Genomic DNA, 144,179 nt, shown 5'->3' on the forward strand with positions numbered 1-144,179 from the left:
TGCTTGACAGTGGACTTCTGTCATGGTGGGCTGAGCCTTGAGCCCTGAGAAAAGAAGAGTTCCATTTGAAAATAGAGTACTGAATTTAAAATATCCCTGAGGATATTCATTTCTACTTTATTGTTATTGTTAAGGCAAGAGGGGAATTTACTCTTACATGCATCTACTGTAAATCACTATTAAACAGTTGCATCAGCTTCTCCTTACTTCTGCCTTTCAGGCCAAAAAAAAAAAATTTCATCTGATTAGTTTCATTTATTTTTCAGTGTGGTCACTGTGATGAAGCAAGGACCCCTCAGACAGTCACCCTCCAGCCATTCTCCAAATGCCACTCACTCTGTGTTATTTTCTGCTGCCAGCAAGTATCGAAAAAGAACATATGCATCGAAGCGGGGGTAGGGATAGATAGTAAAAGAGCTAGTTTTCTCCCAAAAGGCACACTCACTAGCTTCCTAGCATGCTCTCGTGATATGTCACACTACGGTCAACGATCCGTTCAAGAGAACCACAGCTGAGCACAGAAGAACAAGGGCCTGGTGTGGCCTTGGAAGACCTAGTCTGCATGGAGGTCCATTGCACCATCACTGTTACGATCCTGGGCAAGTCATTTAACTCCTCTGAGTCTCAGTCTCTTCGCATGTAAATCAAACAGAATATTCTCTGCCCACCAGACCTCAAAAAATTTTGGCATGACTCAAATGAGCTAATGTGTATGCCGCATGCTCAAAATTGCTAAACCCAAAGTATTGTTATTGTGGTTTCTGCGGTTTTCTCTAGAAATTCCAAATTGAAGTGCTAATCAATCTCCCAGTCACCTGCTATCCAATATTCTGGACTCTATTATTTGAAGGATGACTCCAGACCTAACCAATCTCAATCTCTCTCCCTCTCTCTCTCTCTCTCTCTCTCCCCCCCCCACTCTCTCTCACACATGCACCATTTCACTAAAAAGAAAAAAAAAAGAGTAAAAAAGAGTACATTTTTCTGACCTTGTAAAGGACTTTAACTTCAGCTTCTGGCCATACTTACTTGTCCTCTCATCTCCTGAACCACCATCTCAGCCGCTCGACCCAGACTTCATCTGCAGAATTTTCCATCTTGGGAATCTCAGCTGTCTGAGCAGAACCTCTCTCTGGTCTTTGAGGTTCCTCATGCATCCTTCAAAAGCCTCTGTCTTTGAAATCTGACTCCTCTCCTAGAGGGAGAGGCTCTGTTCCCACGGGGAGGTCTCCTCTGTCCCTTTTTCTCACAGAGACCCATTTCTTTGCCTGGGTCTCTAACCCATTATTTTTTCTCAGAGAACCTTAACTAGAATATTAGCACATCTGCATCTAATTAAAATTCCACTTTTCTCTGCCTTGAGTTTCCTAAACACACCCAGATACCACAGTGATTTGGGGAGAGTTTGCTCCTCAGTAAAATTACCCCAGTTTGCTCCCATCTTCTGTCCATTGAGGCAGCCCTGCAGATTGCTCCATGTCAAGACTTCAAGACTGCCACGTCTTAAGGTCAGAAAGCGTTGTGGTCTCCTCAGAAATTGTTCTGTTTTTGTTCATGGACATATGAATCGTGCAGTAGATGAGCTTTTCCTGTTCATTTTTGTAGGAGGAAAACTCAGACCAAATTTTCTCCCAGCCCCCATGTTATGAACTGAACTGTGTTTCCCCCAAATTCGTATGTTGAAGCCTAAACCCCAGTACTTCAGAATGTGACCGAGTTTGGAAAGAGTGCTTCTAAACAGATAATTAAAATAAGGCCATTAAGGTTGGCCTTAATCCAATCTGACCAGTGTCCTTATAAGAAGAGGTGATAAAGACCCATGTAGAGAGATACGGGCTCTTCGTGCCCAGAGAAAAGACCACGTGAAGAGATAGCAAGAGAGTGCCATCTGCAAACCACAGAGAGTGGTCTCAGAGGAAACCAACTTTGTTGGCATCTTGATCTTCTACTTCCAGCCTCTAGCACTGTTAAGAGAATAAATGTCTGTTGCTTAACCCACCCAGTGTGTGGCGTTTTGTGATAGCTGCTCTAGCAAATTAATACAAATTTTGGTTCTAAGAAGTGGGGCACTGCTGGTAACAAACGCCTAAAAATGTGGAAGTGGTTTTAGAAACGGATGATGTTCAGAAGTTGGAAGAGTTTTGAGCTGCATGCTAGAAAAGCCAAGACTGCCTTGAAGAGATTATTATTACTGGATATGTAGGCACTAAAGGTGACTGTGGTGAGGTCTCAGACAGAAGTGAGGACCATGTTACTGGGCACTGGAGGAAAAGTTATTCGTGTTACAACGAGGCAAAGAACTTAGCTGAATTGTTCTCCCATGTGTTGTGGAAGGTAGGATTTGTGAGTGACAAAGCTGATTATGTAGCTGAGGAGACCTATACAAGGTAATGAAGGTGTGGCCTGGGTCCTCCTTACTACCTATAGCAAAATGCAAACGGAGAGAGACAGATGGAAGGAACTGTGTTTCTTGGTGTTGTTTCAAAGTTTTTATTTATTTGAGACAGAGAGAGAGAGAGAGAGAGAGAGAGAGAGAGAGAGAGAGTACAAGCTGGGGAGGGGCAGAGAGAGAGGGAGAGAGAATCCCAAGCACTGCCAGTGCAGAGCCCAACTCGGCACTTGAACTCACCAACTGTGAGATCATGCCCTGAGCCAGACGCTCAACCAACTGAGCCACAGGCGCCCCCTGGAAGGAATTGTTAAGCAAAGAGGGACCAGAACTTGAAGACTTAAAAATTCATCTTTCTATATTGCAAGAAGGAAAGTGTGTTTTGGGGGGAACACCAGAGTGTTAGTAGACTCCATAGAGACTAAGGGTGTGATGCATGGATTCAATCGGCCACCTCTGGAGCTGTCAGGAACAGAGACGGGATACACCTGCGGAAACACTGTCAGCCTGTACTAAAGGGGGCAGAGATGGGACAGAGTGAAGGAAGGCTATTGGACTCCAGCTGCAGCATCAGATTTTCCTTAGGTGTCCAGCCTGATGGCTCACCCTGAAAACTTCGGACTCCATAGTCATGCTAGCCAATTCCTTCAAATAGATAACTGATAAGAGTAGAGCCTAATGGTTCTATTTCTTTGGAGAACCTTGACTAATACATACCCTTAGCAAGTACAGAGATCTATGTGGAGCATATTTTTTATGTGCTGTTACACAAATTCGGTCCCAAGGTATTTGCTGAGTAATATAAAAGTTCTCCTCCGAACAGCTATTGCTGTTTATTACTAACAACCCAGCCATTAGTATTCTGAAAAAAACTATAATCAAGGCATACAGTGTGAAAAAGATATTCTTGTTTAAAAATATATATGTATTGACTCACAGGAATGTTCTGATAATTTATTCTTGGTAAAAAGGGGCAGGTTTGTTACTGCTATAAACTTCAAACTAATTTTGTCTTAAACCAGATGTGATTTTTAAATGGGGAAGTGGCACAGGGTAACCACACCCAAGTATGTTTCATGAAGGTGCTGTGCTTTCTTTTTCCAGTATTTCTCTAGAATTTTCAACTCCATTTTATGTGATAATTCCTACCTGACTATATTCTATTAAACCATGTTCTTTTCTTGCTTCCAGCTGTGGTAATGGGAAATAAACAAGGCTGATATTTACAACTCCATTTTCTTACTTACTGAAATATTCTGTGATTTTGTTCCCTGATTGGATTCATGCAATTACTGGTTTGTTATTTTCCAAGCCATTGAGCTCAGGTTGCAACTAGATCAGAATTCAACAGCCAGGGTTGTTCACTGAAACCTTACCTTCCTGTGGTATAATTCCCACATTATCATAACTGATTTCCAATCGCAAAGGGCAACCCAATTTTTAGATTTCAGGGCTCACTTATATATGTCTAGTATACCTAATAGAGAAGACTTATATGAAAAATAACTACAAGAAAATAAGAGAATATCTGTTCATGCATGTGCCATCCAAATTGCCCTTTAGGATGTTTTTGCTTTCCAAAAATGGAAAACTATATGAATCTCCACATATTTAATTCTGAGGCTTTGGTATGATAATTTAGGCCAAAGAATGATTTGGTATTAATATGGAGTTTTAATATACACCATTACATCATCCTCTTTTATGCAGAAAACTTTATTAAGTGCCAGAGACGAGAGCATGTATGATATTTTCAAAGATGGTTTTTGTCACATTTGTAGTAAGAAGGTGCAATTCTTTAAACTTGCCATTTACTTTAGTGTTGAGACATTTTGGGAGACTTCCAGGTGGCAGGAATTGTAGGATCATTTGTGTGTGTGTGTGTGTGTGTGTGTGTGTGTGTGTTCATTCACAAAAGTTTTGAGATCACTAAAAGAGTTAATATTGCTGAAATATATATGCACCCTTTCTCTGCCAACAGAGAAATCTGTTATAGTCTGGAAAAAGTAAACTCAAAATTAAAGGCTAAGTTACAAATAGAAATGAAGCTGAGTTGTGATCTCCACTACTCACACAGAATTGTCAAATCCTGTTGTTTGGTCTACTAGATACTGAAGAACATGGTGCACTTTTGTTGGTGTTACTGGGCTGGCTTTGTTCGAGAATTCTGAGAAACTGTCCAATATTCTTTGAAGTACTGAGTGGCATCAGTTCATCTCAAAGATCACTTGTGTCTAGTGGCAAAAGGTCCAAAAGTCAACGTCTGATATATGTAACTTTAAACTTGCAAAAGAAGTGAATTGTATTCATTCTGGGGCTCACCTTGGGGTATATAAATGCTCTCGTACGCTCTTGAAACGGTATGATCTTTATAATGTCTTCAGTGACTAGACTGAGAAAAACAGCAAAAATGCTACAGAAAACATTTAAGACCCACCTTTTGCCTTTATTTCATGTGATCTCCAAAGTGCATTCAATATATCAAAAGTTATCTGACATTACATTTAGAAGCTTCAGCCTCTTTTTAGAGCTTCCATGAAATGGGTTCTTCCTATGAGATTCTTCTGAGCCCCATCCCTTATTCCCACACATCCCACACTTACAATTTAAATTTTAAGTCATTACTTTCCACAAAATTCAAGATTTAAAATATCTATTTTGTGTTCTTTAGTAAAAACATCACCATCAACAATGGTTTTGTCATTTGAACACATTAAAATCTCCTAAAAATTAGAATTTCCCCAAATGCAAGAAATTGAAAACCATAATTTCTGAGTTGGTGGCGTTCCCTTCAACTCTCATAGTTTTAAATTTGTTGCTCACTCTGCATTTTCAAAGCTTTTGGTTTAGTTGCCCAAAAAATGCATTGAAAAAATAAGTCCTTTTTATAAATCCCCTTAGGCTCCGTCATGAGTCACTTGAAACAGAATCAATTTCCCTGAGAGTGTATTTTCTCCATTGTTCTTGGGAGAAATGGGTAAAATAAGACATTGCAGGGGGCAATCAGAATAACTGAAATTAGTTTTATGAAACCATAAATTTTTTAGAATGCATTTCCAAAACTTTTGCAGGAAGCATAAGTTCTTTACTTTCCATTACATGAGAAATAATACATCTAGTATATCTTTCATATGACTTCATAATTTGAAGGTGTTATTAACAATATTGTTTTTTATGTTAGACTTCCTTTTCTTCCACTCAAATTCTTTGCGTGTGTGTGTGTGTGTGTGTGCTCATTGTGAGATGATGACGTATCATGAATAAAACAGATTCTGTAATTACCATGTGTACTGAAAAATGAGGTTTACGCCAGTGGCGTCCGACAAACAACTATATGAATAAACATTTCCTTGGGGCAGGAACTCTGTTTTATTCATAACTGTAATCCTATCCCTAACTTTTAGCCTGGTATCAGACATGCAGTAAGCCCGCAAGAGATACTTGTTGAATGAGTCAGTCCCATTTTTATTTATAAGTGTGTATTAGACATCTTAACCTAATTATTAGAGCTAACCTCTTATTTGAGCTACATATATTTATGTTTTTCTTCCAAGATTTTATACAGATCTCACATTTTCTTGATTTGGAATTAAATTCAAAACTCTCAAAATCCTTGGAAAACATGGTTTTAAAGGAAGACTTCTCCTCAGGCAATTTTCCCAAGTCTTTATAGTAAAAGTCCTCATCCACATCACCAGACCTTTCATAAACCTTGACATGGCACTCTTCTGTGTCAATTTTCATGCTTCATCATGAGAACAAGATGGGTGATGTTATATTAAAAGACTTTCTGTTAATTCATAACCTCTGAAATCCACTGGGTCCCAAATAGAATGATATTTATCATTAAAACGTTGCTTTTTGGTCTACAGTATATTTTATAATTAATCTGCACAGAATGAAAGATAAGCATTAAGATCAAGTCATTTCACATTAAAAAAAAAAAAAAACTAAGTAAAAAGTTAAAATGAGATAATCTAAACATGTTCCCCCAGATCAACTATAGCCAAATGCAAAGTATGGCAGTCACAAGGATCAAATTGTCAAAGAACAAAATATATTAATGATAAGAATAGTGAGATAGAATTATGGAAAGCTCAAATAATTGTTTCAAAAAGGAAAGGCATTTTGATATTAGCAAACAAATAAAAATCCCATTGGGTAACAAAGGCTTTAAGGTGATTTTTATTTTTTCACTTTCATGTATTAGATTCCCTGAATAACAAAACTAATATCTTATTAATATGAAACCACTAATGCCATAATGAGTGTTATGAAGTATTAAAATCATTATCCACTGAGATAATGCTAGATAATCACTAAGCTGAGTGAATGCTTCAGCCTGAATCCACAGTATGTTCAGTATATCCATTTGGGAAGATTGGTCCCAAGTGGTTAGGGCCTATTTTTATAGCATGTTTCCATGACAAAGCTCCAAATAAGCAGAAATAGCCATCTTTATTTTATCTTTTAGGGAAATTGTATGCAAAAAGCATGATCCATTCACCAGTGTTTCTTAGTACTAGAAGAAAACTAGAATTCAGTTAGAATGGCTGTTTGGTTCAAGACAATTGACGGCTTATTTTTTTTTCTTTTTGTTTTAGTCTCGCAGCTAGGTAGACAGTTCAAGGCACACTACCCACCACTTGAATTCAGAAATTAGGTAACACAAATGCAAGCCCACAGAAATTCTGGGTACTCCATCCATGTAAAGCATAGTCAATGCCTTTTATTGTAACTAATACCATTGCTACTTTTCTCCAAAGACCTTGAGGTTCCCTTCCAAATCAGTATAGAAGAGTCATGTTAAGAGCCAGGTCAGCCTTGTCTTACTGGTGCTTCCATTTCTCCAGGCTCCACTTAGCCCTTAAATCCCAGACCCAGGAATCAGCAAGGGACAACTATGACTTTTGAAGTCAATGAGTTTTGCCTATATAGAAATTTCAAAGGATATCAACTGCTCCCTGATACTGCCTTAAAAATAATATATATAAGGGGCACCTGGGTGGCTCAGTCAGTTGAGTGTCTGAGTTCGGCTCAGGTAATGACCTTGCAATTCATAAGTTTGAGCCCCATGTCAGGCTCTGTGCTGACAGCTCAAAGCCTGGAGCCCGCTTCGGATTCTGTCTCCCTCTCGCTCTGCCCCTCCCCTACTCATGCCCTGTCTCTCTCTCTCTCTCAAAAATAAACACTAAAAAAAATTTTTTAATGAAAAAACTAATATATATGTATATATGTATACATGTGTGTGTACATATATAGTGCAAAAAGTGGCTTCATAAAGAGTGACTCAATATTCCTGCTCTCCTTATACAGCAGAAGTAACTGATATCTTTTTTATATTTAAAATTTTTTTTTACATTTATTTACTTATTTTTGAGAGACAGAGAGAGACAGCGTGAACAGGGGAGGGGCAGAGAGAGAGGGAGACAGAATCCGTGGCAGGCTCCAGGCTCCGAGCTGTCAGTACAGAGCCCCATGACACGGGGCTCAAACCCACTGTCAAACCCGCTAACCGTGAGATCATGACCTCAGCCCAAGTCGGACACTTAACCGACTGAGCCACCCAGGCGCCCCTATATTTAAATAGTTTTAAATGCTAATACGTTTAAACTTTTTAAAGAGTACCATTAAAAAATTAAAGATCAATTTCTATTTTGAGATCTTTCATGATCTCAATGAAAATGTGCATGTTTCTCCCCATCTTTCATTCAAAAGTCCAAAAAGCTGTGTGAGATCACAGAAAAGAAATGCAGACTTGACTCAGTTATCTGGAAAATTTCAGAACAGAGTTGCTTCTCTCTTATTTCTCACACCTGTCCCCATGATTGATTTCATCCAGAAAAATCTGTTTTCATTACTACCCTATATCACAGAGCCTCTCAACAGATGCATATAGATAAATGAATAAATTCATTGGCTATTTCCTGAATTCCCTTCAGAGAAACCTGAAGTCAGGTTTATTAATTTGATATTAATATTATATTATATATAATATTAATTGGATATTAATTGGAAATTGGTGCTCTGTTCTCACAGTGGATGAGTCACGTAACACACTGTTGGTCATAAAAACGATTTCCGGGATTGTGAACTTTTGAGATTTTTTTTACAGGCGAATGTGTTCTCTGCAATTGCTCAGAAATCAGAACTGAGGAGAAGGCTAAGCTGCTTGTTGAATACTTCCAAGTATTGGATTAACAGGTAAAATGAGAATCACACTTTCAATAACTGTTGAGCATGTGGGAACACGTGGATACATCCTCAAGGCTTTGAGTGATATAGGTTTTACCACTTCCTTTTATGGTGTGACTTCATATTTTTGACATGAGAAAAATAACCCCTAACAAAAACCATTTGCTTTTAAGCAAATCCAGTCTATTTTCAGAGATTTGTGCTGGTCTCTAACATCAGACTTACTATAAATGACAATAACAACTTTGGTTAATTTCCTTCTCCCTCCAAGATTCTGCCACGAAGCTCACAAAGTTTGAAGGCATTTGAGTGTATGGTGATTTTACACTTTTAGGTGCCAACCTAGATTTAATCCAATGCATGTTTTGTACTAACTTGCTACAAGTACATGGTTCGTGGCACCTACTGTATTGACATGTTTTCTTGTTCCTTTTCCTTCCTCCCTTCCTCCCTCCCTCCCTTCCTTACTCTCCTTTCTCTCCTTCCTTCTCCTCTCTTTTTTCTTTATTTTTTAACACTTGGTAAAAAGTTATTATCACCATCTAGGTCTAGGCTTTTTCCCTACTGCACTTCTCCAAACAAATGGTCCTAATAAGATACTGAGCCCGATAGTATTCATTTTGGCTTCTGCTTTCTATTCCTTCTGCCACTCAGCCCTTATGTGAAAGATTTTAAATAAACATATGTTTTTTTATACTTTTTTTTTCTTCTTTGCAAGGAGAATTTGGGTTCATTGGAACCGGTTGGATTTAAAATATTCTTGGTAGGAATAGATGAATTCATTTTTCAGATGGAGTCTAGCTAACTAGATCGTAGACATTTCATTCAGGGATGGGAAATGAGGAAAACTTGGCCCCAGAGGGGAGGCCCTCAGGTACTGATGTGGAGGGAGGGGCTAAACACAGGAGGCTTCTGGCTGGCACTTCTCAGTTGCCTGGGTCACTCTGCGGATCTGGCAGTTTCTCTGATGGGCTCACAGTATTTATTTTGTCAATCGGCATTTTCACATTGTCTGGTTTCAGTCACGCACTGCCATTAAAGCCAAGAAGCCAGGGACGATGCTGTCTAAAGGTCTTTGAGGGTGGACAGGCCTTATTAAGGCTCGGAGTCCCTTGTTCCAGACTCAAATCTTAAGTGGTGCTGACCATATACAAGAAAAGAGATTCATCTAATACTCAATATGTCCTCAACCACCTATCCCACTTTGGCTGCTGTGGTCCCAGGAACTGCAGTACCATTCACTGAGCATTGTGTTACATGTCTCGAAATTAGAGTGACCAGGCATTCAGTATTGTCTGCTAGTTCCAATTCAAAATAGTTTATTCTGTGTCTCCATAAGCACTTTTATGATTAACATTTCAAAGCATACAAAAATGACACACACTTTAGCTCCTTAAATTGAGTAGTGCCATAACATGAAGGAAGTCCTCTCCCTTGAGAAACAATTACGGGGATCCTGAGTTCACCATGGAACACAGAGGACCAGAAGGAATTGAAATAATTACATCATGGTGAGGAGCATCACAAAAGCATCTTAGAATTGGAGGACCTGGGTTCAAATCTCTATGGCCTTGTTACTTACTGTGGCTTTGTTTGTTGATCTGTTGTTTGGGAAAACCTACTTCTGCCTTAGGGGGTTATTATGGGCATTGTCTAAAAATGTGGATAAAAGAACAGAGCCTCAGGACACCTAGGTGACTCAGTTGGTTAAACATTAAGCTCCAGACTTTTCTGATTTCCCCTCAGATCAGGATCCCAGGGTGTGAGATCCAGCCTGGGGATGGCTCCACACTGAGCTTGGAGCCTGCTTAAGACTCTCTCTCTCTCTCTCTCTCTCTCTCTCTCTCTCTTTCTCTTTCTGTGCCTCTCCCACGTTTGTATGCACACTCTCTCTCCCTAAAATAAAATTTTTAAAAATTTTTAAAAAAAGAAGAAGAGTGCCCTTCACACAGTCAATGCAAACCTATAGCTATAATTTATTTGCTGGAATGAAATAATTTCAAATTTATAAAGAACTTAAGAGGCTCATTCACCAAAGAATATGATACAATTTTTCAGAAAGCTTTCTGCAATCCCATTACAAAAATAGAGTCCCTTCCCAACTCCGTCCCCACCCACTATCACCTGACACAGGTGAAATACTACCTGATTCAGAAGAAATTAAATGTTTTAACCCCATTTAGTACCGCGTTCTTTCTATGTTAATGCTAACAAACATGCCCACTTTTTAAAAACATTTTTTAAGTGTTCAGGAGCGGTTGGCAGGCTCCGATAGAAATGATAGTCTGCTTCTCTACGGGGTTAAATCCTCAGTATCCTAATAACCCCTCTCCTCACCACATAAAATCTTGCAACTAACCCCAACCCCTGGCAGTTACAGACGCATTCTATCTAAGACTCTTTTATGAATTCAGACCTAGGCAGCTAGAAGCACCCACATTGAAATCGGGTCTGCGGATACCTTCCGTGCTGAAGCGAAGCCTTTACAGAGTGTTTCAATAGCCGAAGGGCTACTGTCATGCTTGTTAGCGTCTTGCTCCAGTACACAGAAAAATTGATTCTTTTAGCAGGTCAAATTATTTTTGTATTTTTCTTTTTTCATGCACAGTAACTCCATTCTTTTACCTGGTCAGTTCCTTTAAGAAAGATTCAGTTAGGGGAGCTGCATCTTATTATCTTCTGCCACCAATGCATAGTGCAAAGACAGTTTAATTCTTAAGGAGAGAATCATTTAAGTGTGACCTATTGTATTAGTCTGGATGCTTTTCCTATTAAGCACAGGGAAGTTAAAGAGGTCTTTAATTTGTCTAAACCACATTGCCAATTTACATTGAACTTGAAGAGCCCATTGCCTTTCCAATCAGCTCAACCATTCCTAGATAGTCTAAGGTGAATTTTAAATAATACAAAATCTTTTGGTAATGTCTCTAAAAATGATGGCTACACTAATAAAATAGCTCATAGGAAGAGTGTCACACAGCTGAAATGACTGCAAAATTGTACACTATTTGCCTGAAAAACATCCCACCTGAATAGAATTCTTAGCACTGGACTTCAGCACTGGTCTATGTTCATTCATTAACAGTTTTATTGAGGTTGTCCAAATACATAATAGCAGTATAACTCCAGCACTACGGCCTATAGAATAGAGGTTTGAGGCAAAACTATAGTCTTCTGCTGGATAGATTTGTTATTATCAACTCTAAAAAGAAAACAATGAAACTCACTTGGAAAAGGAGTGTTAGAGATGCAAATGATAGCAGATGTAGAATTTATCTGCCAGAGGCCATAACTGGCCCCTCGAAATGTAGGACGGTGAACAGAAAGACGGTGAATAATAAATATGTGGTATTAACAATTCTACATAATAAATAATGCACAAAAAATAATAAAAATAATAGTAATCCAATGCTTACTATGAAAGATGTTTTATCAACATTATCTTACTGAATCTTCAACATGCCCAGGCAGTATATATTATATCTTTTCCCATTGGAAAGTGAGTCTCAGAGACATTTCAGTTGCCCAAAGTTCCAAAGATAGGAAGCAGCAAAGCTGAGATTCCAGCCCCTTTGACATCAATGTCCATGCCCATGACACGATGCCAGACTGCCAGGCTTCTGATGAGTGTGAGCTCTGGGATCTGGGTGGCAGTAACCGGGACTTCTGTTTGCAAACAGTGACAGTGGTAGGCTAGATCAAAAGTGGTACATGGCCCTAAATCGTATGTCTAATAACCACCATGAGGCTTCATCCAGCATGATCCTGAAACAATTTGTCAGGTATGTTTCTTGGCCAAGCAGCACCTTGTTGCATTGGGCTTTACAGCAATTTTCCATAGTGCATTCTTTTGATTTGGATCTTTTGTGACTGAGATTAACATGAAAAACATATTTAAAACAAAATTGTTTTGTAAGGTTTTGCGTTTCTTTTTTAAAGCCTCTGTGGGCCCAAAGCCCGCCTTTTACCAGCTGCTCAGGTGTTGTTTTATATTATCATTCAGCTTGTTCTGATACAGGTGGGGTGAATTGTTGGACAAACATTCACGAGGAACCCCAAAATGGTTTCTGCTTTGAGTGATCCATTTGTGAAATCTTCCTATGCAAAAGACAATTCTGTGAGACTTCAGTCAGAACAATTCCAAGCCAAGGAGGGCCTTGGCCAAATGGGTGGCTGCCATTTGAACATCCGACTCTTGATTTCAGCTCAGGTCCTGATCTCATGGTTGGTGAGACTGAGTCCTGTGTAGGTCTCTGCACTGACAGCACAGAGTCTGCTTGGGATTCCTTCTCTCTCTTTCCCTCTCTCTCTCTCTTAAAATAAATAAACAAACCTTTAAAAAAAAAAAAAACAATTCTGAGCCAAGACTTGATAGAAATACTTCATTTTATCTTTTATTCTCCCCCAAAACTACAGGTAGCCTTCTCTCCACTCAGGTCTGTGTTTACTTAGTGAGGCTGAGAATTGGAAGAATTACTTCTATTGCTCTGATCAAAAAATAACAAAACAATTAAAGCAAGAGCATGGTTTTTAAAAATTAACTAGGAAAGAACCCAGAAACCAGCACTGTTGTGCTTATTATATTGTAATCTATTTTTCTGCAAGCTCTAAAGCTGGCAACATTGCAGTGGGGCAGGGGTGAGGTGGGGGGGGGGGGGTCCCGATACTCAGATGTTTCTTAAGCCACGTAAATACCATCTTTGGGGTTGTTTCTTTTAGGTGCCACCCCTCTAGTTGACAGGGCAGGTGACAGTTCTCCCTAAATGGGAAACGCAATGAGTATACTTTATAATTTTAGCGTTTGAGATGATGACTAATACCCTGCATTATGGGCAACTCATGCTCATTTGGTGTTTTATGGGATGCACCCTAGGAGCTCTACAAATCTGTTCAGCTGGTGAGCCCTATTCCAGGGATATCTGAGCCCTCACTGTATGACTGTGTCCATCTTATCCTTCCAATCTCACCTAAAAGGTCAAATCCTGAGGGAGCATTCCATAGTGCCCCATTAGCTTTGGTGCCCAACTTCTCTCCATCAGAGAATGCTGTTTCTTCTTCCATAGAAACAACATGATAGCATAAGTATTGTTTGTTCTTTTATTTCTTACACTCTTTTCTTCCTCCTAGAAGGTAAGCTCTAAAGCCAGGGCCATGTCCATCTTATTCACTACCATTTACCAAGGGCCTGGAATATGGCAGGTGCTCAGTAAATCTTTTCTCCATCATTTAAAATAACATTTATAATGACACATGATACTTTTTATGCTCTTTTGTGTCTAGGTGTTATATCGACTATGTCATGTGATTCTCACAACCGCACTATGAGGCAGGCTGGGCAAATATTATCTTTGAGCACAGAAACTAAGTGGGGTAACTGAGGTCCTGGTAGTCCCACTGGGTGTAGTCTCCTCCCACATCAAATAGTACTGACATATACAACTAATAAGATAAGGCCAAAATGACGAAGTGTGTCTTCCAAGGTGAGATCATTAAAGACATTGAGGCTTCTGTCTCACCTTAGATCACTCACACTGGGGATAACAAACTGCCATGCCATGAGGACACTCAATCAGCCCTGGGAAGCCTGTGGGAAAAACTGAGGCTGCCTGTCAGCAACCTCATACCAACCATGTAAGTAGAATCTTGGAAATAGATTCTTCAGCCCCAATCCAGCCTTCAGATGACTCCAGTCCTGGATAACACCTTGGTTACTACCTTGTAAGAAAGCCTGAGCCACAACTACCCTGATAAGCTCCTGAATTCTTGATTTACCAACACTGAGATAATACATGTTTATTGTTTTAGGCTGCTAAGTTTGGGGACAAATCATTCTGTAATAATAGATAACTAAAACTCCAAGACTCAGAAATGTCAATCCTTAATCTTCTTTCTCATTTTTCCCCTTCTTTATCATCTACCCTAACCCCCTTATTTCTACCAAAGAAACTTGTGGTATGTGTGTAGTAAATATAGATGGGAATACATTGTGCCATGTGTGTTCAATATTAACCCAGTTTCTCTCACTATAGCCTCTTCTGGCTGGCAAATCATTCCATTCACATCATCTTGAAGAGAACAAAATTATAGGAAGCTACTTAAGAAAATAGGCAGCTTAGTTCTGTCAAAATCAGTGGTCTAAACTTTGTCAAGACCACAGCAACTTCTGGGCCAAGCTAAAATGTCCCTGAAAATCCTCCAAAACGTTTCCAAGTACAATAGTTATAAACTTATTTAAAGGCATTCGTGGTAGGAGGGTGGCAGGTGTTGTGGAAGTTGGGGAGATATAATTTTAATTTGCACTCTGGGCTTTTAAGGACAACTCATAATCTCATTGGAACTGATTCAAGAATCATTTGAATATTTATATAATGGAAGTCTGAACAAAGTTATATTTATTAATTAATGTGTTTTATAAAGTTGAATCTAAATTTTCCTTATAACAGGCAAGATAATCTATCATTATGCATATTTGAATACACACTGCCAGTCAGATTACCCTACCACTTACTCCCTAACCCTGCTCTCCAACACCCACAGAACAGTTCACCTAATAGTCCTTAAAAGTAAAGCCCCCTTAACATCACTTGATCTTCCCCCTTTGCTTCTCTCCATACCCTCCCCTTGCATGAATTTGCTCATGAGGGGCCCTCCAGTGGTATCTGGACCCCACTTATACTCTCTCATCTGCCTAAAAGAGAAGAAGGCCAAACCGTGTGGGCTTATGGACAATTGCTCTAGAGTGATTCCCCAGTGGTGATGGCTAACAGGCATGGAATTTTTTCTTGTTTCTGTCCTTATCACAGCCATACTTGTCACTGATGTGGGGTGAATTATATCAAAGACATGAATTTATTCTTTACAAAGTCATACTCATTCTGTCCAGTAGCAGGGATTCTCCCAGGGGTGTGTGTGTGTGTGTGTGTGTGTGTGTGTGTGTGTGTTGAGGTGCAGGGTGCCTCAGGGCCCTGGTTGCCATGTCTAACTTCACTGGAGTAATTGCCATCTCACCCCCGCTTCCATGAACTCCAGATGCCTTTTGTCCACGCTCCAGGGAGATACAGTGTCTAAGAGAAGAATCCCAACTTCCACCACTTAAACCATGTGATCTGAGATACATTATTTAATTTCTCTGAACCTCAATTCCTCATCCAGGGGCATTTTATCCTGCCTATGTGACAGGGTCTTGGAGGATTAAATAAGATTATGTACTTGAAGAATTTTTTAAATCAGAAGCAGATATAAGAAATATTTTGCAGCATTTGCATGTCTCAACAAAATTCTTATCAAGAAGGATTAGTGAATAAATGGCAGACTCTTTTGCAATAATCACTGTTGTCCTAACATACATCAAGTATGACTCTTTAGAACTACCCATCTTTAGAGACTTCAAGATAAATAACAGATAGATGATAGATTGATAGATAGAGAGATAGATGATAGATACCCAGTATCTTCAAGAGATATCTAGCTCACATTCTAGTGGAGATATAGACAATAAATGAAACACATAACTGTATAATATGTTAGATGGTGAGAAGTGCTATGAACTTGACACCAATAAAATAGTCATAAAAATGTTTCCCTGCAAACTGTGGCAAGTGTCATGGAGGAAAAGTAAAGCTGTCCTGAGACAAAAAATGGTGGCTGGGAGACTGACACCATCTGTTAGGAAGGGATAGCAATCTTAAAAAAGACCATTCTCTCCAAAGGGGTGTTGAAGTTTGAAGAAGGGGGTGGAGAGCAGGAGAGAAAAGTACTCCACACAAAGGAAGCAGCATGTGCAGTTTTCTTACCCTGAGCCATACTTAATGTCTCTGGCTGCCCTCGATTTCCTCCCTCTATTCTACGGCTGAAAATCAAGGGACTTTAATGTCTGACAGGCCTGAGTTCAAGTCTCAGTACCAATAGTGTATGGACTTGGGAGCAAGTTACTTAAACTGTTTGCTCTGGCTTTCTAATATGCAAAATGGGAATAATAACTCCTATTTCACAATGCTGTTTTAAGAACTGAATGAATAATGAACATAACAAACCCAGCACAGTATCTGGCTTTATATTTTTATAGGAAGTACTGAAAGAATGATAGCTATTCATTATTATAATACTATTATTATCATAAAAATAGTGAGAGGCTGGATAAGATTATGCCTAATTTTTCTTCCAACTATAGGATTTGATGGACCACTAGCCGTAGGTATTTGCATAGTTTCTGTTGGGAATGGGTTATTTACTGTGCGAAGGCAAAATGAAATACAGATTCTATAAGGAATATAGCTATAGGTATAGGCATCTTCTCTCTTAAATTCTAAATGTGATGCAAAGATAAAACCATCTGAAAAAAAGCATGAAAATATATTCAAGGGACATAGAGTGCTAATGTTATGTGAAAATCCAAAATACATAGTAAAACACAATATAACCAGATCATTTTCAAGGGAAGTTAAGTAGGTAGAAGAGCTTTAGCTTGTACACAATTCAAACTAAACCAGGCACTTTAAAATTTTTCTCATTACTTAACAAAAATAAAGCAATTTCAATACATAATGGCTTTTCTAAATTCAGATGCTATAATTAATCAATAATTTAGATGTGTCTTGTGGATTGATTGGAGAACTGCTTCTTGATGCCACACTTTCTACAAAATAGAAAAATGAAGGGTCAGAGCTAAAAAGGGCCTTCAGAGACCATGTGATGTCATGCCTTGTATAGGATGAGGAAACTGAGATCCTAGTTGTAAAGGGACTTGCCTTTACCAGAATGCAATTTTTAATGTTCTTTGTGCTTCTTTTTTTTTTTTTTTAATTTTTTTTTAACATTTATTTATTTTTGAGACAGAGAGAGACAGAGCATGAACGGGGGAGGGTCACAGACAGAGGGAGACACAGAATCTGAAACAGTCTCCAGGCTCTGAGCTGTCAGCACAGAGCCCGACGCGGGGCTCGATCCCACAGACCGTGAGATCATGACCTGAGCTGAAGTCGGACACTTAACCGACCAAGCCACCCAGGCGCCCCTCTTTGTGCTTCTTTAACCACATCATCCTTAAACCACAAAGCCCCCAGTGGTGTAAGATCTTCAACTATGCTGCATCAAAAAATGAAGTCCTATACATTTGTAAAGCTAAATGTAGAAAGAACAAATGAAAGGCCACAGTTAAGAAATATCTTTGGATATAGGAATGATTAAAAACAATTTCAATCACAATAAAAACGATTCTTCTAGTTTACTACAAGCTGGCTATCGAGTGAATTCCTCTAAAAGCTTGTCTGGGGAGAAATGAAAGGGTTAAGTTTGTGAAGCACTTCATTTTTCAGCCACTAGCTGTGGTATCCTGGGTAATTACTGCAGCTTACCTGAGACCACACCTTAGATAAACCTGTAATGCTGGAGTTTTCTGCAAACATCTTCTCTCCTGCAAGCTGTGGCTTGTCTCTTTCATATATTTGTCCTATGTTTTCAACTCGATTTTCCAGTGGCTAGTTTATACTTGGTTGAGCCAACAAATCAGGGTCTGTTGATTTAGCTTCATATGGTCTTGGTGCTGGCATGAGACAACCGTGCCGGCTATGTGGTAACGAATACAGTCAGGCCAGATGAATTATTTTCCTACTAGAGAAATAAAGTTAAAAAAAAAAAAAAAAAAGAGGATGAACTGGTTCAGGTAAAGGTTATGATTTCATTTCCCTCATTTAATTCATTGTTTTTAAAAATACTATAGGCTTTGCTTGCGACTGAAATTTCATTCTCATTTCACTTCTTAAATGAGCATTTAACTGAGCATTTCTCATGTTAAGAAATTCTGTTTTGTCCACAGAGCCCAGTATAAGAACAATCTAAGCACAAGGTAGGTACTCAGTGTGGCAAAGGAAAGCATGTCCTTGAGGAAGCCAGTTCTTCCTCATGGTGTTCTATGGAAAGTGCAATGACAGTACAGAACCATTTTTAGGTCATATCCGTCTATAAAGAGTACAAAGCAAAGTAGTTTGTGTTTTAAGTTTTCGTGGTTCCCAACTACAAGGTGCTTCTGGAACCTGCATTTCTCTTTGAGAAAAAAAGACTCATGACATCTAGGTCAATGGGGGCGTATCTTTTCTCCTTTGTAAAGAGAAATGGTATTTTCTTCTCTCCATCTCCCTGCACCTCATCACCACCACCACCATTGCCACCGGACCTAGGAGACAATGCAGTGAAAACTCACAGACTAAGCCCAAAATGTCTCTTCAAAATTTTCAGAGTACAAGAATGGTAGTATTACTTTCTTAGTTCTGCATGTAAGATTAAAAAAAAAAAAAAAATAGGCCGAAGATATGGGCATTTGAAATGATATGCTCAAAGTCTTAGAAGAAGCTCACGGTGATGGGATTATCACCCAGGTCGACCACTCTTCTGATACCCTCACCCACTTATTGCCTGATCGTCAATGTCAATAGCGCCCAACAGCACTTCTTGAACACACATTAGTGGAATTACTTTAACCAAATAGTTTGATCACTGCCTAGCTACCTAACATTGGGGAAATAGAAATTTTGACTGAGGGGAGGGGCCCTGGGTGGCTCAGTCAGTTGAGCACCCAACTTAGGCTCAGGTCATGATCTCACAGTTTGTGAGTTTGAGCCTGTCTCTCTCTCTCCAAAAATAAAAACAAAATAAAATAAAATAAAAAGAAATTTTGATTGGGCTGGAATGGAAGGAAGACTCACTTTTGAACTAGAAGATTTGGGGAAGGGGAGCAGTAGAGGAAGGAAAATGTGTTTATCAACGTTTTTATTTTTTAATTTTAAAAATATTAAATGTGTAAAGCAACAAGTACTATAATCCAAAAATATATAGTTTTTAAAGTGAATATCAAAAAAAAGAATAAAAAAAATAAAGTGAATATCATCCCTCTTGCCTCCAACATTAGTTAGTATTAACGGGCTGGTGCATATCTTTTTAGTTTTTTAAAAGACCACAAAAATATGTATATATAGAGAATAGTGGAAGTGAAGGAAGTCAGGTGGGAAGAAAAGGATTTAGGTTTAGGGAAAAGGATGGGAGAGTCACCACCCCCCCAACAACTTGCCCTCAAACTGGCCTCAAGCATGACTAAGATGATAATTCTATGTTGGGAAGGCAGCAATTTCAGTTTTCTAGGTTAGCCTCATTTCCCCACTTACCCTGGTATAGGCTCATGAAATCTGTACTCTCCATTTAAGCCCATTTTCTCCCTATCTAATCTGTTTTCCCCTACTCCCTATTCCCACCCCATTCCACACATTCACCTACTACTGCCCTACACTACCCATGAAGACATAAAACCAGAAGGTACAAGTGATAAAAGATGGCTCTCATGCTGTTATTCTCTGAGGAAAAGAAAGAAAAAGAAAAAAAAAAAAAAGACTGTTGGAGCCATCTGCCTCCCTCAGACCTTGGCATACTGGTCTCCTGAAATCAAAATGGCTCCAAAAGTGGAATGGATGGGTACTTTGCAGGCCAAATGCCTCTGGCGGTGATTCAGGTTCTGGTGGGAACTAGAGCTTTGATATTGTTGTCATGTCTTAAAGGTCAGCTTGAGGTTGTTGGTCACTGAATTGGAGTCCACTTTTGGAAAAGTTAATGGAAGTCTGGGATATGGGCTAGTTTCAGGCTGGGCAGCCATAGTCCTGCCTCCACTCCTCTATACACACACATATACATGTTCAAATAATTTGCCTCCCCAGTGAAGCTTCTTCATACAGATCCAGCCAGAGCAAGGGCTGCCCTCATGTAAAACACCATTTAAAAGTTCAGTCCATCTGCCAAGTGTTGAGCAACCACTGGAAGCCATAGTTCTAACATAGCAGGTTGGTCAAGGATAGGGTCAGGGAAATGAAGTAAGCTGTGAACTCATGACAATATCCTGGAAAACCCAGACTGTATACTTAAGCTTGGAGGGAAGCTGTCAGCTAAGACTGATGTTGACTTTTTAAGGACATGAATGATAACATGCCCCCTGAACTTTACCCTTCTGTCAGTTAAACTTCCACTATTCTTACTGGCATATAGTTGGTGCCAGAACAAGGCAAGCCAATGCCCTTTGAGAAGTGCTGTGCTAGAATCGTATAAAGAAGGGAAATCTTTCCATAGTGACCCAAGAAGTTCCAGACTACATTGTATATTACACACTGGAGCACAGCAGAGAGCTACATGAGCAATGGTTGACATGGTCTTCTACTTCTGTCTCGCGCTGATTTGAATGATATCTGGAGGCTTTTCTTAACAGTATTATAACTGCTTTTATTTATTACCGCTTCATGTGTGCCTGACCCTGTGCTCCGCACTTTATGGACATTATCTGATTCTTTCTATCAGCCTTTGGAAACTATTTCAGAATTTGTCCATGAAGTCAAGAAAAGGTTCTTTAGAGCTTAGCTTTGCAAATCTGGGTGAATACTTTGTAAAAATTAAACCACTCTTCTTTTTTTTTTTTTTTAATTTTTATTTTTGTTGAAGTGTAATTAACACACAGTGTTGTCTTGGTTTCAGGTGTACAACATACTGATACAACAATTCCATATATTACACAGTGCTCACCCAATAAGTGTAGCCACCATCTGTCACCAATGTTATTACAATATTATTGACCGTATTCTCTGCGCTGTACGTTTCATCCTGTGACGTATTTATTTTATAACTGAAAGTTTGTAACTCTTAATCCCCTTTATCTATTTCATCCATCTCCTCACCAATCTCCCCTCTGGCAACCATCAGTTTGTTTTCTGTATTTAAGAGTCTTTTTTTTTTTTTTAAACCACTCTTCTTATTTTAAAATCAGTTATGTATTCCAGCCTCTACTCTAAGTAATAAACTAGGTACTGGTACATCATATTCACTTTTTGACAATCATTTGACTTTGAAGACCCAGGCCTTGCCAACTCTCCCAAGGCCAACCTGAAAGAACAAAGTATACTGTGAGTAAAGACATTCCATTAAGGAAGGCAAGGAGATCAAAGTACTAATGATACACAATGATTCGTTATGTTATTTAAAAATAATAATCATAATAATTAGAAATATTAAGCTCTAATAGTGAATGGATGTTGAGCTAAGAACATGTGACATAACCATTTTCATCATGGAATGACTTTCAAAAAGCAAACAAAACTATTTTCTGAAAACACAGCAAATACCTAAAAATACTTATAAACAACTGATGGTTTTCATTTGGACAGTACTTTATTTCTGGCATTTTTATTTCCTAGCAGAGTATAATAAAATTTTCCAACTAACTTTTGGGCATTTGTCACATCAGGTCATGGGGTTGGGACCACTCCTGGTGGGCATCTCAATACTGTCCGTCAAGCAGAGTTTCTACCCTCAGAAATAATCTCTTGAACCCACCTTCTTCTTAAATGCCAACCAATAAAAAGAACAACCTGGGCAGTCTCCACACTTTATATTAAGTTCCCTCCAAAACGGCATTTGAACCTGCCCCCTGCATTACATAAAGAAACCGAACTTGTTAAAGATCCTTACTTACCAGGCTGCTAGGGTCTATGCTTCCTTTTAGTATAGTCTGCCATCCAAACTCTCAAAAATTTTAACTGCTTCTTGCCTTCCCTCTCAATCCAAATGTGTGGAGTTTTATCATAAAAGTGAAATGAGAGAAACAGAACTCATCCCGGGATAGAAAGGTTGTCACTTCTACCTATTATACCAGAGTTCTGAATTCCAGGGATACGAAGTAGACGCAACTAAAATGGCATTCGATGGCGTTGGTGGTGTCCAAGGCGGGATAAAGAACTTCGCCCTGGCACTGGAGGGCTGGGCCCCGGGGATGTTCCTGGGAGCGGCTCACAGGCCCCAGCCTGCAGCCTCAGGCCCCTGGGCAGGGGTGTGCGCATGCTCGTGATGACGCCTGCGGGTAGGTGTCTGAAACCCCAGAGATCCCGAGGTGATAAAGTCAACATGCCAGCCTGCCAAACTGTACAGCCTGAAAAGGACTATTTTTCACCACACGCATGAAGATACCATTCCTGTTCAAATATTTATTTGGGCTTGTATTCCGAAAAGACTTCTTCCTCTGTTAGGTTTAAGCACTTCCCCGTTCCCTTCTACTTCTGTTTAAGGTTATATGAGGATTTCCTTGTCATTTGTCCTAAGGGACTGATGTTTTATTTATGGAAATAGTAGCTGGAGCGTGAAAATGGTGAATTTGGGGACACATAAAGTTGTAACAATTTAAATTGTTAAACCCAAATTGCGTAGTCAAATCTTTAACAGACCATTCTGAAAACGTATCTGTTTTCTTTTAATAATAACAAAATACCCTGTGAGATTTCACATCCTTGATTTCTCACTTGAAGAATCATTTGGGATACATCTGGGTTTTTTTTTTTTTTTTTCTTAAGATTAAATTCTTTAAAAGCAAATTAGCTTTTAATATGAATCTTATGACTCAGCATAAGAAAGCTCTAGCCACATTATAGTTGTGGAAATTTTTCAAGAATAAACTATTCTCAGAAATAGAAATGATGCAAACGTGAGCTTTTAGATAAAAGTCTATAATGGCTCTTTGGCAAGACTCTCTACTGGATTCTAACGGGCCAAAGAGGATAAGTAAAATGTTACCTAGTCCCTACCAGATACCAGGTACTCTCTCATAAACATGGGTCATTCCGACCATAGAGTAAATCTATGACAAAGACATTATTATTTCCAGTTCATAGATAGAAATACTGAAGGTAAATGATTTGTCAAAATTGCACTGCTGAGAAAGTGCTGGGACGAGGATGTAAAATTTGGTTTTCTGACTCAAAATTTGGTATTCTTTCCACTACACTGTGACACCCCTTGGACATGAATATTAAGTATTCTAGTGGTTGTTTTTAAAATGAGAATTACTTGAGTCTGCACTTTCCCATATCCTACTCCAGATACAAGCTTTAAAGATTAAACTATAATACAGAAAAGGTGTTTCCCCTAATAAAGGGGACTTCTTTTAAGTCCCCCTTTAAAATAATGTGGCATATCCATAAATAAGCAAGGAAATAATTTTTTTTTAATTAATGAAAATTTATAAGTTGTCTTAAAACAAAATGGGAGGGGCGCCTGGGTGGCCCAGTCCGTTGAGCAGCCGACCTCAGCTCAGGTCATGATCTCGCGGTCCGTGAGTTCGAGCCCCGCGTCGGGCTCTGGGCTGACAGCTCGGAGCCTGGAGCCTATTTTGGATTCTGTGTCTCCCTCTCTCTGACCCTCCCCCATTCATGCTCTGTCTCTCTCTGTCTCAAAAATAAATAAACGTTAAAAAAAAAAATGGGATTACATATTATCTGTGAATCATGAGAATGCTAGAGGAGGTTCCCAAAATGCTATCCCAAATGAAATATCATTTTAGAGTATTACCAAGAATCCTAATGCCAAGAACTTTGGAGAGACCCTGTCCCTTTAGTTTTTTGTTGTTGTTGTTGTTGGTTTGTTTGTTCGTTTTTTTTTTAGCATACACCTTTGAGATAAATATACCAATGCAATAAATGTTGACCAAAGTATCTTGGCTTTGCACTTATGGTTTGCCATAAAATCAAAGATAAATTCTAATGAACTGTGCAGAAGAATGACCTCATAACTAGGTAGGTAATGATACGGTCAATGGCAAAACACACAGTCCTCAGCCAGAGCTCAAGCTTAAAGTGACATCTTATTCCTTTGTTCCATATGTTTATTTTTAAAATTTCTTAAAGACTATTAAAGGAAGTAAATTAATATCCTTAAATATTCATTGGCTCAAAGGAATGGCAGTTTATGATCCACTAATATGTTTGCGTTGGTTTGAACAATACAAATAAAAGGCAGAATGTTCTACCTTGTCAACCATAGAATTTGCATGTTGTCTGGGGTTGTATCTAAGTGCAAAAGTAAAGGGTATTTGAAAATAATCGATACTCTTTAGAATATGAGTGAGGGTAGATTTAGTTGGGTTTGTGGAGAAAATGTATCCAGGAAAGAAATATCAGTAACAGGCACTCAGAAAGCAAACTGTGGTGCCTCTGTTATGACATTTTAAACATATATTTCAGAAGCGGGTTTAAACCGTTTAAACCAAGGCTCAAGTGTAACTAATATATTCCCTGATGAGGTTGGTTCATCAGCTGTCTCGTTGCCCTGGGTCTTAACTCCTCCCACAGATTTCACAGTTTGTGTGTATCAGGTTTAGTCATTTATCTAGTGAAGCAGTTATCATATTCCACCCTTCCATGGCTAATCATGGCATAAGCAGTTAGCACTTTTCATCTTCAAAGCTCTTAACAGCAGTTAATTAATATAAACAACCCCCTTAGGAGATAAATTAATCACACTATAACAGTTCCCATTTTACCAATTGAGAAGCTGAGGTAAAGAGGCTAAGTAATTGGCCCAAAGCCATCAAGAAAACAATATCTGAAGACGGTGGTGGCCTGAGGAGCCCTGAGATCTCAAACTTTAATAAAATGTTTGCTTCTCTCATTAGTCTTCTGTATATCGGGTAAAATGCAATGTAGCCAATAGCTCTCTCCAGATGTCCCAATGAAAATGGGGTGTTTTGCTACCTACAATAAGAGCATCAGCTTGATTCTGCACAGTATCAACTAAATGGTCTTAAAGAAGCTAAGAATATCATCATCGCCAAATCCCAGTCTTCAGGTAGAATTTTACCTTCTGCTTCTGTGATCCTATCAAATCCGATCAAAGATCTGATCCCCAGATCCCCATGGCCAATATGTATCGTGACAAACATCTGGTCTCAGAAATCAAATGAAAAGGAAACTGAAAGCAGTGGGTCATTTGCCCACACCTTCAAATGGCTTACATTGAATGAAATTTGTACTGACTTAGCTAACCTCCCTAGATGTACTAACATTGTTTAGAGTTTAGATCAGATCACACTGGATAATTCCCAATAAACAGTATATACTTAATTCACTCTGTTCAATGTACAGTTCAATGTATAATTTAATTGACTAGCATCGGCCCGGTGAATGGGACACTTAAGATGTTCTTTTTTCTCACTGTTCACTGACTCACAAAATGAACTTTTATTTTTCATTTCCTCTTCTAATAAAAAGAAATCTTGAAATATCTGAAGCTGTTCTTGGATATATATGAAACAAAATATTCATGGAAATTTATTATTAAGGTAAAAAAATAAATTTGGGGTATACCCTACTAAAATTACTATAAATCTTACTCATAATTGAAAATCATGACTCTTCCCAATTATTACTCTAAGTGGAACTGTGTGGATCCATGCTTGTATTAATCAATTCGTTTGTTAGCCAGAATCATGGTCTTCTCCCTCCTTCTTTGGAAACGTAGGATATGGATAATGAGGATCTCATTTGAAACAAACAAAAAGTACCACATAGGCTTTTGTAAACATATTTTGTTCTAAAAACAAACACTGTACCCAGTCTTATTAGCACCTAATGCAAAAACAAATTTTTAAGAAAGAAAACATTTTAAAAACCATCCTAGAGAAGCTGGGGTAAAGATGTATGGGAACACTGTACCATCATTGCAATGTTTCTCTAAACTTAAAATCAGTCTAAAATTAAAAAAAAAAATTTTTAAAAAGACAATGTAAAACTGTGTGGTAGTCTGAAAACTAGCCACCCAAAGATATCCACAACTGAGTGTTACTTTATTTGGTGGAGAGGGGTGACGTGCTCTCAGAGAGTATGATTAAGGATCTTGAAATAGGAAGATTATCATAGATATCTGGGTAGACCCTAAATTTGATCAGATATATTCTTATAAGAAAGAGGCAGAAGAATTTTATAGACAGGAGAATATGGTGTGAAGACAGAGCAGAGAGAGATTTGGAGATGTCGACCTTGAAGACTAAAGTGATAGCCACAAGCCAAGGAGTACTGCAGCCATTGGAAGCTGGAAGAGATAAGGAACACATTCGCCCTGAAAGTCTCCGAAAGGAGTGAACCATGCTGACACCTTGACTTCTGTCCAGTGATACTGATTTTAACTTCTGGCCTATAGAACTGTGAGAAAACACCTTTCTGAGTTGTTTTAAGCCACCAGGTTGTGGTGATTTGGTAGAGCAGCCACAGGAAACTAGTATGATTGGCAAAAAATAGAAAAGAGCCAACTGCAGAAGAAATACAGATAGCCAATAAGCATATGAAAGATATTCAATGTTACTAATAATTAAACAATTAAAGCAATTAATTGGGGTGCCTGGGTGGCTCAGTCAGTTGAGCGTCTGACTTTGGCTCAGGTCATGATCTCATGGTTCGTGGGTTCAAGTCCTGCGTCAAACTCTGTGCTGACAGCTCAGAGCCTGGAGGCTGCTTTGGATTCTGTCTGTCTCTCTCTCTCTCTCTTTCTCTCTCTCTCTCTTTCTCTCTCTCTCTCTCACTTTGCTGCTCCCTTGCTCAGGCCCTGTCTCTCTCTGTTAAAATGAATAATGTTAAAATGAATGAATGTTAAAAAATTTTTTTTTAAAAAAACAGTTAACTTACCTGTTTTCTATCAGATCATGAAATTAAAGGGATTGAGAATGTTTTAAGTCCCCTGGTGCAGTTTTTACCAAAGATATCAAAACACCCAATGAACTATCATTATAGACTAGCCAAGGTCTTACAAGCGAATACATTTTACTTTCTTCAGGAAAATATGGTATCTTCAAAATAAATCTCAAGGAGTGAGTGAATAATGGACATTTGACTTTTGCTTTATAAAAAATGTTTCATTACATAAAATTTAAAATATATACAATAGTGGAGGGTTCTTATGATCAATCTTGTTTCATCTATGCCCCTTCTGGTCTCTCCCAACCTAGATCATTTTAAACAAAATACAGGCATAATATAATATTTCAGTATACATCTCTGCCTAGAGATACTCATATTAATAGATATATATTTTATAAATTTCTATGTAATTCATATGTATAATTTATATATATATTACGTATTCATATATAATTAATATATATGTGCATCTACCTTTATTTCTTCTGTTTGGTGCTTTGGTGGAATTCTCTTTCCCTTTTCCTTCATTTTTCCAGAATTAGGAATTTTACACCAGGATGTCTTAAGAAATAAAAGCAAGAGAAAAGACTTTCCTATGAGAGTCAAAAGATTCCAAAGTCTAATTCTCTTATACCATACGGGAAAGAGACGCATATGTTTGTTAAGGTGTGTGGAAGAGAGTGTGTGAGCATATCCTACATTGCTCCTCTTGGGTCTTGATCTATCAACATTTTCTCCTTATCTTCAGCCTCTCCTCTACTTCTTTGCTACTCTCAAAAACATGTGTAAGATGCTTTCAACCCCCCCCCCCCCCCACACACACACCAAAAACAAATACCTCATCTGATTCCACAGCTTCTCTAGCCATCATTTCATTCCTACTCAAACAAATATCATTAAAGAACAGATCACGATTGTCCTCATTTTCATCTCCCATTGACTTTGCAACACAAAGCACTGAAACCCCTCTCACTGGTAAATGTTCATCAAGTGAAAGGATGTGACAGAAAACAAAGCACACTTGGCCCCTGTCCTCATTTTTCTGTGGCCTACTTGCCCTTAAGTCTTGATACCCTGGGCAAATTTTGGGGAATGAATCTCTAAGCACTCTCTTCCCACTGTTCTTCACTGTCTCCTTTTGTTCCCTAAACTCTACTCTCAAAAGATTTCAGGTGAGCCCTGGATTGACTGAGATTGAAAAACAATGGCTCATGTTCATTCTTCCTCCAGAAATCAAATCTCAGTGTGGCAGGTCAGTGAGATAAGAACGGAAGATGGCTATTTCTTTCTCGATATCTTTAAGATTGATATGGAAGGATCCTTTAGGTCTCTAGTGGTTCCTAAAATTGTCAGGACTGTTCAAGCTATATTCATTTATCTGCCAGGCACAGACAGAGCCAAGTTCCCTAACAAGCCATTCAAACCTTCAGGAAGGGCTAATTTCTCAGCATATCTGAATCTTCAAGCTCTAAGTAGAGTGAGCAAAAACATAAATGAAACAATAACAAAATGTTGAGTCACTCCAAAGATACTATTTGTATTTTGGACTTAAACTAAAATAAACTGGAAGTGTTTATCTGTTGCCAATGATAAAGTTTAAAGTAACAAAAATGATTGCTGAAGAATTAGATGATAATGCAATGTATTAAAATCTAGGTTTTTCCCAGTCAGCAAGAGATTACCTATTGCAAGTAGGAGAAAGTGAATGAAAAGGTAAAACCTGAATATTGATATTTAAAAAGACACCCTTGAGGGGCGCCTGGGTGGCTCAGTCGGTTGAGCGTCCGACTTCAGCTCAGGTCACGATCTCACAGACCGTGAGTTCGAGCCCCGCATCAGGCTCTGGGCTGATGGCTCAGAGCCTGGAGCCTGCTTCCAGTTCTGTGTCTCCCTCTCTCTCTGCCCCTCCCCCGTTCATGCTCTGTCTCTCTCTGTCTCAAAAATAAACGTTAAAAAAAATTAAAAAAAAAAATAAAAATAAAAATAAAAAGACACCCTTGAGTGTTTGAAAGTAGTCAGTAATGACAAAGAAAATGTCTTCATATATAAATAGCAACTAGAGAAGTTATCACATGAAATAGTACATGTAAACTCTGACCATGCACATGTGTGCACATATACACATACATGTTCACCAATCTTGGAGGTCAAAAATTTTGCTAGAGAATATGACTTAAGTTTTGATACCTAACTAGGCTATTATTTTAGCTGATATATTTCAGAAGTTGATATAAGAGAATATAATTATTGACCTATATGGTCATTATAGTAAAATGAAGTTTTCTTTTTGAGTGAGAGGATTATATACACAACTTGAGGCAGAAAGACAGAAAATCAAAGAAAATGAGAAGGAAGCTTAGTCATCCATCTCAGGACAGACCCAAGATAATTGTAAGCTCAGTGAGGACAGGATCTGTGTTTCTCTTGCTAACTTTAATGACCTCAGCAGTTGATAAATGGGTGAATGAATAAACTCCCATTTCCCATCTTACCCAATTCCCACTTGATCAGAAGAGAGATGATAAGAACCAGAAATGGAGCAATTAAGGTACAAGTAGAGAAGAAAGATTGGAATTGAGAAATGTTGTCACCTGCTAGTCTCAATTGAGACTAGTAATTGTAGTAACAGCAAATATGCTGTCCAGTGATTGCGAGAACATGGAGTCAACAAGAGTAGTTGATCCTTTTTAAAAGTATAGATGTGGGGCACCTGGGTGGCTCAGTCGGTTAAGCAGCCCAATTCGGCTCAGGTCATGATCTCGCGGTCCGTGAGTTCGAGCCCCACGTCGGGCTCTGTGCTGACAGCTCAGAGCCTGGAGCCTGTTTCAGATTCTGTGTCTCCCTCTCTCTCTGACCCTCCCCCGTTCATGCTCTGTCTCAAAAATAAATAAACGTAAAAAATAAAAATAAAAAAAAATTAAAAAAAAAGGATAGATGTGAAGGAAAAGAAAGGAAAGCAAAGGGAAGGGAAGAGCTGAGGTGGTGGCTGGAGGAGGTGCTGGATCAAGGAAGAGTTTCACTGGCTTGTTTAGAAGGAGTAGACACAAGGGCAAAGGTAAAGGGGAATGATTTCTGAGGAACCAGACCAGTGGTGGGTCCTACCCACACACATTTATATAGCTTAGAAAAGGCACAATTTGATTGAAAGACCAGTGGAAGAAGAATCTAAAGGACCCTGTGCTAGCCCTGCCTTTAGTATTCATTTCCAAGTGGGCGAGCTTGGACAGGCCACTGGAGCTCTCTGAACCTCAGATTTATATCTATGCAGTATGAAGATGAGAAAATATATAATTGGTTCATCAGAAGTTGACCAAGAGGAAAAGGGTTTAAGGAAACCCAGCACAGGAAGACTCACAAGGCACTGTTACAATGCATTTGAGGGGAACTGCTTGTGAGCTATCACCAATGACTATGTTTCTTGGGTAGGCCAGCGATTTCTGAGGTGGACAGAACCGCAGACCCAACCTGTCTTAGTAGGCCCATTATTCACTGCATCATTGGCACTGACTTGGCTGAGCAGGCCTCTATGGGAACTCCATTGTCTAAGCCAGAAAGAACAAACTGGGTCCTGTGCTTGGTCCTTTTGTATCAACATTTAGCAATCAGCCAGTTAATAAAGTCTCAAAGATTAGTATCAGTTTGAAAGGGAAAATGCACACAAAACAATTAATTAAGAGCATTAAAACAAATGCATTGCTGAGGATGGCACTGGATCCAGGAGACAAAATGGGTTAAAAAAAATTTTTTTAAAGGAATGCTCTAATTGAAAACTGGCAGCAGCAGAAGACACAGTATAGTTAAAACAGTATCTTATCAGAAAATTAGCAAAATGTAATTTTTATTGGGTTTTACAGATGTTATTTTTAACCACATCAAAAATCCCACCTCATGGCTATTGGCACAAATTGTCATAATTACTATAATTTGAAGTCTGAGCGATGGAATGGCTGCTGAGATAGTTATCTCATCCCCAGACTAAGTCTGCATTAGTTGAGCAGCCAGAAGAAGGAGCTCATGTTTTTGTACTTGGTCTGGACTTCATTTGTGTCCTTTATCCAATCTCATTCTTAGGAATATTGAAGAATAATTTTTTTTTCTACCTGAAACACTGGAGAAAATCAGGAGGTTAATATTAAGAGTGCTGAGGTCACCTTTAATTAACATACCAATCACCTCACCTCCAATCTGCAAGTAAAGTGTTGTATTTTATTCTATTTTTACATTTCCTGGTGAACTCTATCATAGTTAATGCATATACTAAATTCTGGGCATAATTATTCAACTACCTACATAAGCATGGCTAATAAAGCCAAACTAAGAAAAAAGAGCTTTTAATATCCCTAATACCAATTTAACATATGTCTTTGCTACTTCGGGAGTAAAAATATGACTATACATGTCCAAAATACATGTAACTTATAAAATTAGGAAACAAGATCAAGAAATTTGTTAGAGGAAATGCTGTGGATAACTTATATCCACAGATTCACATGCCAGATCAAAGAATAAAAACAGTTATGACTGTGCTATAATTTCGATTTGGGTTAGATTGGCAGAGGGCCTAAGAGACTCAGCTGATATAAAGAGAGGAATCTCAATAAGAGAACAAAGCTGATCAGACTTAAGGAAATACTTTGAAACAAGAAAGGAAAGGAAAGGTTAACATGCTATTTTAACGATCGGCCAATGCTGAGTCATCTCATTGTTATTTTAGATCATAGAACATTTTCAAAATGGTTTCTTTCAAACTCTCAGCCATAGTTTATCTGACTTATTATAGGAAGAAGGGACCTGGATTACATTCATACATTCGACAGATATTATGTGCTGGTCCTGCTGTAGGCCCTGAACAGTTGTGAGCAAGGAGTACATACAGTAGAGTCACACAGACAGAAATAAAACAGACAACAGACACGTAAAAAGTAAGTATGTAATATAATGACACGTAGTATACATGTCTTGCAGGAAAGTCAAGCAGGGTAAGGCAATGAAGAGTGATAGAAGGGTGGCAGTTTAGACAGAAAAGCCCCCATCCCCACCCTGAATAGGGTGATAGATGGGCAGAGACTTGAAAAGTGATGGAGGAATTTGGGTGGATCTGTGGAGCAAGGGCATTCCAGACAGAAGAAATAGCGAGTGCAAAGACCCTGACATAGGAACATGTTAGGATAGAGTAGCAGGAGATGAGATGGGAGAGAGGCCTTGCGGGCCATGGCAGGGACTTTAGGTTTCGTTTTAAGTACAGTGGGAAGCCCAAGGAGAGTTTTGAGCAGTGGAGTAATGCAATCTGACTAAAGCTAAAAAGTGATTCTGCCACTGGGTAGAGAGTAAGAGTGAAAGTCACAAGAACAGTGGTGAGGCTGTTGTACAGCTAGCCAAAGGATAATAGTGGCTTTAGACCATCATGGTACTCATGAAGGGGGCAAGAAGTGTCAGATTCAGAATGTATGTTGGATATTGTACGAACAGGGTTTGCTAAAGACTGGATGCAAGGGACGAGAGAAAGAGAATAATCTGAAATGACTCCTAGGTTTTTGGCTGAGAAAATGAATGAATGTAATGCCATTCGTTGGAATGGGGAAGACCTGAAAAATATGGGCTCCGGATATTGAGATGGGAATCGAAAATTAAACTTTAGTCATGTTAAATGTGAGATGCCCATTACATGACAAGTAGATAATTAAATATATGGTCCTGAGTCCAGGAGGAAGTTTGGGCCAGAGTTATAAATTTGGAAGCCATTAGCTTATAGATGTTATTGAAAGCCATGAGACTGGGTGCAGCTAACCAGAGAGAGTATGGATAGAAAGGAGAATCAAAACAGATTAGAAAAGGGGGAGAATTCCTCAAAAGGAACTGACAAAGATTACTTGACCTCTATGGGGTCTTTTCAACACAAATTAAAATGAAACAAGCTGGCTTTGAATAGATAAAGGAGGTGGTGGTTAGGGGCTCACAGTAGACTACAATCTGGATTTAGTTATCAGTAGAATACTCGCCTTGTTGTTGTTACTTCTATTTTTATACAAAGTGAGATACTGTATAAATGAGTATGTGGAGTGCGATTTTGAGGTACTTTTCCTTTACAGTAAATACTATTGAGTAAGTCTGATTCTGATGCAAGTGATCTAAGGATCTTATTTTAAGAAAGGTGGGACAATTAAGGGGAAAAATTAGCAGATTTGTATGTAAGTCCTAAAAGTAAATGCTAAAAACTAATGAGTTTTTTGGCTCTAACAATTATAGGCTAGAGGAGTCATTAAGTTTTTAAAGGGCTGCACTAGATTGGTACTAAATGAAGAATCTGTGTTTTCACTGAGAATCATGCAGCAAAGAAAAGGCAAAATCACTCTAAGAAATATTTGGGTTAACTATCTAAAACATGTTCTGATGTAAGAGTTATGAGTTACAAAAATAAAGACCATTGAGAGTCTTGAAAGAATTTAAAGGAAATGGACAAAGAACTCATCCAAGCAAAAAGTTTATAGAATTACTTGAAATGAATTTGATACCTTTAGAATATTCTACTTGCATTTGCCAAGCAGAATTACATTTATTTTTCTGCTAGATACAAATTAAATTGTAAGGAATCATTTGAGATGGGAATCAGTTGTAGTCACACCTCTATCTTCTAGAAAACAGATTTCTGTAAACATTAAACATTCAGCTTAAACATTCAGAATGAAAATGAGTCTGGAGTTTTGATTGTTTCTTTGGTTTTCTTGTCTGTTTGTTTGTTTTTTAATTAGGCTTTCTCTATCAGGAGAGAAGAAAAGGTAAACGAGTAATTGAAAATTTGAAAAACAAACATTAATGAAACTAACCAGAAAGATGCCATAAGATGGAATGGGAGTTGTTGGCTTCCACATTGTGAGGAAAGGATGGTGATTGCTCTGAAAACCAGGACATTTGGCTCAAGAGCCAACAATTGCTTAAACTAAAAAGAAGAGAAAAGAGAAACAAAGGGACCATCGGAAGTAGCAGAGTGTAGTATAAGTACCTGGCATTAAACTTTTAATTGCATCCAACTCAAATGACATCCATCTTGAATAAACATATAGCTAGCTGTATGATAAAGCTACTAGCAAAACAACCATCTAAGGAATGGGCCTGCCCCCACCCATGAAGTTCCCTCCTTCAGAAAGCCCTGGGTGACCTACAGAACTGACCACCCAAGTGACCCCACTTCCCCCTTCCTGTGCCCTAAGTCCCACTCTTATGCTTTAAACTAGCCAATAGAGAACCCCTGGGTGGCTCAGTCAGTTGAGCATCAGACTCTTGATTTTGGCTCAAGTCATGATCCCAGGATGGTGAGACTGAGCACGGCTCAGTGCAGGGCTGGAGCCTGCTTAAGATTCTCTCTCTCTCTTTCTCTCTCTCTCTCTCCCCCTATGTCCCTCCCTTGCTCGTGCGTGTGCATGTGCTCTCCCTCAAATAAAAAATTGATGATAGATAGATAGATAGATAGATGGATAGACGGATAGACGGACGGATAGATAGATAGATAAACAAACTAGCCAATAGAGTGTACCTGTGAAACCTGAGACTGCTACCTTGGGGCCCTGCTAAAGGCAGAGCCCTGGGTCCAAGCTTTCTCTCTTTCTCTACCCCAGACTTCACTGTGCAATCCTTGGGTGTGTCTTATACCTTCCAGGACTTGTGAATAATAAATCTCATTCCTCAAAGTTCCTTCATGGTTTTTACTGAAATGCATCCTGCAACCACAAGGGCCTGTGAGGAACATGTCTGTGGGGGCTGGCTACCAGAAATACAGGTCTGGCAAGTGCCTCGGACATTTCTAGCCATAGCATCACTATCAAAAGGCTGAGACCGACATAACACAGAGATGAAGGTCAATTAAAGCATTGAGGAGCAGACACCCTGCTGTTAGGAGTTACCTCAGCAGACCCCACAGGATTCTTCGATAACTCTAGAGATCTGGCACCAAGAGCCCATCTCATCCCAGGAGCTTGTAGAGGGCACACAGACCCGAGGCAGCTCGGCCGTGTACTGTGAGTCTGACAGACACATATTTGCAGGGTTTACAAACATTTTTGGCCTGTGGTGACAAGTCTAAGTAATTAAAAATGTTATGATTATTATTCACTATAAACTCTGTTTACGAAGGTAAGGAAATGTATGGTCTATTCACAAATGGCTTCCATCTCATGGTAAGAATCTACCGGCTATACATGAGACATGGTGTAAGGCATTGGAAATACAAAGATGAGCAGGACAGTCTCAACTCACACAGAGTTTACAGTTAATGGAGGGGGAGGAGAAAGGAGGCTGATAAGGACAGATGAGTAAAACAGATGCTTACAATACAAAATGGTGTGCGGTCACAAAAAAGGGAGCATAAACTCTGACTGTGGCTGGCAGAGAGATTAGGGAAAGCTTTCCAGAAAAGGCAATGTTGAGTTGAGCCTTGAATGATAAATAGGAGTGCTCAGGGTGAAAAACAATTTAAAGATTTGAACTTCAGCTATTTGGAAACAATCCATCTTTTGAAAACACCTCGTTCCCCCAATTGCACTAAATAACAGATTTTATTTTATGTAAGTCAATTCAAGTGAACATCCTGCAACTTTTATTATCATAGCAAAGTTCAGAATATTGAATCAACTTTGAAATTTAATCAACCATCTATAGCAGGCAGGTAATTACATACTAGAAATTATAAGTTTTTGTTCAATATAGGTAGAGTGAAATGCTTTGGCTTAGGGGAAAGGTACTATCAAAACAAGTTATCCTCAGGTTTACTATGAGTCAGGATTCTAATTGGGTAATATTTAGGGAACAAAAGTTATGCTTCATGTTTCATATTTTAATTTCTAATGAAACTAAGAACAAAATGCAGAGAAATGTAAACTTTTTCAAATCTCAGAGGTATGCTGTTTTTTGTTCTGTATTCTAATCTCTTTACCAGTTATCAGTTAAAGAAGATTGACTGACTGCCCCATTTTTCTTTTTTAATCTGGTTTACATGAGCTCAGAAATAAATAAAATAACACAAAGGAATTGTCCAATAAATTATGACTAATGAATTAGAAAGTGCTATTTGGTGCTTTGTGAACATTTCAAAATATTGTAAGCCTTTTTCCTCATTAAGATATCCCCCCCCCAAAACAAAAACAAAGAAAGAAAGAAAGAGAGAGAGAAAAAGAAGAACTTCACTGTAGAAGCATGAAATATGATAACTAATAAGAACAATTATAATCATTTTCTTTAGAATACAGCAACTATGAATGACACATGTAAATAGCTCCAATATATTCATTTAATATTACTGATAATTAACGTGAGCACTAAATTAGAATTGCCTTTATCAGCCCAAGTTGTAAAGCATTGCAACAGCTTAGAGATTACTAGGGGAGCTTGATACGTGGGTGAGGAATATACCAGACTGCTGATAATGAAGAAGTGTAGAGACTTTTAATTCTGTAAGTAAATAGAATGTTTTTAAGCATCAGACATCATCAAAATTTAGCTGAATTAATTGGTAAACACATCCTGCATGTTTGCCTAAATCCTTTTATTCCCTGAAGGAGCTAAATACCTTTCCTCATTTGCATCTGTTGGAATACAGAATTGTCCTAATTTTGAAATTCGAGCAAGCCCCACAAAATGCATTGGGAGTGATTTCTGTAGTGATTTTGCACAGTTTTACAAAGTGATAAAGTGATCTTCTGGATACACTTCTGGATACACTTCTTTATCTTTCTTTCCCAGATACTATCAGAAAAATGAACAAGATTTTTTTAGCTTAGGAAAAGTTGCTAAAAAACAAGTTTTCCCACAGCTCCCTTTGAAAACCTTTTCTCTTGCACTCAAAATAATATGAATTCAGAACAATCTGAAATGAAGTAAAACAGGACAGAAACTGACTTTGTGATATATCTAAAAGCTGCAAATGTACGTATTTTAAACAACTTAAGCTGACAAAAATGCTCACATCTGAACAGTGGTAGAATATTTGCTATAATCTGCTTACACCAGGTGCTCAATTAATGCTGAATGAAGGAGGTCCCATGGGATTTGTTTTAAGAGAAACTTGAATGAGGAGAGAAAAGTTCTGAATCTGACCACTTATTATTTCTTGAGGTAAAATAATGTTTTGTGCGTTTGCCATTTTAATATCACACAAATCAAAATACTTATTTTCCTTCCTCTAATACCAGCTTACGTCAGACCATCATCACCTCACTCCTCAGTGACTAAAACAGGCATGGTGGTCTTCCTGTCCCATTTCTTTCCCCCCACCCTCCTGCTCCCATCCATTTTCCATTCTATATGCTGACTGACCTTTCTAAAAGCTTTCCATGTCCCTGCATTCCCTTGGGTAAATCTCAAAGCATTCAAGACACTCCACACTGTGTCCATAACCAGCCTCCTTCATCTCCGCAACTGAAGCACCCACTTCTTGGTGTTCCAGCCATATTCTACCGCATGCAGTTTTTCTACACACCATGCTCTCACCCCAGGAACTTTGCACATGTTGTTCCCTCTTTTGGGAGGTTTTACTCTCTCTCCACTCTTGGCCTTCCATCCTTCCATCTGGCTTACTCCTACTTGTCTTGGAGATTTTCGTTGAGATATCATCTACTCTGAGAATCTTCCTTGACAGCTCCTCTCTTTCTAGACTAGATTAGTGATTTGCCACCCTGTGCTTTCATGTAACTAATGACTCAACATGGTGGCTTGTTTGTTATTACCTCTTAATAAATTCAAAGAATTTGTTACATCTAATGTGATGCCTGGCACATAGCAGGCACTCAAGAAATATTCTGTGAGCGAATTAGGGACCTTCGAAATGAGTAGTCTTCTTTGATGAAGGTGATGTAGCAATAACTTCTATTGTAAATGATAATACAGTAAAAAGAAAGTATATCAAAAATTGAGACCTGAATCAGGTAAGTGAAAGCACTTTAGAAAATACAAAGCACTAGTTATATATTATCATTATCATCATAATTCTCAAATGCCTAGATTGCCGTTTTGACTCTGCCACATTCCTGCTCAAGAGCCCCCAGCACCTTCACTCTCTTACCACCTCTCCACATACACCCACCCCCCTTCGCCTTCCACAGTGTTTCTCAAAGTGTGGCTGTGTAAAGTGGTAATCAATCTCATGGTCATTTGCTCCAGGGGAACTTCTTTCCCCAGTCTTAGACCATGTGCTCTGGATGCTGCTAACTCTGCCTTGGGACCACAGACATAGAGCCTGTGACTCTAACAAGGCCAACGAGCACCTTGCATTCTCATAACCAGTGGACATGGTGCGTGAGGCTCCCTAAACTGTGATTAAGCCAGTCTAGTAAGGGTGACCTCAGAATCTCTGCAGGGAATACTGAAGCAAACATGGCCATGCTCATCTGCTGTGTCAACCAGGCAGCAAACAACTATAGGAGTTACCAGCAGCCATCTTGCAATTGTTAGCGAAGCATCCTAGGATGAAGCCAATACGTCTATCAGCAGAGACATGAAAGTGTCTGGTCCTTGGGGTATTCTCAAGCTGCTGATGCATGTAGTTGACACTACAACTATCCATCATAACCAAAAATCAGAAAGATGTAGTTCTGCATCTTGACACGGAATGTGACACTTCTGGGTTTCTCCTCCTCGAAAATGGATTTTATTTTAATATTTATGTATTTTGAGAGTGAGAGAACAGGGGAGGGAGAGAGATTCAGAATCCCAAGCAGGCTCCGTGCTGTCAGTACAGAGCTTGACACAGGGCTCTATCTCATGGTTTGTGAGATCACGACCTGAGCCGAAATCAGCAATCTGATGCTCAACTGACTGAACCACCCAGGAGGCCCTGGAAAGTGGATTTTAAAACGTTTTTTTTTTCTTCCTTATAATAATGTTTTGAAAAATAATTAAAAGTTAAGTCCATATTCAATTAGTGCTAACAAAACAATGAATCAAATTTATAAAAACAGTATTGAGATCTCTATAAGTGAAGGGTTTTATTAGCTCAAAATACTATTGAAGTAGAATTACCATCATTGATTTACTAGTCACCTGACTTCTAGTTCAGCTGCAGGTCTCCAATGTTATTAAAATATTAAGTTAATGCACAGGAAATACATTTTCTACAAAATCAGTATCTAAGGAGAGAAAATAAAGTCCATGTGATCAAGGAAGAGCAACATTAAGAAGGATGTTACTGTTAAACTTCCAGGCCAACTCTTCTACTAAATCTTTCAAAAATGTTGTTGGATCTACAGTTTTGGTCAGATCCAGGTTAACACAAACTTGTCAGAATTGCTTTCTTCAGAAGTAAGCAGTTAGATCAGGAAATAAACCACAAAAATTCCTTAATTGCTAGTCATCTAAGTAAGGTCTTATACTTTGGCTGAAACAGTAAACCGAAGGAAAGAAATACCTAGCAATCTTTTGGGGGTATTTTTTTTTCCACTCAAGCTAAGAAAAACACCCTAACTAGCAAAGGGGTCAAAAAGAATAGAGAGGCGATAGCTCTTCAAACCTTCCTTTCTAGGTAGAATTAGCCATTTAAGCTTTGTCCACATTAGCATTAAGCTAGCGAGTCTAGAAAGTGACTTAACTCCTATCACTTTGCCAGTGTGTTTATTTAATATTAATCCCATGTGTTTTAGGAATTGGTCTGAACCGAGTTACATTGGAATTGCCTCCAAAAAGGCTTAATCATGCCTCAGGAGCATCTTAAGCTATTTATTATAATAATTTATTATTTGTTTAAAATTTATAATGAATTCATTTATAATGGGTTCTCATTTACAGAAAGTCAATGTATCATTAGCTGGTTGACTGTGGGCCACTTCTTGTGTGTGCTCTTGGTATGGACAACTAATACCCAGTCCTAGACAAGATAACTCTTCTAGAGAATTTCAGATAAGTAATTTGTATTTAATGAGTTCATGGTTCAGACACAATCATCAACGGGATCAATCAGTTAACAAATAGAGACTAAAAATGACAATAATAAAGATACCGTTTATTACTTCCTACAGGAAGACTGGAGAGGGACTTTCCATAGTGTTAAGGTTCGAATTAAAATATCCTTACACAGTAGGAATAATACAGCTATACAGCTATCCCTTGTGGGAGAGCCAACACACAGACTTCAGCTCACTATTATTGGCTTTTCTGTTTGGTAGGACTTGTTTCTTTGCTTTCCTTTTATAATGTGTATAATAATGTGCATTTAGATGCATGAAAAAATTAGCATAGTAATTCAATATTAGTATAGAATTTGAAATTAGCATAGAATTTCAAGCATAACTCTCGAGGAATTATTGATAAACCTGGAACTTTCTAAAGATAAAATCTTCTAGGAGGAAACCTACTCGTTGAATACATGATGGAAATGAGGCAGGGAGGCACAGAGGAGAACGTGACACCCCTTTGCTAGCCACAGAGGCTTCCCAGCTGCAAAGGTGTTTGAGTGGCTCAGGAAGGTCATAGGAATCCTCTGATCTATACAGCTGCTCCTCTGAGATGGAGCATGCCAACTGACCACAGGTATTCTATGACAGCAGTTGGTGACTGAGTATCGGATATGATTTCTCTCTATGATGCATTAATCCTCAGGTGTGTACATAATCATCCTGCTTATCGTACAGTCCAAGTTTTTGTCGCATTAGAGACACTATAGGTACACTATCTGATTTCTCCATGGATGCTTTGCTGCTGGGGGATAACAGTGCCAAGGGCTACATAATGTCCAAGCTTTAAGGCATCATTTTCTCCAGCCGAGTGTTGACTGTTCCAACACAGGCAGGAGTGGACTAGGAAACTTTTGAATGCTTAAGATGACCGTGTCTTTCAGCCACTCTCCTTTGTGCCCATGCTTCTCCAGGATAAGAGCATTTACCCTTCTGTGCCACCATGCTACTCTTGCTTGGCAAATAATCAATAGACAAGCATCAACCAACTCCAGGGGAAGCCTCTTCTGCTGCAAAGAAAAAATCTCTTCCTTTAAGTTTCCTCACCTCTATTTCAATGCCAGGCAAGAGTTTCACTTCATACACTTGGGTATCATTCCTAACAAAGACTACTTCCCATATGAATAAGCATATCTCTAAGTTGCAATAAGATGCAGTTTTTCAAAGCCCTTCTTATCAGGGCACTTGGTGTTGGAACTCTGGCATCATTAATAAAACAAAATATGTCTTGTGAATGAAAACCATTGCATACGTAAATATGCAATCTGCTACAAGAGAAGCTTTTTATGAGTTTATTTTCTACAAAACTTTTCAGTTAAAACCCCCAACCCTCCCCCCCCCCCCCACTGCCACATAAATTTAAGCTATGGGAGGTTTGTAGCACGCTGGAAGTATGAGGAATCTCAGTGATCCTGCAGTCCATCGGCACAGAAACCCAGGTGTCCTTTGCTGCCCCTAGTCTGCAAGAGAGAACCCCGAGGCCTTGGCAGGGCCCTGAACCCACCAGCCGGAGCTGCTCTGCATTTATATCACATATGCCTTGCTCTTCTGGAGGGGATTTATCGGTTTTAAAAGGGCTTTTGCTGCTGCCTAAGAAAGACTTAAAGTAAAAAATTTATTTCCGCTAATGATCAGGATGACACTCTAATTTTCTGTAGCCAACTGAGGCCCTGGAAGGTGAGGTGACTTGCCCCAGAGTCTCCCCATTAATAAATGACAGAAACTTCCTGACTTCACCTGTTACTCTCCCCCTGATACTGTGACCAATCATTCTGTTCACAACTCACCTTTCTACATATCTCAAGTTTTTATTTAAAAACATTTCTTTCTGGTTCTGTTGAGCTGTAACTAGCATACAGCACTCTGTGCAGCACAATGACTTGACTTATGTGTACTATGAAATGATTACCAAAATAAGTTTGGTTAACATCCATCATCTCATAACGTGTATCTCAGTCTTAAGCTGTCTTTGGCTTCCTGGACCTCATGGGTTTATGACCCTATATTTTTATATGAAGCTTAAAGGCACTAAAGGATCCCAAGGGCAACCTCCCCCTCATGTTTGCAGTCTTAAAATTATCAAAGGCAAATGCTTCCAGATGGAGCAGTTACTTCTAACATCCCTTGGCTGAGGAATGCGCACGTAGTCAATCAAAGTCACTGGCAAGAAGGAAAGTGTGCCTCCGATGTGCCCTGGCTTTTTGACAACAGGTGTATCATAGCAATAGCATTTACAACCAAACCTTTTGACAAATGACTGCTGGAGGTCTCATATCTCAGAACTGGTTTTGAAAGGACAAACCCCTTATGAGCCAGTCCTTGACAAACTGGACCCTTTGGACAGTTGTCTCTATCACACCAATCCAAATGAACTTGTTGCTGGTCCCAGAGCCCACACACCAGGCATTGTTAAGGCCATTCCTTGTGATCCCGTCTAGATCTTCAAGGCTCGGGTTCCTGGCATCCCAACCCTCCTGTAAGTTTCCTTGTGCTCCCGGACTGGGAGTGGTATCTTCCTGTTCTCACTCCATATGTACCACTCAGGTTTTTGACCACATTCTAATGATACTAGTAAAAAATAGCAATAACAACAATTAACGTGCATTTAGCACTTACTATGTGCCAGAGACAATAACTCTTCCAAGTAGGTATTATCCCTATTTTGTACATGACGAAATGAAGCCCAGTGAGAACAAGAAATTTGCACAAAGGGCAAGCAGACAATAAATGACAGAATGGGTGTTTGAACTCAGAATTCTGTAGCCTGAGCTTGTACCATTAGGCTGTGCATCATTGTCTCTCCCTTGGGTTACAAACTACCCAAAGATGTAATCAGTTTCTTATTTATCTCCGGTCACCATGATTTCTCATGCAGCCATGAACAGAATGGGGCCCCACTAAGGATATGTCGTCGTAAGAGTCAGGGAGACCATGCTCTAAAAACACAAAATCCCTCAACACTGGAAACCATTGGCTACACACACAGACACCTCCAGTCACACTCAGCATTTGGCTCTTTCTGCAGTGTCTGCAACAGCTTGGCAGTTCTAATATCTGAAGGATTAGTGCTGATCTACACTGATTGCTCACACCTGCAATTCAAACTAACCCCTGTTCCGCTTTGTGCAATCAGCCATGCCCAGGTAAGACCATCAGCTTCCCAAATGACAGGCAAACAGAGACCCACCTGACAGGTCTGACCAGACACCTGTGAGATCTGCAAAGTAGGAAGGAAGGGGGAAGGGAAGGTGGAATTACAAAATTAAAGCACCGAATGTAAACGGTAAAAGAGTGAGTGCTCCGTTTACTTCGCAGAAAGATTAGAAACTCTGTAGACTGAAAACATCAAAGGTCCCCAGCTCATGAATGCAGGGCAGTAACTGGCAATGGAATTTTTACAGGCACTAAGATCCGATATTTATGGTTTTATGTATAGGAAGCCTTAGAGAAGTCAGATAGACCTTAGATTATCGAAAGTGCCAAACATAATGGTGCTTTGATTTTCAATGCTGCCTCCTAACCAGGGAACTCTGCGTGCATTTGCTAACATTGTCCTGATAATCCTCATAAGGTCCCCTTCTGGAGGTCAGGGGTGTCGATGGGAAAATGCAGTCCATGAAGGACTAGGACAACTCGCTCAGAGCATCGTAACAGAGCCAGAAAGATGCATTGTTCTTCTTGATGAAAAGGGTCCAATTTTGTCAACTACATTTTCCATTCTGAATTTCTCCTCTTTGTTTTCAAGATGTAATAACCAAAAGAAAAATGTGTGCTGTAGATATACATAAACATATGTATGTATGAATGTATGTACACGTATGTTTGTTTTAATAGTCGCAGTCACAGAAATAAAAGCCACATCCCCATTCATCACGTTCTTATCTTTGGTAATCCATATTGCCTTCTCAAGGGAATGGTAGTTCAATCCTGAGTGACTGGACTAGTTCCAATTACAACCACAAATAATTGGATTTTGGTTTATTTCCTTCTTTTTATACGTGTCAGATTTTTGCAATATAAGTTTCACTAAATTTGTTTGCACTGTATGACTAACCTTTTTTAAGATGTAAATGAAGAAATATCAGAAAAGCAAAGCAGCAGGCCTGGTTTGATTTTAAAGGCATTCTATTCCAGGGGTACCTGGGTGGCTCAGTAGGTTGAGCATTCGACTTCAGCTCAGGTCACGATCTCATGGCTCATGGGTTTGAGTCCCGCACCAGGTCTCAGCTGTTGGTGTGGCGCCTGCCTCAGGTCCTCTGTCCCCCGTCTCTCTACCCCTCACCTGCTCTCTCACTCTCTCTCTCTCTCAGAAATAAACATTTTTAAAAACCCAGTTTTTTAAAAAGGCTTTTTTTTCCCAAATAGAGCCAAATATAGAAAATATACATCACAATATCCCCCATGATAAGTCACCATTTCTCCTGCTGCTGCTGATAATTAACAAAGCATTGAACCAGGGAAATTTTTCTTAATTCAAAGTTTAGTTTGGTGTTTGTTGAGGTCTATAAGCTTAGAAACATCAAGGTTATGATTTCTTCTTAGGAAAAGTTACTGACAACTTGGGGCACCAGTCCTGGAAGTGACTTCCACTCCCCCAAAAATCATTCCACTGACTTTCATTAAAGGCAAAATGATGCAGGGGCATCTGGGGTGGCTCAGTCAGTTGAGCGTCCAACTGTAGCTCAGGTCATGATCTCATGGTTTGAGGCGTGGAGCCCCACATCAGGCTCATTGCAGAGCCCTCTTCCAATCCTCGGTCCCCCTCTCTCTGCCCCTCCCCTACTCACATTCTCTCAAAAATAAACATTCAAAAAAAAAAAAAAGATAAAATGATGCAACAAATAAGCAGGATCTTCTCATGCTCTTCATCAGTTTTTATCTTCAGAGCAGTTACATGCCCTATCTGGTGATATTTGTTAAATGTTATCATTACTTTAGCCAGATAGTCAAAGTTGGCTCATGGGGATATATTTGAACTTGAGTGGTTTCAGGTTCCAGTAAGAATGCCAAAGCTTGGCTCTAGTAACACACTCCCTTCTGGCCAAGCCCTGAGCCAATCCGGATGATGGTAGAAACTGCTTTGGGGTCGTGGGTTTGTCTCAACCCAAGAGAGTAAAATCTAGGGCTTTTTAACTGTGGCACATCACACCAGACAAAACAGTAGGGTGGAGCGTCTGAAAGCTGAGTCTCCCATGTCTCTCTCTGACATACCTATTTCTATTAAGCAAAGGAAGAAAAGAGGCTCAGGGAGCCAAGCCACCAGCCTGGCACCTTATGATAGAAGAAGCCACTGAGAACACAGGCACTTCATCTTCTTGTACTCTGTTGATTATTATTATTATTATTATTACCACCCCTGGGTTAGTTCAAGAAAGAACAATTCGAAATTACCACCAGTCGCTACGTGTATGAAGCGAGCCAAACACCATAATAGATACCTTACATATGATCTCATTTCATTTCAAAAGTTGGCATAGAGGTGTGGTTAAGAGCATAGGCTCTGGTCCCAAGACTTCCTGGGTTTAAATTCTGCCTCAACTGCTTCTTAGGTGTTTAACCTTAAGCAAACTCTCCATGTCTCAGTTACCACTTCTGTGAGAGAAAACCAACTCTTGTGAGGTTTCTTTGAGAACTAAATGATATAAACTTGTGACATAGTTAGCATAGTGTTTGGCTGGCATATGGTAAGCACTCAGTACAAGTTAGATATTATTTTAAGCCTTAGCACCATTTCACAAATGAAAAGATTGAGACTAAGCTTGGGTTACTCGGATGGTTTTCAAAGTCGGGCCTCTGGGAACTTGCTACAAGTGGAAATTCCTGACCCCACCCAACACTAAATCAGAAACTTTGGGACAAGTCCCTGTAATCTGTATGCATATAGCCCTCTCTAGGGGATTCTAATGCATGCTAAAATTTGAGAACAAATGGATAAATCAACTTGCCCAAAGCTATACAGCTTTTATCTAAGCAATAAAACCAAGGTTTAGTCTGATCTAAAGGCCTATATGCTTTCCACTAGGCGTGCTATAAATTCAGTCCCAGACAAGAATCGTGTGCTGTGCCCCCATGTCTTGGCCACATATTAGTGTCCTCCTTTCTCCATACTCACAAAAGTGGTTTCTACTTTGTCAATGCAGCAGCCCCGGTCTTAGCTCTGCTACAAGAGCCTTCTGTTTCCTTTCCCCAAATTCAGAGCTTTCATAGAGTAATAAAATCCTGGGGGTGGTGAGAGCCAGGATAAAACATTGTACCGTGGTCAGAAAAATTCAAATTCTTGATTGGTGACATTTTTACCCAGAAATTTTAAATCTGATTTACACAAAAAATGAGGTAATTTGTATATAATTTTTCCTCCCCCCTCTCCCAAATTGAAAAGGGCACAGGATTGTAAATTTACAAATTAGTCTAGTTCTCTCTCTCTCTCTCTCTCTCTCTCAACTTTGCTATGGCAAGTATGGAGGTTGAGACAAAGGTCCCACTGAAGTCAAGAATACCACCAGGCACTGTGGGCAGGTAGACTCAATCCACATCTGCCATCTCAATCCTGAAGGAGTCAGATCAGACAGTATGATTTTAAGAAGGAAGAGAAGTATTAGTAAATAAAAACAGCATTGGATGCAACTTTGTGCTATTCTTTCTGAGATAACAATAACCTGGACAAAAATTCTCTTCCTTGAATCATCATTCTGTCTCTTCGCTTTCGTTGGAAATGATGAAACATTGCCACACTAACACACACTTCATCTTCTGGACACGATTGCTCTTTGTTGGTTTGACCTACAGTGGGAGCTGGATGCTCTCTTTTCGTGCATAACAGTTGCAATTGTCTTCCCTTACTAGATCCTGATCCCAATGTTCAGAGGACTTTGGAGAATAGCTTAGCAATGAAGCTTACGAAAGAATAAGATCCCTTGAACAGGAACAACTAGAGTGTTGTGTAAAGTTTCATCGTGAAAATAAAGAGCACAACAAGCCCACTTTACCTTTTGGTTCGAAATTCCCATCACCACCTCCATTTCCTCATGAGTCATTGTCTTTCCAGTTTACCATTTTACCTTTGCCTAAACTCATAGATCCGATCTGCCTTGAAACCACCAAATGATGTCCCAAGTCTTTGAAAGATAACAACCCATGGTCCAGGGTGTGGTTCAGATACCAAGCCCCACGGCCAAGTCCCCTTCACACAGAGAAAGGCTAATTTCTTCACATTTTTTTTCTGGCTGACTTCCTTCTGCTGCCTCAGTAGAAAAACGCACCCATTCAGAAAAAGCAAATTCTGTTGGATCAGGTCACGTTCTGGGGCCCAAGTTTAATCCTCTGACAGGAATATTTTAACTGATAAAAAGAACCATCCATTAGGTGAAAGACCCTTACAAAGAAACCGCCCCAATACACAGCGTGTCCTAGACCAGCTACCATCAGGTTAGGCATTCCTTCTGGACTTGGGATCAACAGGAATGGACCTGACGTCAAGATCAAATCCCACGGCAGGGCACAGTGAGTACCACCAGCCTACTCTCTGGATATAGCTGATAGGGAGTGCTAGCATCATTTCTGATTCAACCATTAGTGATTCTGAAACTGCTGCAAACGCACATTGGTTTGGGATATGGTACTAAATGTTCTTAGTTTTATACGGTGGGCAGAAGCCGGGTGAGATGAACAGGAATGTATACACGCTATGGAATGAAAGCCAGAAGAGCAAAGTACTTGCCTTCAATGGAGGAGACACGCTTATCATCCTGAAGCTTGATGTTGAGCCCCAAACTGAAAAGATGGCATGCTCTGCTAGAAACCCAGCAAGCCACAGGCCCCCGAGACCTGCTCGGTTCCATATCCACATATCAAATCTGAGAGGAAAATCTAGGTGATTCTTTCCTCTGGGGTGAGGGGGAGGAGGTGGGGGGCCCTAAGGTGTATGGCCAGATACCAGAAGTTACTGAAAATATCTCCCCTGCTAACCCAGGTGAGAGCTGAAGCCAGAGGGTTTTTGTTTTATGGTGTGTGTGTTATCGGACAATATCTAAAAAGTGAAATACCTATAGTTGCTTAACTAAGGTCCCTGTTGTAACATTCCAAGTGACAACGAAAGTTACTTTGCATTTTAAAATAACTAAGTACAAATAAAATTCAAGCTTAAAAACAACTATTGCCACGTAAGAAATGTCATAATTAACTGCCACTTGGTCACCAAAACTTCCTACTGATTTCTTCCCAAAGTCATAACTTTAGAGAGGTAACTAATCCCCTCAAAAAACTACTGTAGACATGTCTTACTCCCAGAGTCCACATATCTTCCCAATTAATTTAGGCGAAGGGTCTTATCCACTTTATCCTCCTCCTCCACTTGCTGCACACAGCCTTCTTTTGTTACTAAAGGATTCCTGAATAGAATCGTCTATTCTGTGACCTTACAAAATTCAGATGTGCTGTTATGTTCTAGTCTCACAGTGACTGTCCCCAGATTTGGGGTGCCCTATTTCCTGTTTAGTTTCTGACACTGTCTACCTTCCTTACAGAGCTGATTAATCTCGGGTGCCTGGAATGAAGGCCATGAGGTCATGTAATATTAAGGCACCAAGAAAACTTCAATAAGTGGTTTAATGTATTTGCAGTGGCCAAAATTAGAACGGCTTCCTTTTCCTTTGATTTGACAGACTATTTTTGTGCTACAATTTACAGTTCTTCCCCCTCTAACAACTTGAGTTAATTTCTACTCTGCAAAAAGTCAGAAGCAAAGAAGCTAGAGCAAAGCTATGGATTGAGATAGATCTGGGTAGGTAAAAGTGCAACAGCAAAGAAAGGCAGAGTCCCTTTCTGGCTGTTTCTAGTGACTGAGGCACCCCTGGGTTATGAGCATCCTAGCAATGGCAACTAGAGAACTGAAGAGATGTGGAGACATGTTCCCCAGTGGTGACAGTGGGGAGAGGCCCAGGAGTGGACTTCCAAGATGTAGGATAAAAGAAGAACCAGAGGCTGTGATGACCAATAAGCTTCTCCTCCTGCCAGAGCTAGTTAATGTGCTATATAACCTTTCCAGTACCCTGGAAATAAGGCCTTTTTTTTGGAATGTGCATTATACATGCATGTCTTTTTTTATATACAATAAAATGTTTTTAGATTATACCATTCAAAATTACAAGCATTGGGGCGCTTGGGTGGTTCGGTCGGTTAAGCATCTGACTTCTGTTCAGGTCACGATCTCGCCCTTGCTGTGTTCGAGCCCCATGTCAGGCTCTGTGCTGACAGCTCAGAGCCTGGAGCCTGCTTCAGATTTTGTGGCTCCCTCTCTCTCTGCCCCTCCCCCACTCATGGCTTTGTCTCTGTCTCTCTAAAACTTTCTTTCCTTTCATTGAGGAAGTGACAGTCAAAGGCAGGTGTATCATGACACTAATGAGGTTTGAGCTCCAGGACCCCTCATTTGCACAGGCCCCTTCGAAGGCTCTGGGAGCGGCCCTGGTAGTGTTCACGTGGTCATGTGCTTTGGGCAATTTCGAAAAAAGATATCTAATCTTGATCAGTTAACACCCTGGTGTCTTTCCACTCTGACCTCCTTTCTGTCATGCTTCTCCTTGTTTCATTCAGCTGGCCTTAGAGTACGTGTATTTTTGAGATCCAGTTAAGGGGAAGTTAATCTGGGGAAATATTTTGTTTCATTTTAATAGGATGTATTTATATAGTTTGGTGGCCATCACAGTATAAAGAGGGGCTTCCCAGTTGATGCCTACCACTACTGTGCTGACTCACCCCACATCACAAAGCAAAGTTACAAGGCAGATATTGTTACATGAATGTGTCTTGCAGCAGCTGGCCCCAGCATTACCTGTGGAATGGAGGAGTAACACAGTTTCAAATTTATTAAACTAGAACGTGGCCTGTGGGAAATTTTCGATTGTCAAACGTGTAAAATTGTGAGCGGAGGATGTGCTTCCCTTTGAGGTCTCCTCGAAATGAACATTCCCTCCCATCAGCAATATACTTGACAAGGTATGGTGGGAAATGTTTGGGTTCTGTGTTTGGCAGATGTGTTTGGGTTTGAATCTTCTCTTTTTGATATTTATAAACCTCAGTTTACTCTCCTGTAAGAAAGGAATAATAATATCTTTCCGAGTTACGATGGGAATAGCTACCGTTGAACACTTTGTCTGCCAGGCACTGGGCTTTACAACAACTCTGTGCGGTGGATACTGTTATTATTCCCATTTTACAGACGAAGTTATCCAAGGTCATACAGTAAGTGGGAGGTGGCCTCCATATCTACCAGACTCTTCCATGAGGATACAAGATAGCATATGGAATGTTTCTAGCATAAACCAGGCAGAGTCATCATCCAATAAATGGTAGGGATTGTTATGAAACCCACCACAGATCTCTCTCCCTTCTGACTGTCTATTGTAGCAACAAGCTCAACTTCAGAGCTTGCAGAACAGAGCTTGCAGAACAGAGCTTGTCTCTGTTCCTTTCTCCTACATGGTTCCTTTCTCCACTAGCAGAAGGCTTTATGTTCTTAATTATTACTCTTAGCCAATCTATCTTATTTTTGAAATTAGATAATAAATTATTTTAAAAATACAAAAACACTATTATACCCCATTAATAAAACTATTATGATTGTTGATATATTCACTAACATTCTCTACATGTTCTAAAGTTTTGTTATAAATCATTTGTATGCATGCATCATTTAAAATATTACATGTTTTCTAGACCTGCAATGATATTTTATAATTGACATTTCCTGAGTCACTACATAGCCTTTAGTCTTATTAAAAGTCTTTCTTCAACCAGAATACACTATTCAAATTTTGTAATTTGTGAAAAGGACATTACATACCATGCAGAGTGTTTCTCTATTTCTGTTCAGGCAGTCATTCATTCAACCAATATTTACTATTTACCATGTGCCAGATATTGTCCTCAGTTTTTAAAACTTGTTTGTACATGCAATTGTTATATAATTGTATTCAAGGTTTAAATATAAGTATATATGTTTTATATATATGTTTTTTAAAACACCATTGTTTTTTTTTTTCATTGTTTTAAAACATTTTTCAGGTCTTCATAATTATCACTTTTGGTGGCTGTATAATGTTCCATTAAAAATATCTGCCATACTATGCCACTTATTAAACTATTCTTAGACATTTAAATAATGCATTACAATTGGAAAGAATGCTATAGTGAATATCTTCATACATAAAACTCTTCTCATCTGTTGGATTATTTCTTTACATTAAATTCCTTTAAGTCAGGGGACTGAACTTTTTTTGTTTGTTTGTTTTGGACAGCTATTGTCTTCCAAAGGACTTTAAGAATTCACGTTTTCATCAAATGTAAAGATATCGCAAACACTTGCATATTGTTACTTTAAAAATGTTTATTAGCACATATAAAATAGTGCCTCCTTCTTCTGTAGCTTTGCATTTCTCTAATAATTTGTGAGGTTAAACATTTTTCTACTTCTTTTTAAAACAAGTTTATTAACTCTTAAATTGTCTACCACAGGGCTGTGTTAAGAGGACCAACACCAACAGTAACATGGATCAACACAGTGAGTGATAAGTACTGAATTAGGTCCATGTGGTGAATCTTCATATGAAGATTGTGATGGGGACCATGATGGGGAGAGTGTGAGTTGGAAAGGCTGTCCAAACCTGGGTTCATATCCTTCTTCTTCACTTGCCTGTTGGGAAAACCTGGACTTCAAGTCCATTGTGTATAAGATTGCACGAACAGTATAAAACATCAAAGGTTGTGATGAGGCTTAGGTAACTCTGAGGCAGAGACTGTATCCTTAGCACACAGCACAGTGCCTAACATGCAGTAGGTGCCCGATAAATATGTAAGCTCGGTTAAGCCCTGATAACACAGAAGTCCCCAGTAAACGCTAAACCTTAAGATATTTTCCCTGATCTCCTGGAACTAATAACCTGGATATGACAATAAGATATAAGAATAAAATCATAAGTTCTTTATGCAGATATTTTCACAGGGAAGGCTTTCCATATAGAAAGAGTGCATTCTAGGAGAGTGCAGAGGACTCTTGATAGAAGTGAGACAAGAATAATCAACATGACTTGGTTTATCAAAAAGGTGGGAATGTCCAGAATAGCCACATCCATAGGGAATAGACTGTGAAGTAATTGTTGCCAGAGACGGGGGAAGGGGGAACGAAAACCAGCTGCTAATGGGTATGGGATTTCTTTGGGGAGTAAAGAAAATATTATACACTTAAATAGTGGTGATAGTGGTACAACTTAGTAAATATACATAAAATCACTAAATTGTGCATTTCAAAGGGGTGAATTTTATATGTGAATCACATCTAAAGAAAAAAATTAGAAGTATATTCTTTTCTGTGGCTTATAATTTAGAACCCATGCCAATTAAGCAAATTCTAAGGGAAGGTTAAATAAGGAATTTATTCAAAGGCTCTAATATTTCACTTTTGCATGTGACTCAGCCCCAAATTCAGAAACTAGGAGAGTGGTTGAATAAATTTTGGTACCAATTGCCCCTATCATCAAGAAGAAACTGTAAACATGTCTTGTTATGCTTTCCTACCCCAAATTAGCTACTCGTTTCCTTGAATTAAAAAGTATAAAGATCACTATTTTCAATGAGCCTGGGTCCGTTTAATGCTTAACAGTGTCTTAGGAGTTGCTGAGAGCATATCATAGCAGAGGGCAACAGATCACAGCACCTTGATATTATTCACATAAAAGCTGATAATTCCTTGGGTAAAAATGGTAGAGATGCCTTTACAAGGTCCCTTAACTACTCAATCAGAAAGCAAAAGAAGGCAGTTGAAGGTCGGGCCACCACCAGCCTAACTATGTTTCTACTTTATAATTACCTTTTTTTCTGATGCTACCTTTTAAAATATCTTAGGTTACCTTTCTCTTGTCCTTCAAAATGTCTGAACAAATAATTTATTACTGCATAATTTAGTTATTTCAGTATGAAATGGTCAGAGAATGGGTATCTGTGATATTGCAATTTTATAATTAGACATACATATTTGGTTCTTGACACAGAGCTCCTAAAACCCATGGCATTTCATAAGTGAGGACAGTGACAAAGGTACCTTTTGTTATATTAATGAAGGGACTTTTGGACTGCCCTGTGAATTAGGGCTCGTTGCCTGTGGAATCAACCCTGTGATTCCAGGGTTACATCTTTTAGTCCCATCCCCCCACCCCCGACCTCCAGGAGGGGGGAGGGGCTGGAGATCGAGTTCAATCACCAAAGGCCAATGACTTAATCAATCATGCCTGTGTAATGAGGGAGGCCTCCATAAAAATCCAAAAGGACTGGGTTCGAAGAGCTTCCGGGTGTGTGAACCCATGGCAGTTTGGGGTGGGTGACTTGCTCTGGAAGGACACGGAAGCTCTAAGCTTTTTTTCCGAACCTCGTCCTGTAGGTCTTTCCATCTGGCTGCTCCTGAGTTGTACCTTTCTTGATAAAGTGGTAACCTAGTAAGTAAAATGTTTTTGACTTCTATGAGCAGCTCCAGCAAATTAATCAAAACCAAGGAGGGGGGACACCTGGGTGGCTCAGTCGGTGAAGCGTTCCACTTCCGCTCAGGTCAAGATCTTCCGGTTCGTGAGATCAAGCCCTGCATCAGGCTCTGTGCTGACAGCTGAGAGCCCAGAGCCTGCTTCAGATTCTGTCTCCCTCTCTCTCTGCCTCTCCCTCACTTGTGCACTCTCTCTCTCTCAAAAATAAATATTAAAATAAAATGGAATGAAAAAATGAGGGTGTCATGGGAACCTCTGAGTCTGTCAGAAGCAAAAGTAGCAAGCCTAGACTTGCCAAAAGCTATGCGAAGTGGAGGGCAGTCTTGTGGGACTATCTCTGTAGAGACAGCATGAGAAACCTATTGAGTTGAATTGTAGGATGCCTAGCGGGTGTTGGAGCATTGCTTGGTGTGAGGGGAAAAATTCACACGTTGGAACTAGGTGCAGAACCCTTAGTGTCATATGCCCAAAACAACTACACATAGTCTAATCGTATATTAATTGGTATTAACCAATAGCATTTTTCTGCTGAAAATTCAAAAGAGATTTATTTTAGCTGTATCTGTTCCAAAATGTAATAAGTTTATGTGAACAATCACGTGAAGAACATAATTGCATGATATACACACAGTACCGTGTATCAGACACGGCGGCAAACATCGGACTGCAATGTGTTAAGTGTCAATTTATCCTAAAGTTGTTCGGTAATAAGTGAAAAATGTGATTTGGCTCCTTGTTGTGTGGTTTCTTTCGCTGCACGTTCTCCAGCTGTTACTTGCTTGATGGCACTCAGAATACCTGGCTAGACACTCTCGAAGTTATAAGTCAAACATGGAGAAATCAGTCTGGCTTGCGTTTCCTGCTTGAGCCAACAGGAAGTAAAAATTAGTCCTCTGCTGTTTTGTCCTATTTAAAGGTTAAAAAAAAAAAATCCTATATGTGGGAAGCAACCAAAAGCCTTCTGCTAAAACAACTGATAAAACCTACACAATAAGTAATGACTTAAAATGTTAAATGGATTTTGTCCCCTTAACAAACTCAGAGTAGTTTAATCCTAAAGTGCATGTATCAGAGAGGAATAAACACGTGCTCAGTTGAATCTGAGGGTTGATAAAGGGTCCAAACTGGTAGAGAAAAAATATCCATATTGCCCTGTTTCCACTTTATTGTAGTCCATAAGATTCCTCAAAAAATTAAAAATAAACTACCCTACGACCCAGCAATTGCACTACTAGGTATTTATCCAAGGGATACGGGTATGCTGTTTCGAAGGGGCAAATGCACCCCAATGTTTATAGCAGTGCTATCAACAATAGCCAAAGTATGGAAAGAGCCCAAATGTCCATCGATGGATGAATGGATAAAGAAGATGTGGTATATATATGCAATGGAGTATTAGTCAGCAACCAAAAAGAATGAAATCTTGCTATTTGCAACTACATGGATGGAACTAGAGGGTATTATGCTAAGCGAAATTAGTCAGAGAAAGACAAATATCATATGATTTCACTCATATAAGGACTTTAGGACACAGAACAGACAAACACAAGAGAAGGGAAGCAAAAATAATATAAAAACAGGGAGGGGACAAAAACATAAGAGACTCTTAAATATGGAGAATAAACAGAGGGTTGCTGGAGGGGTTGTGGGAAGGGGGGTTGGGCTAAATGGGCAACAGGCATTAAGGAATCTATTCCTGAAATCACTGTTGCACCACATGCTAACTAACCTGGATGTAAATTAAACAATAAATAAATTTAAAAATATATTGTAGGCCATAGGAGATTATAGTGAATGTTCCTTTTAGTGGAAGTTTCTTTCAACTCTTGCTACTTAACAAAAGGAAGCTTACCTCTAAGAAGCCAAGATTTGGGAAAGGTTTGTCTGCTCACATCAAGACCCCCTCCCCTTGTTTTATTCTTATTTTTCTGTCTTTGAACACTCAGAAGCTCTACTCCCTGTCCAACACACTAAGAATGAAATGGTCTTAAGTAAGATCAGAAAGCTCTGGAAGCCAGGTCACTGATACCAGGCATTGGTTCCAGAAATGAATGGATGTGGTTCTCAGAGGGAAGTTACCCCAAGTTTGAGCTATTCTAGAACAGTCATTTCTAGACTGGCATTTCTCCTAGCAAAACCTAACCTTTGAATGGAGAGAGATTGTTCCCATTTGTCCCCACCTGTTCTTTCACTTCCCATCTCCTCTTCCACATCTTGAAAGCCGTGGCTGGGAAAAAAACCTCAAAAAAAGGGGAAGTCTTCAGAGTAAGGAAACCCTTCCAGTTTGCTTTTTTTCCTGAATGGCTGAGTTGGTATGGGAAGAGAAAAAGAAAACAACAAAACTGTCCTATTCAATTAAAGAGCTAAAGATTTAAACACTGGCTCAGTTCATTTGTCCCTGAATAAATTACTAAACCCCTCGGGCCTCGGGTTCCTGATCTATTAAATGGGCATAAAATATACGTCCTTGCTGGTTTACCCTGAAGAAAGTATCTGACACATAAGTGCTTAATAAATGGTGTTGGCCTTCCTGTGTGTTCTGGGAGGTGCTTTAGGCTGTGGCTGGGAGGAAAGGGAGGTTTGCCTCTAGCCTCTGCCCAATCACGGTGCCAGATGAATGTCCTGGGTGATTCCAAAGGCAGTTTCAGTTCATTAGGCACACCTTGTGAAAGGGGTTCACAAGAGCTCAATTAAAAATGTCAGATGATACCAGCTTGTTCAGGGATCTCTCCATAACACTTTGAGGAGTTCCTTTAAATCAGGACATTATAAAAATACTAGAGGATTTTTACGATGGACAAATTCACACTGTAGAACAAAGTATACCCAATTTTGAAATAAACTTAGATATAACTATATATATAATTATATCTGCAATTCATATTTTTATTATAATTCAGCCTTTACTGATACAAAGATGGCAAAAATGAAATGAGATGAAAAACTGTATAATCAGTAGGTGAAAGTAGAACAAAAATGTAAATCAAGGTGGAGCAGCATCCCCAGCCACATGCTCACACTTCTGATTTTAGAGAATTGTAACGTTGCCAGTTTGAGCGAGGCCCCCTTAACAATCCCACAGTCCGGCCAATCGCCTGAAGCATGTCATCACTTTAGATGCACGTGAAGATTACAGTCACTTGTTTCCTGATTACCCAGGTCACTTTTTAAAAGCATTTTATTTACTTTTTTGTATACATACCCACCTATAAAGATAAATTGATATAAATGGCACCATACACATGCGTCTTCAGTCCCTTTCTTCTCTTACATTATGGCCTGTGCCAGCCCTTGTCTCCCGCCCACTTTGCTCAACAAAATAACTTAGGTTAGCAACTCCATCTATCCTTCTATGAATGAGACCACCTTACACAAAATCCAAAGATGCCCTGGTCTCTACAGCTTCAGCCTAATCTTTCTCCACCTTCTACATCAAGAACTAAGTTGTATGATGTTCGACATGCTACTAGAAAGATAAACCAATATACCGTAGAACTATTTTCAAAAGCAAAGTTGAGATAGATGGACTTATCAGTCTTTGGTTAAGCTTGGTGCTTTGCACGTAGCACGTTGTCAGTAAAATCTTGATTCTGGAACTATTTCTAGTTTTTACTTGTCCCCCCCCCCACCCCCCTTCTTGGTACCACTCTGTCTACAAGGATGAATTTTCAGAGGTTTCTGGGTAAAAATTTTAGCCAAGACATATGTATGTTCTGGGGGGGGGTGGACACATAACACCCTGAAGGTCAAAGGAAAGAGTGGAGGCAGGGTGAGATTGGCCACCGTGAATGGATGTTTGAGTTACCAAGAAAAATGGGCTAGAGGTTCCATCCAACACCTGCAAACCAATTGCCACGTATTAATGTCTCAGTTGACATCAAAGATCTTATTTAGTGCCTTATTTTGCTTAGTGTCATAAGAAAAGTCCCAGCAAAAAGGGGTGCCTGGGTGGCTCAGTCAGTTAAGCGTCTGACTTTGGCTCAGGTCATGATCTCGCGGTCCGTGAGTTCGAGCCCCGCGTCAGGCTCTATGCTGACAGCTCAGAGCCTGGAGCCTGTTTCAGATTCTGTGTCTCCCTCTCTCTCTGACCCTCCCCCGTTCATGCTCTGTCTCTCTCTGTCTCAAAAAAATAAATAAACGTTAAAAAAAAATTTTTTTTTTAAAAAAAGAAAAGTCCCAGCAAAGTAATGAGCCCCTCAAGTCTCCTGCTTCATATCTTTTTTAAAAAACCATTTCTTGTTTTTGTTAACATTTATAAAAGAAATAAAGATGGAGTGTGCAGACAGGAGACACAGAATCCGAAGCAGGCTCTGTCAGCACAGAGTCCGATGCAGGGCTCAAACCCACGAACCGTGAAATCATGACCTGAGCCAAAGTTGGTCCCTTAACTGACTAAGCCACCCAGGTGCCCCTCCCACTTCACATCTTAAAGCTTCTTCTTAGGGTCTCCTTTCCTCTCTGAGGTTGCCAGGGCCCAGAAGGTCTCTCCTCATTCCCCATTAAAACTGCTTCAAAGAAAAAACCAGAGGGACACATTCACACTAATATCATATCATAAATGAATAATAAGAGAACTTCAACATACATACCAGTATTGTTTGCGATTTTATAAAAACCAAAGCATTATTTTTAAAAAGAAAAATCCAATAGGGTAGTTTTCAAGCATAATAGAAACACAGGAAGAAGTCCTGCAGAGCCTTTCTAGCACTCCTGAGTGCATACATAAGCCTCCATAGAAGGTGGCCCTGAGAAACCATTACGAAGAGCACAGGGCTAGAGTCAAGAAAAGCTGCGGGCGTGATTCCAGCTCAGCCATGCACCAGACACTGGAACTTAACAAGTCACTTCACTGTCTAGGCCCCAGTTTCCTCATTTGTAAAGTGAAGGTCTTGAACTAGATCACTTCGAAGTCACTTCCAGCTCCAACATGCTGGGATTCTAGGATTATAATGGCCCTTTTGAGTGGACCACATTATCTGGATTTAAAAGAGATAGCATGCTTGCCATGATACCATAAAGGACTTCTTGGCAAATCCAGAATGGAAAGCTTCTTTTCTGCACGGAACCCACCCCTCCACCCCCTCCCACCCTTAAGGTGGAGAGCATGACTCAAGGAAAATTTGAACTCCAGTTCAACACAAGTATTGATCGGTGACGTGCTATCTCATAAGACTGTTCCACTTGTTCTCAGTTTTCTGTCTATAAAAACAAAGGTTACACTAATGACAGGGTGATCTTTTTAAATATGAAAAGCTGACCATGCCACCCCCTGCTCATCACCTACTGTAGCAAACACTGTCAGTTGCCAACTCAGCAGCCATTTGTCCTGTTCCCCCTACTTTTTCTCAGAGGCCCAAATTTGTTCCAGTATTCTCTACCTGGCCATGTACTTCAGAAGAAGTGGGTCTGTCCCCTCCAGGGGGTGAGTCCAGGTTGGTCTGAGCCAGTCATGGTGGTTGCATTCCCCTTGCCAGTGAATGGTTTAGGGTTGGGCATGTAATGCAGTTTTGGCCACTGAGGCATGAGGATTAGTCTGTCAGGGGATCATCTTAAGAAAGATTTTCCTCCCTGATTAGAAAGACACAGATCAAGTCAGAAAGCAAACAAACCTCTCTTCCTCTTTGGTCATCTTGCGATCCAAAGAAGCAGCAGTCTGAGGATAAAGGACCATACCAAGAATGGCAGAGCAAAAAAGTGGAAAGAGCCTAGGTCCTTAATGACAGAGTTGAGCCACTGAATTCAGCCATCTTAGAACCTCCCTGCCTTTGAGCACATTATATATGCTAATCAATGTTCTTCAGTGTTTAAGTCAGTAGTGTTGGAGGTTTCCATTCGTGCAGATGAACACATGCTAATACATCTACAGTGCAAAACTAGCATACAGTTTTTGGTACACAAAGCCCTTCATGATCTAATTGCCTCATGTCAGTCACCATCCATGAGGCTCTAGTCACCCTAGCCTTTGCCTAGCATGCCCACCTCCAAATTGTGCACCCTCATAAACACCACTACTCATCTTTCAAGTTCCAACAAAAGTATCTCCTCCTTTTTAAAATTTTGCTTAACTTCCTCGGGCAGGCCCTGCTGTACCGATTTCCAACAGTGTATCGTACATGCCTCCATTACATTGTTACCATTTGCATGCCAGTCGACCACACTAGACTGTGAACTTCTTGAGGGCAGGGGCCTCCAGGGCCTGTTTCTCTTATATTACCAGTCCCTGAGCGTATTTCTGTCTCATGGGCATGCTGAATGAATATAACACCTGACTTTACCTATCATTTTAGGAATAGAGCTCACCCTTAATTTGGAAAGTTTAATTCCTGTCTATCTCAGTGTGGGCCTTGCCCCAACTCAAATGCACAGAGGTCTGAGTAATTGAAATGTCTGAGACAACATAACCACCAGTTCCTGAGACCTTCACAGACTATGAGTGGTGGCTCTGGAGTTAGTTATGTTTGACAGTCTGACAATCAATCATGTTCTCTTCATTAAAAGAAATGAACAATGGAGGGAAATGTGCCCACTCCATTTGGGGAGTAGACGAATCCTATCCTATAACTCAGCTTCGAGATGAAGAAGTGCTAAGGCATAGCAAGCTACCTCGGTGATCCATCCAGCGTGAGGACATCAGGGCAGGCTAATATTTTAGAGTGACCAAAATTCGTATGGAGGAAATGTGGAACAGGGAGACTTCAGACCACAAATCCAAAACCTAAATCGGTTGAGCTTAAGCTTTCCTCTATGTTGAGAAACTGCCTCGCAGAGATCGGACACCATCTTCCACACCAGCCTGCGCTCTGCTGTTCTCTGTCCCCTCCACACACACCACACATATAGGAACGTTGGGCGCTACCTACCATTCAACGTCTTTCTGTAAATAGCAGCAGCTCCACTGAGTAACCATTTAAAAGTTCACATCTGCCCAGGGGTAAAACAAATGACACACCCTGCAATGCACAAGATAAGCCAGAGAACTGGAACACACAATTTCAGCAATTCCCTATTCAGGCCCAAAGCATTCTTTTGGGAATGCAGATCACCTTTAGCGGGACAGGGGGCAAACAATTACACTAGGGGTGCGATGACTCGTTTAAACAGCATAATTCAAATATCTTATTCATGTTGCAATATAATCGAACTCCTGAGGGGTTGCTACACTCCTCGAAGGAAAGAAAAAAAAAAGTGATAAAGGAGAAAATGCAGAGCAATGACATGGCGGGGTAAGCAGGTACTGGAGGCTGAAGGGAGTCAGGGTGAGCGGGATGCTGGCCGCCCACTAGCCTTCACGGAGCAAATAGGGAAATTCCCCTCTACTGTTCCCGTAGTTGTGGGGCCCCACTGACCGCTTACACTGTCTATGGGAAAAACATGAATGCTAGTCCAGAGTCATTCGATCATCAAAACGTGCTGAGTACCTACTATGCGCTAGCATCAGGGGTGCAAAGAGAAGACAAAATTCCTCCCCCGGAAATAGCTCTCCCAATAGTAGGGAAGATAGACAAAACAGCATGGCCAGCGCTAGAACAGAGAGGGAGAAAAGACACTTGCCGGGAGACAGTGAATTCTAGCTGAGAGTGCTGACGCAGGCCTCACAGGACGCGTGCTTAAAATGCCTTGAAAGAGGAGTAAGAAGGGTCTCTCCTGGGCCTACACAAGGCTCACAAACAAGGTAATGTGTCAAACGACAAGTTGCTGGGAGTAGTCTGGAGTGTGTGTGTCAGATACACACAGAAGGGCAGGGTGAGGGGCCACGTTTACATCTAGGCCCAGGTCCAACCTGTCTTATTTCCCCCCCTGGCTGCTCCTGACTCACTCTCACATCCCTAAACACCACTCCCAGGCCTTTCTGGGCCTTCCCTCCTGAACACGTGCCCTGCCGTCCGCCTCCAATTTCCTTCACCCTGTTCCCTTCTCTGCCTGGACATTTCATCTCTGTGTGAAGCCTCCCCACATCCTTGGGCAGAGCAAGGTGCTTGTCCCTCTGTCCCTCTGCCCACCTCCTTTTGGCCACTTGGTAGGATGGACTATGTTTCTACTTTAAAAAGGCATAGACACAGTCCCTGCCTTCAGGGAGTTTGGGAACCAAAAGCCCTGAAACACAGAGCAAGACACAAGCCACAAGTGCAGGCCCCAGTGCCCAGATGACCACCACAAGCTGAGCTGGCTTGTTATGACAAAGGTGCAGGGACCGAGGGCCATATCCTTAAGAGAGCTCCACTCTGCCCATGGCCCTCAATCAACCCTTTTGATTCCAGTATCTCTCACTGCATTGTCTCAATCCATGACCTCAATTTTGTTTCATCCCTTTACTCCTCCCATTTCAGAGATTTCTCTGTTCTCCTGCCACACAACCAGCTGTCCAGAAACAACATGATAACAAGTAAGAGCACAAGCTGTGACTTCACCCAGAGCTAGACTTGCCTCCCAGCTGCAGCAACCCAATGACTTGCTGTGAATTGAAGGAGATGACAGCATTTAACTGCTCCAAGACATGGTAAGCACTCAACAATCCACAACTCCCGTGGCTGTTGATTAGCCCTGGGGTCATCCATCATTGCATCCACCTCCAAGCTTCATATCTACTGTCTTTTGAGTTCCGACAATTTTCTCCCCTCCCTCTCCTCTCCAACCTGTCCCTTATCCTTCAGCAAGAGTGACAGATCCTATATAACTGTAGGACCTCACAAGCTTCATAGAGGAGGTGGCTTCGATGATGGGTCTAAAAGACAAGTAGCCTTGGGATCTGTGGATCTGACAAGAAGAGGGCATACCAGAAAGTGGGAAATGGTGAATAAAGACAGAGACAGGAAAGTATGTATCTAGAGTTCTTGTAGGGGAATGTAGGGTCTCTGGTTTGGCTGGATGGTGGGGTCAATGCCAGAGATATTAGACGTCAAGATAGACAGAGGCTGGGACCATCATCTGCAGTTTCGGGGAAACCACAAGCATGGATTTGTGGGGGTAGGGGAGGGGGGAGCAGGCTGAAGGGTGACTGTATATGAGATGCATTGGGAAGAAAGAGACCCAAGATACAGGTCGCCCCTCAGGGGTGACCCTCGTGTCATACAAAACACACAAAATCGGAAGCCCTGAGCTCCAAGATCTGCAACCAATGAAGTGAGCCATCTTGGGACTTCAGTTGGCTCATCGGCAAAATGAAAAGCTGGACTTTCCTGTGGAGTTACCCAAGTTCAAATACCAGCCTGGCCACTTATCAGAACAAAAAGATCTTAGGTAAAGTCTTGAATATTTTGATGTCTTCATTTCCCTCATCTGTAAAATGATGGCAAGGGCCCTACTTTCCTTATGGTGCTGCTGCAAAGACAAAGCATAGACAACCATATTGGCATGAGATAGGAACTTAAAAAGGAAAAGATCTGACTGTTAAAAGTCCTTCCAGCTTAAAAAGAAAAAAAAAAAAAAAAAAGATTCACAGTCCCTCCTATGACAGTCCTATCCTATTCAGAAAAAATCCTGGAACCTAATCTGGGCTAGTCTGGGGTACAACATGAAAATTTCCTTCTGATCCATTAAAAAAAAAAATTGCATCCTTAATGATCCTTTCCAGATTGTCTTCAGAAAATGAAAATGTATAATTAGGAAGTTAGAAAAGCAATTGTAAAAGTCTTGGAAATAATAAAACTCAGTTAAGCCTTTGATTTCTAACTCAGACTTGGCCTGCATTTAGAAGAGGAAGGGCTATCCAACAGGTATGCAGGCACACCGCTTGTGTCTTCCCGTGACTCATGGAGACTCTGGAAAGCAAACAGACCACAAAACTATAACCAAGTGCTTGCTCAAGTCCACCAAACCTTATATGTCCCCAAGTTTGTCTGTGACAGGTCAGTTTTGACCCCTTCCAGAATCTGAGGACCAAAAAGATGATCTATTTCAAGACTCTGACCAAGAAGGTCCTGTTTCAGTTCTTAAAAAAAAAAAAAAAATCCCAAGAGTAAAAAAAAAAAAAAATTACCAAGTGTTACTAGTCCTATTCCACCCTTCACATACCTTGCACTTACTTACCCACCATTAGGAAAACATTTATCACACTAGCGGGTTTCTAGATGTCTGTCTCCCCAGAGACTGAACATAAGGATATGTCTACTTCATGTTTCATTCCCAGTGCCTCCTGTATGACCGTCACCATACCTACTATATTTTCAACACCTGTGATCCAGGGCAGCCTGAAACCACAGTGCATATTCTTGCAATTACACCTACCGCATCCCAAAGGACTGAAGGAAAAAATACCCGGAATACATGAGCGAATGAGCATTCACATCCCATGCCATTCTTTCCACCCCAGATACCCTTTCCTTTCATTTTTGAGACTTCTCAAGTCTCCTCTGGAAGACACTTCCTTGTTGATCCCCACTCACTTCTGACTGTGTCTCGCCACCGTGCCTCTCTCAGCAGTTAGCACTCAATGCGTGTTAGAGGAATTCTCACCTCTTTCACTCTGAAGCAGTGTGCTACATTGAGTAGGCTCTCTCTGAGCTTTGCCCTTTTGGCTCTCCTTCTACTTCATCTACTCAAAAAGTCCCCACTTCTTAAGCCTCCTTCTTCCTGCCCTCCTTTCCCACAGATGAAACATCTTTGAGGTGGACAGAGCAGGGCACAGGTCAGAGATTCTCACCTGACTATTCATCACAATCATCTACAGAGGTTAAAAAATAACAGACGGGGGCTCTCTGCGCCTCCCCATTCAATAGACAGCAGCGTCTTCGTGTGCAGTGCCAGCTGCATCCTCCAGACATGATGGTGGAGGTCAGAGTGAACGGATTTGACCTTATTGGGTACCTTGTTACCACGGCTGCTTTTAAATCTGGCAAAGTAAATATTGTCATCCCAAATGACTTCTTTGTTGACCTCAACTACATGGTCTATGTGTTCCAGTATGATTTCACCCATGACAAATTCAATGGCACAGTCAAGGCTGAGAATGTGGAACCCGTCATCAACAGAAAGCCCATCTCCGTCTTCTAAGAGAAAGTTCCCAACAACATCATGGGGTGATGCTCGTGCCGCATATGTTGTGGAGTCTGCTGGTGTCTTCACTACCATGGAGGAAGCTGGAGCTCACTTGAAGGGTAGAGCTAAGAGGGTCATCATCTCTGCCCATCCTGCTGATGCCCTCATGCTTGTGATGGGCGTGAGCCATGAGAAGTATGACAACTCTCTCAAGATTGTCAGCAATGCCTCCTATACCACCAACTGCTTGGACCCTCAGGCCAAGGTCATCCATGGCAACTCTGGCACCGTGGAGGGACTCATGACCACAGTCCATGCCATCAGTGCCACCCAGCAGACTGTCAATGGCCCCTCTGGGAAGCTGTGGTGTGATGACTGAGGAGGGGCCCAGAACGGCATCCCTGCTTCTACTGGCACCGCCATGGCTGTGGGCAAGATCATCCTTGAGCTGAATGGGAAGCTCACTGACATGGCTTTCCATGCCTCCACCCTCAACATGTCAGTTGTGGATCGGACCTGCCACCTGGAGAAAGATGCCAAATACAATGACGTCAAGAGATGGTGGAGCAGGCATCGGAGGGCTCCCTCAAGGGCGTCCTGGGCTACACTGGCCAGGTTGTCTCTTGCAACTTCAACAGTGACACCCACTCTTCCACCTTTGATGCCGGGGCTGCATTGCCCTCAATGGCCACTTTGTCAAGTTCATTTCCTGGTATAATAATGAATTTGGCTAAGGGAACTGGGTGGTAGATTTTGTGGTCCAGATGGCCTCCAAAGAGTAAGAGCCCCCTGGATCACCAGTCCCAGCAAGAGTAAGAGGAAAAGAGAAGCCCTCAGCTGCTGGAGAGTCCTTGCCCCAACCCTTCCCCCCACACACTGAGAATATCCTGACCTCTATGTGGTTTCCATCCCAGACCCCTTGATAAAGGGGAGGGGCTTGGGGAGACCTGCCTTGTCATGTGCCATTAATAAATACCCAGCCAAAAAGAGAGAGAGAGAGAGAGAGAGAGAGAGAGAGAGGAAAATAACAGATGGGCATGTGAGATCATTGCTTTCTAGAAGGAAACAGATCACAAGTCACTGTTGGAAGTGTTTGTCTGTGGAAGGAAGGACTGAAAGCTGGATGGAAGGGGCAGACACTTTCTTTTCTGTACTGTGAATTTTTACTTTGGACATGCATGTCATTTAATTTTCTTAAAAATGGAAAAAACAGATCCTCAAGGTCTGTTCCCAGATACGATTATTTAGTATATCCAGGAAAGGGCCTTGGCATCGGTATTTTATTTAAAATTTGGGTGATTTTGATGCAAAGGCAGAATTGGGGCCCAAGGGAGAGAAAGAGGGTGTATATGTGTTGTGTAGGTGTGAATGCACATGTGATTCTGTGTGGCAGGGAGGGGGTTGGGGGCAGGATTCCACAACTGAAAAATTCCTTCAATATTCCTTGCCTAGAAGTTTCTTCAGCCTTCTTCCCAGAAGCCAGATGAGACAGTGGGCTCAATTGCTTCCCCCTTAGGAAAGGCCAGAATGAAGCTTGCTCCCTATTGGAGGGCGAGTAGTGAATGGTGACAGGCATGGACTCAGGAGCCAGGCAACCCATGTTTAAGTCCTGGCCCTAACTGTGCATCCAGGAACTTCTCTCTGCCTTCGTGTCCTCATTTAGTGTTGTGTGAACATGACACATGTTGCTATATCCAGAGTACTTAGAGCCAGGCCTGGCATGGGAAAAGCACGGTGCAATCACTATTAGCACAAACAGGTGACAGGTGAGCCCCTTCGTTATCATGAAAGTTGAAGCGGGTCACCCCCTTCGTCATCTGTGCCCCTGTGGTGCCTTATTGCTGGCCCCGTGGAATCACACCATAATGCCATTGTTTGGTCACATGCCTGTCTGCATTACTGGGATGTTACTGCCCTAAGGGAGACCCTGCTGCCCCTTTAATATTTTGTTGTCCCTTGGACATAGAGCAGTGGCCTTTGAGTGCCTGTAAAGCATGCCAAGGAAGTAGCCACTTAGTTACAAAGCTCCAGCATCCCTTTCTTCCAGAAAGCCATTCTTGACCCAGCTGAGTTTAACTATCTCCTGCTCTCTGTCCATGGACTCACCTCCTGGTAGCATGTCAACATTTCACCACCTTAGGCTGAGATTCCATCTCTCTTTCCAGGTGAGGGCTCCTTGGCGATAAGCCTTTTCTTCTCCTGTGTTACACACTTCCAGATTTCACTGCATTTCTTGGCATACAGCAGGAGTGCAATAAATGTCTGTTGAGTCAGACTGCTGTTCTCATCTGACCCCAGCTGACACTCTCTGCGACCCCTACAGAAAGAAACCAAGGTGTTAACTTGATGTATAGTCTCCATATCAATGTGGGTGGGGTGGGGTGGGGTGGAGGTAGAAGGTGGGTTTCTCTCCACGAGAAGCATTTTTTTAGTAAACAGTCTGCAGATACTTGAAAAAGAGGAACATGTTGTGCCCTGGTTCTAAAATCCTAGGTAATTATACTTCATCGGCAGCCCGGCCCTTTGTTCTTTACCAAAACTGCATAGGAATAATCTTGCCATACTTTTGCTACTATTAATAATGTGTAGACCTTATCACATTACAAACTGTATTATGAAAATTGAGTGCCAACACAGGGGAAAACTGATAGGACAAAGCTACCTCATTCTGTTGATAAGGGAGCAGACTTCCTTTGGACCGAAGTTAGGTCCCTTCTGGGCATGGGAACAAACTGCAGCCTCCTCAGCCCCAACCCCCTCCATCTCCTCTGCTCGCACCAATCAAAGGGATCAGTGAGGACTTTGTGCCAAGTGCTGCCTCCTGAAGAACCCCCTATGCCTGCACCATGGCCAGCAGTTTGCATTCAGAGCAACCGGCAGGCCTTTCAAAACACAGGGACACAGCCCAATCCACACAGTGTTCGCTTTGTATAAGGACGTCTTCCCATACTTTCCACTTCAGTCTCCCAGACCACACCTGTAAATAGGGTGCCGTCCTCACTTTTGTGTCTCACCCTCCTCCTGTGTGAACTATAAATTCTTCTAAGCCGAGAATGGGCGGGGGAGGGGGAGAACCCTCTCGCTAGATTTGCCCCTCTTCCTCCTTGGGGTTGCCCAGGGCTCCTTGGGAGGGCCTTGACTCCTTCGGATTGTGGTGCTCTGTGAGCATTCAACGTACAGCATTGCATCAGCAGGAAGGAGAAGGTTTCCACCTACAGTTCATTAAACACAGTTTTGCTGTGCACATCCTCCATTAGGAAGTAGAGCATCCAAGTCCAGCAATCCGCCGAAGGACACTGAGGAAAGTACCTCCTCAGGGCTTACTTTTGCCTACAAAAACCAAAAGAGGTCTGAGCCCAAAAAGGATGTGGTGTAACTTCCTAAAATCACCTCCTATTCTTTTTGGGAAAGGACTTGCCCAGAGACCCAAACTGATTTTCCTTATTTCAAATGCAAATTGCACACACACACACACACACACACACAGGCACACACAGAGACACACACTGTGAGAGTTTTTATGAGGTAAATGGTGGTGTCGTGATCGTCCAAGTTCAGCACCACTTTTTAACTTTCCATCACCAGGCCTTATCTTTCCAGAAAACAGATGAAAAGGTCTGAGGGAGGGAGGTGATCATAGAGATGGGAATGGCTTTTATTAAAAGAGTGTTTTCCCAGACCTTAACTAAACCTCATCCACTTTTGTCAGTCAGGGCCGACAGTTGAGAGCAATATTAGAAGAGGTAATTGCATGTATCAGTCAACAGCTTTTGTCCTGCAGCCGCTGAGAATTACAGTAAAACGGGCACAGGAAAACAGCATACTGGATTAAAGGCAAAAAAGATCTTTCTCCAGTTTCTCTCTACTCACCAGCTGTTATGTTCGGCTGTAGAGACAGAAGCAGCAATAATATCTGGGGGAAATCTAGCCTACCACAGTCTGGTTTTTTTTTTCTCCTTCTGTTTTTCCTCCGCCTTAAACGTGATTAAGCTTCAACTTTAAAGAGAAACTTTCTCAAAAAGCATTCTATCTCACCATAGCAACTAAGCTATTGACCCTATATGAATTTTTCCCCCCATTCAAGTATATGAGCACATGTAAACCTGAACCTTCTACCATTGCTTAGACTGACTATAAAACAACCACCTCCAAGTTTTTGATATCACTTACTAACAGGGCCCAGTAGTTGCTTAAATAAACAGTTGGCAAGACACAGGTACGTACGCGGATGAAAAGTTCACATAGGGGTCCGAAATTCACCCCCCTGAAATGCCTACACCTATGCACCAGGCACAAATCCCCACAAGAGAAGTGTGGTTGTCACCAGGTCCCTGGTGCTGCGGACATCACACACTGGCCCCCATACCCCAATACTAAAGGAACTTTAGGAACTTTCTCTCAACCAGAGAAAATAACCAAGTTTGTCCAAAAGCAGCCAGAGACTTTGGACACAAAAGAGGAACTCTTAGGGCCGGGGTGGCGACGGTACCTTAGAGGGGGAACGGGCTGAGCTGGGAAGGACAGAGACCAACTCCAGCAGGATAGCAGTGGTCCCAGGTCATTACTGAGTGTGTTAGTGAAACCAGGGGCAGCGCTGAGTTTGGCCAGCTCCACCATGACTCTGGCAAAGGTCAATTGGGATATGGGTGCGGCGGGCCACAATAAAGTTGTTGTTATTAATGAACTTGATCCTTAGATACTTTAAATCCTATAGCCACGATCGATTTCAGATGCAACAGTAAACACGCCTTTTTTTTCTTAATTTTTTTTTACTTTACTTACAGGTCAGAAACTGAGGTTTAGAGAAGTAAAGCAACTCAGCCAAGTTAACATAACCAGTGAATAATACAGGCAGGATTCAAATCCAGCTCTGTCGTTCACAAAGCCGTGCTCATGCCGCCACAACTTCTTCTCCCTGGGGAGGGAGCACGTCCAGCAATCGTTGAGTATGGATGCCGGGGATGAGGGGAGCTATAGGATAAACCTGTAGCATTTTCCTGGGACATCAAACCCGTTCAAATATTAGTGAGTGTCAAATGGAACAGGAGGAGTAAGGTGGTGGGGGATTAAGTAATTGCATTAATCAATATTTTATAGCATTTTTCACATTAAATCCAATGGCTGTATTAGGGAGCAAGATGCAATATTGCTATTTTTAAAAAAGATTGAATAGGTAATGAATTAATATGATTCAAATTCAAACACTATAAATAGTACAAAGTGGAAAGTTTCTCCCTCCCTTATCCCCAAGCCCCCAATTCCCAATTCCCTACTCACTAGGCAAATTATTACCTATTTTAGGCATATGCATATACATATATCATATATATGTATATATATATATATGATAGCAAGTATATATATAGTAATTTTTTTTTCTTTTTTAAGCAAATAGTAGCCCACTAGACATGTTTTTCTGCACATTGCTCTTTTTCATTAAACAGGAAACCTTGGAGTTCATATCTATAAACAACTCCCTCATTCTTGTTGACAGCTGTTAGTATTTCATTAAATTGATGCCTCATTATTTATTTAACCAATCCTATTAGTGGACTCTCAGAATGTTCTGAAACTTTGCTACTACAAACAATGCCTCAATTAATAATCCTTTACATGGATCGTTTCACACATTTGAGAATATGTATGTGGGATGCATTGCCACAAGTAGAGCTGCTAGGTCAAAGGCATTTGCATTTACGTTTTGACAGATATTAACAAATTTCTTTCTCTGGAAGTTGTACCAATTGGCAGAAAGCCATTTCTCAGTATTATCAAACTCTTTTCAGTTTGCCAATCTGACAGGTGAAAAATGAAATTTCACTGTTGTTGTAATTTGCATTTTTCTTCCTATGGGTGGGGCTGAGTAGCTTTTCCATGTCCTTAAAAGCCATTTCTCTTTTAGTGTCTGCAAACTGTCCATATCCTTTGCCTACTTTTTATAGGGTTTGGGGCTTTTTTTCATTGGCTTGCAGAGTTCTTTTTAGAGTACAGAAACCGGCCCTTTGTCGGAGACTTGAGCCACACAGTTTCCCCTCACCCACCAGTCTGCCTTCTCCCGTCAGTTTCCACTGAGAAACCCAGCCCCACAGTGGCAGCATGGCACTGGCAGCCTGACTGTCCCCATGCTGACCCATGTTGACCCATCCGCACCTGAACTCTCCTGAAATCTACTTGTGGCCTTGCCAAGCTCCCATCCACGTCTTGGGTTCATCCCCCAGGGCCTGTTCTTGTCCAACGGATGTCCAAGTCACCATGATCTGGCTATTGCATCTCCAAGCTCCTCTGAAGAGGTGAGGAAGTAAGAGAACGGTGAGAGCTGGTGCATATTCTCAACACCAGACCCCTACCAGGATCTCTACAGGCCACTGTGTCTTCTCCACTAAGCATGCCCGAGATCACGTAAAGTGCCTCGATAATAATAATCGCTCTCATGTATTGAACGTTTACTGTGTGCCAAGCACCAATTGAAGCACTTTACATCTATTTCCTCATTTCATCTTCAAAATGTCTCAAGAAGGTATTATTATCATCAACCTCTTCTACAGATGACAACACAAGTGACAGAAATGTTAAATAATTTGCCATGGGTCATATAATGCCAATATGAAGCCAGGACTGAAAGTCAGCTATATATCAACCTAACCCAACCCTGAAAATTGCTGTAATCTTCAGCAGATATCCTGGCCACCACTCAGGTTACATATATCACATGCATGTACACACATGTACACACACTGTAATACAGGGAAATCTCACTAATATTTTATGAGATTAACAAACACTTTATCCTAGTACCAACATGATATGAGGTCCTGTGGGCTTACATAAGCAAATTAAAGATGTTTGGGGCCTTAGCTTGCCTAGTTTTAACCGAAAGTCACATAAGTTGTACAAAAATCTAAGGAACTATCCAACTTTCCAAGAATCAAGGAAATAATATCTAAGAAAAGATGGCTTAAGAATTATGACAGGGGCTGGTCCCATGGGTCTACTTGGAAGTGATGCTCTGTTACTGAAACTTACACAACTCTCATATCCAAGGTAGAAGGTCATCCCAACCCTCAGCACATGCAAATGAAAAATCTTCCTACAATAAGTTGCTTAGGGATGCCTACTTCCACCTTATAGTTCCAAGGCCTAGGGCTATAAAACCAAACTTCCCCAACTCAAACCCACATCTCAAAGCCAAATATCCTGGGAGAGACACCAGAGTGACTCATTCGGCTATGTCTCTGCCGTGCCAGATGAGGCCAGCTCATGTCTGTGCTCTGCCCCCCTCTGCCTCATTCCCTCGATGTGACCACAAGGGAAACAATGATCCGGTTGCATCTTCATCTTGACAGTATCAATGCAGCCCAAAAGGACAACTTCTACGCCATCTACCTCGGACAGCTGTGGCTAAAGGACACAGTCAATCCCCTGACTGAGTGAGTCTATGCAGGAACTGGTAAAACACGACTCTCTTGCGCTAGTTCTGTAAGGGATTCCAGCCAGTGTATATGTTTAACTATACAGTCAGATTTTGGACACTCCAGCTCAAATAATCCAGATGGCGATCTAATCCAATTTTTAGTTCCTCTACCCATATTCCTTTTGATCGGTTGACTGTTAATTCATCCCTTGGACTGAAAGATAATCTATTCATTTATCTTCCCCAAAACATTCTGAGTCCCTGTTGTGCTATAGGCACTAAAAATAAAAGGATCACACAAAAAAGTTCTTAATTATAAGGAACTTATTGTCTATTAAGTTACAGGAATTAAACTATTAAAAATTAAAAAACTATTAAAATTAAACTATTAAAAAAACTATTAAAAGCAATTGCAATGCTAGGGAACTTCTGTTTGGATGGAAGTAAGAGTCCACGGGATGACCCTCAAGAGCTGAAACCAGGCAAGATGGCAAAGGATAGCCAGGGGAAGCGATGACTGAGCTAAGGCACTGGCAGGTCTAGAGGTAGTAGGGAAAATAATCCAAGTAGAGGTGCACCGTGAGCAGAGGCCTGGAGATGAGAAAGCCATCACTCACCTGAGAGGCGACAGAAGTGAAGTATGACTGCAACCAGAAGGGCTAAGTTTGTAAACATGAGCAGGGGCCGGCTGTGAAAGGCCTTGCATGCTTTGCCAAAAGTGTCTGACCGAAGGTGGGGACAACCACAGAAATAAGTGTATTAAGCAGGAGCATGGTACAACCACAGCAAAGCAGTTCAGGGGGTTAGTCATTTCATCATAGATTGTAAATGACTGTTGAGGCTTAACTGGTTAGTGTTTCAATAAGAGACAAAATCTTCAGCAAAAGAATGAGTCCCAGTGTAGAACTAGGAGAAATCAAATGAAATTGGTGTTGGTGGGCTAAGTGCCCAGATGTGAGAGACCCCATTGGTCTTTCCCAAATCACGCTAAACGATATCTACCATTTCTTTCATTAGCACAAAATTTCACACACACACACACACACACACACGCACACACACATGCAATATCACTTATACATCAGATTATTCATTATAGTATTAGTTATCACAAGATTGAAAACCTAAATATTTATCAGTTTGGGACTGTTTAAATAAATTATGGTAAATATATATATTAATTGTATATATATATATATATATATATATATACACACACACATATACATATATATATATAATGGAATACCATGAAGCTATAAAAAAGGCTGAGGGAACTCATTATTTACTATGTAAAAAGAGCTTCAAGATAAAGTATTGAGCAGAAAATGCAGAACAGTGCATATACTACACTATCATTTTTCCCTGAAAGGTACTGGGAGCAAGTGGAAGGGAAATACATATGTATTTTTGTGTGCGTGCATAAAACAACCCTGGAAGGAGACACAAGAAAACAATAATATTTGGTGGCCAGTAGGAAGTGGGTAGCCAGGGGAAGGAGGCTTCACTATATTCCTCTTTTGTTCCTTTTGAATCATGTAAATGTATTACCTATTCAAAACCGTCCCTGTCCTTGAATAGCTCACGGCCCAAACTGATAAACACACGTACAACAGGCAAGAGCTCATTAAAAATATCTAATAGGCTATAAAAAAAAAATATCTAATAGGCTATAACACGAAGGTAAGAGAGGGGTTAAACAAATACTTGGTCCTGGGCCAAGAAAAATACAATTGGAGAAGATCATATTCCTCCTATTTCAGCCAACGTTTCTGTTGAACATTTCTCAACTGTTCTCCAGGCCCGCATCTTGCAGGCGTATCTTTACACCTGCGTAAGTTCAATCATGACTGAACACCCAGGGAGCTTTTTCCCCAGTCCCCTCACCTTACAGATGTGGAAACTGAAGTACAGCAGGGTGAAGGTGCTGGCTTCAAGCCAGGTGGGTGGTTGGCAATGTCCTACGTGAACCCATCATGGTGTCCCTTCCATTGGCAGACGCTGACACTACAAGCACAGAGCCAGCGACATTGGCTGAAACACAATTTGGTCTGTGGAGATTCCACTTGCCAAATCTCTTTGGGGACCCTGAATAAACTGTGTGCCCACCAGCAAGTGAGATGCCACCTCCTCTCCCCTCAGCAGGGGCAAAGGTCAGCAAACTTGTCCAAGGAAGACAGAAGGCATCCTTTCCTGGGGAGTGTTCTTCAGTATCTGAGCTCACTTGGTCCTGGCCACCTCGTTAGACCAGCCCCCAAATCTTGGAACCTGTAGTTCGGTTTTTGTGCAGAACAGAACATGATCCTCTGTGCAGTTAACAAACTGAAATCTCAGCATTAAGTTGCAAATCTTGCTTTAAATGAAACAAAAGAATGGTCCATCAACCCATCATCCCCAAGCTTCAGCCTTTAATGTCTTGATAACAGTAGAGTGATCTGCTCTCATTTGCAAATCCGCACACACCCTGGCAGGCAGCCTATGAGTCCGGTTCAGCACCTTGTGGCTTCAGAAACAGACCAGGGCTTAGCCTGAGGCAGCTGGAGTCCTTAGGGATTTCAGAGCCCTGACTTGCTCACATTTCTTTCCTTTTTCCACAGAAGTGCTCTTCCTGTCCAGGACCTTTCCTTGCTCTTGAAACTCCACACAGTTAACCGTTGATCTCCCCTCTGCCCTCCTCATCAGCCTCTTTATTCTTCTTGCTCCTTCCTCTGAGCTTTCCAGCAGCAACCCCATCCTAAAAATAGCTCCCCCCCCCTTCATCCTGCCTGCTGATTCATGGTCTTTCATGATCTTCCACAGTGCTCTTCCTTTTTTCCTTTCATTTCTAGGTGCCTTTAGAGTATGAGGGGGAAATCTCACTTCAGCAATTTAAAAATAAAACAATCATAATGTAAATCGCAAAAGTGGTGAATATTTACTGAGCATTTACTTTGTACCAGGCACTGAGCTAAATGTGTGTGTGTGTGTGTGTGTGTGTGTGTGTGTGTGTTTGTATCCAGCATGCATGATCTCAGAATAAAAACATCTTCTGAGCTATTTTTGTCTAGAAACAGAATATGATTGGTTTCATACTGTCTACTCTCTAAGATGACAATAATCGATTGTGTTACCATCTGACTGCTTTCAAGTAGCCCCTCATTGTGTGACAGCCACACTCGAACAAACCATCTGGCTGTATGATGCTTGCACTGTAGCCAGAAATGTAGCTCCCTCCCTCCCGGGGAGGGAGCCATGAGACAGAGCTGCATCAATTTTATTCTTATGCTACAAAAACTCAGATTTCAACATCTCTCACCAGAACCACATCACTCCTGCTTGACATGCTACCTCAGTTTGAAGCTACTCAACATGACAACCCAACAGCCTCAGTCTGTCTGAAGAGTTTGGAAAAGAAATGAGTATGAAGATGAGCTTTGAAAATCTCTCACTTCTACCTACAAAGATTTTATCAAATGTAACTGCCTGGGTTGGGGACTTGGATAATATCTTCCTCATAAGGAAATTCCACTAGAACTAAATATCTAAATAACTCATGGAACTTGTGACACTATATTTTCTATGCACCAATTGTCACTTTTAAATTACTCAGTTGAATGTTTAGCTTATTCATCCTATTAAGATAGAATGGGAACCAGCCTCCCTTCCTCAACTCTTTCCCTCCTCTAACTGGTCTTCCTTCCACATGCTGCCAGAGTGGTATGACCAATAAAAATACTTGAGTGGAATTAGTAAACAGACATACGATCGCTTACTTATTTTGCCCACTGATATATTCCAAGATAAATGAATTAATCAGTGGTCAGGAAAAGCATATTAAAACAGGAAGTTCATTATTGCTTATCAATTTACATCTTTGGTTTTGTTTATTAATGATTCTTCCCAGTGCTGGCAGGGATGTGGTCAACCGAGAGCATCCTTATATTCTTGACAAGAGAATTTGACAACACGGTTTTTTGAAAAGCCTTCCTACTCTTTCGTTCCTAGGAATTAACCTTAATAGCCTAAATATTGGACAGATAAAAGAGTTTTATATAGAAAATGTTTTTCAAATCTGAAAATATGAAAAGTTCAGCGATCATGAAATGTGCAGTAATGGTGGTACAGCCACTCAACGAAATCGTATGCAGTTACCAAAAATGATTACTAAATTTATATAATGACGAGTGGAAAAAGTAACAAAACACGCACATTGTGATGAATACCTATGTCAAACATTCAGAGGCACATGCAGAAAAATGCTAACAAGAGAAACTTGGCTTCCCAATCCTGGCTTCCCAGATTGTAAATTGTGTAAAGTTACGTGGGTTCATCTCTGTTGACCGACTTCCTCATATTAACTATAATGTGATGATAAATTTAACAACAACAAAATAGCTGATGCCTTAGGAGTGCTGTAGGGAGGTAAATGAGTGCTGTGGCTGACAACATAAGCAGCGAACAGATAAGCTTACTATACCGATTACTATAAGGGTGATGGAACTGTGGTGCTCTGTCTTTGTTTTCTAAATCCTCAGTGACGTGCTAATAGTACACACATCAGGATGGGGATCTATTTATCTTTCTCCTCTCTCCCTGGGAGAAATGCCTGGATCTGGATGACTTCAGCCATGGTGCTATTGTCCTCTCCTTCCTAGAAATTCCTATAGAGCTTCCTGCTTGAAGCTATTGCTTGGCAGTGTTTTTATGCTGCCTGGAGTTCTTCATTACATTTTATATGTACATAATGATCCCTGACTCCCCACAACGTGGCTCTTAGGAATATGGCATTTTGGGTACCTCCTTATGGACCTTTTGGCACAGAACCTAATGTGCCACAAGCTAATCTGATTTTTAAAATATGTTGATTTGACAATCACACAGACAGAAGCATGCATATTGCCCATAATTTCAACATTAGTTCTTTTTCCATTTCTTCCTTAATCATATTTTATTTCCATAGTCACACAGGAGCTAAAGAAACAAATAAATGCTGGCGTGGTTTTCCTTGATTTATATTTCACATCCACTTAGTTTTACAGCTCAGCAGAACCTGAAGTTAGTCTTGTTTCTAAGATTCATTCTGTATCTTTCCTGCACAGAAATAAATAATCTAGGCCAATGGTAATTAATTCCTAGAAAAAAAGATGTACCCAGTGGAAAGCTGGAGGATGGGCCATATAGGACTTCTAGGAGGGAACCCTTTGGAGGGTAGGATTGCCTTCAATGATTTGAATGATGCTCTCCATCCAAAGGTAGGTATTTCTGCTTAAAGGTTTTTGTGATGCTATTTCCCTAGGGCAAGAGCCCTGTAAGCAAATACCTTTAACTGTGCCAGCTCCTTTTTTGTTTTCCGCAATTAGCTTATCTCCAATCATATAAACACACACGTGATGACTGTCTTCGGTTATGGAGGTAAGACAGGAAAAAATAGGTTACTTTAGCTTTTAGAGTTGGTTTGAGGACAAACCAGATTAAAGCTTATATGGATATACAAAATAATAGGCAAATGCTGTTGTGTGCTTTCCTTAAATTATTTTATTACAAAGAACATATTAATTATAATAGAAGCAAACTTGGACTCTGTGGGTTTCGAAAAAAAATTCCTTTGTAGCATCACGGCAGGATTTCCCACCATTTCACTCTTTCTGATGAAATTAACTCCCCATGGTTGGTCAGCAGGATAATCTAATTTTAGCCAATCAGCTTGGGAGCTGCCGTTGACCTCACAAAGGGAGAGAAAAGTATCTGCAGTCATAGCAACCACCCGCTCAGCTCTGATCATCTCTGGACTCTTCCGCTTAATGACAGACACCGGCTTGCTTCTTAGATGATTAATCTTTTCCCCTGTGAACCTCCTTGAATACATTAGCCAAACAAGTCTGATAAATTTGTTTATCCCAAGACAATCATTAGAAAATTACCTGCAAAAGTAATTCTCACTAGAGCAGTTTGTGAATGGAAAGCCATATGGCAGATGAGAACAGAAATAAGCAATAAAATCTCTTGCTGTACGTTGCAACAGGTCAGGAAAGTTTTTCCTCTTTAAAGTTTATCATTTTACATTAAATCACTAAGTACATTTTACATTAAATCAGCAGTGTAAAGCCCATTTTATATGAGCAAAAGAACCTTCTATCCAGTCAGTAGCTGTTCCTCCAACACCGCACCTAATAGGTGTTGGGTTCTAGGGATGGCCTTCTGAATCTGAGCTATCTGTGCCATTCTCAATCCCACAGTTCAGTGAGAGGAGGCACACGTGTAAATACACCATAAGGGCCCTAACAGAGACAAAACAGAGAACTCTGAGAGCATTGAGAAGGAGGGGATAATTCTTTGTTTTTCCAGAGTCAACAAAGAGTGCCGTGGCTATGACTTTCAAGTTTGGCAACGAAGGATGAGCAAGATTTTTCCAAAATGGAAGAATATTCTAGGCAAAGAGAACAACATTTGAAAGACATGGACTTACGGACAACTGTGCTAAACTCCTGGGCAGCAAAATGCCTGGGGCAGCTGGATACTGGCCACATCTCCTTCCAGGAAGTGAGATGGGAAGTGTGAGCTGGGACAAGATGGCCAGTACTTTGTAAGGTGGCATGAGCGCATTTATAGGGCTTCAAGAAGGCTAGACAATAAGGATGGATGGGAAGGGCCAATCTGGAAGCTCCTTCTAAAAATTTTTTTTTAATGTTTATTTGTTTTAGAGAGAGAGAGAGAGAGAGAGAGTGAAAGCAGGGGAGGGGCAGAGAGAGAGGGAGACACAGAATCCAAAGCAGGCTCCAGGCTCTGAGCTGTCAGCACAGAGCCGGATGTGGGGTTCAAACCCATGAACCATGAGATCATGACTTGAGCTAAAGTTGGGTGCTCAACCGATGGAGCCACCCGGGCACCCCTGGAAGCTCCTTCTGAGATTGAATTGAGAGAATGTAATTGTTGTCCTATCCTTGGTAATGCTCTTCACTTGTGGAAAGAATGAGAAGACAGTGAGGGTTTGTTGCAGCCACACAGCCAAATGGGCCATTTCCTATGCAGTCACTGGTTCTGCTACTAAAGGGTCAGTTTGATGAGTGGGAGAGAGGGCAGGGTCTCCATTTGGTTGAGTGGTTTAAAATGAGAGAATGTGTTTAAAACAGCTGATGAGATAACACAGTGGTCATAAATGTGGGCATAGCCTAATTAACCCTACAGACTTTTACAAATCAACATTCGACTAACCTCGCCCGAACCAGGGGTCAGGCAGCAGACGGCCGGATGGCAACCCAGGCAGTCTGAGTGCAGATGCGGACTCTAGCAGCGGCAAGACAATCAGGCCCGTGCCAGAGGTTCCAGAGCAACACTCGGGTTCCATTAAGACAGCTTCGGAAACACAGACTGGATTGAAAGACGTCATGTAGCTGGGCCCCTCACTGATAATGTTCTCCAAAGCCATTCAGGAATCCCAGCAGAAAATGTGCTCCAAGCCCAGACCAAGGCCCTGGGCCAGAGGGCTTCTACGTCTACAGGTCTGTCTGGGGATCCCAGTTCTGGCCTCCGATTCTCTCATGTCTTCTAAGATGAGTGTTGCTCACCCAACTCCACGAGAGCCTCAAAAAAGAAGCCCTTCAGTAAGCTGAGGAATCAGTATTGCCCGTATTTTCCAAATAATCAGTAGTGAGCATGTTATTAGGTTTCTTAACATAAATGTATCTTCTAAAAAACAAAAATTATAAATCAAGCGACCTCAAATGCTATTCTCTATAATAGCAAATACACAGCTAGTTGAACATAAATGACCACAAGTGCTTACTGAGCACCTGCTCAGAACTAGGCCTGTGCCGAGCCCTTCACAGACCCTGAGTCATTTAATCCTCACAGGGACCCCAGACAAAAAGAAGCTCTGTGAGTTTCTCCTGTTTTTTATGGGGAAATGGCGTTGGAAGTGTACATCTTAAAAAAAAAAAAAGAACAAAAAAACACGTGTAAATGCAATTCTACTTTTAGATAGCCTCTTCTTTAAAAAAGGAACGAAAACTTTATTGATTCAAGATTTAAAGAGAATATTGCCTTGAAGCTATTATTAAAACATATATGTATATATATTTTATATGTATATACAGATGCATATATAAGTATTATATATGTACATATGTATATATTAATCTACATGTATTATTATATATAATATATTTTATATATATATATATATATATATATATATATATATATATATATATGTAATATGTTCTGAGCACCTGTATGCCAGGCTCTGGAATACAAGGAGAAACGAGTGATATGATGGAGGAGGCACAAGACAACTAGTATAAGATGGTATGATACGTGCCTTAACAGTGGGTTGTGCAGGGGCACCTGGGTGGCTCAGTCAGTTAAATGCCTGACTCTGGCCCAGGTCACCATCCCACGGTTTGTGAGTTCGAGCCCCATGTCCACCTCTATGCTGACAGCTCAGAGCCTGGAGCCTGCTTTGGATTCTGTGTCTCTCTCTATCTCTCTCTGCCCCTCTCCCATTCCCTCTCTCTCTCTCAAAAATAAATAAACATTAAAAAATTAAAAAACAAAAAAGAGTGGGCTGTACAGAGTAGTACAGGAGCATAGAGGAGGCAGAAATCAGCCCATGAGTGCCTTGTTTGAGCAAAAGCTGCCCTTCACTGAGCACCAGGCTCCACACTCCAGACGTGACAAACAGCACTTCATTTACATGGCCTGATGACCTCGGGGGCGCTGTTTTCCCCGGACAGTTTGTAGCTACAGAATATAGAGCTTAGAGGTTAGGGATCTTATCCAAAGTCCCAAGATCATTAAATGATATTTCTAGGATTTGAACCCTCATCTGTAGGATTCCAAGCTTTGGGTGCATTTCACTACGTTGTAAATCACACGAATACACTCTACGCCCATCTCGCAAGCTCAAGTTCTTTATACCTGGACCATCAACTTGCATTCAGAGGCAAACTCCCACGTTCACACCTCAAGGGCTCTTCCCTAAATTTGCTTCATTTATTCCTCAGTTTCCTTGTTTCTTTTATTCTCCTTGAAAGCAGACCAAGAGACAGTATTTTCCCAAGGTCCAGGGCACAGAATGCTGCTTCATGAAAAACCCTGTGTTTCAATTCCAAATGACACAGGCTACATGTTTAATTTTTTTTTCCTTGGATCTCTTCAGACCCTGGAGATTTGCTGGAGATACATTCTTTCTCTCTCTCTCTCTCTTTAATGCTGCAAGTCCATAGTCTACCTTTTTACAAAGGAGTTCTCCATCGATAATAACAGGTCCTCTATTAATTTTCCCCCTCTGAAACCCACATGATTAGAACTATTGACCTTAATCTTAACTCTGTAAAGGTAACGCAATGGATTTAAAACCCCAGGCAAAAAGACAGCAATAAGGACCTACATGAGGGTAGGAGGCCTCATCATTTAACCCAGGATTGCTGTAAACTCTGAGGAACATAAAGCCAAAAACCCTAGACCTTTCATACAAACCTTTTCCATTTACTTTCTTGCTTTAGCCCAGAGGGAAATGACCTTTAGGACAAATCTGTCCAGGCAGAAACCCTGAGTGTCTCATGGCAGGTGTGCATCCTCACACATCCTCCCCTTCATGTTCATGCAAAAGTGTCCATGGGGACAATTACAAGGCCCTGCAGGGCCTGGGACACCCCATGGGGATGCAATGTTCCAGGGAACAGAGCCAGGATATTTTGGTTCTAAGGCAGAGTCCACTGGTTAGATCCAATGGTCAGAAGTACCTGGACAGAGTTCTGATCACCTGGAGACAATTGGCTGAGAGCTTCTGCCAAGCATGCTGCGGTCCAGAAAGGATGACTATTTTCGTAACAATGAACTAGAGAAAAAACGAGAAGCCAGGACAGAAACCCAGACACATCACACACTGTAGCGCTAGAACAATCTACTATCTGCTGTTCTCTCACCTCCAAGGCTTCTTCTTCATCATGTTGCGTACCAGTGACAGAAGAATTCTTTCACGCCCCTGCTCAAGAACCTACTATAGCTTCCTGTTGCCTCTTATTACTGCGGTGATCATACATCCTCATTTGCTACAGTCTTGGCTTACACTTGTTATCCTCGTGTAATTACTAATGGCCTCTCCTACCATCCTCAATAGTGTTCCAATTTGAACAATCAGTTATGTGGTCACTGTATCTCCTGACTACTTCATACTCCTCTGCCCACTTTGCCATCTTCTGTTATGCTCTGTAGACTTCAAATCATTTTGTATTTATAGTGACACATTTCAGGGATTAGATTGGACCCACCATTATAACTTGGTGCTCCCTTCAACACAGAGTGGAACTACGTGCTGCCCTGTCTGTGCTGAGCCATGGTTCCTAAGCATTTCAGTCAATTACACATTTAGTAAGGTACATGTGCCAGTATGCACAAACTAGTTTTTGGAGCTAACTTTGACTTTAAACACAAGTGTGTTAGAATCCTGACTGTGCAACTTACAAGCTGTGCGATCACAAACAGGTAACATACATACATACATACATATACTCTGTGGACCAGATTTTCCTCATCTATGAATATATATGAATACAGGCATTATCACAGAACCTAACTTGGAGGGTTAGTCATAAGCTTTAGGTGCAAAGATGCAGGTACAGTGCTTAACATATACATGCTGGCTGAAGGTGGAGGTCACCATCACCACTCCCACTGCTTGCTCAGCACAGGCTGCCGGACAGGTGATGGTTGCACAACATAGTGTTAGCACTTGCAGCAGTGATAACACTGCGCATCCCAAACACGATTTGAGACCTATCTGCTGAATGATTGTGTCTTAGTAAGGTTTGATATATCAGGGGAGTGCTCTCGGCAGAAAGGGAGTAAAGGATGAAATACAGAGTGTATGGAGAGGAGGGAGGAGAAGAACGCAAGAATGTGATCTCAGCTTCAGATGAGCTTCAGTCGGAGCCCATGAAAAAGCTCTGGAGCACAAAGCACATCACAAAGTGGTTTCCAGCTTGAACAAAGGGGCCGGCCTTTTGTACCCCATGCATAATGGTCATTAGCCAAGGTCTCGAGGGCTGTATCCTCCCGGGGAATGAATGCAGCTGAGGGATGCAGCTGGCAAAGTGGATGCTACCGTGGGGACCAGCAGCATCCATTCATTTGTGATTCCCACTCGGACCTACATACGCTCCACTACGCCTAGACAACCTCTGGGAGACTTTGGAGGCTGTGCATTTAATACGTGTGACTGAAGGCAAGTCACTTAATTTCTCTAAGACTCAGTTCCTTTATCTGCAAAATGAGGCTGGTAATGCTTAATATTGTAGGTTATTCTCAGGATTTAGAAAGAACACATTCTTAATCCTGGCAATAAATGGGATGGAACTGCACATCTTTTTCTCACAGCCAGATTTTTCTTTGTTCATTATGCACGGAATCTAGGTTCCTCACTTACATGCCTTTGCTCATGCTCCCTCACCACTCCCTGCAGAAAGCAGTGCCTGATCACATACACGCAACACATGCTTACAACCTTCCCCTCAAATTGCACCCCCCCCCAAAATAACCTCCAATGTATCCTCTACTTCAAATTTCCATATCCAAATTCTTCCTCCTCCCTCAGCCTCATCCACTTCCTCAAGTTTACACTGTTCTTGCCCTTCTCTGAAATCCCTTTTCAGTTAATTCCATATAACTTAACATTTCATTGATTTCTAATTGTTTGGTATTTGTTTGGTCTCTTCCAACCAGATTTTAAATATCTACTCCTCCATCCCCACTCCAGAACTCAGGCATCCAGGGCGAGGCATCTAGTGGGGATTCAATTTACCCTTTTGGTTCAATTAAGATTTTTTGATCAGAAGAACAAAGAAATACCTCGGTTGACCATTTCAACTCTCAGGATTCTCAAAGCTAGCAAAATTCTTCCCTCTGATCTAGAGGTGCTCGGCTGACACCCCAGAACAATAGTGCATGTAAAATGAATGATAATGGCTTCCCTGTAATTTAGCTCACAGATGAATCTTAGGTGAGATTTTTCTATTGGGTTCTAACAGTCGCTGAAAATTGGTGCCCTAGGAGGTGCAAAGTGGAATGCCCAACACAGCTCTGATTATCAACTGCAGCCGATGCATGCATCACAATAATGGCAGGCCTAGACCGCTCTTAGCATTTGAAATCTTTGAATAAATCAAACCTCGAGTATTTAACAAGTGCGGGTGTGTCCTGATTTATGCAATAGGTGTGTTTCTGAAGAGCTGATTTATGCAAATTGAAATTTGGGGGGGGGGTGAGGGGATCAAATTATAATTGAAATTCCCTTGGAGTACTCTCTAATTGATGGCATCACACTACTGGGAATTTTTCCTATAAATGATTACCATTCACTTATTTAGTTAGTTTTAACACAGCATTTTTGGTCTTTTCAAGTCAAGATATACATATATTTTCCCTCTCAGACATTTAGGGAAATAAAATATAAAAGCCACCATGATTCAGTACTATTTTTTGCTCATCTCCCCTCCCTCCTCCCATATGAAATAGGTTATTTTATTTGTTTATTTTAAAGTACCACCCATTTTAGGGGCGCCTGGGTGACTCAGTCGGCTAAACGTCTGACTCCTGATTTCAGCTCAGGTCATGATCTCATGATTTTATGAGTTTGAGCCCTGAGTAGGGCTCTGCGCTGGCAGTGTGGAGTCTGCTTGGGATTTTCCCTCTCTCCCTATCTCTCTGCCCCTTCCCTGCTCATGCTCTCTCTCCCTTTCAAAATAAATAAATAAACCTAAAAAAATAAAATAAAATGCCACCAATTTTTATGTCATAATCTACATTTCAAAAATGAGGAAATGAAATTCGAAGAGGTTAAATTTACAGAGTTACACCGTACATTAGTTTGTTAGGGCCACCATCACAAAGTACCATGGGCTGGTTGGCTAAACAACACAAATGTATTTTTTCACAGCTCTGGAAGCTAAAGTCTGAGATCAAGTTGCTGGAGGGGCTGGTTTCTTCTGAGGCCTCTCTCCTTGGCTTCTAGATTGCCTTCCTCTCCTTGTGTCTCCACGTGGTCTTCCCTCTGAGCCTATAGGTGTGCTAATCTCTTCTTCTAAAGACATCAGTCACATTGGATTGGGGACCACCCTAACGACCTAATTTAACTTTAAATATCTCTTTAAAGGCCTTATCTCCAAATTCAGTCACATTCTGAGGTACTGGGGATAGTACTATAATTTCAGGATACACAAGTCAGCCCATGACACACAGCCAACGGGAGAAGAGCTCAGATTAGAACCCAGTTACTCAAAGCTTTAAACCAAGGTTCTCTCTCACTACTTTCTGTGTGAGGTATCAGGTAAATATCAGGTTTCACTTACATTCCTATGTTCCATCTACAGCATTTCTGTTATAGTACAATGTATGTGTAATTGAAGAAAACTTTGTTTTCTGCAAAATTGCACGTGAAAAATAACAGACTTGGGGCGTCTGGGTGGCTCAGTCAGTTAAGCGTCCAACTTTGGCTCAGGTCATGATCTCACCGTTTGTGAGTTCGAGCACCGCATCGGGCTCTGTGCTGACAGCTCAGAGCCTGGAGCCTGCTTCAGATTCTGTGTCTCCCTCTCTCTCTCTGATCCTCCCCTGCTCGTGCTGTCTCTCTGTCTCTCAAAAAAAAGAAAAAAATTTAATTTAAAAAATAAATAAATAAATAACAGACTTTATGCGGGAAATAAGGTTAGGCAGACCCCTCAAAAACTGTAGAGCTTTGTATCAGAGCACTAATAAAAACATTAATGGTCCTTTAAAAATCCTTAGCAGTTAAATCTCTATTAGCATTAGCACCTAGTCTCAAATCAGTCTCCATCATCTGCAGCCTTAAACCTCAGAGTTTGGGTGTCCTCTTCCTTTACGATATATGTATCAAATAACATTTGCTTCCAATAGAGACCACTTTCATCAAAATTTAAAAATCTGATCCCGAGTGCAGTCTTCATAAAGATGGTGTCCTCATACTCTTCTTAATCTTGTTTATATGTACCCTATTCCTGGGGACCAGTGAACTATGAGGGCATCCTAATCTGTGAAGTCCACACATGATTCTATGGCCCAGAACCAGTGAAATGGTCATTATTATACTAATAGCTATTATTTCCCAAGCACACACCTGGCAGACCCTGAGAGAGGTCTCTTACACGTCAATAATCCTCATGGCAACTCTTCAAAGCAGGTATTTTTATCTTCACTTTTCAGCCAAGGAAACTGAGGCTAACAAAAGTTATGGGACTTCTTCAAAAACACAGAGGCACCCAACAGTCTAGTTCAGGAATTGTTCCAGAACATTACTTGTTCAAAATCCTTTGCCTGTTCCACACTTTCACAGGTAAGTTGGCCTGTTGGATGTAGGTCCAACCATTCATTCAACCAGCCGCCAGTTTTAGTTAACTACAAGAATCATCCCCATCCTTACTACTTTCCTCCTCCAAAGTGAACACTCTAATCAAAATGTTCTTTCTGACCATTGTAACATGGGGTGACTTGACTTTTCAAAAGGAAACAGAGTAACTGAGATGGTCCATCCACATTTCCCACGAACTGTTGCCATGCCCAACTCCCAACCCCTCCTTTAGGCTTTGATTTTTTCTTTTTTTAACCTAAACCCATAACTTTATAGTACTCTTTGTTAATTTTCATCATGTTAATTTAAACCCATAGTCCCAGGAATTGGTTATCTTTTTACACTTGTCATCTGTTTCCCTACCAATCTGGACTTCTCTGCAAATGTGATGAATATTATATATGCCCTCATTTAAGTCATTAATAGACACTGAACAGAACAGGATCAAGGTTAAGACCCTTTCGTCTTCTAAAGAATCTCTCTCCATAATCACAGAGACATGCTGTTAATCCAACCAACTTTTCTGCCATCCAGGTTTTTAATGACAGACTGTATCATCTTGCAGAGAATAAGGTAACAGCTTGTCAATGTATTTGGTTCTTCTGTATTTGGTTCTGACAACTAATAACTCAGCTTTTCCATTAGGTGCTTAGAAATCATTAGATTTCTAATTTTTTTCAATTCTTGCCCAGGATCAGCATTATAAGTTCGTAGCTCAACAGTTTCTCCTTTCGTTAACAGCAACAGCATGTGCTCCATTTCTTGTCTCCTGGCCCCACTCCTGGCAACATCTCCTTAAGTTCTGTCAGAATGGATTGGTAGTCACATCTGTAGACCTAGTGATCATCCTGCATATTATCACTCAAAAATTGAGGCACAAATCTACTTAAAGGCATGGACTTGTTTAAACTTTTTATCCTATCCTAAGTCATGTGTTTTGTCTAGAATATTTACCCTACATTTTTGAATCTGAATACTATATTCTTTAATAAGGAAGAAAAGCGTTTATTTTATCTGTCTTCTTTCCACCTTCTATTAATATTACAGTTGAACTTTTAACAATGTAAGGGTTAGGGAGGCCAACACCATCTCCCAACCCCTCCCCCCCACAGTCAAAAATCCACATATAACATTTGACTCCCTTAACTACTAATAGGCTACTGTCAGCCAGAAACCTTACCAATAACATAAAGAGTCGATTAACACATATTTTGTATGTTATGTGTATTATATACTGTATTCTTACAATAACACAAGCTAGAGAAGACATGTTAGTAAGAAAACCATGAGGAAGATAAAATATATTTATAGTACTGTACTATAAAACAATCTGTGTATAAGTGGGCCATGCAGTTCAAACCCATGCTGTTCAAGGGTCACCGGTAGTCTGTCATTCCCAAGCTAGACATCTTTTTCTTCTTGCTTTCAATGTCCTTTTTGAGGTCTTCAGTGTTTCATGAGGCTTAATGCATTTTAAAACTAACCCTTCTTTTAGCCTCTAAACAAAACTGTGCCCCTTTTGCATTAATCCTCATTTATTCGGCCGTTCTTCCATGGCTCCTTACCATTTGAGCTCACTGAAAAACTCTCTGGGCAATCACATTTTTCTCTTCTGACACCTCTCCTAATATTTTGAATGACTTCTTCATGATTTTTGAACAAGATTTTTTGTGTTTTTGTCTCAAACCACTTTGAATGTGAAAGATAGATTTGCTTCACAGGTTTATGAATGTTTAGGAAATATTGTAACATATATCTCGGAATTTTCATGTTTTCTTAATTTATGCAATCATTTACATAACGGCTTAATATTTTGAAGAGCTTACAAGGCCTCATAAATAACTAAACTTGGATCTTAGTTTTGATGTTTTCATGTTACTAACACATTAATTATGAGACACCTATAACTAATCTATGAAACATATAATTCCTTTTGTTTTTAATTTAGTAAACTAAGATACTAACTTTATCATGCCTTCATAAAAGTGGAATAATCAATTCAATTAAAAATTCAATATTGTTTTAACAGACACTATGCTGGCTAAATAACAGACACTATGCTGGTTAAATAGTCCATTAGTAGTTTCAGTCACATTTTCAGCTCAACAAAATGTTTCAAACTTCTTAAAAAATCTGGAAAGTTGGCAAAAGCCACAACATATTTTGTCAATATATCTAGCTTAATTTTTAAGCCCATGTGAACTCCAGAATAACTTCATTCATCTGTTTTTTATTAATTTATCCTGAACTCATCAAAATATAACTTTGAAAGAGTACTTGATGTCTCAAGAATTTAAATTTTTAAGTAGTCTTCTTGGTATTACGGTAAGTAGGAATCAATTCCTAAACCTCTAAAATTTATTTCAAAATGTATAATTCTATAGGTGAAAACTTAATTAAAATTGTTTACTTAGAGACGCCTGATGAGGTTATAAGAGCTTATAGATAAACAGTGGGTTCTGCTACTCTTTATTCTGGAAGGCTAGAGCAGTATTTGCTAAGAGAAGTTCATGCTTATAAACAAAAGCAACCAACCCATGCCATACTTCTGGCCACATCTTCGCCCCCATTTAGTTGACATGGATGTCATAATGCAGGAAGATTAGGCTGAGGTACATTGGGCCTTAGGAATACAGCCCAACGAATGATCATGCCAAGTGGTAGAGAGAAGGTACACTGGAGATTAAAACTGACTTTTGACTTGTTAGGTGTCCTGTTCTTGGTCATCTGTGTTCTTCCTGCCCACCGTGCTCCTTGGTCCATATTAGGCCTTCAAAAATATTCATTAAACAAATGTACTAACAGATGAATGAATGATTTTATGGCCCACTAGTGAGTAGACTTTGAGACTACCAACAGACTTCTTGCAGAAGTCATGAGTGTTTCTGGATCTCAGCAAGGCTGAGCTTACAGAAGATGGGTATGATGGATGCTGGCAAAAGGTAACAAGTTTCTACCAGAAGGAAGATCACTAGTGGTGTGTTGGTGAAAGTTTAAGAACTAATGTGCCAGGGGGCACCTGGGTGGCTCAGTCTGTTAAGCCTCTGACTCTTGGTTTTGGCTCAGGTCATGATCCTACAGTTCACGGGATCAAGTTCCATGTCGGGACTTGTGCACTGACAGCACAGAGCCTGATTGGGATTCTCTCTCTCTCTCTCTCTCTCTCTCTCTCTTTCTCTCTCTCTCTCTCTACCCCTCCCCCACTCATGCATGTGCACTCTCTCTCTCTCGCTCTCAAAATAAGTAAACTTAAAAAAAAGAAAAAATTCTCCAGAAAAAAAAAATCTCTGATTTGCAGCATTAGTCGATTTTCATAGTGTAAATATTCCCACTGTGACCAAAGTGATATTACTAAATGTAGAGTTGGGAGGAGATGCATACAGTCTGCAGTCCTTAACACAGCCTGAGTGGCTTCAGTGCATGGGTAAGCTACTCAGCACGTCAGGAGTGTCCAATACTTACATAGACATTATGACCTCTTTTTCTGGCATATGTGTATGTATGATTTTATGCAAATAAAAAATGAGATTAAATACTTTAATCTCAAACTATACAGAAATGCAATAATTTAACTTTTTTCTAAGTTTATTTCTTTATTCTGAGAGAGAGAGAGCACAAGTGGGGAAGGAGAAAGAAAGAGAATCCCAAACAGGTTCTGCACTGACAGTGCAAAGCCTGATGTGGGGCTCAAACTCATGAACTGTGAGATCATGATCTGAGTCAAAGTCAGATGCTTAGCCGACCAAGTCACCCACGGGCCCCAGAAATGCAATAATTGAAATTGACAGAGTAGACAAATATTTATAGACATGGGAAGATGTTCTGTATCAATACTTATTGTTTGGGGGAGATGTCAAGACAGTTAACACAGCATAGCACTTTACTGAAAATATAAATACATAGGGGCATCTGACTGGCTTAATCAGTAGAGCATGCAACTCTTAATATCGGGGTTGTGAGTTCAAGCTCCATGTTGGGCATGGAGTCTACTTAAAACTAAGTAAATTAGTTAAAAATAAATAAATATCAATATCAATATACATGTAATCAAATTCGCACCCAGAACATTTCAGAGTGAAACTGTAGAGTGTCAAAGAAAAATATCAAATATCAAAAACAATCAGGGAAAATAGACATCTTAGCTACTTAGCACTATCTGGACTGCTCATCAGTAGCAAAAGAAAATCATTGAATAGTATCTTCAAAGTGTTGAAAGAAAATTCTGTCAACCTAGAATTCTATAACCAACAAAACTGTCATTCAAAAGTGAAAGACAAATAAGCATTAGAGAGGTCATAATATGCAAAAATCATCACTGAAAAAAATGCTAAAGAAATCTGAAAGAACTACTGAAATAAAAAGAAATACAAATGGAAGAAGTAGAATGCCAAAGGTAAACTAAAAGCATATAAATTGGGTGTTAAAATTTTAGGAGTAGTGACTAAAACTCTAGAAATAGATTCTAAAACTTTTAACCCAGGTAAGAAGAATTTTAAAAATGTAGTCGACTCAAAGGAGGGCAAGAAATAAGAAATTAGAAAAAAGCATACAAAGCATAGTAAATAGGATATACAAGTAATAAAAATAAATTTAAATAAATGCAATTAAATGAATGCAATTAATGTAATTAAATAAATAAATATAATTAAATAAGTTATAAATGTAATTAATCAGTGAAAACACAGAGGTTGTCAAGTTGGGGGGAAAAACAGCTATATGCTACTTATAAGAGACATATCTAAAACAAATTGTTATTAGGAAAGATTTTTAAATACATACTGGCTTAATACTGAGGCTGAAGTTGTTAAAGCTTTGTCAGGTCTGACACTGACATTCTAAGCAACCACTTTGGAAAACTTGATCAGAGCTGCCTTTAATGCAATATATGTAGTACTTTTACATATATGAGTATATACACGTGTATATATATTTATATACCTATACACGTGTATATATATACCTATATATGCTATGTATGATGGAACTGGGATTTCCAGCCATGTCTCAGCATCAGAGCTTTTGGCCTTCTAGAAGGATTTCTAAGCCATATCCTCATCAGAATCTTTCCTTCAAATAGGCCAAACACATTTTTATAGTCTAGAAGAAAATGTGCACACACATGAACACAGACAGCCAATGGCCATAGAATGTTCCTACTGAAAAGATTTGAGTGATCCTCTAAATGTTCTTTTAAGGATCTCAGAGCCTTTGGAGACTCTGAATAAAGTTATGGACCCAGGGGGAAAAAAATAATGTCCAAAAACAGAATTATGCATGCTATTTATGGGGATTTACAGACACCCATCCCCCAAAACCCAATCCTTGAAACACTAACAGCCGTAGATGGACCCCATTTCATAAGCCTACATTGTCAAGACAAACAAAATGAGTTGCTAGGAAAGAGGGATGTTAAGTATGCCCAAGGCTGCCTGACCAGGTTGTAGCAGAAGCAGGACACAGAGTCAGAGCCTGCCTCCCTCAACCCCTCAGTGTTCCACCAGCCAATGCTTGTATACATTTTCATGGCCACACTCCTGGTGCCATTCCTTGAAAAAGCACTTCTAAAATAAATGGAGGATATCTGACAAAAAGGGCCAAGTAACATCTCCTTCTATTCCTTTTATCTTCAGAACTATTTTAAAATTTTTTAAGTTTATTTATTTATTTTGAGAGAGACAGAGACAGAGCGAGTGGGGAAGGGGCAGAGAGAGGGAGAGAGAGAGAGAGAGAGAGAGAGAGAGAATGTCAAGCAGGCTCCACACTGTCAGTGTGCAGCCCAATGTGGGGTTACAACTCACAAAACTGTGGGCTTATGACCTGAGCCAAAACCAAGAGTCGAACACTTAACACTTAACCAGAGCCACTCAGGCACCCCAGAACTATTTTAAATGAAATTCTTAAGCCAAATGATCAGTTAACTATTAGCTCAATGGGTGCAGAAGGGTCATATGGCCCAAATTATGATGAAGGAATCATCATAAATGTATGCTGTGTTTAGAGACCTTGAAGATCTATTGTGCCTTAAAAATCAGGCATGGACATAAAGAGAAAACATGGATCAACTAGGGTAAGGCAGGTTGGTCTCTTAAACTATAATCCTTTCTAGTAAGAGGTTCCGGGGTTCCCCAGGTTTTGGAAAGTTGCCTGTCTTTTAAAAGTACCTTGAACTATTAGAAAAATTTTCTTTAGAATTATAAATCATTATTAATAATTACATGTAGATTTTGAACTAAGTGGAGATGGAAATGTTCCTTCACTAATTCATACAAAGCTGATCATGTGTTCCTTCAAGACACTTGGGTTGAGAGCCGTGGTCGAGAGACAGAAACAAGAAAATCTCCTTTGATTTCAAAAACTGCATTATACTTCTTTCTTATCCTGCTTCAAAACTAAATTTTCTATACTTCACTTACATTATTAAGAAATATAGTTGTTTGATAAAAATGACCCAAACTTTTTATGAGAGCTGAGGTAAGTATGGAAACAATTTTGTTTTAGCTATTAAAGCATCCCCTCATTCAGTCGAGTGCGCTAAAGAAGGGGGAATAAAGTAACATTTATGTTCCCCCATAAATATGAAGGACACTGTCTTGAGTCACTGCCTATAGGCTTATCAACACTGACATCTGGTCCTGAAAGCCTATCCCATTGTCAAAAAGAGACACTACATTTGGGAATTCTATGATTGACTGGATGCAGAGACAAATTCAAATTCTAATACTGCTACTCCCAAATGAATTTCTGAATTTCCCATACTGGATGCGTGAAACAGGCAAGACTGATTCAAATAATGTGTGTGATAGGACCTGGGAAAGAATAGAAATAGAAAGTTCACCCTCCCCCACCGGATTGTAAACCCTAGGAGGACAGGCCCCTTGACTTCTTCACAGCCATGTCCCTTGGGTTTAGCGCAAAGTCTAAGAAAATATTTATTGAACCAATGAATTAATGTATGAATTTTCCTGGTATACTTGTATTTTTTGTTTGAAGCATCGAGGCTTTAGCATCTGGAAGAATTTATTTAAAGCTCTTTTTTTAAAAAAATACAGTCTGTAACTGTGTAATCTCGTGTGAGCACAAAGAGGAAAAGAGGGAAAAGGGGACTACACATCAAAATATGGTCCAAAAACCCAATTCGATGTGTAGTTAATGTCTACTTAATAAAGTTATCTCCCTCATAATGTTTGGTTTTAAAATATGTACATCAGAGTTCTCAGAATCACCTGGGCCAGTATCTACCAAGTCAAGCCCTAACAGGACCAAGAAAAGAATGAGAAAAGAGCCAGGAACACAAAACAAATCTCATGTACGAGAAGGTCATGCTGGTCAATCACCTCTATTTCCCTCTTTGCCCAATGTCATTCTCCCACCTTTCACAGCCTTTGGCAAGCCCTGCTGCTCTCCCCTCGTCATTCACTGTTATACCTAATGTGTCACACCTTGCTTAGCTTTGGGTCTCTGCATTCTCCTTCCACCCCACCTAGAACCTTTTGATCCCCACATGTAGGCTGCCTCCCTCTTCCTGTTTTAGGTACCTTAGGCATAAGAAATTCCAGCTTTCTTGTCAGTGCTCTGTCTACAAGGCAACAGTAAGTTTTGATTGATTTTAAGACCCTACAACAGTTTTCTCATCTTTATCTCTTTGGTCAAGTCATCAGCTACATGTAAACGTGCACACATGGGCATATGCATGAGTATACATGTTAATGTATACACACGTACATATACAGGGACACACATACGCATACACACACATCTTGCATAACCAATAATGGACGCTGAAAAACCATTTCCTTGATATCAAATGTCTAAAAACTCAAATGACTATTTGTTATAGTACAGCACTATGATGATTTCCATTCATATTGACAGACCTTGACAATGCAAGACATTCATGTGTTTTACGGTAGAGAAAAGATTAATCATTTCTGAACAGTTTTAATGGCCAATGGTTTTGAATCAGGTGAAATTTGGCAGTTCAATCCTGAAAGATGGTTAACTGGTTAACTCCTTCTAGGCACATGCTTAGTGACTGAATGTCCACAGATGCTTGAGAACTGAGATTTCTCTTCTCAATGACACCTGAGTGAGGTCTTTAACTCATCTCTAAATGGACTTTATTGGGAAAAAAATGAAAAAAAACCCTTGTAAAACTAACTTAAATTCTCATCTATCTATCTACCTGTGTACCTTTCTTTATGCATCCACCCATAACATATATAAAGTTGTATAACTTCCTGGAATCTACTACGTGCCATGTAAGAGTTCACTATTGTAACACAGAGTGTCATGGGCAAGACTTACCGTTCGGTAATGTGGCTTTTGCCAAGGCCTGAGTTTTCTCCTCCTCTTGTCTACTTCTGTATCTAGTGCTGTCTCTTTTTTCTTTTCCAGGTTACTTGATCTGTACTAATTTTGTCTTCTGTATTCACCACTGAAGTGCTAACGGGAAAATCAAAAAGCACATAGCACTCTAGGCAAATACTCTGAATTCAATTAACAAAACATTTAGATTTTTTAACCTTAATGATAAGAATGTATTCACTGGTTTTCTTTTCACTGATATTAATGTTATATAAATTTCTGCACCCAGAATGAGCTCATCTGACACCTTGCAGTGATGCTCCTCAAACTTGTCATGAAGAGTTTCTCAGGACACCCTTGCAAGACTATAAATGAGTCTCCAACTGGCAGTGGAAGACTATTTAAGAGACTTCAGCAGGCTTAGACAAGGAAAGAAGAGCTTCCCACAAAGCGCTTTTCCTATCTCTCTTATTCCCAAATCATGCACCTGAGACACATAGTTTGCTATCAGCAAGAGGGCAGAGGAGAGAAAATATAATTTTAATTATCATATATGTGCTATAAATTGCACAACTGTCAGTTATTTTGGTGATCTTGAATCTCAATACAATAGTAGGTTCTCAATAAATGTTTATTTCATAAATAAATCAAAGTCAGTAAAGCAGATTTCATTCACCAGCACATCTAATCTTGCATCATTCTAATATAAGTGGAAGTTTGTTGCATGAACTTCAACTGCTTTATACGACTTCACAAACATAAAGAGAGAAACAAGCATTCTAAGGTATTCACCACCTGAAGCAAATACAGGCTATGATCTTAACAGGATCAGTTATGGAACTGAATGGTTCAGAGAGGACAGTGACATTAAAGTCCATTCCAGCATGATTTGATCCTACTGTTAGGGTCGTTTTACTCAACACCTAAATCAAAGAGCCATTCCCTCCTATGGCAAGTGTTATACCTCCCAGGATAAATGAAGGCCCCACTTTGTAAGTTTCACCATTACTTAGTTAACTATTCCTTAAATAGATACTACCCAAAATAAGTTATTTCCTTTCTTTTTAACTAAAACAATAGGCAAAGTAGCAAATAAAAATCACAATATATTGAAATCAAAGGCATCCAAAGTGGCAAAGAAGTCAAACTTTCAGTTTTTTCAGATGACATGATACTCCACATAGGAAACCCAAAAGATTCCACCAAAAAGCTGCTAGAACTGATACAGATATTCAGCAAAGTCGCAGGATACAAAATCAATGTACAGAAATCAGTTGCATTTCTATACACCAATAATGAAGCAAAAAAAAAAAGAGAAATCAAGAAATCGATCCCATTTACAATTGCACCGAGATCCATAAAACACCTAGGAATAAACCTAAGCAAAGATGTAAAAGATTTGTATGCTGAGAAGTAAAGAAAACTTACGAAAGAAATTGAAGAAGGTACAAAGAAATGGAAAAATATTCCATGCTCATGGATTGGAAGAAAAAATATTGTTAAAATTTCAATACTACCCAAAGCAATCTACACAGTCAATGCAATCCCAATCAAAATTGCACTGGCATTATTCTCAAAGCCAGAACAAACAATCTTAAAATTTATATGGAACCACAAAAGACCCCAAATAGCCAAGGTAATGTTGAAAAAGAAAACCAAAGTGGGAAGCATCACAATCTTGGAGGTTAGCCTCTACTACAAAGCTATACTCATCAAGACAGTATTGGCACAAAATCAGACACATAGACCAATGGAATAGAACAGAGAACCCAGAATTGGACCCACAAATGTATGGCCAACTAATGTTTGACCAAGCAGGAAAGAGTATCCAGTGGAAAAAAAGACAGTCTCTTTAGCCAATGGTACTAGGAAAACTGGACAGCAACATACAGAAGAATGAAACTAGACCACTTTCTTACACCATACAAAAAAATAAACTCAAAATGAATGAAAAACCTAAATGTGATACAGGAAACCATCAAAACCCTAGAGGAGAAAACAGGCAACAACCTCTTTGGCCTCAGCTGCAGCAACTTCTTACTTGGCATATCTCTGAAGGCAAGGGAATAAAAGCAAAAATGAACCATTGGGACCTCATTAAGATAAAAATCTTCTGCACTGCAAAGGAAACAATCAACAAAACTAAAAGGCAACCAACAGAATGGGAAAAGATATTTGCAAATGACATATCAGATAAAGGGTTAGAATCCAAAATCTATAAAGAACTTACCAAACTCAACACCCAAAAAACAAATAATCCAGTGAAGAAATGGGCAGAAGACATGAATGGGCACTTTTCCAAAGAAGACATCCAGATGGCCAACAGACACATGAAAAGATGCTCCACATCACTCATCATCAGGGAAATACAAATCAAAACCACAATGAGATATCACCTCACACCAATCAGAGTGGCTAAAATTAACAACTTAAGAAACAACAGATGTTGGTGAGGATGTAGAGAAATGGGAACCCTTTTTCACTCTTGGTGAGAATGCAAACTGGTGCAGCTGCTCTGGAAAACAGTGTGGAGGTTCCTCAAAAAATTAAAAATAGAACTACCTTACAACCCAGCAATAGCACTACTAGGAATTTATCCAAAGGACACAGGAATGCTGACTCATAGGGGCACTTGTACCCCAATGTTTATAGCAGTGCTTTCAACAATAGCCAAATCATGGAAAGAGCCCAAATGTCCATCAACTGATGAATGGATAAAGAAGATGTGGTTTAAATATGCAATGGAAAACTACTTGGCAGTAAGAAAGAATGAAATCCTGCCATTTGCAACAATGTGGATGGAACTGAAGGGTATTATGTTAAGTGAAATTAGTCAGTCAGGGAAAGACAGATATCATATGTTTTTACTCATATGTGGAACTTGAGAAACTTGAGAAACAAGAGACCATGGGGCAAGAGAAGGGGAAAAAAAATAGTTTCAAACAGAGAAGGAGGCAAACCCATCAGAGACTCTTAAATACAGAGAACAAACTGAGGGTTTATGGGGGGCAGGGGAAAATGGGTGATGGACATTGAGGAGGGCACTTGTTGGGGTAAGCACTGGGTGTTGCAGTTAAGCAATGAATCATAAGAATCTATTCCCAAAACCGAGAGCACACGGTATACACTGTATATTAGCTAACTTGACAATAAATTATATTAAAAAAATAAAAAATAAATTTAAAAAATCACAATATATGTTCATTGAAAAATAATGCCATAGACTATGTAGTAAACGCTTTCTTTCAGTTTAATTTAACCAAAAAATTGAAATAAAACAGTGTAATGCATTTTAGTCATGCCTTCCTTTTTATTTAAGTACGGGTCCCTTCTTATTCTTCAAAACATAAAAAGGCTGAGCAGATTAAGTAATGATAAGGAGCATGTTCCACCTTGTGTTTCATAAGCATTGACCTCTAAGGAGACTAGTGAAGTCTGGCTTTTTACCTAGAAAATGAGAGCTTGGAAACCATTTAGTCAGAGGTCACAGACCAACACCCTGAGGCTGAACTGGCCCAGGTACAACAGGCCAACATGTATATATGAGATACCAATATTTAGAAATCATAGATTTCCAGAGAGCCTGGGTGGCTCAGTCGGTTAAGCGTCCAGCTCTTGGTTTCGGCTCAGGTCATGATCTCTCAACTCATGAGTTCGAGCCCCACATCAGGCTCTGTGCTGACAGTGCGGAACTTGCTTGGAATTCTCACTCTCTCTGTCTCTCTCTGCCCCTCCCCTGCATGCTCTCTTTCTCTCAAAATAAATAAATAAACAAAAAAAAAGGAAATCATGGATTTTCTATAAAAACTATACACTTCTACTAGTTTCTCAAAAAACAAAACAAATGAAAAAGTGGGTTCTGGGCTCCTCAGACCTGGAGGCTTCCCCCACTCTAGGTGGGAGGTCAAAACTGAGGAAGCCTAGGTGTTCCCACATATCTTCAGTTACACACATTTCCTTCAAGCTACTGTACAAATAAGTAGGCCAAGCCCACTTTGTCATTCTTGTCAATCCTGAGACCTAGACCAGGAACAGAGAAAAATCCAGACACAAAAGGATACAATTCTACCATCTTGAACTTTTGCTTACTTATCCATTTTACAATTGGTAAGAGCACATGACAAATCTCTAATGCCCAAAGCTGTTCTCAGCATAAATGGCCACATTTTAATCAGCCCAATATTCACACTGAAACAGAATTATTCTTTGTTCAAGTTTGGTCTGCTAGCAAACCTCAACAGGTTGGGAGATCTTTGAGAGGAGGGAAATGTTACACCAGGCCTATTCGTCCAGCACCTCGCACCACAACAGCCCTGTGGGGTGATGAATACACGGGAGAAGGGGAGGTGGGCTGAGCCTCTGAGGGAAGAGTCCAAGTTGGAGCAACTACAGTTACTTTTGTTTTCATGCATAAGTGAATGACTCGTCGCAGCATCGTTTGAGGACATACAAAGGAAATTTGAACACTGAGGTCAATCCCTAAAATATTCAGATTACATTGCTATTTCACAAAATGGATTTCAGAGCCCAAATTACCTTAGTAACCGGCTCCATGCATTTCATAACCTGCATTACATCAACCACCAATTTAGGAAAGAAATATTTAAACAGTAAGAAATGAAATGTTTCTTCACCGCAATTGATTTTCCTTATCAAGAGGTTAAAATCACTGATACTTTTCAGTGAGTGAAAAAAAACAAATGCAACTTTCGGTGAATATAAATATTTTTAAGAACAAAAACCACTTAAATGTAAAACTGAAATTGGCTTGAAGTGATTCACGAAGGCAGAAATAAAAATCACAAATAAGCATTCAGAATCTGAAACAAATTCATTTTATGAAGCAAAACACATGGAATCAAATATTTTTCCATAGCAGTAAAATATGATTTTCCTTAGGGAGCTTGGAAAATTCCCTCCAAAGTTCTGATTGATAAGCTTTTTAAGAGAAAGGCTGCTTTTTGAGGTAGTAAATCGCCTACTGACATTCTCCACAAAGCTTCAGTGTTTAATACCAAGCTGCTGGGATGCAAGTACAAAGACATCAATTATCCCAAAATAGATTGGGGCAGAGTCCAGTTCACTTATTAGTCCTTTAGGCTATGTCCACAGGGGACAGAGAGAAATAGAGATTTGGCAATCAGCTGGTTAATTTGATCATCGCAGACAACTGCGTTGTATAATTTAGGTCGGAAACATACCCTGACCTGGTATTCCTAATTTGGAACATTCATCAAATTAATCAAATAATCACCAATTCTCAATTTCACTATACCCTGTAAACAGAGTCCTAGCATCAAGCCTTCACTTACAATTATAAACAAAATGCAACATAATCTGGGCAACTGCACCTTTTAGGGGTGTCCCATTTTCTACATAGCCCTTCCAAGCCATCTTCATTCTCCACAGCTATCAGCCTAATTCTTCTTATCCCTACTCCTTTCTGTACAGATACACTTGCCTCCTAGCGTACAAAGAAAACGGAGTCCATCAAATAGAAACTCCCTCAGCTCCCCATTTCTCAACACATATACAGTCTTTGTAGCACTCTTTGTACAACACATATACAAACACCCTTCTTAACTCCTGTCTCAACAGGAGAGCTTTCTTCTTCAAGAGTACCTTCTAGCACCTTCTCCAGATCTCATCAACACTACTTCTCAGGAAACTTGTTCCATCTTCTTTATCTTCAACCTTTCCCTTTATACTGGCTGAGTCAACTTAGCATATAAACAAATGACCCCTCTCTCAGGTGAAAAAGGTAACTTTGTCTTCCACTGTTAAGAGTTTAAATTAGTGGAGGGGCGCCTGGGTGATTCAGTCGGTTGAGCGTCCCACCCAAATCAGGTCATGATTCTTGCGGTTCATGAGTTGGAGCCTGGCAACAGGATCTGTGCTGGGAGCTCAGAGCCTAGAGCCTGCTTCAGATTCTGTGTCTCCTCCTCTCTCTGTGCCTCCCCCACTCACACTCTGTCTCTCTCTGTTTGTCTCTGAAAAATGAATAAACATAAAAAAAAATAATTTAAAAAAAAGTTTAAATTAGTGGAAACCTCTCTGGAAAGCAATCTCACAATAAGTATCTAAATACCATAAAAAGTTCAGGTCTTCTGACTCGACAAATTCCTCTTCCAAAAATTAATTCTTGAAAAATAGTACAAAATATGGACCAAGCTTAACTTCAAATACACTTCTGAAGGTGTCATTATAAGGAGAAATATGAAAAGAAAAGCTAAATATTTAACATTAAGAGGAAACTTTCTAAAGACTTTTTAATGTCAGAGGAAATATCAAGTGGAAAAGTTATACAAAAGAAATCGAAAGCCTGTCTGTAAGATCTAGCAGGTGAGTGCAATAGGGGTATGCCACAGGGTGAAGTAGAGGTCCTCTGCAAGTGCCACTATTCAAGCATCATGAGATAAGTGTCTGTCTGCTTCACTGCTCCATCCCTCAGCAACTAACGCAGTGCACATGGTAGACAGCTAACAAATATTTGTTGAATGAATGAATGAGAAGTTTTATCTCTGTCTAATTAAATAACTCCATATGGAGAAATACCCAGGGTGCAGTGAGGGAGGAAAACGGTCTAGCCAATTAGACTTGCCAAATCCACCCTGGTAATTAATGCAAGGACAGATGCTAAAGCCAGTCCTCTGTATGTGCAGAACAGAACCTGTAATCACTAATTTGGCCTCTTCCCAGCTTGGTTAAAATGCATGGAAAAGACTGTAAGGAAATGGTTAAAAAAAGCATCAGTGTTGGGGTGCCTGGGTGGCCCACTCAGCTGAGTCTCCAACTCTTGATTTTGACTCAGGTCATGAACCCATGGTTCATGGGTGGGTTCGAACCCCACACAGAGCCCCCCCCAAGGAGTCCCACATCGGGGTCCACACTGATAGTGCACAGCTGCTTGGGATTCTCTCTCTCCCCCTCTCTCTCTCTGCCCCACCCTCTGTCTCTCTCTCAAAATGGATAAATAAACTTAAAAAATATTTCTAAAAAATTTTTTAATGTTTATTTATTTTTGAGACAGAGAGAAAGAGAGAGACAGAGTGTGAGCAGGGGAAGGGCAGAGAGAGAGGGGGGCACAGAATCCGAAGCAGGCTCCAGGCTCTGAGCTGTCAGCACAGAGCCCGACACAAGGCTGGAACTCACAAGCTGTGAGATCATGACCTGAGCCGAAGTCGGACGCTTCACCTACTGAGCCACCCACATGCCCTCCCAAAAAATTGTTTTAAAGAGCAGCAGTGTTTAGAGTGGTAGGATTATAGATCTTTTTGGCTTTTTATTACCCTCCCATACTGCTCCAATATTCAGTAATGAATATATATTCTGCCTATAATTAAAAAAAAAAAAAGCTTAAAAATAAAACCCTACATTTACTCTACATACATGCACCTCTTCTCCCTACAAGGAAGCGTCCTCCCAATCCCTGGCCTTCCTTTTCTCACCCTGAAGAGTCACCCCACTGCACTAAAATTGGCCTTGCTATCATCACCAAAGAGCTCAGAGTTGTCACATTCAATGGTTACTTCTCTGTCCTCATCTGGCCGAACATTTTGGCGGCAAGTGACACTGTCAGCCCCTATGCCATCTGCTTGAAACCCTTTCCTCCTTGGGATTCCACGACAACACTCCTACCTTTTATCTTTCACTTACCGCTTGTTCTTTTCCCCTTTCTCACTCACCAAGTAATGATCGTGTCATCCGGAATTCTCTCTTTATCCATCTTCTTACTATAGATTACCTTTAGGTGATCTCATCACACCCTGACTTCAGCCACTCTGTGTTTATAACTCTCTGAACTTACTTCTCTAGACTATTCTAAGCTGTGACTGATACATACACAAGTATATGACCCACCAAATCATATATGTAACTACAGAATGTATAACACACAAATTACCAGCCCTGAAGAATGAAAACCTGTTCTTCTACCTGGAACCTGGATCTCTGTTCATTGCATCCAGCCCCAAAACCGGGGATCCTCTGAGATACATCCGTCTCCCTCACTGCTCCAAAACATACAAAGAGTCACTGAACAGTTTACCAAGTGAACTTTTTTCTGGACATCTATTCTTTCGTATTTTCATTTAGCATCCGTTATGTCTCTATGGGTAAAACATGAGATAAATACATCTCTGCCCTCAAGGGCCCACAGTCTAGTGAGAGAACAGACAAATCAGTCATCATGACATGTTCAGTGTTGTGGGTATATACAGAATGCTATGGGAATGAACAACTGGGTGAATCATAACGAGTATCTTGGCAAAGGGTTCCTGAAGGACAAAGTTCTTCAATCCAGGCAGTGGTGGTAGGAATGAAGAAAAGGAAATGATGGGCCTGTGGATATTCTGGATGACACTGAAGGAGTGGTCAGAGAGGACTCTCAGGTTTCTGGCTTCAGTGACTCGGCAAATGGCCCTAACCCCTCCCTACTGCCACCAACACCAAGTGTGTGAAAGATTGTAGGAGAAGCAAGTTTGGGAAGTAATGAGTAGTTGGAACAAGATAAGCATCAGATGCCCAGCATCTATGCATGTGTATTGTTTTCGTTTGTTAAATGAAAAAAGCACAGAGATGAAGAGGATATGTAATATTCTACTCTTTGTGTAAGGAAGGGGAAAAAATAAGAACCCACATTCCTATTTGTCACTAAATACAAATAAATTTGGAATTGCTGAAATATGCATAAAGAATGTCTGGAAAGATACATAAGAAACTAAGAGCAGTGGCTGCCGGTGGAGAAATGAGAGACAAGGATGGGAAAGACCCTACTCACTCCTTTTTACGCTTTCTGGGTTTGGATCATAAATGAAGTACAGTTCAAAAGATACTTGGGGGCACCTGGGGGCTCAGTCGGTTAAGCATGTAACTCTAGATGTCGGCCCAGGTCATGATCTCACGGTTTGTGAGATCAAGCCCCACATCGAGCTCTGTGTTCGCAGTGTGGAGCCTGCCTGGGATTCTCTCTCTCTCTCCCTCTCTCTGCTCCTCCCGCTGGCCCTCTCTGTCTCTGTCTCTCTCTGTCTCTCTGTCTCTCTCTCTCTTTCAAAATAAATAAATAAGCTTTAAAAAAGAAAAGATACTTTAAGGGGAATATGGTGGTCAAGAAGTCCCACAAAACAAAGATGGAGACTACAGCTGGATAAGGAGGTCACTGGTGAGTGTGGTGACAGCAGTGTAAGGGGAGGGGGCATGGGGAGAGAGGGGCTACAGGTCTGGAATCGGAGGAGGGGAAGCCCCTTGCAGCAGGTGAAGGAGGGAATGGACAGAGGAAAGAGATTGTGGGGACAGACCGCTCCTCTGAGAAGCGTTGGTGACAGGTGAGGAGGTGACAGGAAGAGACTTAGAAGAAGTTAAAAAGTGTGTCTGGTATGGCTCTGGTCTTCTAAGCAGCCTCCCTAAAGTCTCTCCCTCTCCTCAGTCTGACATTCCTGTGGCCACCGCGCCCTCCAGGCTCCCCACCATCTCTCAGCAAATGCCACGTTCCTTGACACACGGGTCCCTTTACACCACAGTGTGGCTCACTGCATCCACTGTCTCTCCCCTCTCACCACAGAGCCTCACTCTTGTAGCAGTGTCAAAGGAGTGGCATTCCCAATATTCCCATTCTTCCCTTTGCACGCTGGCATGCTTTTCCCCACCTGGCGAAGGTTCAGTCAGACATCAGCCCTCTCAGAAGTTTCCCCTGACCGCCTTCCCGCCAGGGTCAACAGCCTCTGTTCTGTATGCCAGTAACACCAGGACCTCCTCTAATGAGGGGTTCCTCATTGGTTTAACCACTTCACCGCAGCTGATCTCTTTCTCTTCATCATTTGGCAAACACTACATGCATATTGTGTGCCAGACATCGTGCAAGGTGCTAGAAATTTTTTTTGAATGAGCAACACCGATATGGCTCTGTCCTGAGGATGCTTACAAGATAAGTGAGGGAAGCACAAATGAAACCAAACATAAGCTACTCACAGTTGCAGTAAGTGCCAGGAAGAGAAGGTACAGGATCATCCTGTAAGCTGCGTGACGGCAAAAACAGGGATTTTTAAAATTGAATTGCACTGTAAAATTTTAAACATTTAACTGAAAAGTTAAAATGTAATCAGGCTATTGCTATATATCTAAATAAATTTGTATTTCGGAAAATAAGGCAGGGCAAACAACAATTACTAAATTATGTCACATGGGGGTGCCTGGGTGGCAAGTTGGTTGAGCATCCGACTCGATTTCAGCTCAGGTCACGATCTCACCCGTTGAAAAGATTGGGCCCCACGTCCGGCTCTGCACTGACAGTGTGGAGCCTCCTTGGAAGTCTCTGTCTCCTTCTCTCTCTGCCCCTCCCCTGCTTGCTCTCTCCATCAAAAGAAATAAACTTAAAAAAATTGTTTCTTAAGTAATAAAATAAACTATGTCACACAGAAAGAGGAAAACAAAGTATTCACTAGAAGAAAATCATGACTGTCACTTTTCTGTCAATCCTTCTAATTAGTGGCAATCCTTTAAACTGATCATTTTTCTGCATTACTACATAAAGTTCGCTAAAATGTTTATTGAAGCTTGAAAGATTTTTTTGGTCACACCAAAACACCCAGCTCTGCTGCTGGGTTAGCAGTGACTTAAGCTCTCTTAGCTCTTTCACTGGTTAAGTTAAATGTTGGAGGTGTATTTTCCTCACTGACCTCTGACCCTTTACGCTAATTCTGGCCCTGCACACTTGTCCACTTACCTGCCTGGGGCCCTGTGCACAGACTGCTTATGTTTGGTCTTCTGGCATTTGAGCCTCCCCTCTCCCTCTTAGCCTTTGGCTCTGCTCTGCTTCTGGACTATCATGGGGAAGTCCCTAGCATGGTCACAGCCTCCTCCCAACCCAACACCAGATTCAAATGTTGCTGAAATATTTTGGGTTTTTTTAATGTTTATATAGATGTATATGATTTTTTATTTTATATAAATGATATTTATTTTATACAAATATTTATTTTATATAAATATATATTTTATATATATATATAATTTTTTTTTGAGAGAGAGAGAGGGAGACAGAGAGAGTGAGATGGGGAGGGGCAGAGAGAGAGGGAGACAGATGATCTGAAGCTGACAGCAGAGTCAGATGCAGGGCTCAAACTCACAAACAGCGAGATCATGACCTGAGCCAAAGTCATACACTCAACTGACTGAGCCACTCAGACACCCCTGAAATATTTTAAAACAAAGGGCAAGACTTCTGAGGTTTTGCTGGTTTGTGAACAATCAGGGGCTCCTGTCCAGGCTAATAAGCTCCGTATGTTAGAACATAAAACTAATGAGACCAAGATCACAAATTCTTCCTAAACAAGTCTGTCAGCTCTGACGTTGCCTAAGGGACTAAAAAATTTTGTAAGTTTCTCTATATCTCCTCTTTGACTTCAATCTGAGGTACGTTTGCATTGGGAGAGATAAGATGTCTATCCAAGAGCCAAGTGACTAGAAAAAAAATGAGTGGATTTTTTTTTCTTACTTTGAGACCTAATTGTCAAACCATGTGAATCTATTACTTATTCCTCAAAAACTCCATTTTAAAAATAAAAGTGAACATGCTCACCTCGGTGCCAGTATTAGAACTTGGAATCTAGATAACCAGGAGTTCTGATATGAATCTGTGGTCATCATTTGCCTTGCCTCCCACCCTCTCTCTATTTCTTCCCTCCTTTCCTCCCCCACCCCCAACCCAGGTTCCCTGTTTCCTTTCATTCCTTTGTGTCTGCTGCTTTCCATAATATGGGTAAGTCCCCAGTGCCTAGAACAGTTGTTCTGCATTTGAATTGCACATGTGTTTCTTAATAAATGCTTACTATTAATCCTTTTAAATCATTTTACAGATACAGAAAATATATACCTTTAATCCTGGCCAAACGGTTTACAAATATATCTCTTTGGTCACAAAGGTGACAGGGTAAGAATATAGAAAACAGGGCAGCACAAATCATGAGATCATTAAATCTGGAACATGAAAGATACCAATTTGTTCATTAAGTTAACAAACATATGCTAGCATCTCCCATGGGTGTGACCATGAAGTTGGGGAAATCTCTGTTCGATATCCATAGATTATACTTAAATCTACCCCCTTTAACAACATGGATTCATTAATTCCACAAGGATTAAAGGTCCACTTTTGTGGCAAGCACTAGGCTGACACTAGGGATACAAAGTCAAACAAGACATGGTCCGTGTCAGGGTCAGGTAGTTTGGGGGAGCTGGTGGGCTTGTTACATCCTTGGGTGCATGTTTGCCTAAGGAATGTGTGTGGACAATGTGTGTTTCTCTAAAGGAGAGAGTAGTAGTAACTACCAGGGACTGGAGAGGAAAAATGGGGAAATACTGGCAGGGACATGAAAAGTCAGTTCAATTTCAGTCCATTACCCCATCCCACCTCCCTCCCAACCCCCCCACCACCCCCCCCCCCCACACACACACACAGGCACTGGTTTAGATCCACATGATGAGGGAGATTTTAGAGTGGGAATTTGAAGAACATTTCTCATGAAAGTCACTCACTGGAACACTCGAGGCACAAGCAGAGCACCTGTGGGATCAAGGGAACAAAGTGCTTAGAGGGTTTGGGAGAACACAGTTCCTCCCCAGACACTGCCACAGACTCTGTGCCTCTGTGGAACCCTAGAATCTCAGCAGAAGAACCCTTTGCCAATGAAGCATGTTATCACAGGTACCTGCAGCTGGACCAGAGACAAGTGACGTGACAGGTTACTAGACGAGGAAAACATGCATGAACTTGTTCCTACTCTGGAAACTGGAAGAGACATTAAGAGGAGGTATGGTTCTACAGTCATCGAAGGGGGCATCAAGGGTCATCACAATTTGGTCCATAATCTTAGTAAGGCCTCATTTATACTCAAAGGTGGACAGAGTTTGGATCCATTTGGGTGATATATAAATTGTGCCCACTTGTTGGGATGAGCCCTGGGTGTTGTAGGTAAGCATATGAATCACGGGAATCTACCCCCAAAAACCAAGAGCACACTGTACATACTGTATGTTAGCCAACTTGACAATAAGTTATATTTAAAAAGTAATAATAATAAAATATAATATAATATAATATAATATAATATAATATAATATAATAAATTGTGTCCAAAGCTTTCTCCATGGAATTTCATCCTTTGACCCTGTTTCTGTCCCAGCATTACTGGGTTTTTAAAAAATGGCCAAAATATGATCTACTCACTGGTAATTTCCTTGAGGACAAGCGCTCTATCTCATTTCTCTCCGGACCCGTAGTTTCCACTATAACGCCTGTGTTCGACAAGTACTACACTGTCTTAAATAATATTTAGTAGCATCAATTCTATGGGAAAATGCTGCATATTTACATTTAAAAGTTAATAGCCATTTTTTTCCTGTTCAGAAGGACAACCTGTTTCTTAGTTTGGCTGCATATCTACCAACTGACTTGTATTAGTAAAAATTATGAAAATAAGGTCAGATCACAGGATATTTAAAGCTTCTAATACCATCACATTAGGGGGTAGCATTTCAACATACAAATTTAGGGGGGGGGGGACACAAACATTCACTCCATTGAAGGAACTATTTAAATAATAAGTTTCCTGTAAGTTTCTGAGATTCATATCTGAACAAAATCTTTCAGGTCTCAAAATAAGGTTATTTCTATAGTACCGTGTAGCAGCAGAATTGCAGGATCAAAAGGCATGAACATTTTAAATTTCAGTAGGTATTGTCAAGAGCTCTCCAAAAAGCTTGTAACAATGTACATAACTGAAGGCAAGTTCTTACTTTATCTGACCTGTCCTATATATGGGAATAAAAGAACACAACACTCAGTAGCTAGCAGACAAAATCAAAAGTATCAAAGGCTGTAAACATAAACAACTCTCCTCTTTGTATGCCCCCCATCCTCACGGCAAGAGACACCATGTGTCCAGCAAAGATGACCAGTGCCCCAGATGGCTTTCTAGATAAACAGTAGGACAGAGGACAATGCTGACATTTAGGCTGACTAAAAGCAATTGTTGAGAGTAAGACCTTAGAGATAAACCAAAAACCATGAACCTTTTTCTATCTAGTCCATAAAAATACACATATATGCCCAAAAATAAATGAATAAAGGAAGGTTATTAAAGCATAGTTTATAACACCCCCCAAATTGCCTACAGGTTTTTCACTAGGGGACTGAATGTTCTGCGGACATCAAAAGGATAGTAGTGTCCAAGAGATGTCTCTGAGGAATCACTAAAAACAATCTGAAGAGTATGACCCATTTGTTTATAGGTACGACCATGTGTATTTGTGTGTGTGCACACGTGGTGACAAAGGAGAGGTCTCGCGTGACACACACCAAATTGCTATCATTGGTATCACCCCTCCTCCTTGAGGAGGATAGAAGGGATGGAATGGGACAGTGGCATTAAGGGGCTTTTCCTTTATTTTTTACCTCCGTATACTTATGGAAGCTTCTATCATTTACTTGTACAAATATTTCATGACAGGTAGGTACTACTCCTACAATTATTTCATAAAGTGCCATTTGATGAGTCACTATGACACGTCCTATTCATGAGGAAAGAAATTGTGGGCACAATGAAGCTCTCGTTTTCCCCAGGGACATGGGCCAGAGATTTCCACAAGTGCTGTCAGGTCAGCACCACAGCGCTTGGTGATTAAAACATGCTTCTGAGCTGCCATTGACCATATAATCTAGTTCTCAATAGGATTCAAATATATCACAGCTTGACTCAATTCCATTTTATAGGATATAATTTCACCCCAAGCCAGGACTCCAGACCCCCTAGATAACAGATCTGAGAGGCTGTGCCGTGAGGCAGATGGAATTAATGCACTGGAACTAGTGGGAGATGAGAAGGTATTTTTTTTTTTCTAGCACATATTGATTTTGAATGGCAAAATACCTCCCCCTAGAAAATAATCTCAACCATAGTGTGGTCCACAGTGGAAATTCTTTCTCCTTAAAATGTTCATTCAGAAAACTCAGGCTGAAAGCCTCACCAAGGCTTGCCAAAGTCTGTCCGTGTGTCCTGGAATGTGAACCCACTTACCGTGGCTCCAAGTAATATCCATGGATATTAATATATCCATGTTATTTAATAGTAGTTATCTTGACCCTCGAGAGAAATTATATTCATTCTGGAGATTCAGTATACTATCTTCTAAGAAAAAAATTTTTTAACTATTCACTCAAAAATATATCTGGCTCAGGGCACCTGGGTGGCTCAGTCGGTTGGGCATCCACTTGGGCTCAAGTCATGATCTCACGGCTTGGGAGTTCGAGCCCCAAGTTGGGCTCTGTGCTGACAGCTCAGAGCCTGGAGCCTGCTTTGGATTCTGTGTGTGTGTCTCTCTCTCTCTGCCCCTCCCCCGCTCATGCTCTGTCTCTCTGTCTCTCAAAAATAAACATTAAAAAAATTTTTAAGGGGCGCCTGGGTGGCTCAGTCGGTTAAGCAGCCGACTTCGGCTCAGGTCACGATCTCACAGTCTGTGAGTTCAAGCCCTGCGTCGGGCTCTGTGCTGACCACTCAGAACCTGGAGCCTGTTTCAGATTCTGTGTCTCCCTCTCTCTCTGACCCTCCCCCATTCATGCTCTGTCTCTCTCTGTCTCAAAAATAAATAAACGTTAAAAAAAATTTTTTTTAAATTTTTTAAATATATCTGGCTCTAAGAGTTTCCAATAAGGGATGAAGAACTATATGTGCTCTGATCAATGAAGCTTTGAAAGAAATGAGATTGAAGTTTTCCTAATAATCAAGAGCAATATAGTGCTTGAACACTCACATGCGCACACACACACACACACACACACACACAGAACCTTGTTAAGAGCTAACAGATAATAGCTTCATTACCCAGAGAAATAAAATGAGTTCCAAGGAATAAAGAGAAGCAAGTGGAAATATGCCATATCAAAACAGCTAGTAATAGGAAATGACTTTACTGCTTTGGTACTGAAAGATATTGCCCTACATTTGTTAAATGATGTAACAGAGAGAATATTCTATTCATGGTATAGGAAATAAATACAATTTCCTCAAAGGAAACCTATCCTGATCCTGCTAAATGAATATGATCTTACATTTTCTCTTGGGAAAACATTTTAAGGAGTCAGTAATAAAGGCCACAGTAGTTGATTCTGTAGATACACAATGCAACCAAATTGTAAAAACTACTGTGAAAAAGTATCAAAGACCTGCTCTGTAGGTTAAACTCCATGGACCCATTAATTTCAGTCAAGAAAGAGCCGATAGAAAACATTAGTTTCATCTAGTCTTTGAAATAACTTATAAAATCACCTTGTTTTTATAAAACTTCTAGAAGAAAATGTAAGAGAAAATCTTTGTGAGTTTGAGGTGAGCAAAGATTTCTTAGATATGATACCCAAGGCATCATCCATAATAGAAAAAATTTAAAAACTTAGACTCATCAAAATTAAATACTTGTGTTCTTCAAAAATCAGCACTTAAGAAATGAAATGAAAAGATAAGTCATGGATTAAGAAAAAAAATATTTATAGGGGCGCCTGGGTGACTCAGTCGGTTAAGTGTCCAACTTCGGCCCACGTCATGATCTCACGGCTCCTGAGTTCAAGCCCCACGTCAGCTTCTGTGCTGACAGCTCAGAGCCTGGAGCCTGCTTCGGATTCTGTGTCTCCCTCTAGCTCTCTGCCCCTCCCCCACTCATGTTCTGTCTCTCTCCATCTCTCAAAAATGAATAAACATTAAAAGAATTTTTTTAAGAAAAAGAAACTAGAAACAACGAACGTTTATCAACAGAGCAATGGTTAAACAAGATGAAGCATCCAGATTATGAAAGATCATGCAGATGTAGCTGTAATGAAAACAATGAAAAGATCCCCAAGATATGCTGTTAAGTGGGGGGAAAAAAAAGCATAGTCATAGGGACATAAGGACAATAACGAATAGTATAATTTACATCTAATATACACACACAAGTACATATATACTAAACTACATTAAGTTTCCTTCTAGGGAAGATTGAGACAATGAAGACAGAGTGGACTTTTATTTTTTAATATGTTCTTCTGTAATATTCTAATTTTTTTCACAAAAACATGTACCACTTTTGCCATCTAAAAACACAGTTTAAATGCACCTGCTAGCCCTTGACTAAATAATCATTTCTCAGAAATACCTGCTTCTGGGAAAACCATGTTTTCCTTAAAAGGAGACTAAATTACTGTGAATCGTGTTGGAAAACAAAAACAAAAACATATAATAGAATTGTCTATCAGCCAGCATTTTGATATCCTGGTAGCTTACCAGCAATGATAATAATTACAACATGCACATAGTTTTGTACTACGACAGCCCTATGATGTGATGTTACCACCCCTATTTTGGACAGGATTCTGAAGCTCAAGAGGTCAAGAACTGCCCAAGACCACCCAGATAGGCAGAGTGAGAATGAGGCCTATAACGTAAAATCTTATATTTTTATTCAGCTGCCTGCCTCATGAAGGATGATGATATATACATAATGGTGACCCTGAGGCACTACAGGATCCTAAAGGACTTATGAATCATCAAAGAAAGATTTAATTATATTTAGTGTAGTTTGGGTTTTACCCATACTTTATTGTGTTATAATCCCTGGAAAAGTATTCAGCCACGCATAGCACACACCATCACCCTAGTTCAGAATATGTGATTAACCAGAATGCCTCTGGCATGGCTGAAACATGGAGGACTTACTCCACATTGATTCACTTCATGATTTAAGTCTTTACTTTCCTCTGACAGAGAAAATACCTCGCTGCCCTACCTCCCCTCAACTTTACCTCAGAAAACCCTCAGTTCTCTCTTCACCAAAGACCATGTCAGCCCAACCTTCCAACAGTGGGAAGGCAGAAGGGTCAGGAGGAGACAGCCTGAACTACCACCAACAGAGGCCTTAGGGTGCGACAGCCTTGAGGCTCTCTTCCCAGCTCCCCTCCTACAGCTCCGGCTCTGGTGAAAATCTCCTGGTCACCACACCCTCACTCTGGCTGGGCATTCCCACAGCCCATACATGGGAACACTCACAAACGAAAGGCAGTGGGTGAGCAAGTGAAAGTGTATCTGAGCTCAGGCTGAAGGCCTGTTCTCATATTGCATTTGCCTATAAATTTGGAAGCAGGCTTCTTCATGGCACCAGACTACCCCAACAAGAGGACTATAATTTGGGGGTTGATCTGTTCGGCTAACACAGGTTAAAAACAGACTTGTATTATTTAAAATAATTATAATTTAAAATAATTAAGTGGGTAGGAGAGATAAAGTTCTAAGACTGAGAATCAGGTAACCCATGCTGAAAATAAGGCAGAACTATGTACAAGAGCCTATTTTGGAGCCAAACAGGTAGCCCGCCTTGGACTCTGGTTGGATAATTTGAAACAAGCTACTTCATAGATGAGGAAGTTGAGGCATAGAGAGCTTCTAAATCTCTATGCCTCAACTTCCTCTATAAAAATCAAGATAGGGGTATTACATACCTACCTTAGTAGTATGATTAAAGATTAATCCGCATAAAGTCCCCAGTACCATTCCTGGCACATAGTGGATGCTTAATGAAAGATAACATTACTATCAAACTCTCATCCTGGTTTTGCCACAAAAATGAGAACACATAGTAGATGATTCTTCAAGATCCTTCTAGGTCTAACACTTTATGATTCTATCATTGCAATTAGCAAGCTGGCAGCATAACTTCATTATCATGACAAGTCCACAGGACTCCCTAGCTAAGGACTTCATTTCGGGGAGTTATCTTGGGACCATTTCCAGGTCTCCAACACACCATTGTTTCTGTTGCCCAAGGAGCACTAGAGGAGACCCCAGATTGTCTCCATAGTAAGTCACAACCCACGTGCCAGGCCAGGTGTCCACTGCAGAAGACATTAACCGCAAGAATGAAATGAAAAAGCACAATTCCTACCCCTACATTGTTTCCCTATGCAATGCTCTTTGTGGGTTGGGAAGTACAAAACACAAAGAAGGAAGCTATCAACTATAATCTCACATGCAGCTATAAATGCCTCAGTTTACTTTAGATCTTTTGTCTATACATGTTCCTCTGTGTGGAAGTGAACTCCTTACTGATGTTCAACTGTTTCCCTTAACATTTTAGCAACAACCCATCCCCCCGCCAGTGGCCAAGCTTGAAACTTGTAGCTCTAGGCTCCATTCACTAGCAGACACGCATTTCACTCAGCCCATCTCCTAAGTCTTGAGGGTAAAGGATTTCCAGAGAAATCAGTCGTCACCGTTCTTAAACTACTTGACCCAGGATTTTCAGAGTCCAAGGTTATTCCCAGGACACGGTTTTCCTTTAGCTCTTAATGGCCTCCTTGGGGGAGGGAAGGGAGCATAGAAGGGAAAATTCCCCTCTGCCCCTGGGGTTCTACATCTGACCTTCAGGCAATGGGTATAAAAGGCTGAATGGGTATAAAGTGGGTTGGGGGGAATTATGTCCATGGAGCAGCTGGAACAGAAAAGATCCTCCTAATACCTACTGTCCATGTGGTGGCCACCTGAAATGAGTCAGGGCCCATTCAACAATATTCACCTGGTGGTCCAAGTCATAGGCCACACATACCTCTGAAAGCCTTGACCTCATAAGGACGCACCCCTCAGGCTAGGTGATTCCAGGAGAACGTCATCTGAGATTTCTGCGGATTGTAAAAAAAGAAAAAGAGAGGGTGAGGAAAGGGAGGGAGGGAAGGAGAAAGAATTGAAGGAAAGTATGGAAGGAAGGAAGGGAGGGGAGAGGGAGAGAGGAAGGATGGATTAAACTATCTTAAGGCAGAATATGAAATAAATTAGCATAAATTACAGCTTAATATTGCCAGTATCTTTGATAAACCTGATGGAAACCCCAGAAGCCTGTTTGGGGCTAACCTTTAGTCAGGAATGGCAGAGTTGAGATGCTGGTAATGCTATTTTTATTTTTAAAAAATAATACCAAAGAAACACCTTTCCTTTCAAATATGACATCTTGGTCCAAACATGAAGTCAAAACTCAAAAATACCCACCTGCCAGCCTCTGATATTTGGTTGCTAAAACTCCAGATTCAGAAGTGTAGCCAAGAAGGGGGTGCTGTTGGAAGTCAGAGGTTTGCAATAGGAGGCAGGCTTTTAAGCACCTGCCACTTCAAGGGAACTGAGAGGTTGGCAAAGAATCAGTGAGTTCATGTTGCACTGAAAGCCGGCCTGGATCATTCAGGGAGAAAAACTTCCAGTGCAGGACAGTGTGAGCACCTAAGCAGGCTGCCTGGGAACAGGTGTCAAGCCATATACCTGACCCCTTACTTGTCACATGGTGCTTGCTAGACTTGGACAAAGTGCAATGATGGCCTTGAGAGAAAATTATTTTTGTTATTTTCATTTTATTCTCTTTTCTCCTGGATTGAGCAAACAAGTAGAATTAGCCTTCCAGGAATATTAATTCTCCAATGCATGTTGAAGTGATCCTCATTTTCTAGTAGGGCCAGGTCAAGGATAAGCACCTATCTGAAAATTCTCTTAATCTTGTAATTAGTTTGCATCTTCCATTTTATAACAGCCTTGTATACCAAGATAGAGCCAAAAGCAGACCAAGGTAAAGGAATTCATCTCAGGTTGTAAATGTGCACTCACATGAATTATACAAATAACCACACTGACAAAATTCATTAACTAACTAATGTCCTACTACCTCAGGTAGAGTTTATTCCCTTTAAGGATATAACTTCATAATACATACAACTCTTACTCTAAATCTTTAGACTTGACTTTCACCTTCAATTTTCAATTTATTGTTTATGCCTTTTGGTTTTCTTTCTCCTCTGAGGCCCAAGGGTAATCCTCCCAAGGGATGGCCATCTTGAAGGAAAATGGTAACCAGGTATCTGTGATGGGGACAAGGGTTTCTGTATGAGTCTCCTCAGTTAGTCAGGGCCCCTCATAATGACTTCTAGAAAGTTGAAGAATACTCTTAAAAAAAAAAAAGTAAGCACAATGGTTAAGATAGGTGGGATATTGAAGGTGCCCCAAATCACTCATAGAATCAAGGTACATCTCAGCTCCTAGGACAGTTTCTTGCCCCCCTTGTTTCTCCCTCCAACTACCTAAATGTTGTCTCTGGTTTTTTATTAAGGCTTCTCTAATCCCCCTCTAAATGACTTCCCAGAAATCCCTTCTTCCTTTGGATCCTTAGTGCTCTTACTATTGGTACTAATATAAAATGTCAATGCCCTATGTTGGTCATTATGTCCCACCCTTTCACATAGGTTATTCTCACTTTAAAATTAAGAACATCCTCTTAATTCCAGAAAATTTCCACAGCCTCAGAGCAGTGGCTTGTAATGGGAAGATTGGTACCAACTGAAAGCCCCATGAGGGAGTACTGACCCACTCCTGACCTCCAGTGACCTTGCTTTATCTGTTCTCCCCCTGCCTTTATTTCTTCATCACCCACCACCTAATCTCCAGTCCTAACACCTCTCTCCATCCAACATGGAAACATTGTCTCTTTTAGTGCCCAACTCTCTCAAATGACTGGAAACCCAAATGATATTTGTTTTGTTTTGTTTTCCAGTTTTATTTCATAATCCTCTCATTCACAAGGCACAGAGCCCTCTCAGGTATGGTGTCTAGGTGGGGTCAATTCCTTGGAAATACCACATCTTTCCAGTGACAAGCTCTGATGCCGAGTCTAGTCTATCATGCAAAATGCCTTACTTTGGATGATTTTTCTCTCAGGAATGTGAGGTTCATCAGCAGTGCCCAGCCTAGTCCATCAGTTACAACTGTCAGGGTCTGAATCTCAACCACCTAGAACACTCAAATTCTTTCCCAGAGTGCTTCTGGGCACCAAGCCAATCAGATGGTGAGATGTCAGTTTTGTCACCCGAGCATTCTATGACAGTTAGGAGGGTCTTCCCCATAGAGCACAGGCAGGAACCTTGAGGGAGAGGGGCATACTCCTCAGACCAATGAGTTAGAATCTTGGTGCTGACATATTCCAAACTTTCCAACCAGGAAATGGAGAAATTCCAGGGAGATTAGGGCAAGCAGGTTTCCAGTGAGGACTCTGAAACTCATGTTACACAGAGTGGCATTTGGCAGAACACTTTTTGTTTAAGTTTATTTATTTATTTATTTTGAAAAAGAGAGAAAGTCTGAGCACGAGCAGGGGAGGGGCAGAGAAAGGGAGACAGTGAATCCCAAGCAGGCTCCACGCTGTCAGTGCAGAGCCAGAGGCAGGGCTCGAACTCACGAACTGTGAGATCATGACCTGTGCCAAAATCCAAAGTCCCACGCTTAACTGACTGAGCCACCCAGGAGCCGCCAGAGCACTTTTTTTAATAAAGAGGTTTTCTTCTTGTAAAAGTGTTGGTTTAATACTAGAGAGCTTTCTTAAAAAGGTGCATTGGCCAATTCCTATTAGGAATCTTGCTTTTTTTTTCATGTCTGTCCTTGGAAGACAGTGTCAACTCTAACAACACATGTGCATGTGTGTGTGGTCACCCGCCCTTCACAGGTTGCCTTGAACAGCTTGGTTTCTCTCCCCAAGCCCCACCCTTCCCCATGGACTGTAAGTTCTAACAATAACCAGTCTCCAATATATTATTGCTGAATAATTCCTTCTTGGTGGCTTTATAAAACATTTTTAAAAGAATCTGTATTGTTCTGCTTGACTCTTTTGAGATTCCTAGTATCTCATTACGTCAGGGTAGTCTTTGTTTCCTCAAGGTAAAACACACACACACACACACACACACACACACACACACACACATACACTGACACACACACACAACAGAAACCCACATATTACTGGCCTTTTTATTTAGCTGTCACAATACCAGCAGTGGGAGAGTCACTATGTGGAGGAAACAATAGTAACATGGATCACTTCACATTAAAAAGTGGTACCTAATTATTGTTTTTAGGGGCAGCTAATGAGTGGTACTTGTAGGTGATTAAACACATTTGGGTTTGGAAGACCAATGGGGTGAGAAGCAAGCCTCCCTGCTTGGTAACAGTGTAGGGGGAGAGAGACTTTGAGCCCCGCATCTGCTTCAAGAGTCCCATCCCACCCCACCCACAGCGCCTTCTCATGGGGATTAACAATGGGCGGAAGATGCCTGGGAAGCCACCCAGCCAACAGAGCCCATTCACAAAGAACATCCTGATTTTGCTGTGTATCATTGCAGGTTCAGCTCAGCCACCACTGAGGACAAAAAAAAAGTGAGTATATTTACAGCTGGTGATGCTGAATGGAAGAGCCCTGAAAAGGTCAAAGTTCAGGAGTCCCTACTCTATATCATGTGTTGTGCCAGATATTGAGGACACAAAGATAAATAATAACCCTCCTGGCCCTCAGGGAATTCTACCTGGCAGCCAAGATAGACCCATATACACTGCTAGAGACTGAATGTTCGGGTCCTCCAAAATTCCTCTATTAAACTCTGGTCCCTAGTGTGACGGTATTAGGAGGTAGAGCATTTGGAAGGTGATTAGGTCATAAGGACAGGCTCTTATGAATGGGATTCGTGCCTTTATAAAAGAAGCCTGAGAATTAAGGAGTGCACTTATGATGAGCACCGGGTGAGGCATGGAAGTGTTGAATCACTATATTGTACAACTGGAACTAATATAAGACTGTATGTTAACTAACTAGAATCAAAAGAAAGACTTAAAAAAGAGAGAGGGAGAGTGAGAGAGAGAGAGAGGTCCAGAGAGCTCCCTTCAACCTTGTGAGGATACAATGCAATGAGAAGTCTGTAACCCTCCCTGGACATGCTGGCACCCTGAGCTTGAAATTCCAGCTCCCAGAACTGTGAGAAATAAATGTTTGCTGTTTATAAGCCACCCAGTCTGTGGTATTCTGTTATAGCAGCATGAACGGACTAAAACATACACTTCACACAAAAAGCACAGTGATGTGTTAAAACAAAGACATGAACAAAGCATTATGGGAGAACAAAGATGAGAATGACTCCATCTGGCCAGTTTGGAGACACCGAAGAGGAAGGAGATAAAGGCTCCATGGAGGAAGTGTCATTTGAGCTGGGCTTTCAAAGAGGAGGAGGAAGTTTGGAAGGTAAAGCCTGGACCCTCTGGCAGAGGAAACACAACAAAATAGCAAGGAGACATTGAAGTGTGTAAGCAACAGAGACCAAATTGGCAAAGCACTTTCAACCTTATATGCACAATAGCAATGTGTTCATGCTTTCTTGAAGACGTCCCTTTCTTTAATGGTTCAAGTTGCTACAAAGATAATACATGTTAAACACCTTTCCCTGATTCAGCCAGAGCTTAAAAGTCAAGTTTATACTGTATCAAAACTTCCTATTACCCAACTCTACCACCTACGTCTTTTGCTCAAATTGTTAACATCAATTTAAACAGCAACTTTGGGAAACTTGAAAGATAAGGTGAAAAGAAAGCAGTTCCCGAAACAAGTGATGCTTTCTCATTGGAATCCACTATTTAGCACGTCCCCTCAGCCACTGTTTCATTTACTCTAACTGCATGCTCCTCAACACTGAGGTTAGAAAGATGAGTTAGAGGGGTGCCTGGGTGGCTCAGCTGGTTAAGCCTCCAACTTCAGCTCAGGTCATGATCTCGCAGTTCACAAGTTTGAGCCCCTCATTGGGCTCTGTGCTGACCACTCAGAGCTCAGAGCCTGATTTTTTTTTTTTTAATGTTTAAAACAAAGAAAGATGAAGTAGATATGGTCTCTGCCTTCTAGGAGCCCACAAATCAGTGAGCAAAAAAAAAAAAAAAAAAAAATGGCTGAAAAGCAAAACATGTGTTTGCTTTGGTGACACTGAGGGGCCAAAGCTGCTCAATGACCATGTTTTTGCCAGTCTGAAGCAAAATGAGCAAACTTCTCAATATTATCCTTCGTAGTCTCAACTCATCTTTTGCAATGGCTACACACCATCTCACTGCACAAGTCTGTGATTCTAGGGTGACACTCATCAGAGAGCATGTCTTAATTTTCATAAAAGTAAATGTATTTTATTTTTAAACTTTTTTTAACATTTATTCATTCCTGAGAGACAGAGAAAGAGCATGAGCACGGGAGATGCAGAGAGGAAGGGAGACACAGAATCCAAAGCAGTCTCCAGGCTCTGAACTGTCGGCACAGAGCCCAATGTGGGGCTCGAACTCAGGAACATATGAGATCATGACCTTAGCCAAAGTTGGATGTTTAACTGACTGAGCCAACCAGGTGCCCCATATTTAAAAAACAATTTTTTTAATGTTTATTTATTTTTTTGAGAGAAAGAGAGAGCATAAGCAGGGAAGGGGCAGAGAGAGAGACACACAGAACCCGAAGCAGGCTCCAGGCTCTGAGCTGTCAGCACAGAACCTGATGTGGGGCTCGAACCCAAGAACCATAAGATCTAGACCTGAGCCCAAGCTGGACACTCAACCTGCTGAACCACCCATGTGCCCCAGTATTTAATTTTTTTTTTTTTTTACATTGAAATGTCACTCCTTTGGTGATACAGTAGTAGATGGCAGTTAGGTTATTTAAATACCTTTACTCATGTCAATTCCACACTGGTCCCAAAAAGGTATTTACCAGTTTTTTAAGTACAAAAATTATGAAAACTTTCAATCTACACCTTGCCATACAAAATGTTTCACTGATTGTTTTTTAATGTGTTTGCTAATTGTTTAGGAAATATTTAAATTCAGCCATCAAAGGAGATCCTTATTGAATGCAGATTTAATAGACTAGGAATTAATTATGAACAGGCTAGTAACAAAAACTGGAAACCAAGATTTAAAACACTGATTATGGTACCCATAAAGAGGGGGGAAAAAGCAGATTATAAAACACTATGTTTAGATATGTGTCTAATATGTATTTTTTATATAATATTCTATATATATACCCATGGAGGGAAAGAACTAGATGGAGAATGTTTACATCCCAAGATGTAGAATTATAGAAAGGTTTTTTTTTTCCTTTTTACCTATCTGCAGTTTATAATTTTCCTATGATGAACCTATATTGCTCTTGAAAATTATTTATTTTAAAAGAAAAAGAAATATGTGTTGATTTCTTAAGAAGGCACTATAAACTCTCAATATATTTTTAATTAAAATTTTAACCTGCTAATTTCTCTCTCAAGTTTCTGTGTTAAAGAAATAGTAACCAATATCAAAACGTGTCGAACAATGTGTTTGACGTGGATTTAGTAAGTACCCACTATGTGCCACGTACTGCCTGGGACATGGGGACTCCAGCAGTGCACAAGCCAGTCTTCAGGGAACTCAAGGTCAGTGGTCCTTCATCTCTAACAGGAACACCTAGAGAGACCAACCCCTTTTTGTTTGTTTGTTTGTTTGTTTGTTTGTTTGTAGTGCAAGTGGGGGAGGGGCAGAGGACAGAGGTTCCAAAGCCAGCTCTGAGCAGACAGGCTGACAGCAGCAAGCCTGATGTGGCACTCGAACTCACGAACCGCTACATCATGACCTGAGCTGAAGTCAGATGCTCAACCGACTGAACCACTCAGGTACCCTACACTAACCTTTTTATTTAACCCCCTTAAAAAACACCTCCCTCCCCATAAGCCTACTGCTCAGGATCCCCAGGGTGGAAGACAGAAAGGTCCAGTTCAAAAGTTACCCAGGTAACTTTCTAATGTTGTCAGCCCGGAATCAACCTCAGAGCACCACTAGTGAGGTGGTTTCTTGCCATTTCTTGACAATCCTGAAAAACTGTAAAACAAGAAATGGTTCAATAATAAAAAAATGTTTCAATGATGTAAGGATACTTTACATAATGAAATTTTAGACAGACATTCAAAATCCTGTTTTCAATGACTAGTTAAGGTCTGGGGAAATTCTCATAATAAAACGGTACTTGGAAAAAAACAGGTTAGAAAGTTTTATATTTATTATATTCATTTATTCATTCATTTACATTACATAAAATATATTCAGACAGGAAAAGCAATAATTAAAGTTTGGAAGAAGATTGCCCAAAACAGTAACGCTGATATCTATTATCTTACAGTGACATATTTTTAATTTTTTAATTTTTAATTTTTTGCAATCATTCATTTTTATTTTTATTTTTTTCAATATATGAAATTTATTGTCAAATTGGTTTCCATACAACACCCAGTGCTCATCCCAAAAGGTGCCCTACAGTGACATATTTTTACTTTCTATCTTCTATTCTTAACTTCCCTGAGTTTTTCCAAATTCTGTATAAAATGAATGTGTATTACTCCAATAAAAAAAAAAAATGATCTTTTGAAATAACAACCAGCCAGGAATTATCATTCCCCCCTAATCACCAAACTCCTAGAAAAGCAAGATACTGTGGCACAGGCCTCTGTCTCTAGTGTGGGCCTAGAGTATTCACAATTTTTTGGTTTATGGGAGGCAGGACTTTATGCAATAAGCTTGATGATCCTCATTTTACAGATGAAGAGATAAAGGCTCAGAAAACTCCATTCACTTGTTAATCAAAAAATTCTTACAAAGCTCATTAGCCAGGCATTCAAGTGTGACCAGGTCTCAGCCTCTCCCCGCTTGATCCCGGGGACCAGTGACTCTTCATTCAGGAATTTGCTCCAAGCTACAAAGTGGCAGAGCCAAGATGTGAATCCAGGTCCTTCTGGTTTCAAATTCAGACTCTTTTCGCTGGAGCACGAGGCCCCCTAAGCAAGCACACAAGGATACAGCCACACTGTTGAGACAAAAATCCCATTTTGAACGGAGGAGTTGCAGGATAACCTAGTAGTGAAATGTTCAGGCTGTGGTGTCAAAATACCTGAATTCAAGTCTCTGCTGTACTCTTCACTGGCTAAAGGCACATCACTTCACCCAGAGCTGATGTCCCATCATATCAGGCTGTCCTGGAGAGACACCATCAGACTCACGCCTCCTACCCCCATCTGAGTCTGCTGCACATCGTGGCTGGGCTGTCAGTCTAGTCCCTGAGCCCTGATTTGGGTCACAAGGTATTTTAAGGATTGCACTGCCCAGATATATGAGGGATAGTTAGATATTCAGAGACTGGGAGTACCCAGACAAAAACAGCCACTAGTCCTTTGAAATCTTGTACTGAAATATCAATTAAAACTTGTGATGCAAGGTCCTAAATTGAAAACTGTTATGTTATAAAAAGTAGCCTCAGTCGGCTTTACAACAAAGGCCCACAGTCTTTAATTACATTAGAGGACAGTCTTGTGACCAAAGAAAGCAAAATTAATTAAAAGGTGGTTTTTGTCTGAAAAGGCCTTGGCCTCATATGGAGTCATTCATATCCCCTACTAAGACATATATGTTTATGTCTTGTCTAAAGCCCCATGCACATAGTAGGTATACAATATATGCTAGTAATTGATTTATCAATTAAAAGATGAGTTTTATTGGAAAAAGATAGCAAAATTGACATCTTTGACCCAAAGATTCTACTTGTAGAAATTTCAGCGAAAAATACATTCACACCTGTGGGAGGGGTTGGGGGGAGAAGAGAAAGTGTTTCACTATAATAGAAAAAAAGAGAGACAGCCTCACCATCCATCAACAGACGGAGGTGTAAATGAGTTAATGGTAACTCCACACTAATGCAGCCATTAAGAAATGCAGAGGCTCAGGGCACCTGGGTGGCTCAGTTGATTAAGTGTCTGACTTCAGCTCGGTCCAGATCTCACAGTTTGTGAGTTCGAGCCTTACATCAGGCTCTCTGCTGTCAGTATAGAGCCTGCTTCGGATCCTCTGTCTCTCTCTCTCTCTCTCTCTCTCTCTCCCTGCCCCTACCCTGCTCTCACATGCTCTCTCTCTCTCTCAAAAATAAACATTTTAAAAAAATGGAAAGGATCAAATATGCACTGACTTAGAAAACTCTCCAATACATGTTTTAAAGTAAAAAAAAAAAGAGAGAGAGAATTTCAAATAAAGTAGATACATTTCTATTTATGCTTATTTTTTTAAACCTCTGAAGAATTTATATTTATATGTAAAAATAGTGAAAGGAAATTCAAATGACACAGAGCAAACTTCTAGCAGTAGTCACGTACCTCTAAGGGGAAAGACAGGGTGCATGATTATGTCTGACTGGGCAGGGCTGGAAGAGGTCAGGATAGAAGCATTCCTTGAATCTTTTACAATAATGCTGTATTTGTGTATTACCTGTATAATTTTAAAAAAATGAACAGACTGTCAAAGGGGTGGGGGGATAAACAATTTAAATTGTGTTAGAAGTAATTGTTTCAGAAATGATGCAGTCAAAAACATATTTGCCAAAGTCTGGCCACCAGATTAAAGAAATTGATCATTTCAAATCTCTTATTCCCAACCCCCCCCCCCCCCCCCCGTGGTTTAAAGGTTGCTTTCCTTTAGCTCATTATGTTTACACTGCCACTTCAAGCTGCCTTATCTGAGAATAAATTCCTTTGCTAATGTGTTTTTAAAAATTAGAAAGTTTCCTTACTTAAAAGGCACCAATCAACAGGATTGACTTTGCTAACAAGTGTGCTGAGCAAGATCTGATTTGGGTGGAATGGCCGGCCCAGGAAGTGAGAAATCAGCATCGCATGGCATTTCAGGACGTGACAGTAGTCACTTAACAGATTTGCCTTTATCTTTCCAAAGGAGAGCCTTTTCCGATAGAAGTTGCCTAATTGTTTCAGGACGTCCAGCTGAAGCCAGGCTGCGTTCACCTGCTCTCCTCCTCATTGTTCCCTTGAACGCTTACCTGCCCACACCTCTGCCGTTTACCTGCAGCGGCTTAGAGAGCTGGCCCTGGGGGCTGTTTCTCGGAGCCAGCGTGCCGCATCATGCTCTGAGACCCTAAAGAGGCTTTGTGGTATCATAACTTTCAGACAGACAAGCCGCTAACGTAAACAGGAGGCGAGAGCAACGCCAGGCCACACACCTAAGACACCTCCGTTTCAACCATTAGCGCATGTCAGATGGTTTAAGACTGATTGAAATACCTAGTCTCATGCCGCCTGAAGTTCCACTCTCCATTCCTAAACGGTTCCTCTGTTTTTCCACTTCTTCAGAAACACCAGTAATCAGAGTCAACAGTTTCAGAGAACTCCAAAGTTCAGGGGCAACAGCAAAGCTCCCAGACTAGGAATGGTGCAGGACATCAAGGAGGAAATATGCCACCAACTGAAAAACATTCAGCTGGTTCACAGAATATCGAATGATAAAGATCAGGAAATGTGTTCCGGATAGCAAGAGACAGCACCATTATCAAAACGATATTTGAGCAGTCTTTTCTAGAGGCTAGTTTTACAAAGCGTCTTCATCTGTCAGATAAGTTCTAAACATCGGAGTATGAGTTTGAGTCCAAAATTCAGGAAGAGCTTAGTGATAAACATGATGGAAATACATGGCTGTGTCTCCAGTGGAAGAGAAGGCTGACAATTGTCTAGATAAATAGGGTTTGGAAATCTGAGTAAGGTAGTCTTACTGGTTAACAGACTTCTAATAACTCTAGATCTGCTTTTAAATCTGTGTCTTGGAGTAGATTTCTTAGAGTTTCTTTGCTCAATTGTGTACTGCCTGAAATAAACACAAGCACAGAGGAGAGGGAGTATATTTTGCTTCTCTTCTCCTGGGATCTTTTGGGGGCAAAGAGAAGTCAGATTGGGAGACTTTGGCATGGAGCCCCTTCTACTTTCCCCTCACCCCCAAATAGAAGTCTCCATACAGTATTATTTGTACTTCTTGACAAAACTTGGGACTGACCTTCTCAACATTCCTTCTGCGAAAAATGCTGAGAGAACATGCTAGTCTCTTCCTGTAACAATTCTTACACTAAACCTCCCTTTTAAGAATAAGATCTGGAATGAAACTGGGAACATGAATCTGAGAACATGGGGCTATTAGATTTCCATTTCGGTCTGTTTCTGGCTTGATTTGATTAAAGTCCACTCTGGCTATACATCCAACGTCTTACTTTCTCATTCTTCCACCACTATTTAATCCTTAATTTCCTCCACTACTGGAATGTTTCGTGCTGAATGATTGGATTAAACTCCAGCCCTTCAGGATGGACCTAAGTCAGCGTGGTGGTCCAAGACTCCTTTAATTGATACGTGGCTTTTCCACATTTGCCGATAATAAATGTTTCCTCCTCCTTACTTCTTTAGTTAATACAAGCTGTTTTCAAAGAAAACAGAATTTTGCAGAAGACGGGCTACCCCTTTTCCAGGGAAGGGGATGCTGGGAGCACACCATTTACACACATCTTTTTTTTCCTCTTCTGCTCAAAACAAACATCGCATTTATTCTTTGTCTCCAGCTTTCATGGACTTTTTGTCTTTTCTCTCCTTTAGATCTGTGTATGCTCACAACACCTGTCTCTCTGGAAAGCACATATCCCGTTTCTTCAGCTCACCAGAAGTAGACATATATATTATTTCCCTGAGGGTTAGAGAATGCTATCAGAACTTGGCAACATATAAAGTAAATACCCACTAATTGCAATACATTCATTTAAATCAGGTCTTTATCCTCCTTAGGCATTGTAGTAGGTGGCTTCCTTTGAAGTCTTGTTGAATTTGTCCAAAATTACCTTGCCTGAGGCAGACGGCTGTTTGGAACATTTGTTCTGAACCGATCCCCAAAGCAGTAAATCTTAGCATTGGTAACGGCTCACATGCCACAAAGAGGAAATGTCCTGGGTAGGGCATGGATCCAGGCTTAGATCCCCCATTATATACAAAGAAAAGAAAGAGAAAGGGAGAGATAACTGCACAACTCTCAGGGATATAATGCTATTGTATAACTCTGATGATGTTATAAGCCACAAACCCTGTACATTATTGAAATACATAACCAAAAGCCTACCAATGAATGTCTTTCCTCTTTTCTTCTGCAGCATCCATGCATGCATGCATCTCTCGTTTTACAATAATCTTGCTACTGTTATTTGTTTGTTTGCTTACTTGCTTTAAATGCAAGTAGCTTATGCCCTCTCGTTATTTCAAACTCAACCTGGAAATTTCATTGCACCTGTATGAGAGAACCATGCTCTGTGGGCATGAAGATATCACACCTATCATTGACTCTCATCATCCCCACAAAGACACTGATAATCTGATGCAAACAATCACACTCTGAGATCCTTGGACTTATTCAAGGCTTTGTTTAGGCTGTGTCACATACTTCTACCATGTACATAAAACAGCTTTCAGCCAATTATATCAGAAACTGCTCAGCAGTAGGCAAAGAAGCTTATCTGAACTTAGAGCAAATGACTCCCTAGTTAATTGTCATGGACACAGCCTTAAGTCATGGCCTTCTGGAGCAAGGGTAGAATCTAAATCAGGTTGTGAAACATTTACACATTACATGATTTAAGTGCCATATGAAAACACAGGATGGGTCAAGATGATTCCTTGGCATAATCTCCAGTGATAGCCCCAGTTTTGGGTGATGGGAGATGAAACAGAGTGAACAAACTCATGAACCTCATCACAATATCAAGCCAAAGGAGTTAACAACACTTTATCAAAATGAGGGAGGAAAACGAGAAGGAAGGCGACAGGGGAATCAATAAGCAGGTGATTTTACTCAATAAAAAGGAGGAAATTCCCAAGATGGTAGTGAAGCGAGATGGGAAAGGATGGGCTGGCAATTGTGCAGTAGGCTGGAGGAGTTACCCAACCAGATAGCCATCAGAGTCTGATGCCTCTGGGAGAAAGACTCAGAGATGAACTTGATGAAATACTGGATGTGCTTAAATACACTGAGGAAAGATTTAGACAATTAGGGAGTGTGATATATAAATTGGTGTTAAATACCTAGAAAAAGTAAGCAAAGTAAAAAAATAAATAGGTAAAATGGAATATTGAGAACTAAAAACTTCAAAGAAAACAAAAAGCTACGAAAGATGCTATAAAAAGAAATAAAGGATATCTTTACCTCCTACTATGGTGTGATCTCCATAATATTTTATGTGCTTCCATTTCCCTAAAATACCCATTTGATTATATTAAAAATAAAACAAGGGGGGGGGGGGCAGGCGGGTGGTAGGTCACAAAACTTTAAAAATTAAAAAATAAAACAAAGGAAAAGCAAATCAGCAAATAAAAAAATTTAAAGGTTACTTATAGGGCAGGGGACATTAGTGCTTAACATTTTTGGATATATATTGTTTTATAGCTTTGACTTTGGCACCAAGTTAATATTTTGCATAAATAAACAAAACTAAATTTTAAAATGCCATCTTTGAAGAATCAAAAGTAAGGTAAAACAAATGAACCTCACTGTGTGGCCAGCTGACAGCCTAACATCACAGAGAGGAGCTAGTTCAAATGACTTTTACAACAGCTATTTGACCATATGTTCTTGGGAGGACATACTCTAAAGACAACTGTTTTCACTAATTCTAACTGTTTTCCATAATTACATTAGTAGTAGCAGTGTTGGTATTGTTATTGTGAGACTCTTATGTAATTATGTTATGAGAACTGGAATTTCCAGTGTGAATAAAAAGAGATAAATATGTAAGATCAGTGAGGTTAAGAAAAACCTCTGAATCTGAATTGAAAATATCGGTACTTTTTTTTTCCATTTGCATACAGTATCTTTTTCCATAGTTTCATTTTCATTCTGCCATGTCTTTAGGTCAGAAATAAGTCTCTTGTAGGCAACATATAAGTGGGTCTTGCTTTTTTATCTTTTCTGCCACCCTATGTCTTTTGGTTAGAGCATTTAAACCATTTACATTTAAAGCAATTATTGATAGAAAATATCAGTATGAACTCATGTGTATTTTACCATGTAAATAAATATGTATTATACACACACACACACACACACACACAATTTCCTAAGTATGTTCACTGAAAAGGCTTGGAAAAAGTGACCAACCCTGTAGCAGTAAGTACCACTAGTGTCCAGACATCCTCTCTAAACACCATCTCTCAGTAAAACAGACCAGTGCTCTTTGGAGAGAAGTCCAGTTCCAGATGTAGGGTAGAAAATGTGCAAGATGATCCTGGAATATCTTGCAAGAAACTATCAACGATTACCAAGGTTATATCAAAAGGATGTGGGACCCAACTTGAAGAGGCTTCCACTGGCTTAAGAAAAGATAATTTGAGAATCGATAAACATAATAACTGCAATGGGGGTGCCTGGGTGGCTCAGTTGGTTGAGCGTCCAACTTTGGCTCAGGTCATGCTCTCGCGGCTCGTGAGTTCAAGCCCTGCTTTGGGCTCTGTGCTGACAGCTCAGAGCCTGGAGCCTGCTTCAGACTCTGTGTCTCCCTCTCTCTGCTCCTTCCCCGTTCATGCTCTGTCTCTCTCTGTCTCTCAAAAATGAATAAACGTTAAAAAAATTAATTAATCAATTAAAAAATAATAAATAAATAAATAAATAACTGTAATGGAGAGAAACATCAAATATGATGTTAGCATCGTTCCATAAATGGAGTAATTATTAGAGTAATTACGCAGGAGCTCATTTACTGATCTCTCTCTCTCTTGAATTTCTGTGATGCCCACTGAGTATAACATCATTGATTTCATTCATCATTTCATTGATAATGAAAAATATACCACCTTATTTTATTTTAAATATAGTCTGACTTTGCATGCCTTTTAGAAATTACTTATATTTTTAAAATAGATCAATATATATGGTAAAAAAAATCAAAACATACCAAAAGATACAAATTAAAGTAATTCTTTCCTTATTCACACATTCCTGTCCTCCCATAATTATCCCCAATCACCTAAAAATAACTACTATCATATTTCTTATAGAACATTAAGAAAAAGTAATAAACATACACATTATTTATACACTTCCTTTTCTTTAAAAAAAAAAAAACCATATGGGTAAGCTAATTCTATATCCTTATTCTGCTTTTTTTTCTAATCTCAAAGATAGATCTTGAGGCTCTTTATATACTAATGCAGACCTACCTAAATTTTCTAATGGGTACACAGTATCCCATTCAGTATATGGATGTCCCATAATTTATTTATCAATTTCCATATTGATGAATAGCTACCCTTATTTCAGTTTTATTCTATTTGGTATTACTATTTAACTCTACCCATATTTATATCTTATTTGATTATGAATTCTTCATCAGGGCATGAAGCCTATGGCATATTTTTCTACATCACACGCTGTAAACACTAAAAAATAATGTGGGCAGAGTCTCCTTGAAAAATGCTCGTAAACAGTTGGGTACCACGAATTTCCACAGTTTGACTTTTGAGGTCAGTGAATAGATGCTAATAATTCACCATTGTTCCTAGGGTAAGTGAGAAGCTCTTTACAAGACTACAGACCATTTAACACTTTATCAATCAGAGCTAACACTTGAAATTACACCCAAGGTAAAGAAACAGTCACCATAGTGAAGGAGGGCATAAGCTATTTTGTGCCCTGAAGATTTGGGTTGATTTTGTCTTTATGGATCTTGTTTCTACTTAGGACCATTAGATTTTGTTTGAAGGTGGAAGATAACGTTGTGATTGAACAGCACCCCAAGTACCAAAAAGGCAACTGTAGTCTCTCATGTTTTCCTCTTCTACATCATTGGAGAGTATCACTACAGTAGGTTTAAGGGCTTAATCAACCCTTGGCAACAAGTAAATTCAATGAAGAGTGTACATCAGAGGTTCATACTCCCTGGCATATTAAAGGATAATTCCCAGGACATTAAGGAAGTAAATAATGCAACAGATTAAAATTTAAGAATAAAACCATTTTATCAGATAAAACAGATTCTGTTTTTTCCCCTACTTTTGAAGTAAAGGGTAAAAAAGCAGTAAAGGTCAACTCAGAGGTCTTTAAAATTATATTTTTAAATAATAGGAAATATCGGTATCCAATTCTGTGGTCATTTGTGAGGTTATTTCTTTGAAATCTAAGTGGAGCTCCCTTCACACTCACTCATGCTCACACACACACAAACAAGTGCGCACGCACAGGTGTGAGAAGCCCAACCACTCCAGGATTAGCTGTTCCTCAGAAAGCTCAGTAATGATCTGAAATCCGAAGCCCTACTTGAACTTTTCTACTAATTCAGTAATTACTGCTGTGCCTGAAATTGGCCCCTTTCCTGCAATTACTCAACATGCACTTTCAGTCAAAGAGGTTAACACCTGAATTTAGATTCTAATTAGCACCTAAGGTAGAATTTTTTGTTTAAAGCTTATTAAAATGGGGACTTTTCCCAGCATAAGATTTCACTAGTGTATACAGGTAAACACATGGTTTATGGATCAATCTGTTTCTGCTTATCTTAAAAGCAACAGAGGATAGAGGTGAAACCAAGATCAACATACCATCATTTAAGATACTAACCTCCAAATAAATCAAATTCAACCAATATCTGGAGTTGTCAAGCTGGACAGACCCTCGATACAGTCAAAGACCACTGTTTCCAAATCCCCATTTAAATAAATGGTTTATCTCAAAGGAAGATGTAAGTAAACGGAGCTAAAAATCAATTAATATCGGTGTCATTGGCTTTCAGGGCTATCTCCATTTCTCTCCACCAGCTTTCCTAAGCACTAATATTTAAAAGGTAGCAATGCCAAAAACTCAGAATTATGTGGGGGCAGGTGGTCTTGAATTCCTCGGGCAGCAATTAGTGTGAGTCTAACTTCAACCACCAGTGTGTCAAGTTAACTAGGTATCCTCTGCCACATCCCTGTGGCTGCCCAGTTATTGCTTGGACACCTCCAGCCATGTGAAATTCATAGTCCTGCTTCCTAAGGCAGCTCATGTTCTTACTAGGCACCCCTGAAAACATGGAATCCATAAATGATAGCTTATAAGAATACTGGGTATGAGGGCATTCTCATGATTCAGATGACTCATAATGAGCTTTCAATACATACTACTGCTTAACAATTTCTCTCCTACCTTGTGCTTATGCAATTGACATTTTTAAATCCAAGTTCAAGAGCTTATCCTTATCTTTTTTGAATTTTCCTCTACTTCCGTTCAGCTCCTTGTTCAACCAACCAAGATGATTCGGGTTGGCCCATACCGTCTGGTTTCTTGTTAGCTACAAATATAATAAGCATCTTTCTCTGTTCCCATTCAAGGATAAACTTGAAGATATTTACAGGGTCTCTCAGCATCAAACTTAGCTAACATGGCATTTCCGTGTAGCAATGAAATTCTTGTGCCTCATCAGCAATTCTGAGAGTCACATCATACTCAGAGCCAAATCAAGTAGAAGTGAAACAATGCTTGTGTCTTCAAAAACAAAGCAAGAGGGTCAAGGGGTGAGAAGTTGTAAAAACCACTTGTATAGTTTCCTAGGGCTGCCATAACAAAGTACCCCAGAATGCGTAGCTTTAAAAACAAAAACCAAAAACCAGAAATGAATTTTCTCACAATTCCAGACGCTAGAAGTCTGAGACCAAAGCATCTCTTGGTTGGGTTGATTTCCTGTGAACTGTTTCTCCTTGACTCATAGATGGTCTTCTCTCTTTGTCTTCCCCTGGGTCTTTTCTTTGTACATGTATGTATCATAATCTCCTGTTTTTATAAGAACATCAGTCATGTTGGATTAGGGCCCCCCTAATGACCTCATTTTAACTTAATTATCTTTTTGAAATTTACCTCTTCAAATATAATCACATTCTGGGGATTAGGGCTTCAACATGTGAATTTTGGAGAAACACAGTTCAGCCCATAACACCACTTAAGAGACATTTCCCTCCATATTCTGAGTTATAGATTGCCTCTGCTCCTTCCACATCAGTTTCTGTAAATGCTTATGTTAAATCTCACTAAATTTGCAATCTTATTTACTTAGTACATATGTCTTTTCACATTTATTTTTAGGGCCTCGTGTCAGTACTTCAGAATCTGCCTTCAAATGGATAGAAGCCTAAATATATTTAACTTCTTTAAATGCTGCAGCTACTTGATGAAAGGTACCCTTTGCTGATGGACTTATTTACTGCAATAATTTCTACTTTAATCCAAACTTGAATGAACACAAATATATACACATACATAGATTTATGAAGTTGCAGCATATTTATTTATATTCCTGCCACTATCCTGAATCTTTCTTAGAGAAAACACGATATGAATATGGAGGTAGCTGGCCTCAGTTATTCTGAGCTACATGTGACCAAGGAAATTTGGTTACATGAACTCCAGTGAAGTCAATTACGTGCCATGGACTGGGCTTTCGACCCAACTATTTATCTCCTTTAGATGTGTCTCATCACAGTAGAGCCCTATATTATGCCCCAAAAAAGCTCAAAACCTATAGAAGTAAGACTGCAGGAATATTTTAGGATAATGGATGTTAGCCACATTCAGTCACTAATATGGCTTCTGTGTCCCCAAATTCTTATAATCTAGAAATCATTAGTGTCTAGTAGATACTTGTGAGTATGTGGACCAAGAGAAACTGAACAGAAGACCATGGGGGAGGAGAAGTGGAAAAATATAGTTACAAACAGAGAGGGAGGGAGGCAAACCATAAGAGACTCTTAAATACAGAGAACAAACAGAGGGCTGAAGGGGGGCGGGGGAGAGGGGAAAAATGGTGCTGGGCATTGAGGAGGGCACTTGGGATGAGCACTGTGTCTTACATGTAAACGATGAATCACGGGAATCTACCCCCAAAACCAAGAGCACACTGTATATACACTGTATGTTAGCCAATGTGACAACAAATTATATTTAAAAAATAAAAATAAATGTTTGATAGAATTCCTCTGGGAAAAAAAAATTAAAAACAAAAAATAAAATATTTTTTAAAACACTGGTATAATTCCCTTTTGACCGTACTGTGAGCTGGAATGTTGCTCTAAAGTCACTGTATACCTTCAAGCACTTAAACAAAAACTCTTCCTGTGATGTAAAATTACTTCAGTTATACCGTATAATCAAGAAAATAATATATCAAATAAAGCAAAAATCTGGCTTGAAGACAGCCGTTAGACTCAAGAATTAACTTGACTGCTAAACTTACTTCAACAAGTGACTAAAAGATGTACCTTCTCTCCCCCTCCCCTCCTCAGTATGCTCAGTTACTCCAAAGTAACTTCCAAAGGGCTGAACGTATGTAAGACCAGGCCACGTGGAATCCAACTACACCTAACAGATAATACATCAGTAACATAAGAAGGAAAAGCCAAGTAAAAGATAACATGAACACTGGCATGTTATTTACTTTTTTTTTTAATGTTTTTATTTATTTTTGAGACAGAGAGAGACACAGCATGAGCAGGGGAGGGGCAGAGAGAGAGGGAGACACAGAATCCAAAGCAGACTCCAGGCTCCAAGCTGTCAGCACAGAGCCTGATGCGGGGCTCGAACTCACTAACTGTGAGATCATGACCTGAGCCACCCAGGCGCCCCTGAAGATAACATGAACGGTGGCATGTTATTTTTAATAGTACCCGTTTGTTCTGTAAAAAACTTAACAGCACATTTTCTCTGGGCCCTGGAAAATAAGAGAATTCATGTAAAATAAAATAAATCCCTTCAGAAATGTTTTGTTGGGGGGCCTGGGTGGCTCAGTGGGTTGAGCATCTGATTCTGGGTTTCGGCTCAGGTCGTGATCTCTTGGTTTGGTGAATTTGAGCACTGTGCCAGGCTCTGTGCTGGTAGCATGGAGCCTGCCTGGGATTCTCTCTCTCTCTCTCTCTCTCTCTCTCTCTCTCTCTCCTTCTCCCTCTGCCCTTCCCCTACTTGTGCTGTCTCTGTCTCTCTCAAAATAAATAAATAAACTTAAAAACAAAAAAGAAAGAAAGGTTTTGCTGATTTTCCCCAATACCAGAGTAGAAGGTTATCCACATCTTCGATTAAGCTTACCCCCAAGGAAATAGCACAGTGACGGCAGACATGGACTCTGGTGCTAACCTGGGGGCAAGGCCCAGCATGTAATAAGCACTCTAGAAATCTTTGCCATTATTATTTTTGGTTAACAGCATTAAAAGTCACAAAAATCTATGAGTTGGCTATTGTTTTCTTTATTTATACGTGAGAAAATCAAGACTGGCCCATGGTCAACAAACTACTAAAAGCTGGAATTGAGAGTTCTGCCTCACTCCTGCTTCTGCTGTAACTTCCTCTATAAATGTAATCTTGTATGGAAATTGCTTGTCGCCCAATGGTCAAGGGCACATAGCAGTGGGGAGTTAGTCAGAATGTCCTTAAGAAAATTTAGTCATTAAACAATTCTTTGCTCATGCTAATGAATGTAGCAAATTCAGGCTTAGTTTGGCCAAACACCTGAAGTGGAAACAGGCAGGACACCGAGTGGGGGTTAGAGGCGTGGGCCGTTCCTGAAGTCAGGGCATCAGTGGCATTGTGATTCTGAGCCATCTGTCCATAACAGCAGGATGCCAGCAAGTGACAAGTTAGGTTAGGGCAGTGGTCTTTGAGGTCAGAGGCCTTGTCTTCTCCAACTTTGTGACAGGCCCAATAGAGCATAATAAATACTCAATAATAACTGTTTGTTAAATTGAGTTGTCTTGAACTAAATTGAATTGGCCATCCATCCTCACTTATATTGCTTAAGAAGCATAAAAGGCCCCACCCCTGCCCTCACATCCACACATGCCAAAATAATTCATTTATTCATTTGTTCATCAGATATTAATTGAGTGCTTTCCATTGGAATACTCCGTAATAAGAAAGACAGGGTCCTGCTATCATGGAGCTTAGAGTCTGATGATGGAGGAAACGGATAATTAAGCAAGTAATTGCATACAGTTCAATGAGTGTTCTGAGAGGGAAGCATGAGGTGCCACAGGAGCACATGGCAGGGAGACCTAAATGCAGTGGGGGGCCCGGGGAGGAGAGTGGTGGCAGGGTGTCACAGGGGACAGGGGCCATAGAGCTGAGGCTGGAGGACTAACCAGGGCCTTGCTGGTCTTGACAAGGAGTTTGGGCTCTTCCAAGTAACAATAGGTGGGACCTTTTATTCTCTTAAATGTTTTTAAGCTGGGGACTAATATGCTCTAACTTACATTTTAACAAGATCAGTCCAGTTCCATTATGGAGAATGGATTGGACAAGAACAGTCTGGAAGGGGAAGCTTGTGCTGCTGCAGTAGTCGAGGCAAGAGATTGTGGTGGCCTAGGTTAGGGGAAGGAGAAAAGTGGAAAACTTGGAGATATGTTTTGAAAGTGGAAGAAGGGTATGGAAGTGGAGCGCTGAGATGAGCTGAGAATTTTGGCTGGAGAAAATGGGATGGTTGTGGCTCCATTCACTGAAATGTAAAAAGAAGAGGAGTCCAGTTTGAATAAGCTAACTTTGCAATGCCCCTGGGACATCCACATTAGCAGCTGCTCATAGGAATCTGAAGCCCAGGAGTAAAGACAAAGATACTGTATGCTGACGTGCCATAAACAATAAAGTGGTCGGCATACACGTGGCCATTGATCGAGTGAGACCAAAGTAAGACTAAGAAGTGAATACAGGGAAGGATATTGGGGTATACGATTATTTACGTTTCTGAATCATGGGGCAAATTGTTAAAAATACGGGGCTCCACTCTATGAGTTTCAAATTTAGAAAGTCTGCCCTGAGGCCTGAAAGTTTGCATTTTGCTGGATGTCTCTGATGCAGACAGGCCTCGGACCACACCTTTAGAAATGCTAATTTTGGGGCACCTGGCTGACTCAGTTGGCAGAACATGCAACTCTTGATCTTAAGGTTGTGAGGTTGAGCCCCACATTTGTGTGTGGAGATTACTTAAAAATAAAATCTTTAAAAAAAAAAAAAACTGATGTTACTGATGGGCGGAGGGAAAGAAACACAATAAAATCTAAGAAAGAGCAGCTGGAGTAGAAAAAGTAGGACTAGAATATAGCTCCCGGAGACAAATAAGACAGCTTCAACAAGGGAAGAATGGTCAGTCACACCGTTCTCTACAACAGCCTTCTCAAGATGGCTGACCCTAAATGTTACAGCCCTGAAGGTCCCCGTCACAATGGAAATGTGCTGTTATCTAAAATGAGTTACACATTTTTGGCCCCTTCAAAACTCTTGGGGCTATATGTGTTTCAGAATTCAGAATTTGGGGGATATTAGAAGATTGCTTATGCCGTATATTATTTAAACCTCCAGGAAGGTCTGAGATACCATCTAACTGTCAAATACAAAAATATTTTTGCAGCAAAGTGTATAAATATTCACACTGTGCAAAACAAAGAGCCTTACGTCAGTTTAAACCAGGTGCTGACAAATGAACCTAAACTGGATCAAGTTTTCCCTAAGCTAAGTTACCAAAAACATTTTAGATAACCTTTCTTGTAGCATTTCATAATAACTCACAAGAGCCAACCCTCCCAATGCATACTTCTCCAAGTAAACATCAGCTCTTTTTTCCAGATATAGTGCCCTATGTATTGTAGTGTTTATACATTTCATCACTGTTTGACATGGGTACAACTGTGCTACCACTTTATTGGGTTTCTCTCTTCTTATGTGTCACTGACAATGTTTTTGAGTGTTTTCCCTTTAATCTCATTTTCTCATAAGGACTACGGTTTTTATCGTACAGCTGTGCTGAACATGTATATTCTCAGAAGTGCATATATCACATTAGAACAGAACTGACTGTACCTCTAGCACTCAACAGGATCTTAAAAGAAGGAGATACACGGGCGCCTGGGTGGCTCAGTTAATTAAGTTCAGACTCAATTTCGGCTCAGGTCATGATCTCATTCATGGGACTGAGTCCTGCGTCAGGATCCGTGCTGACAGCACAGAACCTGCTTAGGATTCTCTCTCTCTTTTTCTCTCACTTCCACTCCCCCAATCACGTGTTCTCTCTTTCTCTCAAAATAAGTAAATACACTTTTTTAAAAAGAGAGATTCAGAATAAATAAATCTTATTGGGAAGAGGGTAAAAAATAATCTTAAGGGCCAACTGTGATACCCTCACTCCTACTAAAAATGTACGTGACATATAATAGAAATAGAATAATCAGAAAAGCTAATGTGATCATCTCTGAGTAATGGGTGGAGAGTAATCATTGTCTTTATTCTTTATTGAATATTCCAGGTTTTATGCAATTAGTATCCACTATTTTGTAATCGCAAATACATAAATTGTTGGCTTCTGTTTTTGTTTTATTATTTTCTTGCTTCTTTTGAAATCTGGATCCCAACCAAGCGATCTAGGCTTAGGGAGGAAATGACAGTGTTGGCACCCGCTTTGGAAGTTACTGGATGCTTGGGTTGGGAGTGCGAATGCACCTGAAAAATCAAGATTTCCCTTCTTCACAATTTTGCCCTGGGCTAGCTCCGCCCAACCCTTAACCTTCAAGCGCATCCAGGCTCCCAAGGGGCTAGTTTCGGGTCTTCCTCTCAAGTAGATGAGAGCTGCCTACACTTCCTTTCCAGATCTACAGCCAACTACTGAACCAATCGCTAAAAGGGTATTGTGTACGTCAAAACCAAATACCAATCTCCAAATCTTAGATCCTATCCTCTTTCTTAGAAAATCCAGCCTTAATCCAGTTTGCATTTTTCTGCAAAAGCAGCTTATTCACTAATGGAACAGTCAGATTCCTCCACTTGTTCATTTGTTCACACAGAAAAAGCTGTCTGGGAGACCACCTGTATGGGAACGGCAGTTGAATAAGGGTTGTTTTTTCTGAAAACAGATTTTCAGGATAATTCTCGGGATTTCACACATGTCAAAGTCTCACTTCTCCATATGACCACGTGTGGCCTCCACAAGGAACCCCCTTGTATTCTGTAGCAGTCTCACCAAATGTAGGACCGAAATAAAATGTGTATTACTATCTGAAGCTAGGAGGTTCCATGTCCCCCTCCCCAACCTGACACACAGACACCAAAATTTCACACATTATCTAGAATTTTCCCACTCAAAAATCTGCTTTGGGCCTAGTTCTAAACTAGTTACTGAGACATAACTTCCAGTGATGTTTAGGGGAATTCGATCAAGCAAGGAACTACTAAATCATGCTGCAAAGACGAAGTAAGTTAGGTAGTTAATTTATAAACAAGAGTGGTTTCTGCAAAGTAGCTAAAAGCCTCCCTCCTCAGAGAGATTAAACTTTCAAAATTACCAAATAATATTTAAGAGGCACCATTTGCTTTTACTTGATAATGTTTTATTCTGTCTTCTTTCCTACCCTGTCAATGTCTAATAGTGAAGCTGTAAATAAGAAGCTGTTTTATAATATAAAGGACTTAGAATATGAAAGGCTTCCTACAAGGAAAAAAAAAAATGTCTGTTTTAAACAGGAAAAAATTCTTTCACCAGCTTCTTTACCTAGGATGTCCCAAATTTAATTAAGTACTTGACCTATTACCACAAGCCATGTCCACATCATGGCAAGCCAAATTTTGGAGTTGAAGTGAACTGCAGCACTTGGAAATAATTATGTATTGCTTTCTTTATATGGGAAGAAAGCCTGTCCAACAAAGTGTCTGAAAATGTTTGTTCTAGTCCTCAAAGGAGATTCGAAGAAAACCCTTTAAATGCCGATAGTTAAGAGCTCATATCTAAGTAACACAGTCCTGGCTGGGGATCGTGGTGAAGGAAGAAAAGTCAAGAGAGGTTCCTGATGTTGTAGATATAAGCACGGTACACTAAGAAACTTTCATCCTCTGTCTTTCACACGTTCTTCTTTTTCACGTTCTTATCAATTCAGCATGTGGCATGACACATTTAAGAATACTAAGTTAATTTTACTTTCTTTAGCCTGGTCTGTAGGGGTTATTGAGTTATTGTTTTGATTAAATTAGTTATTTCAAACAACTTCTGTGGCTAATCTAATTTTTTACTGAATTAACCAATTTGGGTGGTTTTTATTCATTGGAACAGTAAGTATAAGCACATTTAGCCACTGAGTAGGTAACTGTGACCATGCCACTCACTATGTCCCCCCAAATTATCTGGGGCTCATAGGAAGAATAAGAAAATAATCAAACCCATCCAAAGAACTGCCAGACTTCCGAGGAATGCTCAGGTCAGCCCTGATGAGCCCTTGCTCATCTTTCTCCCAGTAGTGGAGAGATGATTCAGCAGCAATAAGATGATTCACCATTGTCTCACAAGCAATTATAAAAATACCGCTGTGGGGCGCCTGGGTGGCTCAGTCGGTTAAGCATCCGACTTCGGCTCAGGTCATGATCTCACAGTCTGTGAGTTCGAGCCCCGCGTCAGGCTTTGTGCTGACAGCTCAGGGCCTGGAGCCTGTTTCAGATTCTGTGTCTCCCTCTCTCTCTGACCCTCCCCTGTTCATGCTCTGTCTCTCTCTGTCTCAAAAATAAATAAACGTTAAAAAAAAAAATTTTTAAAATACCGCTGTGTGGCTGATGAAGTACATTTCACGTAGACCTAGACTCCATATTCTATTAATATAAGGCAAGGTCCATTTTTAAGCCTCTTCTCATGGTCAAAAACTATTCTAAAGTTCACTCATTATGGTCTCTTCTACCATGAAAAGCTGCTACATTGTGGACACCCACTGGAACGGAGCCAGGGCATGAAAAGAAAATGATACGTGTGCTCTACACCGAGTGCCTACTCTGTGCCTCTGTACCTACTGTGTGCTGTTTTACAGATGAAGGAACTAGGGCCCAGGAGTGCTCCATTTTGCCTGAGGTCACACAGCCTTAAGCTACAGGTGTAGGATTCGAGGTGAAGAAGGTCCAGTTCAACAGTGTTTCCACTGCACTTTGGTGGATATCTTTACGGAAATGTACCTTCATGACTCTAAATGAGGAGTGCTTCTCACCTAAACTCCTTCACCCTGCAGGAGGCCATTGTAAAATAGCCCCTTGTTTGGGACCTGGGCTCTGGTTGCAGATAATCTGCCATTTATTGATGTGTGACCCTGGGCAATTCACGTAAACCCTCTGAACCTCGGGGCTTACAAGTTTAAAAATGCAGACCTTGATGTGCTGCTTACATCAAAGAGTGTTGTGAAGGCTAAATAAGGTAATGTTCATTCGGTCCCAGTACACGTTAAGTATGCTGTCAGAGACCGTTATTAGTAACTATTATTGTTTTTCGCTGATTCAACCAGTGGCTCCAGAGATGTGGTATTTTTCCCACGTGATTGCAAAAGGTTAACTCACCTCTTTTCCTCCTCCTTTCTCCTCCTCTTCCTCATCTTCCTCTCTCTTTCTGTCTCATTTCCTTTTATATCTTTATCACTCTTCTTTCTTTGAAATTTTACATTTTTTATTATAAAAGATTTCAAACATACAAAATTTAGAGAAAATAGAAACCCCCAAATATCCATCACTGAGCTCCAATAATTATTAATGTGTAGCTAATCTTCTAAAGGTTAACCCTAAATTTTAATAAATTCCTCTTCAATGTACTTGTCATATAGGATCACTTGAGTTTCTCTGAATAAAATTTCAAAAATACCAGGAATTATTTTCAAACGTACAAATACGGCTCACACTTTGCTTCCCTTTAGCCGGTTTTAAAAATAAAAATTGAAAAAAGAGCTCCATCTTTTTGGAAGCATGGTTTATAATATTACATGGTGCAATAATTTTACAAAAGATATATGATCCATCGAATTCTCAAACTCAGCATGGAATCAATGTACATATATGAACTTGAGTAGGGCCTGACATTTGTAAAGTTTACAAACACTTTAAGAAGTTTTTTCCCCAAACCTGGTGCAACGGTTGGAATCTAAACAAAATAAAAAGAAAATGAGTTAAACCAAGCTTTATCCCCCAATTAGAAGAATTCCCCAGAGCTCTATCATTGAAAATTGGGCCTTTCTCTTCAAATGCAGGCCTCCAAAGTCTACGTCGTTGGTGCAGAACCACTGAAGTTATTGCAAACCACATCTCCTGGTCTCTGAAAATGATTTCTTAGTAATGGCAAACTAATTATGTGATTACTAAACTCCCTTCATGTGCCATTAGTCATAGGAAGCTGGAAAATATGCCTGTTTTCAAGGCAAATTGCTCATTTTGAATTGTGCCTCAAAATGTAGATTCTCATCTGTAGGTCCAAACTGAAAAATCCAAGCCAACTTTTCAATTAAAACTTCTAAACAGCCATCCTTAGCCAGGCCAGCCAATGGTCTGTGATGACTTGGGGAATCTTTTAAATGGAGACAGAAATGAAAAGACTGGAGTCTTCTGCATTTTTTCTTCCTTCCCTGCAAATGCTTTAGGGGAATTCAAATCACAACCACTTTTTTTTCCCATAACTCAAAAAACACAGCATAACTATTTCCCCCCCTGACAAACCCATGTTTCACCAAGCATTTGGCTCCACTTGTCTGATAATGACAACTGGCCTCATTTTCAAATCCAGAGGCACAGGCCCACCCTCCCAATGCTGCTATTCCCTAGAACTAGGAAGACTACCGCAGAGTTAGGAATGGGACTGGGGAGAGTTTTATCCACAGCAGAAGGGGGGAAACCACCCACATGTGGTGTAAAGAACAGAAACAGCACCCACACACACACCCAAAGACCGGGGGCGGGGAGAATGGAATACGGCTGTAATGGCAGCAAGGGAGAAAGACTCCAAAACTTGCTCAATGACGAAGAACTCCTTCAGGCACAAACCGCATCCCATCCATTTTTGTAACCACAGTGCTTGGCACACAGTAGGAATGCAATGAATGTTTGGTAAATTCAACTTAATTGAAATGAGAAGAAACAGATTGACCCAATGTAGCTTGCAGTGTCTCTAAACATAATTAATTCTGGAGGTTCTCAAAATCATCTGAGAGTTGCTTGCAGGCTCAGTAATAATTTTCATCTAATGACAGCTCCAAAGACCAGATATGAATTTCATTAAAGGAGTCAGCATGCCAGCAGCTAGAATATGAGCAAAATGTTAAAGATCTGTATATCACCAGGGTCAGGGGACAGAACAGGATATAGGTTAATTATGCTCTATCAAGCTTTTGCTGGATGGAATTTGTTTCTGAGAACAGGAGCAGATCTGTTTTAGATCCGAATCACCGTGATAACAAGTAATATTCTGCGAGAGTGCGTGCAGCCAGGGCCTGAGCTGCTAACTGCTGGGATGCCCAGCTTGGCCAGTCTGGGCTCTACAGGCACACCCTGGGCTGTACAGCACAAATAGGTGCACGCAACAGGCCCACAAGAAACATCCGCCAAATTGAAGTTAATTTGCTCCAATGGGGCTTTAGTCCCCTTTAAAACAATTCCATGAGGCTGTTTCACTTCTACAGTGATGTTTGCTGTTTTAAGTCCCAAATAACACTCAAGTTCGATTTGTTTCAGCCCCAAACTTTTCATTCAGGTGTGGCCTCAGCAAAGCTGATAACAATTACGCACTTTCCCTGACCTCCTTCCAACTTTCCTGTAAACGGGTATGGTATGAAAAAAAAATGCAGAATGGTAACCTAATACCAATTCCAACTCTGGAGTGGCTGCTAAGGTGCTCTATTGTGTCTCGAGGAATGCTTTCTGCTACCACTTTACTGTAGTCAAAGGAAAGGGTGTGACACTGGAGGTCTAGGAGACAAGACCGGGAATTGCATCTTCTTTTCATAAGCCGAAGATGAGTGCCGTGCCAATAAACAGCTGGGCTTCCCATTGTCCCATGTCTACGTATCAGGAAGTTTTGGTAGCAGAGACAATGTGAAATGCTAGAGACAAAAGTAATTACTTGAATCAGTACAAGTTCCCCTGGCTGTGTTGATTTAAGATGCTCTATTAACTACTGTACCAAGTCAGAGCTTGATTTCTTTTTGTTGTGTTTGCTTTCTTCCCAAGTGAGCAAATAAAGTAAGTACAAGACCGGAAACTAGAGAGTACATAAACTAGGTAGGTGGGATTCAACGAGTTAAACCTTTAAGCTTCACAGAAACGTAGACTTTGAGGCGGCCAAAAAATGGCTCACTGGACACTTAAACTCCATGCTTCTGTCTCTGAGATGACAGCTAATTAAATACCAGTCTTTGTAACATCTTACATCAGGTGCTCTGCATGAAAAACCACAGCCTGACATTGTTTAAATATAAGTTCTATATTTCCAAGTGCTGTTTGGTGAACATATAATTCTTTTGTAATAAAAAATTAATTTATATTATGTTCACTATTTGAAAAGTGGCCCTTGAGCAAAGCTGTGCGGTACAGATGAAAAATCATTCGATTCGAATTGAGATGGATTTGGGTTCAAGTCCCAACTCTGTCACCTCCTAGCTCTATGAAAGTGGAGAATTCCTTTACTTCTCCAAACTGCAGTGTCCTCTCCTGTAACACCGTGAGTGATAACACCTGCTCTTTCACAGAGCTGTGACAGGGATTAAAACGGTAAGAAGGGCCTGACACACACTAGCCACTCAGCATGTGACAGGTATTGCTGTCATTAACTGAGAATGTAAGTTAATCATATTAACTATTGCTAACATTAACTAAGAAACTTCCTTCTCCCCACAAATGCTGTAGAGAACAAGCCACAAGCTAATTCTATATGACCATATATTTTTAAAATGCTAATTGAGCAGCACTGTACTGATACGAAAGACTATTGTAAAGCGTACATTTGGGTGAAAAGGGCCAGGAGCTGGGAGTCAGGCGCTGTGGCAGCTGAGATGTGGTGCGATCTTAGACAAGGCTCCTATACCTCAGTCTCCCCATCTCAGTCACTCTGAGATGATAACGCCACCACGGCCT

General features: G+C 40.3%; 4 long non-coding RNA genes and 1 pseudogene across 4 annotated transcripts; 2 read left to right on the top strand and 3 right to left on the bottom strand.

Annotated features, from left to right (window-relative positions):
* Positions 1-22,316: 22,316 nt before the first annotated feature.
* Positions 22,317-34,252, top strand: LOC109275331 (uncharacterized). Its single transcript, XR_002084077.2, has 3 exons — positions 22,317-22,466; positions 31,847-31,988; positions 33,816-34,252. It is a non-coding gene; the product is annotated as an uncharacterized LOC109275331 (long non-coding RNA).
* A 19,042-nt stretch (positions 34,253-53,294) lies between these two features.
* Positions 53,295-94,738, bottom strand: LOC109275192 (uncharacterized). The gene is made up of 3 exons (XR_002084002.2): positions 94,552-94,738; positions 66,602-66,812; positions 53,295-54,427 (listed from the first exon to the last, which is right to left on the bottom strand). It is a non-coding gene; the product is annotated as an uncharacterized LOC109275192 (long non-coding RNA).
* On the top strand, positions 64,265-65,277 carry LOC109275191 (glyceraldehyde-3-phosphate dehydrogenase-like; annotated as a pseudogene).
* A 9,796-nt stretch (positions 94,739-104,534) lies between the features above and the next one.
* Positions 104,535-109,316, bottom strand: LOC109275329 (uncharacterized). The gene is made up of 3 exons (XR_008422679.1): positions 107,774-109,316; positions 107,256-107,335; positions 104,535-104,564 (listed from the first exon to the last, which is right to left on the bottom strand). It is a non-coding gene; the product is annotated as an uncharacterized LOC109275329 (long non-coding RNA).
* Positions 109,317-115,246: 5,930 nt separating this feature from the next.
* On the bottom strand, positions 115,247-116,394 carry LOC109275328 (uncharacterized). The gene is made up of 2 exons (XR_002084073.1): positions 116,295-116,394; positions 115,247-115,547 (listed from the first exon to the last, which is right to left on the bottom strand). It is a non-coding gene; the product is annotated as an uncharacterized LOC109275328 (long non-coding RNA).
* Positions 116,395-144,179: the final 27,785 nt, after the last annotated feature.

Source organism: Panthera pardus, unplaced genomic scaffold (assembly GCF_024362965.1).
Source record: "Panthera pardus isolate Hobbes unplaced genomic scaffold, ASM2436296v1 HiC_scaffold_16, whole genome shotgun sequence".
NCBI classification, from domain to species: domain Eukaryota; kingdom Metazoa; phylum Chordata; class Mammalia; order Carnivora; family Felidae; genus Panthera; species Panthera pardus.